Source organism: Apodemus sylvaticus, chromosome 19, assembly GCF_947179515.1.
Source record: "Apodemus sylvaticus chromosome 19, mApoSyl1.1, whole genome shotgun sequence".
Classification (NCBI taxonomy): domain Eukaryota; kingdom Metazoa; phylum Chordata; class Mammalia; order Rodentia; family Muridae; genus Apodemus; species Apodemus sylvaticus.
In genome coordinates, this window is record NC_067490.1 from 35,174,032 (window position 1) to 35,286,907 (window position 112,876).

The window sequence follows — 112,876 nt, forward strand, 5'->3', positions numbered from 1 at the left end:
TTTCAGGTTGTCTTGAGCCATAACCACCCTTACAGGGCAGCAGGAGGACATTTAAGCTGTCTGGAGGTCCAGCTGCCTCCCACTGGGATTGTCTGCGTTCAGGCTGAAGCTGTGCCTCTTCAGGTGGCTGATGGTCGGCTACTGGCCAGGACAAGGACCCCGTGAGTCATGGAGACTGACAGGAAGACTCCCTGCATGATTCTCACAGTTGCCTTCACACCGTCCTGCTCCAGTCACGCATGCGCTCTGTGGTCGGCGTGCCTCCACCCCCTCACGTGTTCTCATCTCACCGGCTAATCAACCTGTTGTACAAGCAACTGACAGAGACTTACACCCAGCGAATGGACTGAAGTTGGGGACCCCTGTGGTTGAATCAGGGAAAGGCTGGAAGAAGTTGAAGAGGGCAACCCAATAGGAAGACTCAACTAACTTGGACCCCTGAGAGCTCTCAAACACCGAGACACCAATCAGGCTGCATATACGAGCTGATAGGAGGCCTCCCACACATAAACAGCAGAGGACTGCTGGGTCTGGCCTCTGAGAGAAGATGCAGCTAACCCTTGAAAGCCTTGAGGCCCCAAGGAGTGGTGAAGCCTGGTGGGGTTTGGGGGTGGGGGGGCATCTTCTTGGAGACAGGGCATGAGGGATAGGATGAGAAACTGGAAGGGGGACTAAGGACTGGACTGTAAAAAAAAAAAAGATTAAAGATAATTTTTTTAAAAGCTGTTCATCTCCTATCCCCAAAATGAAGCAGGATAGCCTCTTAGCTAGATACCTCTAGTGCTGACACAGGAGCATGGCTTCATTGCTAAATGTTTCAGAGATCATATACTGGAAGTCATGAGCACTAGTAGGGCAACTGTTATTCTGAGGGCCATTTGTGTGTGTGTTCTAGTTAGTATATAACGAGGTTTCAGGAGGATACCACTAGTCTTTAAATAGTAGGAGGTTCACACCTGAACTTTGTATATAAACAACAGGATTTGTGTTGCTCACCTTCAGGGCATTTGGAACTTGAGTACATGCTAGGCAGTGGGTACCTACTAGCTGACCCTATAAACAATTTTTTGTGCACCTACCCCCATATTGTACATATAGTGTATCTGTCAACAGAGCTCACTTTCTCTGTGTGTCTAAGCTCATAGTAAAATAATCTTTATTAACCCTGCCTTTGGTCACAGGCTCAGGCAAGCTTCCCTGGTAAAGAGCGCTTTACGAGTGGAATGGTACAAGCTGTTGACCAGCACTGGGATAAGTCACAGTTCTGAGCTGGATCTTGTACTCGGACCTGTGGCCCGTTTGCAGATAGGTCATCTTGAGGGGTGGCCTTGGAGACTCCTCAGGTAGTCTAACTGGGGAAATATCCACAAGGAGAATTCTCTGGGTTCAGCAACTTGGGTGTTAGGAAAATGTGGTGATGACTGTGTCAGACCAGCCCAGATAGCTGTTCCCTTTAGGCTGTGTTGGTGAACTGCTTGCTGATGAAGGGCGGGTGGGGAGGCTGTGATCAGCTTGCCAGTACTTCAACAGCAGAGTGAGACCTCAGGAAAGTGTTCAGAGGAAGCCTCCCACCTATAGTGAGAGGACTGAAAGGGTATTCGGTTGAGCTTTCACAGAACATCTAATCCTTTAAGCCAATGGGCAAACACAGCGCTTTGAAATCCATGGAAATACTTTGAATGGATGCCCCAAGGATGGTGATCGTTGATCCTCCTGGATCACTTGATCTTGTAAAGCAGCCCATGCCTCCTGTTAAAACCTCTTGTAAAAGTAACTCACCCTTGGGGACTAGAGAGATGGCTCAGTGATTAAGAGCCCTGGCTGCTCTTCCAGAGAACCTGGGACCAATTCCTAGTTCCTAGATATGGCAGTTCACAATTGTAAGGCCAAAATCAGTGGATACCTGTATCCCTACACAGAATCATGCAGGCAAAACACCAGTGCACATTTTAAACCATGTAGAAATACATTAAAAAGTAGCCCACCTTTCCTATTAAAACCTCACACTTAGAAATTGTCATTACCACCCCATATCCTGAAACAGTAGGAGCTCCACTTACCCTGCTGGTGGGCATATAACTAGGGCTAAGTCCTAGCAACGCTTAATGGACCATACACAGTGTAAGAGAATGCTAATCCACAGGAAGTGTTAGGATTAAGCTGGCATGGTGGCATGCTCCTATAAGCTCATCACTCCGAAGGCAGGAGGGAGGACAAACTCTGGGCTACATAGTCCAGGACAGCCCAGCCTGTGAACCTTGAGAGTAAAACTTTATTACCCCCACACTCAGTGTTACCTTTAGTATATTCTGCCAAGAACCAATGGGGGTACTTCAAAGACGAGAGCATATGATCAAGGAATATAAAAAAAAAGAATCCTAGTTGCAGGGATGGGGGGATCGATTGACTTTGGAAAAGGATGTTGTTGAAAGCACATATAACCCTAAGGATGCAAACCTCAGAGGAGGAAAAAGGAAGATACACTGGGTATAATTTTGCTCCCCAAAAGCTGATATGCTAATACAAAACAGATTAAGACAAAAGGCATTTGGAATAGAGATTTTTTTTTTTTTTTTTTTTTACAGTTTATTACCAAGTTGAAATAATTCTAACCTTGTGACGTAGTTGCCTTCTGTTGCTGTGATGAAGACAACATGCATAAACAGAAGAGTTTATTTGGGGGCTCACACTTTTAGTCTGAGGCCATGCCCAGCATGGCAGAGAGCACGGCAGCAGGCAAGCATGGTCGTAGAACATCCACAAGCATGGCAGCTAGCTGGGAATGAATGGGCTTTTGAAACCTCAAAGTCCGCCGTCAGTTCCACATCTCTGACAAGGCCACACCTCCAGATACTTCCCAAACAGTTGCACCTACTGGGGAATGAATACTCAAATGTGAGCTTCTCCATTAGGGCCATTCTTAATGCAAACCATCACACCGTGTATATACCTACTTAAAATAGCCTTAAAATACATAAAGGGAGGGGTCGCGATGGCTCCGCGGGTAAAAGCACTTGCCTCAAGGTTGATGACTTGAGTTTGATCCCTGGAACGCACAGTAGAGGACGACATTCAACTTCTGAAGGCATGGCAACACACACACACACACACACACACCCCTGGAACCTACAATAGAGGAAGACATTCAGCTCCTGAATGCTATCTTCTGCTCACCATACAAAAGTCATGGCACATGCCACACACACACATAAAATAATAAAACCTTTTTCATGTGCAAGTTTACGAAAACTGGCAGAACCACAAAAAAAAAATTATAAAAATCCATCATTGAGAGCAATCATAGCACAACATGGAAAGAAATCATGTTGAACAACATGATTTGAACATTTGAGCAACAAAGGCTTGATAAAAATTTAAGTAAAGGCTTTTATTTTTTGTATTTGGCAAAAGAAAGACCTGCAGTTTCTAAGAAGGAAGATGGATGAATGGTCTGTAACAAGAAAACGTGGGTAAATGTAAAACAGACACTAAAACTGATTTTAAGCTTAGAAAGGTAGGTGCAGTTTGGAAAAGCACCAGTAGGGGGCGCGAGATCCCCAAAGCTGCATTTAACCCACTAGATTGGAGGGCTTTTTGAAAGTAAAACCACTAGATTCATTCTAAGGTTGAATAAGTTGAAGACTGGAGAAGTTACACCATTTGGTTGGGGTTACACAGTGTCAGTCATGACTTAGGTCCCTCTTCATTCTTTAATAACCATGAAGAGAGAAAAGGGAACTACGGAGTAACATACAGGCGTTCAAGGTTACGTTTCGCTTACATTATTTTTTATTTTTTCTGAATGGCACAAGGATTGGTGGAGCCTGGGTTTAAAACAGTTCTGATGTTTTTAATGGTGATCGATAGCTACAAGGGGATGGGATGGAGGCAGAAAGGTCAGGCATTCCAGAGCATTCTCAGAAACAGCTGACCTACATGAGACCTCCATAAAACCAACATCAAGGGAATGAGCGTGCTGCTTGTCTGTAATCCCGGAATTAGAAAGGGCTTGGAAACAGGAAGATCAGGAGTTCAAGGCCACTCTCCGTCTCATAGGGAGTTTGAGACTAGCCTGGGCTCTAGGTGACCCTGGCCAGCTCCCCACCCACACCTCCCCAAAAAACACGCTTAGCATGCAGAACAACTGGAACTCAATACCCATCACCACATAAATTCAGTATAAAGTCACATACCTACAAATTGAACACTTGGGAGATGGAGGCAGGAGAATTAGTATTGATCACATAAAATCTAAGCATAATGTCTGTCACACGCCTACAAACTGAGCACCAGGGGATCTGGAAGCAGGAGGATCTGTACTGTTGAGTTCTAGGTCATCCTCAACTAAACAGCCAAGTCCAAGACTAACCTGGAATACATGACACATTATCAAAAGTACAAGAAGCGCGCACACACATGCACACACACCACACACATTTGTGCATATTGAGATACATATATAAAAATACCAAGTGAGTCGGATTCGAGGATTTTTTTTTTTTGCAGTGTATGTCTGTGAGAATAGGTGTGTGCGCATATGTGGGTGCTGGCAGAATCCAGAACATATCAGATAGAACTACTGGAGTTTGAGCCATTTTGGTGTGGGTGTTAGGAATGGAACTCGTCCCCTCATGTTTTCTAAAAGTACAAGAAGTCCAAGAAGTATTCATAACCACTGAGCCATCTCTCCAGTCTCCTGACCATTTTTAAAAAATGATTTATTTATTTTATTTATATGAGTATACTGACCTGTCTTTAGACACACACCAGAAGAGGGCATCAGATCCCATTACAACCCCCATGTGCTTGCTTGGAATTGAACTCAGGACCTCTGGTACCTGTGGAGTCTAGAAGAAGTTATCAGACCATTTCATTTCTAGATGTTTTCTACATTGGTTACAAGTGTCAATTAGAGTTTAAAGAACAATAGGAATCCCAGAGAGAAGCTCCAGTAGCCTAGGCTGTAGGGTCCGTGTTTCTTGTCAGAGCAAATGTCATACGAACAAAATTATAAGCCACGGAATGCAATCTATGCTCCCATATGATAAGGTGGTACCAGTGAAATCAGATTTGTCGTATCATTGCCTGGTCATTTGTGATAATACTTGGAACATAGAAAACCTCTGTTTCTCTGTGCTCGCCTGCTAGTTAAGGCTTAGCTGTGACGAGTTTATCAGACCAGTCTACTCACCCACCCTGAAAGGCTCTAGTAGGTCCAACAAGGCAGATGTGTCTCAGGAGGACCGTGACCTTAACTCATCCTCCTTGCTAAACCACTAGATTACATTTTATAGCTAGCTACCGAGGCATATTCTTTTATTTGGCCACTTCCTCCTGATTCCTAAGTGCAGCTATCAAAAGCCCCCTTTTGTTCACCTTACTAACACGCCCAATCAAAACGAAGCAACTCATCTTAACTCAGAGTTTCCCCCTTTCCTTTATAAATTGCTATTTGCTTACAGGGCACCTCTGTCTCTCTATCCAGAAGCATCTGGGGGCAAATAACGCCCTTCCCCTTTTCTCTTCTCTCTTATCCTCTATCTCTTGTCTTTGTCCTGCTCTTTGTCCCTATGGGGCAAGTAAATCTTTTTGCTGAGAACTTGGTCTTAGTGTGTTCTTTGTAGATCTTGGTCCCTTCACAACCTGATCTGAAGAGTGAGGCTACATTGAAAAGTGCTGTCTTAAAACATTAACTCCCCCTTTTTTATTTTTGTTAGAATTAGCTGAGATGTATAGAGAAGAAATGTAACGGGTAAGGAAAATACTATGTAAAGAGAGGCTGTAGAAGCCGTGCATGATGACACAGGCCATTAATCCCAGAACTTGGGAGACAAAGGTAAGTAACTCTGAGTTTGAGATCAGCCCGGTCTTTAGAACAAGTAGCACCAGCCACAATGAGCTGGGTTTCCCACATCGATGGCCAAAATGCCCTACAGGCTTTCCACAGTTTGATCTTGTGGAGGCCTTGTCTCAGATGAGGCGCCCATCTCCCAGATTACTCTAATTTATGTCAAGTTTACACCCTTCAAACTAAAGTAATGCTTATGTGCATCTGGATTCAGGGTCCTCTAGTGTCTTTGAAAAAATGTTCTTGTTGATTTTAAACATTTCACTATGGATGAGGAACAATATTTAAAAAATATTTTATTTATTTATTTTATGTATATGACTACACTGTCCCTGTCTTGGACACACAAGAAGAGGTCATCAGATCCCATTACAGATGGTTGTGAGCCAACATGTGGTTGCTGGGAATTGAATTCCGGACCTTTGGAAGAGCAGACAGTACTCTTAACCTCTGAGCTGTCTCTCCAGCCTGATGTAGGTCATTTTTTAGAAAGATTTATTTATTTAATTTTAGGTATGTGAATATTTAGCCCATATGCATATCTATGTACCGTGTACAGGCCTGGCGTCCTGAGAGGTCAGAATAGGGTGTTAGATACCTTGGATAACTAGATGACAGGATTACTGGAGTTACAGACAGTTATGAACTGCTATGTGGGTACTAGGAGTTGAATCCAGGTCCACCACTAGAGCAGCATATGCTCTTAGTTGGGGGAAAACTCTGTTAATTAAGGTCAAAGTGTACCACAGACTGGATGCCTCAGAGCTTGGGGCAACATGGAAGACGCCTTTCATTGGCAGGGCCTCTCTTTATCTGACCTTGTCTGGGGAGTTCAAAACCCACACAGATGTCTCTACCTGAGGAATGTTGCATTTACTCAACTATCACCTGAGATTCAAGAAATGTTTCCCCATGCTAATGAGGCATTTTGGTACCCTAATCCTTCAGTCTTTGCCCATCCTATCCCCAGTTCCCCAAATTATATGAGCTTTAAATCACCTCAAGTAAAGTGCTTCTATCTCTCTGCAGCTGGTCCTGGTGTGATCATTCATGGGCCTTCCAACCCTCCAACTCCTCCCCCTCATTCCAGTTTGTCATCTCTGTTCCCTTTGCCCTCCTTGACCATATCAGTCAATTCTCTGAGGACAGGGAGAGTCACATTAACTACTGAGCTGTCTGTCTTTCCAGCCCTTAGGTTTAGGCCTTCTTTATTTTTTATTTTATTTCATTTATTTTATTTATTTTTATTTTTTTGTAGATTTCATTACGTTGATGTCAGAAGTCACCCGGGAAAGATTAAGGCATGCAAATGAGTTTTCTGGAGATGGTCTAACATTTTTCATAGCCTGTAATGGGTGAGCTTTCAGATGGGAGGTGACCAGAGATTTCATATCAGGATTGCTTCTTGCTGCTGATATGCCTTTCCTGTCACACAGCCTAATGATTCCTGGGCACCAGTCCACCCTATTGGGTAAAATTTCAGCTAAGCAACATGAAGATGCACTCTCATGCAATAATGCTGTATAGATGAACTGATGATTTCACAATTCCTGGTAATGATTTTATAGAACTCTAAAATTGATACAAGTCATCCCAAGCACCTATAGAATGAAGCTGCAAATAGAGCTCTGTAAACATTCATGCATCACAGACTATTTGTGCTAGGATAAGAAAGCAGACCTGAAACAAATTTGTGATCAGGAAAAAAAATCCATTCTAGGTCAGGTCCAAGGATGAAGCCATGGTGTGCACTATGATAAAGCAAGGCTGTGTGAAACTGTTGCTTTGAGCTTATAATGTGCTTATAGGATGAAGCACTGCTTTGAACTTACTAATACCATCCTTAATTCTCCTTTTCTGTAACATTTTGTCTGTGAGGTAATGTTATGAAGACCCTTTGTCTAAGAGGGTATAAGAAGGCCTAAAAGAAGAAATAAAGTGTGGCACTGAAGGCTCAGCCCCATCCACCAAATGTATGTATGTATATTTCTGTCTAAATGTATGTGCATACATTTGTGTGTAGGTATATGTGTATGTATGTAAGTAATCGTGAACACTTGTGGAATTGTTAAGACAGGTGTTCGGGCCCAGCCAAAGTGTGTGTGTGTCTGTGTGTGTCTATGCGAGTGCTTGAATTCTCCCTTTCTTCTTTCCTCTCAGGCTCACAAACACCTGTTGAACACCAAGCCTCCCACCATGGGAGCCCTTGAGCCAGAGAGAAACTAAGCCTTTTTTTCTAATTCCGCTACGGCTATCAGCTAGAGTCAAATTACTAGATGTCCTTGACTTTTGACCTTAGAACAGCAGGTTAAAAGGAAGAGAAACATTACCAAAAGTAAGCAGCTATTGGCCACACAATAAGCAGAATTATGAACAGAAGAATGCCAAAAGTAAGTAGCTTTTGACAACAGAATGGCAAAGAGTTAAAGACAGAAGAACCATCCCAAATAAAGAAGCTTTGGCCCTGATCGCATACCTATTCCTGCCTTCTTCAGAAAAGTGGGTGCTGGGATAAGTCCCTGGCACATTGAAACTTTTATTTTGCAAGAGAAAAGGTATGGTGTTTTCAAGTTTGATGGCAAGTGCCTTTACCCACTGTGCTGGGTAAAGTTAAAATTGTAAGTTAACATAGAAAGCAATGGTTCTTTTGTTATTGTTGTTTGTTTGGTTGACTAATTGTAATTCAGAACTGTGGTTTGAGGATAAGCCTTCCAGCCAAGTTAGATGGGCCTTTATGAATGTCGGAAGCAGTCTTATTAGAGTTGGTGACAGCGGAGGTGAGAGAGCCTTTGTTCCAGTGACAACAAATGGAAACACACTTGAAGGTAGGGTAGAGTTGCATGTGCCTGTCCTAAAATGGGAGGCTGAAGCAGAAGGACCACAAGTTCCAGGTTATCCTCAACTACATAGAGAGTCAGAGAGCATCTTGTGGCACTTGTGAGTCTGTCTCAATAAAATGAAAATCATATAAACAAAACTTTTAAAATCATGACTGGCCAGGCACAATATTAATTAGAAGAAAGGGTTAGGGAATGAGAGTAACATGGGGAGGCCCCGAGTGTCTGCAGGACACAGGAAAGAATCCAAAAAACCAAAAAAACAACAACAACAACAACAAAAAACAATGTACATGAGAATCCCCTCCCTCAACATTTAAAAGGATTTTCCCATGTGTCTTAGGTTGGGTTTTATTGCTGATTGCTGTGAGCAGACACCCAGAGACCATGACCCAGGCAGTTCTCTTTTTGTTGTTGTTTTTTCGAGACAGGGTTTCTCTGGATAGCCTGGCTGTCCTGGAACTCACTCTGTAGACCAGGCTGGCCTCGAACTCAGAAATCCACCTGCCCCTGCCTCCCAAGTGCTGGGATTAAAGGCCGCTGCCCTGCTACCAAGGCAACTCTTATAAAGGCAAACGTTTCATTGGGGCTGGCTTACAGGTTCAGAGGTTCAGTCCATCATCATCATCCCCGTAGGCAGCATGGCAGCATGCAGGCAGGCACGGTGATGGAGGAGGAGCTGACAGAGTTCTACATCTTGATCCACAGTCAGCCAGAAGGAGGGTCTCTTTCCACCCTGGGTGGAGCTTGAGCATTGGGAGGCCTTAAAGTCCACACCCACAGGAACACACTTCATCCAACAAGGCCACACCTCCTAACAGTGCCGCTCCCCATGGACCAAGCATTGTTGTCTGTGGGGGCCAAACCAATTCAAACCAGCACATCATGTTAGATGTCTGCTTTCCTTAGAGGATACTATAGTCTTTCTTTATGGGATAGTGGTTTTTTTTTTTTCTTGTGAAATGGGATAAGAGATACATATTTCATACATTGTCAAGGAAGGAGAGAGATCCTGGCAAACAGGTGAACAGGTTTTGATTAAGGACTTCAGAACTTATAGTCTCTTAGGCCAATGAGGACCCTATTTCTATTTTAGTCTCTCCAAAAGGATATCTTCTTCCCTATTTCTTAGGGTGTTGAAGGGTGGAGGTCCCTCTTCTGGAAGTGTTTGCGGAATAGATTTGTTGGCCCTATACTGGAAGAATAGCATCCTTGGGCACTTGATCTAATGGGGGATGAGATGAGGGAAATAGACTCTGCCCTAGGTGAACCTAAGCTTGACTCCAGACTGGTACAGACTGGAAAACACAAACTTTAGAAGCATATACAACAAACATAAGCAAAAACAAAACAAAACCAGAAAAACTCAACAGGGTATAATGGTGACTAATGTCATACAACATGGCAGAAGCCAGACAAAAGTCCTTAGATAGTCCTTTGGGGTAGCTTGAGTTCTTGCAAGGGCAGTGGGAATAGATTACTTCAAGACTCCAAAGCTGTAGAGTTGCTTGACATAGCCTGGTAAGGTCTAACAAAGGCTGGGGTTGATTAGCCTCTTCTACTCTTTAATTAATTAATTAATTTGGGTTTCCCTGAGACAGGGTTTCTCTGTGAGCCCTGGCTGTAGAGCAGGCTGGCCTTGAATTCAATGCACCTGTCTCTGCTTCCCAAGTGCTGGGATTAAAGAAGTGGGTGCCACCATTGTCCAGTGTTCTTCTAATTTCACTAAGAGCTGGCGGTGGCAGGTGGACAAACTTGTTAACTTTAAGAGGAATAAGTTCAAGTTACGTTTGCAGCAGAAGGTGGCCCCATATCACTTTGGAGAGATTTAGGGGACCCGAATCCAGGGATGCTTCCTCTCAACAGGCATTGTGTACTTTTATGGCCTCCTCTGTAGTAGTGAAGGAGGCTTCCTTCTATCTATGAATTGTCTATAGACCCTGTGAATACTCACACCTGGATTTCAAGGCTTTGAGGTAAAGTTTAATTGCTACTTTCTCTGTAGAGCAGTGGTCCTCAACCTTCCTAATGCTGTGACCCTTTAATACAGTCCTTTATGTTGTGGTGAGCCCCAACCATAAAATTATTTTCATTGCTACCCCTTAAGTGTAATTTTGCTACTCTTATAAATCATAATGTAAATATCTGTGTTTTCTAATTGCCTCAGGTAAGCCCTGTGAAGGAGTCATTTGACACCACCCCCAAAGGATCAACAGGCTAAGAATCACTGCTGTAGAGGCATCTAATATCCGACAGTCTTTAAAAGTTGAATAGCTGGCATAATGGTGCAGGGCGTTAATACAGTACTCTGGAAGCACAGGCAGGTAGATAGATCTCTATGAGTTTGAGGCCAGCCTGGTCTAAAAAGAATTCCAGGACAGCCAGGGATACATGGAAAGACCCTGTCTCAAAAACAAAACATAACAAAACAAAATACAAACAAACAAAAAACCCAAAAAACCAAACCAAACCCAAAAGCAAAGTTGAAGAGGTAGAGCACAACAGTCTGTAACTCCAATCCCAGTGACCCATCTCTTTTGGCCTCTGTGGATACTGCATGCATATGATACACAGATACATGCATGTAGAACACCCATGCACATAAAATTTTTTTTAAAAAAAACCTGAAGTTGAGGAGACACTGGAAGGGGGTTGTTTTGTATGCAGATTTATCCACTTTGAACCCTTTCACAGTTCTATTAAGTACCTTTCCTGACAGCTGCTTCTATTGGGTTCTAGAAGCTGTTCCTTTCACAGTCGGTTGTCCACTGCTCTGTTTAAAGGGTTTTCATTGCTCAACTTTAGGAAGCTTTTATGAAAGTCTTTTATCCATCTGTGATCCATCCTGTACTTCCTGTACTTCTGAGGAGTTTGTCTTGGAGCGTTTTGATGAAACGAGGAGAATCTGGGCTGGAAGTGTATGTGGTTGTGTAATACTCTCTACAAGAACTTGGGATTGGGCTGGAGACATGGCTCAGCTGTTAAGAGCACTGACTGCTCTTCTGAAAGTTTTGAGTATAAATCCCAGCAACCGTATGGTAGCTAAGAACCATCTGTAATGGAAACCAATGTCCTCTTCTGGTGTGTCTGAAGATAGTGACAGTGTAGTCACATACATTAAAAAAAAAAAAAAGGTAGCCGGGCGGTGGTGGCACACGCCTGTAACCCCAGCACTCTGGGAGGCAGAGGCAGGTGGATTTCTGAGTTCGAGGCCAGCCTGGTCTACAGAGTGAGTTCCAGGACAGCCAGGGCTACACAGAGAAACTCTGTCTCGAAAAAACCAAATCCAAAAACTAAAAAAAAAAAAAAAAGATGTTCTGTGTTTCACTATATAAGCTTCTCTATCTTGTCTGACATATTATTGTCTTGGCTCCTTCTGGATCTGCCCCACTGATTTTCCTGCAGTGAACCACTGCTGCCTATTTAGGAGTTGTACCGCCTTTAAGGTTGGAAGATTATAAGTATATTTCACTGTGGAATTTTTAGTCAACAGTGTCAAAAGTTGTCACTGGGACAGTCTTAATCACACTTTCTACAAATCTCTAGGAAGAGCAATCATCACCAAGGTGACTGGGCACCAAGTATTAGATGTTCTACAGTATGACCAAATCCTCTTACTAGAGAAAAAGTCAAACCAGATATGAGGTTGCATATCTGTAATCCCGAGTCCAATGAAGGAGAATAAGAAATCCAAGTCGCCCGGGCGTTGGTGGCCCATGCATTTGATCCAAGTGCTTGGGAGGCAGAGGCAGGCGGATTTCTGAGTTCAAGGCCAGCCTGGTCTACAGAATGAGTTCCAGGACAGCCAGAGCTACACAGAGAAACCCTATCTTGGAAAACCAAAAAAAAAAAAAAAAAAAAGAAAGGAAAAAAAGAAATCCAAGGTCATCCTTGGCCACACTGAGAACTGACAGACAGCCTGGGCAATCTGAATTTGAAAGAAAAAAAATTGCAAGTTGCATCATGGGAATTCAGTGACAAGATGAGAGCCTCTGGCTAGCCCAAATAGAATTCAGGGGCTCTCTGATTTGGCATAGTTTATTACAATTAGTGTACACACAAAATCATGTAAACTCCGTAAAGTAAATGTTTAACCACCACGATAAGCAGTCATACTTGGCCATGAGCTTTCAGCACCCTATTTTAACATCGATAGAATTCACAGAAAATGACAATCACACAAATAGGGTCATAATACAATTTGTAAGGAAAGGATTTGCTTGTTTGTTTGTTTTTGGTCCATGTTTTCTTTTAATAAACAAGACACATACGTTTTCCTCTTTGGCAAAAAGAGGTTAAATCCCCCCAGTTCATTCATTCACAAAGTAAACTCAGGGGTAAAACAACACAACACATGAGGTACAGCTGAGACCTGGGCTACTCTTTGAGTATAAGCACACATTCAGGGAAAGCTGCTTTTTACATCACCGGGACAGTTACTAGCTCTCCTCTAGAAAAGCTTGGCTTCTACGCGTGCAAGAACACATCTCAAACAGCATTTGTTTTCCAGGGACAGTGGAAGTCACCCACATGCATTATTTCTCGAGAAAGTTGTAAGAAGTAGGGCTTCTGGGCTCAGCTGTGTTTTTAATCTGAGGTTTAGAAGTACTTGATATCCCTGCCTCAAGCTACAATTCCTGTGCCTCCTTCATTACAAGGTGTGTATGGACAGTGTGGGTCACCTTGAGTCTTGGCACCCTGAAAGGGCAGATTGGCTTAGGAACACTGTGCAGTAGGCTAGCCCCTTTCCTTTGAGAATGTGGCCTCTCAGGATGCAGCTGGCAAGTCCCAGGACACTGGGCTGCCCTACTTCTCTCAAGGAAAGCCTAAGATTGCAAAAATGGGCTGCCATTGCTATCCATCGCCCACCCCAGTGTGCTTTACATGTTTCAAGTAGTTATCATTTCTTCCAGGAGAAAGAATGTTAAAAATGCTTTTACTTTATCAAAAAGGAAAGTAGGCCCGGATTGGTGGTGGCACTCGCCTTTAATCCCAGCACTTGGGAGGCAGAGGCAGGTAGATTTCTGAGTCTGAGGCCAGCCTGGTCTACAGAGTGAGTTCCAGGGCAGCCAGGGCTACACAGAGAAACCCTGTCTCAAAAAAACAAAAAAACCCCAACCAACCAAACAAACAAACAAAAAAAGGAAACAAGCCACCGTAGCCAACGAGGGTTTTAAACAGACCATGCTTACAGTATCAGATGATCACTGAGAGATATGAACACAGGCCACCTCTATGCAAATCCCATGTTTCCTCCCTAAGCCCTGTGTAGAAAACAAACACCACAAACTTCCGTTATGTTAATTCGTGTTAAATATAACTGTACAAATTGCACATTTTACAGCACAGCATCACAGTTAGACAAGTGAGAAAAGTCTCCTTGTTCTAGCACAGCAGAAACCGACCGGCTCTGCCGGGAGGGTCGGAACAAAACCAGCTGCACAGTTCTGTAAACAGTAAGTGAGGTTGTCTCTAGGATCCTGAAGAGTCAAACATGAATGCTCGCACACTTCTTCCAGGGACTCACAGTGGCGCGCGCTCAGTACCACAGCAGGTTTCTTTCACATTGGGTTCACAAAAGAGCAGTCACGGCCATCTGATTGAGGGGCGCAAGACCGTTTCTGGGTGCCGAATAACCATCATTCCCCCCGGAAGTCATCTGTGACTGAGAGGAGGGGTCTCTGCTGTCCAAGAAGCTGCTGGCTGCAGGCTTGTCGTAGCCCCTACCCACAGGCTTGGGGCTTGCTGGCCTCTGATAGCTTTCAATCTGGGCATCTCCTGCAGCAGGAGGAAAGCCACCAGAGGAAAGGGAGTGTTTGTGAGTGGGCTTGGGCCCGGGGACTCGGTAGCCACTCTGTGTGGAGAAGGTGTGAGCTCGCAGCAGGTGCCGCTCCACAATAGGTGTGGCGTACTCCGGTTCCGAGTGCGTCAAGGGCAGTGCGTACTCATGGCGTCCGGGGCGATGCGGACAGTCATAGTGGCCACTGGCCTCAGTGTTCACTCTGGCCTCCTCAGTGTCTGTGTCCATGGGCCGGAAGGTGGAGCCCTTTCTCGTGACTGTCCCTGTGCCAATCATGAGAGGCTGCTGATAATCTAAAACCAAATGAGCATCATTAGTGCACAAGCTGGTCCCTTCCACTCCATCTCCATTGGTGACTAAAGCATCCCAGACTCCATGAGACATGAAATGCAAGTCAGATGCTGCAGATGGGCCTTAAACCACCATAATACTGCCTGCTTCAGGAAGCCAGGGGCCATAAAACCTCAGACACTGGACTGATTCAGTCAGGGAAAATGTTTTGTAGAGGAGGAGCATTTACTTATAGACTTACGGTCTTGTTACACAACCCCAACTAGACTTGAACTTGAGGTCTTCCTGCTTCTAAACCTTTGGGATCCAGTTGATCAGACATGCAACTCCATGCCCAGTTTAGAGGTGACTTTTACTTGGTGCTGGGATTATAGGTGTTGGCTATTAGGCCCAGCTACGAGTGACTTTCAAACTGGCCTTTGCAAAGTTTGGAGGTGGAGAAAACCCAAGGAGGGTGTCACGACCACCTTTGTGTCAACTTGACTACATCAAGAATTAATAAAATGTAAATGGTCGGGCACACCTGTAAGGAATTTTTTCTTAATTACAATAAATCATTTGAATTGTTAAGACTCACTTCTATATCTAGATCTCTCCTTTAATCTGGGCTATGCCTTTAGCTAAGTCTGTATAAAGGACACACACACACATGAGAGAGAGAGAGAGAGAGAGAGAGAGAGAGAGAGAGTCAGAGAGAGAGAGTCAGAGAGAGAGAGAGAGAGAGAGAGAGAGAGAGAGAGAGAGTTCTTGTTGTATAAATTCTGTTACTCTACAGAACCCTGACTAATACAGAGGAGAACTACCTATGAAGACAGTTTGATTTAGGGGATACAGATGGTTTAAGGTCTGGGTTTAGTGATGGGTGTCCAGATAATGAAATCATTTTCGAAATGAGGGAGCCACATTACAATAGACAACAAAGCAGAGAGACACTAAGCGACTTTCCTGGAATCACACAACTGCCAGGCAATGAAGTCAGGACTGGAAGCAGGGTTTCTAGCATGCGCTGTGTTAGCGCCGATCATGGGGGCTGTGGGAGTCTCACTCAGAACCTACACACTAGCAGTCTGAGGTAATTCTGGGGACAAGCTGGAGAAAACTGACAGGAAGTAAAACTGGAAGAGAGACAGGCTGATGTTTTCTCAGAGACCCTTCTGACCCAGACAGGCCCCTCACTATAACTCCCTGTCCTCAAAGGGGAGATGGAGCCATTCATCACTCAATTAGTCTTTCTTGTCCCTCACTCCCAGTACTTTAATAAAAACCTGATAATTAAGAGCCTCCTCCCAGCACCCGGGAGGCAGGGGCAGGTGGAGCTCTATGAGTTTGAGGCCAGCCTGGTCTACAACTCAAGTTCCAGGACAGCCAGGGCTACCCAGAGAAACCCTGTCTCGAAAAAACAAACAACAAACAAACCAAACCAAAACAACAACAACAACTTTGCAGAGCCTAGCAGTGCTATGAGCCCCTCACTATCTATGATCATTGTGTGAGCTTACCTGAAGGTAAGCTCAGGTGAAGGGATCATTGACTAATATCTTGTGTCAGCTTGAAACTATTTCATAGAGTACTGGGGGACTAGGGGAACACACTTCTGCTATCACAAAGGATCTTACTTAACCTACTGCTGTCCTGTTTCCTGTATCCCACAAGCAGAACCTCCTCAGAGCACCGTCCCTGGGGTATGACACTCACCTGCCACGTCACTAGTGACGAGATCCAACTTTTGTGCTATCTCTTTTTCATTGTCATAGCTGATGGTAAATTCCGTTGACTGATGCCTGGCAAAGGGATATTTAATCTGCTTCCAACAGCCTGAAAACAAAGGCATATGAAACCAGGCATCAGGCATATACCTCACATAACTTCATGTACTTCTTAACACATAAGTACATAACATGTACTTCATGTGTTCTTCAGTATGTCAGAAGTTAGTCTCTTGCAGGATGCTGACAAACCCATAGCCTCAGCTCTTTGGCTGTGTGCTGAGCACAGTGTGCTGAGGCAGGCCCTTCAATATATACATTACCCACTGATAGCTTTATTTATTTTAAATAGGGTCTCTTTACATAGCCCTGGATGCCTTAAAATTCATTATGTACACCAGGCTAGCCTTGAAGTCACAGAGATTTGCCTCCTGTTTCCTGAGTGCAAGGATTAAAGGTATAGTGGTGGTGCATGCCTTTAATCCCAGCACTTGGAAGGCAGAAGCAGGCAGATTTCTGAGTTCGAGACCAGCCTGGCCTACAGAATGAGTTCCAGGATAGCCAGGGCTATACAGAGAAACCCTGTCTCGAAAAAAACAAAAATCCAAAACAAACAAACAAACAAAAACCAACAAAAAAGGTGTACACCACTATGACTGGCTCCCACCGATGGTATACATGTATTTGTAGCCTGGAGAGCTGGCTCAGTGGTTAAGAAAGAGCACAGGCTGTCCTTCCAGAACTCAGTTTTGATTTCTAGCACCCACCACAGCAGCTCACAAACATCTGAAACTCCAGTCCTGGAAATTCAACACCCTCTTCTTGAACATGTGGGCGCCAGGCAGGGACATCATTCACAGACATACATTCAGGCAGACAAAACACCCCCACACATAAATTAAATAAATTTAAAAAAGCCCTGAAATCATCTGGGCACATTTCCTGTAGGCACATAAACTCATACCCCAGAGGAGACAACACAGCTGTCATTTTGGCTTGGCCTTTCCTCAGCATCTTCAGGCCTCCACTGTACTTTCTGGGAAACTGAGGAATGGACCAGGTATGGCCATGTGTTTGTTTTGGAGAATGTTTAAGACATAGGTCAGTAGTATTCACCTACAATGTCAGGGGATCAAACTCAGGCCATCTCCCTAGCCCTGTCTGCATTATTTTGATTCGAAGACTAGAACCCAGGCCAAGCACATGTTCAGTCCTCACGGACAGGACTGCTGTCACTCCTTGATGACAGTGTAGTAATCTAATTTCCAGTACACACACACAAATGCAAAGAACAAAACTTAAAACAGGATAGGGCTCATGCTAAATACAGATATGAGGGCATGAAAACCCTGAAGCAGGATATTAACTAGATAGTTTAGATTTCTTCGTTGGAGCTTTGCAAAGTCAAAGGTAAAGGAACATATCTCTTTTTCAAACCGGAGAGTGGTCTCCTCTTACCTACAGCTTATGGTTCCAAAAACAAGAGGAACCATGGCCCAAAAATATTAAATAGAAAAATTCTAGAAGCAATTCCTATTTTAAGCTGCATGCTGTCTTCCGCACAGCACAGCCTGGATGTGAACCGTCCTCCTGTCTGGTTCTCTGTACACTACCCTCCTGGGAAGGCTAGTGTTCCCGACACCTTGACGGAATCTCGACTCAGCCGGAAATGGGTGTGTGTGTGTGTGTGTGTGTGTGTACAGCAGGCTGCACTCATCCCCATGTCTTCCCACTGACAATGTGGTGTGACCAGCTTGCTTCTAGCTCCTGCCATCTTTACTATCCACCACAATGGACTGGACCTTGCACAGTGAGTATAAACAACCCCTCTTCCTTAAGTTGCTTTCTTTCAGATTATTTTATCACAGCAAGAGGAAAAGAACCGGAAACACTCGCCTTTGGTCATCCAAAGCAAAATAGTGGCCATTCTACTCAATACAATTGTCCTGTTTCGTTCTTACTTAGCATTTTTTTTAATCCCTCACCATGCCTAATACATAAACTACATTTTATCAGAGCTATGCATGTAAAGACTTTATGTACATGGTTTAGTTCTAGTTACAGTCTTGAGCAACCCTTAGTGTCTTGGGTTTATCACTCACAGATGAAGGGCACAGAATCCAGGATCTTGCACATATTCGGCAAGTGTTCTACCACTAAGCTAGGCAGCACCCGTCCTATATATATATACTGCATTAACAGACCTTGGACTTTCCCCTGAAGACAGATTAAAACTGCAGATTGAGTTTTTAACCAACCTGTTTTCTGAGCATCAGCTGACACATATGGATTTCCTTTCTTTTTCCTCCTGTCAAGACAAAAAAGCTCTACTGAATATTTGTTAGCCAATTTGTCTGCCTGTGTCCTCATATAATATGACGATCAGAAGGACTTACCTCATAGGTAGTTCTGAAAACTGAAATTGCTAGATGCTGTCATATGCTTAAAATGCTCTGTGTATGTGTGCCTGTGTGTGTGTATGTGTGCGATCATATGTAAATATATCTTATGATAAAGGTCACATATATTTACTAATTTTATTTTGTATATTAGAAAGCAATGCGTTATTACTTGATTTTCTCAATGGTTCAGAAAACCTATAAAATAAATGCTTAAGCAATTTGTAAGGATCACTTTTATTTTTTTTAAAGATTTATTTATTATTATATGTAAGTAAGTGCACTGTAGCTGTCTTCAGACACACCAGAAGAGGGCGTCAGATCTCGTTATGGATGGTTGTGAGCCACTATGTGGTTGCTGGGATTTGAACTCAGGTCCTTCAGAAGAGCAGCCAGTGCTCTTAACCACTGAGCCATCTCTCCAGCCCCTCTATTTTTTTTTTTAATATTTTTATTTTCTATATTCTTTGTTTACATTCCAAATGATTTCCCCTTTCCCGGATCCCCACTCCCCATATGTCCCATAAACCTTCTTTTCTCCATCCCTTCTCCAACCACCTCCCTCCTTTTTCTCTGTCCTTATATTCCCCTCCAATGCTAGATCAATCCTTTCCAGGATCAGGTCCCTCTCCATACTTCTTCATGGGAGTCATTTGTTATTCAATTTGTGCCTTGGGTATTCAGGGCTTCTGCAGCCCCTCTATTTTTTATAAAGTATAAATTATAGGTGCCTTTAAAAACAATTAACATAATCAGTTATGTTGAAAGTGTACAATGATTTGACATTCTATTCATACTAATATACATATTTATAAGTTCTAAAGCCTTTTAATTGTAAAAAGAGAACCTGACAATATTTATTTTTTTGTTTAAATCCAATTACTATCATTTGTTATAATAATAAATATGGTATTTAGAGTTATGAAAAAGATTCAGTACCCATCATGGTGCACGTCTTTGTTCCAAGAGAAAACAGCCACACCAGACATTACTAGGCTATCTAGGGCCATGGTGGCAGCTGATCCCAGGTGCTGGGTCTCCTTTCTAACACAATTTCCATTGGGCGGGGCAACAAGGGAGACTTCACAAGGCACATGTCAGCTCCCAGATGTTGGTCCAGTCGTGCTCATGTGGTAAGCCATAGAATGCAGTGCTGCGCTATTCCTATGTTAACATCTGGGCCAAGACTGCTTGTAAAATGTCAACATTTCATCTCCAAAGAAGGCCTGCTGCTTCTTTAACACCTATGTACCAGAGGGGTAAACTTTTGAGATTTATGAATGCTGGTTATGATTATTCCACTTGCTGGAAAAGCACCTCTGGGTTTGTCTATAAGCATTTGCCTAGATAAAAGACCCATCCAGCCGGGCGGTGGTGGCGCATGCCTGTAATCCCAGCACTCTGGGTGGCAGAGGCCGGTGGATTTCTGAGTTCGAGGCCAGCCTGGTCTACAGAGTGAGTTCCAGGACAGCCAGGGCTACACAGAGAAACCCTGTCTTAAAAAAACCAAACCCTACACCCCCCCCAAAGAAAAGGACCCATCCAAGTTGGGGATGGGGTAGGGTTTTGGAGGAAAAAAAAAAGAGAGAGAGAATTAAATGGCGGCTTTCCTCTCTTCTTGACTCCTGCAGATCCTGACGTCCTACAGATGACATGTGACCAGCTACATCACACTCGTGCTACTGTCCTCCCTCACTGTGATGGGCAGATTAGGCAGACTGCGTATCTTCAAACTGTGAGCCCACACAAACCCTTCCTCCCGTCCTTAAGATACTTTTGTGAGAGTGAGGAGAAGAGTCAACCAATCAACTGCTTATGCATCTAATTAGAGAAAAATTGAAAAAGTTTAAATTCACATACTTTCTACAGATTGCAAAGATCCCCATTCCAGTCAGAAGGAGGGCAACGAAGATCACGGATGGAATCGCCACGGTTGTGATATTCATTCCTAGAGGAGAAATCCGCTGTTACAACACAAATATCACATAACTCACAAACATACACAAAACTCAGCTTCAGAAATGAGTATGGTGGTGGTGTACAGCATTAACCCAAACACTTGGGAAGCAGAGGTAAGAGGATCAATGTGTGGCCACCCAAGGATACAGGGATACACACAGTGAGATGCTGGGTTAAAAAATAATAAAAATAAAATAAAATAAAATAAAATATAAAATAAAATAGGAGACAAAGGCAGGCAGGTTTTTGAGTTAGAGGCCAGCCTGGTCTACAGAGTGAGTTCCAGGACAGCCAGGGCTACACAGAGGAAACCCTGTCTCGAAAAAACCAAATCCAAAAATAAATAAACACATAAACACATAAATAAATAAATAAATACATAAAATAAAATAAAATAAAATAAAATAAAATAAAATAAAATAAAATAAAATAAAATAAGAGACAAAGAAAGGCAGGTTTTTGAGTTAGAGGCCAGCCTGGTCTACAGAGTGAGTTCCAGGACAGCCAGGGCTACACAGAGAAACCCTATCTCTGAAAAAACCAAATCCAAAAAATAAATAAACACATAAACACATAAATAAATAAATACATAAAATAAAATAAAATAAAATAAAATAAAATAAAATAGGAGGCAGAGGCAGGTGGATTTCTGAGTTGGAGGCCAGCCTGGTCTACAGAGTGAGTTCCAGGACAGCCAGGGCTACACAGAGAAATCCTGTCTCAGAAAAAAAAAAAAATCCAAAAAAATAAAATAAAACTGCTTTGTGCACAGAGAAAATGAATACATGTTTTCCTATGATGTTACAAAGTAAAGTCTGAGCTAAGTCTGGAAACAAAATTGTTCTTCTATGGCAAAGCTGCAGCTTTGGTCCATGCTCCTCAGGGTTAGCTCTTACTCTGAGTTCTAGTTAATTCCCCAAGTCAGAAGGCCAAGGGAGGAAGCTTGCACATGGCTAGGTGAGGCTCTCAGACTCAGTGCCCACAGCTCACGGGGAGGTCTGACAGGAACTGTTACCACGGCTGGGGAGCTGGGGGGTTCTCCTCCTCCGAGCTGCGGTACATTAACTGAAGAGGAACCACAACCCCATGTTCTCAAGCAGCATCCTACTCTGCCACTGAAAACACCATGCTTCTCCACGACCCTTTCTGCCTCCAATGAAGAGGCACTCCTGTCCCAGAACAGGCCCCTGGCTGAATAAACTATAAACAAATGCAGAGGATATCACTCTGCACCTTTCTCTGTGACCCTTGGGAAGAAAATAAAGGAACATTAGAAGTGAAAATGTCTGCCGGACATGGCGATGCATGTTTTTGATCCCTGCACTGGATTGACACAGGCAGATGGATCTTGGTGAGTTTGAGGCCAATCTGGTTTACATATCTCATTCCAGGCTACTTAGGGTAACATAGCGACACCTTGCCTCAAAGGACTAACAACAACCAAACTAGCAATGTATAGTTCATGAACAAGAGGTTATAAAAAAAAACAAGTATTATATAAAATACAGGTAAATTTCAGCCTCATCATTCATAAGAGTGAAATTTCAGGAAAATGTAACAAATATTGTAGAGAAGAATGGTTACTTAATGGCATATCCATATATAGAAATTTAGAAAATATTCAGAATTTAAAGTTAAATGAAAAATGTATAGTTTGCTATTACTTTTTATTGTGGTATATGTGGGTATATATGCATATATGTCTGCATGGATATATGCACACATTTACAATTCTTTGTTCTTTGAGGTCTCGTGTAGCCTCTATAGGCTGGCTATAAACCCAAGGATGGTCTTGAGCTCCTGACCCTCTTGCCTCTATGTTGAGGAAGGTCTTTTGCCTAGCAAAGATCAGACCCAGGATGGCCAAAGGAGAAACAAAACAAACAAAACAAATCAAAAAACCAATATGAACTACATGACTACATAGTCTTAAGAGTTTGCAGGACTAAATTCCATCTGTAGACTTTAAAACAATAAACTCATAAAAAGCATGATTCGCCGGGCAGTGGTGGTGCAAGCCTTTAATCCCAGCACTTGGGAGGCAGAGGCAGGCGGATTTCTAAGTTTGAGGCCAGCCTGGTCTACACAGTGAGTTCCAGGACAGCCAGGGCTACACAGAGAAACCCTGGCTCCAAAAGAAAAAAAGAAAAAGAAAAGAAAAAAGAAAAAGAAAAATAAAAATAAATAAAAAGCATGCTCCTTACCTGGGGTTGAAAACAGAAATCGCTTTTCCGACAGAGAACCACTGAAATAAAGAAGCCAAACAGGGGGCACATGAGAGAGTTGCTTTGATAGCTACTCAAACCCAGCACAGCACAGCTTCACAGGCCTACCACCACCCCATGCAGCAAGGATCACAATCCTGATACTTTTCTGCTACCATTTACACCAGCACCTTAAGGGTCAGCTAACTCAAAAATTAAATGAAAAAAAAAAAAAAAACAAATACAAAAACAAAAACAGGTGACAAAGGCCAGACTCTGAGACCTGACCTTTTCTAATTGTATGCACTAATTAAATGTATTTAGCCATGACATTCTCACACGTGTACACAAGGTTACTTTATATTTACTCTCCAAGTCTCCACAGTTTCCCTGACCTAAAGTCACCCATCCTAGTGTGCTTTCTATTTCTGTGACAAACAAGCATCTGGAGGAGAAAAGGTTGGTTTCACTTCCTAACTCTTCCATCAGACTCCATCACCAAGTCATGGAAAGAACTAAAGGCAGAAACCTGGGGGCAAGGAGCAATGCAGAGGACCTGAAGGAATGCTGCTCACCGGCTTGCTCAGCCTGCTTTCTATACCACGAACGACCACCTGCCCAGGGTCGGCACAACCCAGTAAGCTGGGCCCTCCCATATCAGTCATCAATCAAGAAATCACCCCACAGTCATGCCCACAAGCCAATATGATAGAGGCAAATCAACTGAGGCCCTCTCTCCCATAAAACTAACCCACACGTCTCCCTTCTAGTTCGTTGCTGTTATCCTTAAGACAGAAGCTAACAATGTAGCCTGGGCTTTCCCTATCCTCTCAATGTAGGTGAGGTTTTACACAATCCCCTGGTCCCAGCTTTGTCTTCCTGGGTTTCCCTAACCTTGCTGAATATGATGATCTGTGGGTCCATCCTCCTGCAAACACCTCAAAGTCACCCAGAAAAAAACTCCGCATGTACCATCTTCTTTATCCCTTCATCTCTGATGGATATCTAGTATGATATTGGAGTAAACGTGGACAGGCAGGTACCTCTGTGATATGCTGGTAAAAGGCCATGGTTATATATGTTCAAATATGATACAATGGGAGGGGGAGTCTTACAGTAGTTTTTTTTTTTTCCTTTAAACTTAATATTTGTATTGATTATTTGGGAATTTCACACCATGCACTTCAATCGCACTTGCTTCCTTTTCGACAACCGTCTGGAAAAGGTACATACTGTTGGGAATAAATTTACAATTCGTCAAGAGCCTCTCTTTTATCTGATCGTTCAATCTTCTTTCTCCTGACGTCCCAACATACACGAGGTCACATCAAACCATGAACTCTTTACGCTTGTTCTCACTGACACGAAGCACTGAAATATTTACTTTTATATTTTGGTTGTCCATCAGAAAGGATAAGCGTGGAAGGGTGAACTTTTGAACGTGAAGATATGGGTCTCACGAGCTGCTCAGGTGATGATAACGGGTCCATTCAGAGAACCCTGAAACCCACACCCACAAGCTGCCCTCTGGTTTCTACATGAACGCTGTGGCATGCACATGTACACACACACACACACACACACACACACACACACACACATACACACATTTTTAAAATGTAACTAAAGAAAATTTTCATTCCAAAGTGCAGACCGAGGGATGGTTCTGCTAATGGTTCTCTGCCTGGCTTTCCTCCATTATTAGCTGGCTTCTGTTGGCCAACTTCTGACAGCCATTTCACTCTGTCCAACTAACTAAATGGGACAGAGTCACACTAAGGGTTGACAAACCTTCTCCTTAAAAGCTACCACCTAGGGGAGGACAGGGCTCTGAGGCATCCACCGTGGGGTAAACAAATTCCATCAAATTACAGGAATAAGAAGCCTCCCCCGGGGCTCCAGAGACAGACAGTCTGGAACAATCTGAGGTAAACACAAAGGAAAGGCTTTCCCTTCTGATGGTCAGCGCCTCCGCCGCCGCCTCCTCCTCCTCCTCCTCCTCGAGATGAGGTCAGACCTTCTTCCTGATTCCACTCTGGCCTACTCAAGTTGAGGAAGTGGCCTGACCCCTGGATGAATCCCAGCAGAGTCTGGATATTTGCTTTAGGGACCCTTCTTCCTCAGCCGCACCACTTCCTTCGGTGTTGTTTTTCCTGAGTACCAAGCCATCATGTGTGGGAACAGAAGTTCAATGACCGTCAGTACGGTGGTTCCCCAAGGGCAAAACATCACAGAGAAAAACAGCTGCTCCCTGATGGTCTGGGATCTAAACAAGAAGAGGGGACTGGTTTCACATACAGTTGCCTACTCCCGGTTCAGAACAAGGATCAGGGAGAAATCACAAGAGCCAGGGGGAAGTACAGTCCTTGGTATAATTCTGGACTTTCTACTCCCACCGAAACAAACAAACAAACAAAAAAACCCAAGAAAATTAGTTCAAATAACTACATGACTATACTAGCAATTCCCTACAAGCCACTAATCATTTACATTTATATACATCTTTCGCATGCAAATTTAACTTCAAGTTATTTCAAAATTATATTTATGCATTAAGTTTAACTGCTATGTAGGTAATTGAAAGAATGAAACCTATTTTTTTTAAAGATTTATTTCTATTTATTTTATGTGAGTTCACTGTAGCTGTCTTAAGAGACAACAGAAGAGGGCATCGGATCTCATTATAGATGGTTGTGAGACACCCTTGTGGTTGCTGGGAATTGAACTCAGGACCGCTGGAAGAGTAGTCAGTGCTCTTAACCACTGAGCCATGTCTCCAGCCCCCAAAACCTACTTTTAATTCAACTGCTTTCATGGTTTTTTTCTTCAATTTTCCAAAGTTTGAGGTAGATATGTACATAAAAATACGTCTATGGGTAGGAGAGATGGAAGGATGGCTCAGTGATTAAGAGCACTTGCTGTTCCAGGGAACAGCATTCAATTCCCAGTAACTACATAGGAGACCACAACCTTCTATGACTTTAATTCTAGGTGATCTTCTGACTTCCGACCTCTTTGAGTATGACACATTCACATGGTGCACATGACATATTCACATGGTGTACATACATGCATGCAAGCAAGCAAAACACTCATACATATAAAAAGTAGGACAATTCTTAAGTATATGTAGTTTATGTATACACATATGTATTAGCTGGGTGTGGTGGTGCACACTTTTAATCTCATCACTTAGGAGGCAAAGGCAGGCAGATCTCTCTGAGTTTGAGACCAGCCTGGTCTACCTAAAAAGTTCCAAGCATAAGCAAACTATTAAAAAAGGAAAGGAAAGGGAAAGGGGAAGAAGGGGAAGAAGGGGAAGAAGGGGAAGAAGGGGAAGAAGGGGAAGAAGGGGAAGAAGGGGAAGAAGGGGAAGAAGGGGAAGAAGGGGAAGAAGGGGAAGAAGGGGAAGGAGAGGGGGAGGGAAGGGAAGGGAAGGGAAGGGAAGGAAAGGAAAGGAAAAAGGAAAGGAAAGGAAAAGAAAAGGAAAGGAAAAAGGAAAGGAAAGGAAGGGAAAGGAAAGGAAAGGAAGGGAAAGGAAAAGGAAAAGGAAAGGAAAAGAGGTGTGAAAAAGAAAAGGAAGAAAGAAAAAGTGGATATATGATATAGCTTCATTTATTTCAGAGATGACATCAGTCTCTAGAAGCAGCCAGCTAGGCATGGTGATATGGGTCTGTAACCCTAAAGCCTGGAAAGAAGAAACAGGAGTTCAAGGCCAGCCTGGCTAGCATAGGCTGAGACCCTTTCTTAAAAGAAAACCAAAAAAATTATCCCTGAGGGGGGGAAAAAAAACCACTCAGTGATCTCTTCATTGTTAAAATCCTACCTGGGGGAGGGGGAAGCAAATGGGAAGTCATGGTGGGCAGGGAGCACTGAATCTAAGGCCCCTAACTCTTAGATCAGAGTTGGTTGCTTCTACTAGCAACCACCTTGACCGCAAATGGGAGATGGTTTTCTTCTTTCTCCTCAGCCTCTTGCCAGCCAGGCTGTTTGGCTACAAACATGACAAGCTACCGGCCACCTCTGCTCCTCTCCGGCATCTTTTCTCAGACTTTGGCTCTGTCTCTCCTAATCTTTGTTCATCCTCCCTTTTGCCATTATCCATGACTGTCTCCTTTCATGAAGGTCATGTGACCAACTTCTCCCCTAACCCCAGGTGCTCCTTCTGAACCCTACTCCTAGGGGGCTGGGCCAAGACTCCAACCCGGAAAAGAATTTTAGACTCGGTTTTTAACTAGTAAATTCTGAAGTAATTTCATTTCTGAAAAGTGATTTTTTTCCTTTCTTTCAAAAATGTAGAATGCAGTTTCCTGTAAAAGCAACATTGTTGGCCCACACCTTTGTTAAACTATAATACATTTATGTATTTTCTTAAAATGACATCAGATTCAATCAACCCTATGCTACCTTGAGAACCTATCTACTATTGATAAAGTGACCCCTTAACTCCAGGTTTTCTGACACTGGGTCTGGGTATATACAGCTTAGGCTAGTCTAGAATTCACAATCCTCTGACTTTAGATGGCCAAGTTCTGGGATACCACACATGCTAGTAATGGGCTTCCTACCAAGCAAGATAGTCCACACTCTTATGAGGATTGTCTTAGTCAGGGTTACTATTGCTGAGATGATACATCATGACCGGAAGCAAGCTGGGGAGAAAAGGGTTTATTTGGCTTACATTCTACCTCAATTTTCATCATCATGGGAAATCAGAACAGGAAAACAAACAGGGCAGGAACCTGAAAGCAGAGACCATGGAAGTTCAGCTTGTTTTCTAACAGAACCTAGGACTACCAGCCAAGGGATGGCCCCATCCACAACAGGCTGGGCCTTCCCATATCAATCACTAATTAAGAAAAGGCTCTAAAGGCTTGTCTACAGTACCATCTTATGGAGATGTTCATCATCATCACCATCATCATATCACCATCAGCACCTTCTTCTAATTCTAATTCTTCTTCTTCTTCTTCTTCTTCTTCTTCTTCTTCTTCTTCTTCTTCTTCTTCTTCTTCTTCTTCTTCTTCTTCTTCTTCTTCTTCTCCTTCTCCTTCTCCTTCTCCTCCTCCTCCTTCTCCTTCTCCTTCTCCTTCTTCTAGTTCTTCTAATTCTTCTTCTTCTAGTTCTTCTTCTAGTTCTTCTACTAGTTCTTCTACTAGTTCTTCTATTAGTTCTACTAGTTCTTCTACTAGTTCTTCTTCTTCCTCTTCCTCTTCCTCCTCCTCTTCCTCCTCCTCCTCCTTCTCCTCCTTCTCCTCTTCCTTATCCTCCTCTTTTTAAAGAATTATTTATTTTATGTATAGGAGTACACTGTAGCTGCCTTCAGAAGAGGGTATTGGGTCCCATTACAGATGGTTGCGAGCCAACATGTAGTTGCTGGAAATTGAGCTCAGGACCTCTGGAAGATCAGTCAGTGTTCTTTACTGCTGAGACATCATCTCTCCAGCCCCTGGAGACATTTTCTTAATGGTGGTTCCTTCCTCTCAGATGCCTAGCTTGTGTCAAGTGACATCCAGCACAAGGATGGAACAATGAGATATAGTCTTGAGTTTTCTGTGTACAAGAGAGGTCTGGGATACTAGGGGAGTGGCTGAGAAGTTGAGTACTTGTCCAGCGTACACACAGTTCTGGGTTTGACCTTCAGCATTGGATAAACTGGGTGTACACTTGTAATCCCAGAACTTTAGCGTAGTGGAAGGATCATGTGTTCACAGTCAGTAGAGAACAATAATTAAAAATGGGACTAGGGTAAAATAGTAGGGCTAAAGACTGCCATGCAGAGGGTGGAGTGTAGAAGAGAATCCTGATTGGTTTTCTACACATGAATCACAAAGAGTGTGTTGCTTCTGTCCTGAGCCTTATCCTTGGGACTAAGACTGTGGATACTTATTCAAAACTCAATCACAGTAAAAGGGAACATTTCCAGGGACCTACAGACTACAGGGGCGACCTGTAGACTGGTGGCGGTGGGTGGGAGTGATGGTTATGGGGTAGGGGGAGACCTGGAGTTTCCAGACACATATCTTCCTAACTAACCATCTTCAAGGAGCCTCCTTCTCTACACTGATTACTGCCTCTCTCAGGTGTGTGGGCATCCACAGCGTGGATGAGCCCGGTACTAGGCTACATTAGCAGCTCTGCATATCTGCTAAACTCTAAGGATATCAGAATGTATACAAAGCTTAGTTTTCAATGTTTAAATCAATTTACATATCCCAGCCTCATGAAGCTAACTATCACACTGAGAGGCTAACACATAAAAGTCATTTCTGTCTGTCTGTCTATTAACCATCATCTATTATTGCAGGCCCCTTCTACTCCTGGAAAGTAGTCTCTAGGAATCTTTGAGGGTGGGGAACACTGAGTGGCTCTATGAATATTTCAGTATTGGGTATTGAATTCCCTGTTCCTTTCAGTATTAGGTAAAATTGGAGATAACTTCAGTAATTTACTGAAACTATAAAAAACCCAAAAGGAATAAGCATTAATTTTCTCCCACAGGTGCATGTGGGACTGCAAGAAATCTCCCACACCAGGGCTCAGACGTCTGCCATTTTAACATTTAACATTTATGTGCCTGCATAACCAGAAAGCTCTCTTGTTACTACATTTATTTTCCACATAAAGACTATAAATGCTGTTAAAAATTTTGCACATTTTTAAGGGTTTATTTATTTTCTGTTTTAATTACATGAGTCTTTTGCCTTAAGGTATGTGCACCACTTGTATGCCTGGTGCCTGAAGAAGATACCTTACTTAGAACTCTCATCATGGATGGTTATGAGCTACCAGTGTGGTGTTGGGAATAGAACTTGGGTCCACTGATAGAACAACAAGTACTCTTAATAGCTGAGCGATCTTGGTAGCCCCCATATATCACAGATATTTTCGTGGCCGACTGCCACTTGGCATTACATCCCTGTTGTTCTTTCAAAACTGCAGGCCGATTAATGATGGCCTCAGGGCTTCCTCCTCTCCGAACACAAGCAAAGTACTTACTGCCGGGAGAGCACACCGTTGGCCAGGATTCCTTCATAGTGACTTATCCCTTTGCTCTGAAGCAGGTTGATGTGGCCACCTAGTTCATCTGTGATGATCCCTGCGTGGATGGCAGCTTTGCACAATAAAGAGGTCTGAAACAGAGTGACAGCATTACTCAGCACTCACATGTTTAAAACAAAGCTGGACCTTTCTCCCTTCTACTTTTGTTTGTTTGGGGTGTTCATTTGCTTTTTGTTCTTTAGAGACAGAGTCTCCTTATTTAGTGCTGGCTGTCTTGGCACTCACTATGTAGACCAGGCTGGCTTTGAACTCACAGATCTGTCTATCTCTGTCTCTGGAGTGCTGGAATTAGCAGCATATCCACTGAGTTTTCCATCTTTTGCTTGCTTAGTCATTCACAGTAGTACTCTGCCCCCATGAATAATGCCTCTAGCACTATTATGTAAACCTCTAGCTGCAAAATCTGAACGAGTCAAGGAGTTTCCCTTGTTCCGCCACAATTCATGAGACCCTGCTAACTGACACAAAGGACTCTTCAGCACCTCAAGAGCAATTTCAAACTAGCAGAGTTGAAGAACTCATCTGTCAAAATGGTTCACTCTGCTCACAAGTCACTGAGTTCAGGGTAGACCATTATACGGATAATGAGGTTTGTCTCTTAGATTTGATTTACAAGCAGACAGTCTTAAACAAGGTGGAAAGCAACCTAGGTACCATTCAGCCTTCTATACTGCAGCTTCACATTAATTCTTTGATTTGGTACAACATCAAAACTAAGATGGCTAACAGCTGCTAGATGGACCCGCAAGTTCCATGTGGAATGGCCCAACAAACAAACAAACAGACAAAAATCTCAGCATTCATCTCATTCTCTGAATCCTGTCAGTGAGTCCAAAAGCCTGTGACTGCAAGCTGCTCATGGAAGCCTTCAGCTCCAGCCGTATGCTGTTGAGACAAATTCGGCAAAAGCAAGATCGAGTGGCTGACTCTAAGACAAGTTAACTCTGACAGGCAGTTAAAGAATTGCAAGAACTGAGGGGTGACCAGGTCTAAAGATCCCCAGGAACAGATGTGGATGGGAAGACAATAGACAGACAGACTTGGCATTTGGGCCAAGAAGGCAACTCTAAATAAAGTTGAGCTGTGAGCATCTTTCGTATAGCTAATAACAACTCCAAGAGGACAGAGGGGCATCCCACTGGACCTAAGTAGTTTTCTCTGTTCATGGGAAGATTGACACCTGAGTCTCCATGGGAATGTTTCCTCAAATCTAAGTTACAACACATGTAGAAGCAATGGATGGTATTTGTAACCAATTATCTAGGAGTTGCACCAACACCAAGGAATTCTGTGACTTTTTTTTTCCTTAAGAGACTTCATATGTCCCACCTGAGATTCGGCAACAGAAGTCAGTTGTGCAGTAAGTGATGGCATTGTTATAAACAGAACATACAACAAAAGAGAAGCCCAACGGAGATGCAGATAATACTGTTCCCTTTGGGAACAGGAGGCAAAGGAAGATGGCCCATAGTGGAGACCCATCTTGCACTTGGAAAAGAATCAGCCTGGCGGTGGCGGCGCACACCTTTAATCCCAGCACTTGGGAGGTAGAGGCAGGTGGATTTCTGAGTTTGAGGCCAGCCTGGTCTACAGAGTGAGTTCCTGGACACCCAGGGCTATATGGAGAAACCATGTTTTGAAAAAAACAAAAACAAAAACAACAAAAAGAAAAACAAACAAAAAAAAAAAAGAAAAACAAAAATAAACCTTCCTGGAATCTGCCTGCCTTCCCTAGGAAGCTTTCTCTATGGTGAAAAACACTGGTAACCGTAGCAATTATGAAATGGAGGCAGGAGGACCAAGAGTTCAAGGTGGTCTCCAACTACTTAGCAGCTTCTGTAGTTAAATCAGCTCAGAGTACATGAGTTGTCTCAGCAAACAAACACAGGTGGTTAAGAACTTGCTGAGCCAGTGTGTGGACCTGAGCCTTCGATCAGTAGGAACCTATGCAACAGTGGCCAAGACACAGAAGTCCCAGCATGCCTAGGGCAGTGTCTATAATCCCAGCATGCCTAGGGTGGGACAGAAGGCGGAAATGGGATGCCTGGAAAGCTAGCTAAAGAGACTGTCTCAAACAAAGTAAAAGTCAAGGACAGACTTGAGGTTGTTCTTTGTTCTTCTTTGACCTCCAAATGTGCATTGTAATACACACAAATTCCATACCCCTGACCCCATAAAGTTGGTGGGAGGGCTGGAGAGTTGCTATTTCAGAAGACCTAGGTTCAATTCCCAGCACCCACACGGCATCTAACAGCCATCTGTAACTCCAGTTCCAGAGGATCCAAAATTCTCTTCTAGTCTATGTGGGTACTGTACTCATGTCATGCACAGAATATATGTAAGCAAAATATCCTTTTTTTTAGTTAAAAAATTTTATTTTTTTAGTTAAAATTTTTTTTTTAGTTAAAAAAGTTATAATTTTTAAGTTAAAAAAAAATAAAAACGGGTGGGAAAATGGTGGTGAGATGGCCTAGTGGGTAAAGGATCTGCCACCAAATCTGATGACCTGAGGTCAATCCCCAGGAGCCAATGAGGGAATCAACGCTGATCAGTGTTTTCTGAACTCTATACTCAGCTGTATCAAGTGTGACTCTCTGTTGTGGTTTGAATGAAAATGGCCCCCACAGGTTCAGACACTAGAATATTTGGTCTGCAGTCGGTGGAACAGTTAGGGAAGTATTAGGAGGTATGGCCTTGTTGAAAGGGGTGTGTCATAGGGCAGGGTTTTGAGGTTTCAACGGCCTATACCATTTCTAACTAGATCTTTCTCTGCCTCATGGTTGTTGGCTCAAAATGTAAAGTCTTAGCTAGCATGCCTGCCTGTCACCACACTCCTTGCCATGAGGGTCATGAACTGCAAGTGAGCCCCCAGTTTGATACTTTCTTTCATAAGTTGCCTCGGTCCTGGTGTCTCATCGCAGAAATAGAAAACTACGACACCCCCCATAATAATAAATGCTTTATTATTAATAATAATAAAAAATATAATAAAATTATTTTTAAAAGGACTATATAGCACAGACATGGAGCACTTGGCTATCGTGTGCAAAACCAAAGTTCAATTCTCAGCCCCATTTGCACAAAAATTTAAATAAATCCTTAATTAAAGTTATTAATAAAATTATTCAATTATAAATTAAAGTTATTAATAATACAGTTGGCCACGTTTTAAGCTCTCATGAGTCTGCTTTCATCAAAAAGCTCTCTTTATGGTACACACCTATAACCCCAGCATTTGGGAAGTAGAGATAGGAGGGTCTGTCGGTCAGGAGTTCAAGACACATATCCAGTTGAGGTCAGCCTGGGTGGTATATGACCTATATCAGAAAACCTTTCCATGGCTAGGGATCCAGCCCACGGAAGGATCCCATAGGGATCCAGCTTGCTCAGAAGGTTCCTGTTCCGGGTATCCTGGCTCTGCCTCCAACTGCATTTCATGTGTGAAGTCATTTCTCTGTTCTGACTTATTTTCCTAAATCAACTGGACAGCAGCAAGGGTAGACTAGCCTATCTAGATTATGTGGTATCCACTCTGGATGTCTGCCACTTCTGGCTCTAGGGTCCACACAGACCTGTCTCCTTCCCTATGCCCCAGAATAGATGCAAATTAGCTGTGGTCTACTGGTCAGCTATTCCCACTGCTTTGAATAGTTTCCTCCACAGAATTCTGCCTAGTAATGAAGTAAATGTTTCAGGAGTTATGTGCTGTACAGAACTCCCAGTGATGGACAGAACAGAGGCCATTGAGCAACAATCCATCATCAGCTGGTCATGAAATATTCTGATTTACCCAAGAAAGAATGGAAGGAGTCCAATGGTCCAGGTTCCTATTAAGGAAGGGTTTAACTGTAGATTGATTGCCCATATTTAATGCAGGGCATAGGAAACATATTCATGAGACCAGTCACCAGCGGTGTCCATTGAATTATTCTGGTTAAAATAACTACCCTTTCCCATAATTATTTCTTTATTAAAACAAAAAATACTTTCTTATCTTACATTTAAACGTAATTCATGCTTATGAGTGTTTTTCTCCCCTGGTATCAAGTTTAAAAATTCACCTTCATTAAATCTGATTAAAGCAACAACCACCTCCGCATTGGACAACTAATACTTTGATTTCCTCAGTAGTCTGCAGTGCAGGTGTGGCACAGTCTAAGTCAAATTAACGTATGGGAAAAAACTATATTACCAGTGTATGTTGATTAGTGATTTGCCTTAGACAATATCCATTAACTCAGCTGAAACAACAGCATTATAATTCTCAAAGGAGCAAGGGGAACACATACACATGCTAATTCTTTAATTTTATTATTATTATTATTATTGGTGTTTTTTGTTTTTTTTCCGAGACAGGGTTTCTCTGTGTAGCCCTGGCTGTCCTGGAACTCACTTGTAGACCAGGCTGGCCTCGAACTCAGAAATCCGCCTGCCTCTGCCTCCCAGAGTGCTGGGATTACAGGCGTGCGCCACCACCACCCGGCTATTTTTTAAAATTTATATTTATGTCTATGCACTATTTGCACATCTTTAGGAGATATGAAAAGCACTCTCATCACTGTCCAGTTGACAAGAGAGTTTCAGGTTCAAAACCAGTCTGGGCTACACAGAGAATTCAGCATCCACTTGAGCTGCAGAATCAAACACTATCCTCCCCCTCTCCCCCCAACCCCCTGCCAAAAAAAATTATCACACTGAGATCACTATGCCACAAAAGTTGGCCAAACACAACAGCAGGAAAACATGCAGGACCTCGCAGGTGATCAAATCACACCAGCACTGTAGCATTTTCTTAACCTTCCTCTAAAGAAATGTCAACAGACTGTCAAAAGTATTGACAATGCTTTAACCAAAATACGAAAGTAATCATTCTGGGGACTAGAGAGATGGCTCTGTGGTTAAGTGCTTCTTGCTCTGGAAGAGGACCAGAGTTCAGTTCCCAGTACTCCAGCATGGCCTTGGTAGGGACAGAATGACATGGCTCCTCGTGGGCCTCCACAAGTGTCATGGCTGCTGTGAGAGCAAGGCTTGCTTGTATAATAATGTACATATTTTACATTTCTCCTCAAAAGCATGTCTTCTCTGTTAACTGTAATGACTCTGTGATAATCAGAGACGGGTCTGCAAGGGGAAGATGTGGCTAACATGATCAGTAAAATAGTAAACATTGGGACCTTCAGATTAGTCCTTAATTAAGGCTTTGTACAAGAACTCCAAAAAACGTGAGTTCAAAAATACATAATTTCTCAGGGCTGGAGAGACTGCTCGGCTGTTAAAAGCACTGGATGCTCTTCCAGAGGTCCTGAGTTCAATTCCCAGCAACCACATGGTGGCTCACAACCATCTGTAATGGGATAATGGGATACACACACACACACACACACACACACACACACACACACACACACACACACACACACACATATATATATATATATATATATATATATATATATGCCACCAACCATGGCATGATATATATGATATGTGTATATATATCAAAATATAAGGATGCAATATGAATTATGTAAGGAGCTTCAAAGATCTAAAGGAACAGAGGCAACTTCGTTGTGAGGAGACTTGTCAGAAAGAGAGTAAAGAAGAAGATAAACAGCATTAGGGAGTGGGGATTGAAGGAGATCCCACCCAGCTAGGCTTTTGTTCATGCTTACAAGGGCAGGCAGACTCCTGAGTTCGGGGTCGGTCAGTGACAAAGCAAAGTGAGAGGTTCAGGTGTGGTGAAAATGGTAGTTTCAGGTCGGGGTCCCACCCAGCTAGTTTATCATCTGTGGTTAACAGAGTCGGGCAGATCCCTGAATCCTTTACCAAAGCTTAAAAAAAAGGTCGAGGGGTGGGGGCTTGTGGAGGCCAGCCTGGTCTACAGAGTGAGTTCCAGGACAGCCAGGGCTACACAGAGAAACCCTGAATCGAAAAAAACCAAAACAAGCTAAAAAAAAAAAAAAAAAAAAAAAAAAAAGTGCTTGTGTCACCTAAAAACCAAAGGTCATAGAATGCTGATTCAACGGAATGAGTGGACTGAAATGTAAAATAAAAGACTGGGTTTATGATCTGCAAGAGATGAGCTATCCAGAGAATTTCTTAGAATGACAAGAGAGAACTGTTTGGAGAACAGGCATGAACAGGACAGAGACAGTGAGCTGTCTGGAGATCTCCAGGGGCGGCAGAACATAGAGAATGCGATCTGGAAAGCCGTCTCAACAGAACACAGGTCATCAGCTTGGGCTCAGGATTTGATTTCAAGTCATTTGTCTTGCCACTCCCAGGATACCCCGTTCCTCAGAAGCCCTCTCCAAGGCAAGGCTGGTCCTTGGTAGCTGAGCTCCAAGGTAACACCTGTACACATGTGCAAATATGTACACATAGACAAATAGACACATATATAAATTAAAGGATCTAAAAACAGAATAAGTATTTAGCTTGCAGTTAATAAAATTTGAACTAAAATTGCCATACGGTGCAATAAAAGTGAAGCCCGCGCTTACTCTGCAAGTGGTGAGTTATAAAATACACTGGAGAGAAAAGGAGGCAAAGGAGTTGCAAGTTTAAAGCCAGCCTGGGCTACACAGGGAATTGAAAGTCCTCTCCAGCTACAAAATAAAACACTATTTCAAAATAACAAAAAAAAAAAAAAAAAAAACGAAAAAAGAAACCAAATGAAATAAATTTAATACACAGTCGTGTGGCTTGACCCTACGTACTTCATTACAGCCCCTACAGTTTTTATATTGGTGCATTTGTAACACTTTTTATAATCAAGTAATATCCTATAGACATTTTAGGAAATATGAAGAGTAAATTCATATTTCCCCAGATTTTTGGAAGGTGCTTTTTCCCTAGTCCAAGAGTATACTTTTAATTTTTCATATTTCTTCAATATCTTTTATTTTTGAGATTATAATCACATTATTTCTCCTTTCCTTTACTTCCCCCCAAACCTTCCCATATACCCCTCTTTACTGTATTTCAAATTTGTTACCTTTCCTTTCATTAATGATTATTGTGTGTATACCTGTGTAACTACCTGTTCATTATGTATAATGCTATTCATGGTTCTTGTCGGAGCTGATCTCGCTTGGAATAGAATAATCAATTGGTGTATTCTTCCCTGGAGAAGAGTATTTCTCCTGCTCTCAGTTTCCTGGGTAATTCTTTGGGTAAGACTGAAGTCTCATGGGTTTTCCCTGTCTACTTTGGCATGTCTACTATTGTTGTCCCTGTTTAGCTCATGTTTAGACAGTTCCTTGAATACTTTTTGAGAACAATGAATTTATAAAATGAATTAGTTAAGGTCAGCAAGATAGTTCAGTACTAAAAGTACCCCCTGAGCTTCCACATGTGGCTAGCTCAGGGGTGGTTTGAATAAGAATTGCCCCAATAGGCTCATTAGAATGTTTTAATCATCAGGGAGAAGCACTGTTTGAAAGGATTAGAAGGATTAGGAAGTGTAGGGCCCTGTAGGAAATAAGTCCAAAGCCCATGCAAAGCCCAGTCTCTCTCTCTCTCTCTCTCTCCATCTCTTTCAGCTTCTACTCCAGCACCATGCCCCCCACCATGCTCCCCACCATGATGATAAAACTCTCTAAAACTGTAAACAAGCCCTAGAGTTGCCTTGGCCATGGTGTCTCTTCACAACAATAGAACAGTGACTAAGATAAATTCAATTTCTGGAATCCATATAGTGATGAGAAAATCGACTTCCACCACTTGCATCATGATACACAGTGCCCCCACACACAAAGAAATAATGATAATAATAAATTAGTTGAGTGACATATACCATCGAAAAGCAGATGCACCCCACTATTAGAAAGGTAGAAAGGTGGCAAAGGAAAGCTGTCCTGTGGTCGGATCTTAAGGAGCAGCCCAAAGCCCACACTGCTGATGGCACTGAAAACAGATATAGTATGGATGCCTACATTGTCAGAAGAGGCAGACCCCAGAATCTTAAGGACTCAAAAGGGCCCTTTAAGTTCTTCACATACAGCCTCTGAAGATCCAGTCTGTCCCCATCCACTGGCAGCACCACTTACACACACTATCACCAACAACTGCTTATAACATCTACATATTTCTCTAAACACCGTATTGCACTCTATGCTATTTAATTACTCCTTTTATGCAGCTGAAACTGGCATTTCTATGTTTATCCACTGAGCCTGCTGTTTTTTTGGGGCTGCACAAAATGAAGCAACACCTTTTCTGTAATGATATCTTTAAGATCACATATTCTCAACAAACCATGTGATCCCAGTACTTGGAAGATAGACACAGTGTAGCTTAAGCCCAGCCCTGGATACACAAAGTTCAAGGCCAGTCTGGGGCTACAAAATATTCTGTCACAAACAAGCAAACTCCATGATACAATCTCCCTCAAGTCTGAATGCTTCTACTTCAGTGACTCCTCGAGTAATTAGTTTTTCAGATTCTGTCTTGTTGATGTACAGGATGCTCTAGTTTTGCAAAGAACCTTCCAAAAAAAGATTTATTACATCAAATGTACTTCCTAAGAGGAAGCTGCCATGGAGTAGATTCTAAATTAACCCCTAGGATCTGCCTCCTGGTAATCCCCTTGTAGACAGGAAGCTGCGGCATGCTGTTAATAATTCCTAGAACATGGCGAAAAGGTGGGATGTCACACCTCTCCATTGTATCTCATGTTAGTACAAGATGCTTTTGCTCATGATTCTCTCTGCTGGCTTCAGGGACATGTGCAGCCACGTTAGGAGGACATATGGCAAGAACAGTAGCACCACCAGTCAGGAGCCAAGAATTCAAGGCCCTCCTTTCTCCAATGTCCCTCAAGTAGCTGAATGTGCCCCACACTTCGAGCTTAGAAGCTGGCCTGTCACTAGAGGAGCCACAGAGGAGCTATAGCTGCAGGTGACATTGCAGCTCTATCCTCTTGAGATCCTGAAGTGGGAACCTTGCTCAGATTCCTAATCCACAGAAAACAGAGATGGGCCAGCAAGATGGCTCACTAGATGAAAGGCTTGGGTGGCAAGTGCAACCACATGAGTTTGATCCCTGGATCCCATCATGGAAAGAAAGAATGAATTCCTGAAATTGTTCTCTGACTTCCACATTGTAAACATTTACCTGTATGCACAGGACACATACCACCCCCCACCCCCACCCCCACACACAATGTATTTTTTAAAAAAAAGCTGGGTATGGTAGTACATGTCTCTGATCCTAGCAATTGAGAGACAGAAACAGGCAGATCTGGTTTATAGAATTCCAGGTCTGCCAGGGCTACACGGTGAGAGCCCATCTCCCAATAAATGAATATACAAATATGAAGACACAACCAGAGACAACAGATGTTGCTTCAACCTCGGGGTAGGCCACATTGTTACACAGCTGCTAAGTATCTGACATCTGTTAGGGAAGGTACTAACCAGACTTGTGTAAAGAGATGAACTTTCGAAAGCAAACAGTGGCCAGGCATTGTGGCTCGCCCCTTTAATCCCAGCACTTGGGAAGTGGATCTGTAAGTTCCAGGCCAGCCTGGTCTACAGAGCAAGTTCCTGGACAGCCAGGGCTACACAGAGAAACCCTGTCTTGAAAAACAAAAGAAAAACCAAAGCGAATGGAGCCAAGCAGTTGGTGAGAAACTGATTGCGAGCAGAGTGTTGCAGAGAAGCACTCAGAGCTCACACAGAGAGGACTAACCCTTCCACCCCTACGGCCCCTCCCAGGAGAACACAACCTTTCCACTGAAAGGGAAGAAACTCCATGTCAACCTTTAGCTTCTAGTTAATTTCCTAGAATCATTTAGGAATAGCTTCTCTACATTTTTTAAAAAAAGATATAGACCATTAAAAGAGAAAAAAAATAATGTCTGGTAAGCCAGAAGAATATCCTGTGTCCAATTTATAAACAAAAGCAACACAGGAAAGAGGAAACGAAAAGCAAACTTACACTATGATCTATTTCAGAATCAGGATGTGCTAAGAGAAAAAACAAAATGAAATGTAAAAAAATACAGCCTATAACAAGATTACAGTCGCGTTTTCTCTCCTGCCAGAGGCGACTTTTCAATCTCTACAGTGTGTGTGGGAGGGAGAGATACTTCTCCACAGGAGAGAATGCTGTCATGAGGATCTGTCAGCAAGGTCCTTTCCCAGCACAAAGATGCTTCGCATCTTAACTAAATCAAACCAACTCTTTCAACAGTCAAGTGCAAATTCAACTATTTTAAATGGTAATATAAGCAGAGGGGGAGGGGGGATGAAAATGAGCATATTTTCAGGATGGAAACCTGTAAGTAAAATAAATAGTGGGTTATATATTAGGAGACAGGACAGACAGATGGTGGGTGGGCAGAAGTAGGGCAGATGACTTTATTCTGTGAGGTAACCAGTAATGTCACTAGCTCTAGTATAGAAGACAAATGCAGTTCTATAGAACTAATACTACTAGAACTAATACATCCTGCTAATACTCGCAAGATGGCTCCTGGCTGACACACTTGTCACCTGATGATACATGCCTGGTAGCCCCTAATTGAGGGAAAAGAGAAAACTGACTCTACAGAGTTGTTCTCTGACCTCCATGTGTGACATGGCATGTGCAAATTTCATGTACACACACACACACACACACACACACACACACACTCGCGAAAGTCAAAGAAAAAGAAAGAATGGGCCCTGAGTTCAAGAAAGGGATACAGAGGTAGAGAGTTGAATGGATGAATGTTTAAGTATATCGTATAAGTATAATGGATGGATAAGTATACAAATCTATGGCCTTTTGTGGAAATTGGATTGGACAGGTGTTTGGATCTCAAGTCTCATGTGTTAATAAAAGCTAATGCCCAGCTCACAGCCCTATTAGGACATGGGAGAACCTTTAGAAGGTGTGGCCTTATGGGAAGAAATTAGGTCACCAAGAATGTGCCACTGAAATGGACCATGGAATGCCCTCGTCCAGGGGTCCTTGGGCTTCACCTCAGTCCCAGCAGCAAGCAGGCTAGACTGAAACTGCCAAAATGTGAAATGAAAATCGACTTCTATGCTCTTACTGTATATTTCTCTCAGGAATTCATTACAGGAAGAAAATGCTGACCAATACAATGGAAGACTACTTCTTAGGTGCTAAAAATATTTCTGTCTTTCACTTCTACTACTCCTATCTGGAAATGCTAGAAATAAGTTGAGTGCATAGATAACTTTGGTTTCAAACTTGTTGTATTTTACCATCTCATAAAATAGCAAAGCATATATCTGTGTAGAGTTCTGTATCCTATTTCACTTGATTTTTGCAATTAATTCGGGCAAAGGGAGCAACACTTCTTTGATATTCCCTTAATTACTTACATCTCTGTAGCCATCTTTTGTATTCCCAGAAATGTCTCCTGCTATGTCTCTACAACCAGCGGGGCAGAATTTGCTGGAAAAAAAATTACATAGTATCAAATTACATGAAAAGAAGAAAAACATTATACTTCAATTTAATTTCTCTCTCTCTCTCTCTCTCTCTCTCTCCTCTCTCTCTCTCTCTCTTACACACACACACACACACACACACACACACACACACACAGAGAGAGAGAGAGAGAGGGGTAAAAGAAAAAGGATGGACCCTGACTTCAAGGAAGGAGAGAGAGATATAAATGAACGAATGAATGAATCAATGAATGAGTATATAAATCTATGGAAGTTGGACAGGTGTTTGGATCTAAAGGCTCCATGGTTAATAAAAACAAATTCCCTGCCCACGACACTATTAGCACATGGTAATTCTGGAAATAAAATTGAATGCATAGGTAACTTTGAGGGTTTTTTCCCCTCTTTCATAATGCAGGCAAGTAATATCTTGTTTTAAAGACAAATGAGAAACCTGATTTACAAAAACACAAACTAATCTAAAAAGTTAACTTGGAAAGAAGTTTTATACAATGGTTGCTTTCTGAAAGGATTTATCACGTATAAAGTATTAAAGCTACTTCCCTAATACACTTGGATTCTTTAAGATACCTAAGAAATATTTTTAAAGTAAAAGAAAAATTTACCTATATAGTATAACCTTATTCTTATTAAAAGAAATGTTTAAAATATATAACATTTTTGTTTGGATGGATAAAAAGAAGACAAAAAGCAACACTAGTAAACTCTCTCATATCTATATTAGGAAAAGTAAAAAGAAACAGGTAAAATTAATAATATTCATTTAACATAATAATATACCTAAATTTTGCTAATTCCCACTTACATTGAAATTAACTTTGCTTTTTTCCTAGTACTGAGAATATATTTTACACCTGTAGTACACTTCACCTTGGACTTGTCATAGTTCAAGTACACAGCCACCAGGGTTACTATAACAAACACTACTGCTACCTGTAAAAATAAATGACCCTTACACTTAAGAAGAATGCTTTAAAATTAGGGTTTAGTCAGATCCCATCATACAACCCTGTAATCCCAACAAATCAAAAGGCTAAGACAAGAGGACCACATGTTCAAGGACAAGTTTCACCCACATGTGTGTATACACATACATGATATATACATGATAAATGCATAATAAAATAGTTGGTTTTTCAAAGAGCTTTCAAGGAACCCATCACAGAAGGTAATGTGATTGAAGGGTGTGGTAGTTTGAACATGCTTGGCCTAAGATGTGGCATTATTAGGAGGTGTGGGTAATGTCACATGTCAACATGAGGGTAGGTGTGGGTAATGTCACATGTCAACATGAGGGTAGGCTTTGAGAGACCTTCCTCCTAGCTATCTGGAAGTCAGTCTTCTATTGGCCTTCAGATTAAGATGTAGAACTCTCCTGGATGCTGCCATCCTCCCGCCATGATGATAATGAACTGAACCTCTGAACTAGTAAACCAGCCCCAATTAAATGTTGTCCTTATAAGAGTTGCCTTGGTCATGGTGTCTCTCCACAGCAATGGAAACCCTAACTAAGACAAAGGGTCTCAGTGCTAGAGACTGGGTGACTTGACTCAGACCAAGGTTAGCTAGCTGACCCTGAACACGGCATATAAACTCCCTGAGGTTCAGTCTCTTTTCTTTCTAGTTTCTTGAAGCATCAACACATCAAGGACAACTACTTACATCTTTGAACACACACATATACACAGCCAATGTATTAAAACACTAATGCTGTATATGTCCCTGTTCCTATCCTTGGTCTCTTTCAAATTCATGGCCTCTTTTTTCATTAATTGTTATTATATATGTATATATAGATATATTCCAAAATACATAAACACAACCTGTGTGGCCTTGCCACTGCTACTTGTGCATATGTTTCAGTGTTGATCACTTGGTAAGGGGTGACCAGAGGCTGCTCTCAGCTTCCTCCCTCAGTTGCCTTTAGTCTCTGTGAAGCGCTGAGGCCTGTTTACTCCAGTTAGAATGTGACAGATTCCAAAAAAGCTGGTTTTTCTTTTTTAAATTTTCCTTTCATTTACTTTCCTCTCACTGCTTAGGAAATTACCATGTTAATGACAACTAATTATCAAACAACCCAAATAAATGTTTCATAGTTCTCTCCTAGGGCCTGCATGGTAATAGTAATCACAGAACCGAGAAATAAAACACAACCTCCTGCAGACTCACAGGTCCTTGAGAGAATTGCTTAGTGCCAGATGAGCCTCTGAATTCAGACAGTTTAGGATTGCAGGAAACTAAAATGGTGCCTTCGCTCAAATATAAGACCCCCCATGGAACCCACGCATGTTAATCAAGAGCTGAAACAGCTCACATGGAATGAATGAATAGCTATATAGTAAGTAAAATACAGAAAGACTAAAGCCTCATGCTAATGTAGTCTAATTTTGCTGTCAAATGAATTGACAATCAAATGAGTAAACAAAGGACTTCCAAAGGTTTCTGTATTCCAATTATGGGTGAGAGGTGTGGGCCTGCATTAGTGGCTATACTAAAGTACTGCAAAATGGCTGGCCTACAGTGGAACCAATCTGTCACCATAATGTCACACTATATATTTGAATACATTGTCCTTTCCTATGATTCCCAGGACCTTATCACCAACCAGTGCACTGGAAACTTGTGGCTGGTAAAACTCTAGAGGCCATTAGCCTCTGTATACATGGGTTGAACCATAACCTTACAAAACAACATTTACTTTCATATATTTGGATTTCTCATGTTCCTTGAGTACTTAATATTAGCTAATACTGGAATTGATTCTGCACATCAAACACTCACATTGAGAATGTCTAAATGTCTGAGGTAGTTAAGAAACGAGAGGTCTTAAACCTAGCTTCCAGAGCACACTTAGTGTTGTAGCGCCTTAGTGGTTTTGGGCCGCCATTTTCATGACATAACTGAAGCAACCTTCCAGGAATGCTGAAATACCATGAGAGCTACTTATGTGTGTGTGGCATGGAGAGGTACACAGGCCATTAATAAAGTACTCTAACTTTACAGTGTTTGGTTATTGCTGTTGGCATGACTTCTAGACAGAAATTGCCAGCTGGGGAGTGTTTTTGTCCCCTAGAAGACATGAGACATTATGTGCAGACAATAGTGCTGGTCACAACTGGCATGTGGACAGTAAAAGCCAGGGAAGGAAGGCATTCCCAATGCTTAGGACAGCCCTACATAATAGAGTTGCCCAAAGACCATCCCTATGACTAGGAGTTCCCTCTAGAGCACATCACTTCACTGATGGCTGAGGAGGAAATATATATCAGAAATTAAGTAGACTTGTAGCTAGAGCTGAATAATCCATATCCTTATTCTTCAAAGGCTTTCCCTTAGGGTAAAAGACAAAACCATATGAAAGGATTATACAACTCATTTCCAAATACCAACCAGGGAAAAAGTATACTCCAGACTCGACTGTGGCTCTCTGTAATACAGCAGAACTAAGGGATCAACAAGCTGTGAACTGAGTCCCAAATACAACCTCCTCTTTGTGTGTGTGTGTGTGTGTGTGTTTGTGTGTATGTGTGTATGTGTTTGCGTGTGTATGTGTTTGTGTGTATGTGTGTATGTTTGTGTGTGTATGTATGTATGTGTTTGTGTGTGTATGTGCATGTGTATATGTGTGTGCATGTATTTGTGTGTGTATGTGTGTGTATGTTTGTGTGTGCGAATGTGTTTGGTGTGTGTTTGTGTGTGTATGTGTATGTATGTGTGTGTGTGTGTATGTGTGTATGTGTTTGCGTGTGTATGTGTTTGTGTGTATGTGTGTATGTTTGTGTGTGTATGTATGTATGTGTTTGTGTGTGTATGTGCATGTGTATATGTGTGTGCATGTATTTGTGTGTGTATGTGTGTGTATGTTTGTGTGTGCGAATGTGTTTGGTGTGTGTTTGTGTGTGTATGTGTGTATGTGTGTGTGTATGTGCGTGTGTGTATGTGTATATATGTGTGTGTATGTGTTTGTGTATGTATGTGCATGTGTATGTGCATGTATGTGTGTATGTGTGTGTATGTGTGTATATGTGTTTGTGTGTATGTTTGTGTGTGTATGTATGTATGTATGTATGTATGTGTTTGTGTGTGTATTTGTGTGTATATGTGTGTGTATGCTTGTGTGTGCATGTGTTTGTGTGTGTGTATGTTTGTGTGTGTGAATGTGTTTGGTGTGTGTTTGTGTGTGTATGTGTATGTATGTGTGTGTATGTGTGTGTATGTGTTTGTGTGTGTATGTGCATGTGTGTATGTGTATATATGTGTGTGTATGTGCTTGTGTATGTATGTGCATGTGTATGTGCGTGTATGTGTGTATGTGTGTGTATGTGTTTGTGTGTATGTGTGTATGTGTGTGTATGTGTTTGTGTGCATGTTTGTGTGTGTGTGTATGTATGTGTGAGTGTATGTGTGTATGAGTGCATGTATGTGTGCACGTGTGTCACCCAACCTAGCCCAGGCTCACCACTGGACAGCTTGTCTCCAGTTCTCACTGACCAGGACAATACAGGTCAGTCTGCGCCATCCCTGCCCTGCTGCGTTTTTCAATGCTATTTTGAATTTACACACTTAAATCATGTGTGTCTAAGTGGGTATTTTTGTATGGGTATGGGCACAAGCACGTGAGTACGGGTGCCCAAAGAGGTCAGAATAGAGCCTTAGATCTCCCGGAGCTGGAGTCACATGGAGCTGGAGTTACATGCAGGTGTGAGCTTCCTAACATGGGACCTAGAAACCAAATTCAGGTCCTCTGCAAAAGCAGTGTGCACTCCTGACTGCTATGCCAGCTCTGCAGCCTGGGATTGTTCGTATAAACAAAACTTTATAATGGTGAATTATTTATTTTTATTGTCTACCTTTGTTTTTTTTTTTTGTTGTTGTTGTTTTGTTTTTTTGTTTTACCAGCAACAGAGATTGCATGAGTCAGTGCAATAGGGACTTTTGGCCTATAAAAACTACAATTATTTGCAGTGCAAAGGGCTTGCCGATTCTGTCTTTTGGGAACATCTCAAATACGCCTTATTGCTATACATGAAAAATGTAGTACACATATTTACCTGTATTTTTCCTTGGAATAGTGACTGCCTCGTTCCAAACAGGTTATTAAATCTATCACAAATCAAAGAGAAGCACAATGAGCAGGTGAGTGGAAAACAGGCCACCTGTTTCTAAATATTTCTTATCAGTTAAAAACAAACAAACTTTGAAAGCATTATCGTGTTATATGAATTTTCTTGTCTACAAATAAAATCTGGGATTATAATCTCCAGGGTTTAATCAGTTTCTATTTTCTTTCCTGTCACCAATGGGGAGTTTTCAGTGCTACTGTCTTGAGAACAATAACAAAATCTATTTCTAACTGTAATACTATATACCTGCAGGTTTCATGTATATAATATGCTTATTAACAGGAGAAAAACCATTAAAAGTCCTATCACAGTTCATGGAAAACATTACCAGGACCATTTCCCCTGTCCCCATTTCCTTGTCAGTCTGAGGTAGCCACAGGCTAATCCAGGTTTGACCATCAAGTCCGTATGTAGCTGAGGATGACCTTGAAATGTTCTGGTCCTCTCAGTTCTCTTCCCTGAGTGCTGGGATTACAGGTTTGTGCCACCACCACTGGATTTTTGTGGTTCTGGAGACAGAACCCAGGATCCACCCATAGTGGACATACTCAGCTCCCCGGAACATTTTAATTCAGCTAGTGGCACTCGATCGACACCAGAACAGTATAACTACAACACTGACATGGTAATTAGTGCTGATCAACAATCAATCAGGAGCAAGCACCTAAAAAGGGAAGTTCTTATGGAGCAACATATTTAAACTGGCAAAATAGTTCCCCAAATAGTCCATACTCTTCAGCAATAGTTCTTTCTTCTTCACGAACCTTATTTATTTATTTATTTAATTTATATGAGTATACTGTAGCTGTGACATCAGAAGAGGGCATCGGATCCCATTACAGATGGTTGTGAGCAACCATGTGGTTGCTGGGATTTGAACTCAGGACCTTTGGAAGAGCAGTCAGTGCTCTTAACCGCTGAGCCATCTCTCCAGCCTTTTCACGAACGTTTCTTAAGGAGCAGAATATGGTGAACACCAGCCACAATTGCCTTCATCTGAGTGGCACATCCCCTTCCAGACATATTTCTACCGAAGCAAACTGACAGCAGGAACACAGGGCATCTTGTGACCCTGCATAGGCACGGAGTGGATGGCAGGGTGATGCTTCGACCCCAATGAGGTTAAGGAAGGAGCCAGCAGTTTCCCTCTCACCAGGGCTCACGTTCTCTTCCATTCTCTCCCACCATGGTCAGGGTGTCATGTGACACTACTGTGTCTCCAAGCTGGTGTGTGGCAGGGGTGAGCTCAAGGTCACTAGTTAAAAAGTTTCCTTCCTAAACAAGTAAAGGAGGCTAGGGGAACAGCTTCAGAGACGCCAGACCACAGCAAAGTCAGGAGGATTTCCCCAAAGGTGTGGTACTCAAGGCTTAAAGGAAACAAGATTTATTCCATCCCATACACATCATCGGATCCATTCACCATATGCTCTAAAAGGATGCAGTACTGGACCAACTACTTACAAAGCTCTTCCCCTCCATCCTCAGGCCCTTTGCTCTCCCACAAGACAAGGTTTTTAACTACATAGCCCCAGCAGGCCTGAAACTCATATGTAGACCAGGCTGGCTTCAAAAATCACAGATATCAGCCAGCCCCTGGCTCTGGAATGCTGGGATTAAAGGCATGGGGCCTCCGTGTCCAGTTTGTTCTCATATTTTACTGCTGCGTCTGAGATCACAATTATGCCCAGAGGGAGAAATAAAGAGCAGAAGAAATTCCTAGGTGGATAGGTTTGACGGTTTTTTCTGTGGTACCTGGATGGTCACTGCTGGCGTAGGCCAGCAGAAAGCCCCGGCCAGAAATGTGAGCGCCACTCTGGAAGCGGACAGTCACTTCGTTTGAGTTCAGCCAGAGTTCTTTGGGAACAGCCCAACTCCCACAGTACGGACCTGGAAACAAAGCACACGTGTGGTACATTTGAAAACTTACCAAGAGCAGAGAAGTTTCTTTTAGAGACCAGATATGCCCTCTAATCCATGCAAAATTTTAAATTCTTTTCTATCTGGAATTTTGTTTGACAGAGACCAATCTGTAAACCTGATTGGACAGCTCAGCCAGGGGTGGAGCAGCCTACCACAGACAAGCAATAGTTTAGAAGTTGCTTATTGTGCTGGAGCCAGGGCTCAGCGGTTAAGAAGTTGCTCATTATGAACAGCCCAGCAAATAGGAAAACCTGACAAAACAGATGTCAAAGTAACTAAGAAATAATTTATCAGAGAACATACTCTAGGATCCTCCTAAGAAACTGATTCAAAGGTGGTTCCAGGTGAAAATATATCGTGCAATGAAAAATTACTGGGCTGGTTAGACGGTTTGGCTCAGCAGGGGAAGGTACTTGTCCTGAGCCTGAGGAATGGTACCCATGTGGTAAAAGGAGAAGGAAAACTCCTCTAACACCTGCAATGTACGGAGGTATGGCTAACCTCCACAGAGTTCTGACGCACGCACGCATGTACCCACACACATCCAAAGAATAAATGTAATAAAAAATTTAAGGTTTTGCTCATATGCAATGTTCATATTTTTTTTCTTGCACTAACTTCTGTGGTAACACAGACCACGTTTTGATTTGCATGGCAAAGTCTGTTCAAAAGCAGTGATTTCCTGCCTCCCTTTGAGATGGTCTTAAAAGATAGTCTATCTAGGTTAGAATTTGGTGATCCTCTGTCTTAGCCTCTAAAGTGATTTCCAAAGGCAAACACTATAAAGTTTGCAAGGCATGATGACACATACTTTTAGCCCTAGAACCCCTGAGGGATATATAGGTGATCTCTGTGACTCTGAGACCAGCCTGGTCTATATAGAGACTTCCAAACCAGCCAGAGATAAACAATAAGACCCTGTCTCAAACAAACAAACAAACAAACAAACAAACAAACAACAAAATGAAGCAAATCTGTAAACTCCATTTTAATGAGTAATAACATTTCTAACTTGGTGTGGTAGCTTATGCCTGTAATCCCAGGACTCAGGAGTCTGAGGTAGTAGGATCTCCATGAGTTCAAAGTCAGCCTGGGCTACAGAGTGAGACATGTCTAAAACACAAACAAACAAAAAACCGATTGTAAAATGGTTTCTAGAGAAAAGCGCTTGAAAAGCAATAACAACGATGATAAATTTCAAAGAGAAAAATGAGACTGAGCATAAACCAGAAACTAAAACCCTTCCTACAATGACTTAAATAAAGTGCAGTGGAAGACAGCATTCCATGGTGTGCTTGTGGAGGTCAGAGGATTTTTGGACTTGATTCTGTGACTGCTTGGACTGACAGTAAGAACCTTTACCCATGCAGTCATCATTGTTGGATCCCCAAGCCAGTTCTGGTTTTGTTTTTCCCTTTATTGTGAGACAGTCTCATTGCATAGTCTTGGCTGACCTGGAACTTACTATGTAGACCAGGTTGGCCTACAACTCAGAGATCCATCTGTTCCCCATCTCGTGCTGGGACTAAAGGCATATACCACCACACCCAGTTCCACAAGCAAGTTTTGAAGAGAGATTCTTCACCGACTTCTCTTAGAATACTACAGAGGGGGGACTGGAGAGATGGCTCAGTGGTTAAGAGCACTGACTGCTCTTCCAAAGGTCCTGAGTTCAAATCCCAGCAACCACATGGTGACTCGCAGCCATCCATAATGAGATCTGACGCCCTCTTCTGGTGTGTCTGAAGACAGCTACAGTATACTTACATGTAATAAATAAATACATCTTTTTTTAAAAAAAATAATAATACCCCAGAGGCAGCCAATAGCAGCAGCTGCAACAGTCAGACTAAGCAAGAAGAGGTTTGGAAAGAAATGACCACTCCCACTCATTAGGAATCAAACTGGCTCATATTACCCAAAAAAAAAAAAATCATTGGATCAAAATGATCCTCCTATTCAATAGATCAAAACCCCAAGTAATCAACATCCTGACCAGGAAGGAACAAACTGAAACTCTAAGAGAATAAGAGAGGGCTGGGGCCTTATTGTCTTGCCCCACATCGCTGCTGTTGTCTGTTATTAAGTTAGGGTGTGATCCAAGCCTTCTTGCCCCTAATTCATCCATTAAACTTGTGTGTGAGGTAAGTGTGCATGAACAAGTGGGGGGCACATTTGTGCCTGTGCAAGGGGAAAGAGAGCAGAGGCCAACCTTGGGCGTCTTCCTCCACTGCATAACTTATGTGCATGCCCGGTACCCACAGAGACCAGAGACTGGTGTTGGATCTCCTAGGACTGGAGCTACAGATGTTTGTGAGCTGCCATATGGGTTCTGTAAACTGAACTTGGTACACTGCAGAGCGACAAGTGCTCTTAACTGATAAGAGGCCCTTTAATATTAAGTTTTTGAAACAACCCCTCACTGTGAAAGCGCTAACTCAGGAACTTTGGAAAGGTCAAGGAACACTTGGCCCCTCCCAGAAGGGCCAGTGTACCCCTTTCCATAAGGGAGAGGCTAAATTACACTCCTTAGACCACAGGGAAGTCCCTGAGGCTAGGAAAGGCCCAGAGTCTGTTGCCCACCTACCTCATCCCCTAACGACCAATTAGTTTAAAGGTAGCACTGCTCTGCCAATCACATTGTGCCCAATGGCAGCTGCCCTGAGAACTGTATAAAAGGCCTGCACAGCCCAGTGAGGGTGGTTGTTCTCTCCCCCATGTGCAGGGTGGATATTAAATAAAAATCCTCTTGCCTTTTGCATTGACTTCTGTCTCCAAGTGGTCCACTCAGGGGGTCTCTCCGGTAAGTTAAGACTTCCCCGAGTCTTACAACTGGACCTGGAATATGTGGATTTTGGCTGGGCTGTGTGGCTAATGAACTGCAGTGCCTGGCTTTTATTTAGGTACTGGAACTCAGAACTCAGGTCTTCATGTTTGGAGGAGGCAATCTGCTACCTGAGCCATCTTCCCAGATCCCACTTCCCCCTTTGGAAGCTCTTATCACATATCAATACTTCCCCATGGTAATATTTCCAGGTTACTTAGAATAGCTCATATACAAAGAGCTATACAAGTGCATCTTCGATTAACACTCCCCCTCCCAAAAAACCCAAAAAAACCAAATGCATGTCTTCTCTTTAGACTGTGTCCACAGCGCAAGATGATCTCATGTTTGCTTCTTCATTTCTGGCAGAATTCAATTACTGCTTGTGTTGAAATGTTCTTCTATTTACAACAATTTATAAAAAGCCAAACCCCAGCCAGGCGGTGGTGGCACACCGCCTTTAATCCCAGCACTTGGGAGGCAGAGGTAGATGGATTTCTGAGTTCGAGGCCAGACTGGTTAACAGAGTGAGTTCCAGGACAGCCAGGGCTACACAGAGAAACCCTGTCTCCAAAAAACAAAACAAAACCCAAAAACAAACAAAAAGCCAAACCCCAATAAAAGGTCATTTGGAACATTCTTAAAATACACTCGCTTTTAAATACAACAGGAAAGAAATGAACTGTACCAAAGTAAGAAGATAGTTGTATAATAGAGCTGGTTCTCCAGAAGCACCTGAGAAGAGAAGGCAGACGGATTTGGAATCCAAAGGTAGCTGGGGGAACATGCTTGGGGCATGTCTCAGAAACCTAAGGGTTGGGGATGTATGTAACTCAGTGCTAAAATGCTTGCCTAGCATGTGTACACCTGATATGACTCATAATGATTAGCAATGAACTTGACAGAAGCTAGGATCGCTTAAAAGGCGAGTCTCTGAATGAACCTGTAAGAAACTATCTAGGTCAGCCTCTGGGCATCGCTGACAGAGCATCTTGATGCGGTAGAGATGGAAGTCCCACCCTAAAGCTGGAGAGCACCCACTCCCCAGCCTTGAGTCCTGGACTACACAGAGGCTTCGTGAGCAGAAGACCCATCATTGTCTGCTTTCTAAACTTCAGAAGCAACTGACCAGCTCCCTCAAGTTCCTGCTGCCGGCATTTCCCGGTCAGGATAAACTGTATCCTCAAACAATAAGCCAGAGTAAAACGTATCTCCTTCGGTTGCTTTTATCAGAGAATCTTCTCAGAGTAAGACAAAAGTAACTATTAGACCCAGCATACACAAACGTTATAAATTAGAAGTTTTACAAAATTTAACACTGTATTATGAATATTAAAAGACAGGCAATTTAATCTATCGTCCTTGTTAGGGTCTTCTCGCCGAGGTAAAACAATGAACAAAACCTATTTGGGGAGGAAAGGGTTTACTTCATCTTACAAGTTAGAGTCCGCTATCAAGCAGAGGTCATGAAGGACGATGCTTGCTGACTTATTCCCCATGGCTTTCTCAGCTTGCTTTCTCATACATCCAGTCCACCTGCCCAGAAGTGGCACCACCCAAATAGGCTGGGCCCTCCCCGCATGGATCATTAATGAAGGAAACTGGCCACAGACCAATCTGGTAGGCAGTTTCCTAATTGAGTTCTCTCTTACCAGGTGACTCTAGTTTTGCCAAGTTGACAAAATTGGCAATCATGAAGTGTCTGTCATAGGCCTCTCTGTAGGCTGAGCTTAACTCTCCCAGTTTGTTTTGCATATTTGTAGAGCAAGCACTTGCCCTTTGCAGAGAGGTTAGTATAGAAGTGTACAAGCCGAATAGTAAAAATAAAATAACTTAGAGCAGTAAATAAGTTAGGATCTTTTTCTACCTGAGTCTCTGCTTGAGCACGCCTCTCCAATTACGTTAAATACGAAGTCTCTTCCTAACTTTCCACGGCTTCCTAATGAATTCTGATTAAAAACTCGGGTAAATGAATCTAAATTGGTAACCCAACATAATTCAACTTCCCACTTTCCAAGCTTTCAGAATTGAAATGTTGCAAAACTTCCGGCTTATTTCACAAATAGATAAGAATATGGGTCATCACACACATTTATACAATATATGATTCCCTAGATGCCAAATACACATGGAAAGTTCTATCTGGTTTTATCCTGCCAAAGCACAAAGACATTTCTAGGAAAAGTTCAAAGAAAGCCAAGGCTGCCACTGTTCTTTAGTGACCCTGACGCCCAGCCCCAGTCTATCTCAGGCTTAACAGTACGCCACAAAGGGATACATCCTGGGGAGGCGGGGAGGAGGAGAAACCTGTATGGGTGTCCCGTGGAATGTCACTACAGCGTGAGTGAGCCTTTGTTCAGGATGGGGATGAGACTGGAGCCCTGATCACAGCACAGCCTGTTGGGCAAGGCACCCAAATTATCACCTGTCCCAAGGACTGCCAGCTGTACATTCATTTCCTCAGATTAGAAGCTGTCTAAACACATGCCATGTCGCATCCAAGGTATAGTTAAGTGGAAGGTTTTCACTGCAGATATGAGGGAGAAAATAGTCAGAGGCATCTGAAACAGTCCGGAGCAGAGTAATAGACTGAACGTGGCCATGACAGGAGAGCAGGGAGAAAGCAAGACACGAAGGGAAAGAGTGGACCGAGAGCAGGAGACAAAAGGGAGGGAGCACAGCTGAAACAGCAGGGTTATAAGTTAGAAGGCTAGGCTGACTCCACGACAGGCTTCAAACTGGCAGTTCAGGAGAGCAGGCCTAAATCTCTATTTCCAAGAACTGGGCAATTCCAGGCAAGTCCAGGCCTCAGAAGCTGTCCCACCACCTGGCTGGAGGCAAGGACAATGGGTCAGCAGCAGTTTCCAGACTTCCTCAGCAACAGTTTCCAGACCTCCCTAGAAGTTTCCAGCCTCCACACCCAGGGACTGAAATGTCTATAGAGATTAACGTAGAGGGCACCTACCCCAGAATTCCCTAAGGTGCTTTAAATCAGGCCTGCAAACTCACTTGGTTGGCTCTCTAGTCTGGTAGTGGGAGACCCCAGGATGCGGGACTTCTGCAGGATAAAACACTCTTCATTTACAGACTGTTTGAGTCTGGGATATCATTCTTCAGTGGATCATGGGCCCCTACATAAGGAGAATGGATAGCTGGGTGAGGAAGCGCATGAGGTGAAGGAAGTCTGGAGAGGGTGAGAGGCTGAGCCAGGATACTAGCAAGGTCTCTGAAATGTCTAACGCGTACTGGTGATTTTGTGGGAGTCTGGAAGCCAGCATGGGCTTCGGTACGCTAATTGCTTAGTTCCTTCTGCCAGTGAAAGGGGAAATGGTTAGTTGGCAGAAGGGAATCAGCTTCACAATAACTGCAAGAATTTGAGGGAAGATAGGGTTTCCTCTGGACCTGACAGAAACTGTTTTCCTATAGTTAAAAGGGAAGAGATATCCAACAAGAACTAGGAAGAGACCCTGGCTGCTCAAGCAAAGTTCTGTTTTCAAGCCAGGCTCCGTCAAGGATGACAACCCACTCACTCCACAATGTGTCACTGAGGACGGGGGCCTTGCAGGGGCTAGGCAAGAGCGCTACCACGGGGCTATATCTCTAGTTCTTTTCCGTGGTATACAGGTGTACTTCCTCCTCAGGGTGTGCAGATGGAGAGTTACACCAGCAGAAAGGATGCAGTAGGCGGGGCTGGGGGACAGGAAGGGGCGGGTCTGCAGGATCCCAGCCCAGGTGGGAGTGAGTGCCAGGGAGGAGAGAAGGCCTTCTCCAAGGATTTTAACTGAAATAGATGATTTCTCTTAGATGATTGTAATTTCTCTTAGATGACATACCTTTATTTGGGGTGAGCTTATATGTATTCATTTTATTCAGGGTGGACAAGGCCTATAAGGAACTCTCCCCCTTGGAGAGTGGGAAGGGGTTTTCAGAGTGAATGAAATCGTTGGCACGCTTAGTTTGTATGGAGAAGCATTCCAGGAATCCCAGGTACTTGCTGGGCAGGTTCTAATGAGCAAAGAAATTGACCTTGAACTTGTAGGTCTGCCAAGGACTCTTTGACCTTCTCCGAGTACAGTGTGTAGGGGCTCAGGTCCCCAGACAAGGTCAGAGAAGGGGAAGCCTTGCTGGTAAAATGCATTCCCCATTTTGCACTGAGCTCAGAGGAGCTATCTGGAGCTGGTCATGTATGACCTTAATTATCAGAGTTTCTCAACAGTCTTTTTGCTATTTTATGACTAGGACATTAGTTTGCACAGACTGGATGTTGTTAGCATTCTGTCTAAGCTCTACCCCACAATTACCTGGCAACAGCCAGGTATGCCTGACTCACTATAAAAGGGGCTGCTTGCCCCCTCCTCTCTCTCTTGCTTTCTCACTCTCTCACTCTCTTCCCTCTCTGTCATTTCTCTCCCCATCCCCCTCCCAGGTCTCTCTCCACATGTTCATGGCCAGCCTCTACTCCTCTAATGTCTCTCTGCCTTCTCTGTTCGGTCTCTACCACCCCCTCAATTCACCTCCCCATGCCCTGAATAAACTCTATTCTATACTATTCTCCTTCTGTAGCTGGTACCTCAGGGGGAAGGGATGCCTCAGCGTGGGTCAGTAGAGGTATCCTCTTCCACCACACCATACCATGCCTCCACCAAACATATTCCTGGCTGCTCCTCCTCCTCCTGCTTCTCCTCTTCCTTCTTCTTTTTTATAAAATACAACACTTGGGGCTTGAGAGATAGCTTAGCAGCTAAGAGCACTGACTGCTCTTTCAGAGGTCCTGAGTTCCATTCCCAGCAACCACATGGTGGCTCACAACCATCTGTAATGGGATCCAATGCCCTCTTCTGGTGTGTCTGAAGACAACTACAGTAAACTCACATACATAAAATAAATAAATCTTTAAAGGAAACAACACTTACTATATCTACTTTAGAGTGATGTGTGTGTGTGTATGTGTGTGTAAGATCTCATATAGTATAAGCTGATCTTGAATTCACTATGTAGCCAAGGATGACCTTGGAATTCTGATTTTCCTACTTCATCCCAGTCTCCCTCGTATTATAGACTAAAAACCTCAACTAAAATAAGTTAGCCATTCCTCCCTTAAAAACAAAACCCCTCCAAAGAAGCCTTGTTGAAGCCAGGCATGTTGGCACATTCACCTGTAATCTCAGGACTTAGGAGATGGAGGCAGGAAGATAAGAAATTCAAGGCTATCTTTAGCTGAGAGCAATTTGTAAATTAGAATGAGCTACTACAGGAGACCCTATCTTAGAAAACAAAACACAACAAAGTGGAAGCCACGTTGAATGCCACATTGACTTGTACCATTTTGGCTCGAATAAGGTACATTCAATGCTCAGAAAACAAAACTGCTCAGTTGATTTCTTGGTGGAAGAAATTGTCACATCCATTTTCAATGAAAGGGTTCCTAAACTTCATTAGGATCAGCTCTAGGTCCCCTTCATCTCAGAACTCTGGGTTGGAAAGAAGTGGGCAGTCTGCTCCAACCCATGGACAGAAAGAGGGGAGACAGTCCCAAGCCCCAGAATAGTCATTACAGAAGGTTTTGCATCCTGAATCAAGAGGTTGAGACATTTATGAAGGGAGACTGAAGAACTTTGGAAAATCCCACCAGTCCCCTTCCCTCCAGGAAGAGAAAGGTCATAGAGCACATAAGAACCCCTCCCCTCCAGAAGGGAGAGGCTAATTACATTCCTCAGAAAGACTGACCATTGGCCACCTGCAGATAAGGGGCATTTGCTACCTCATTTCCTAAGAACCAATCAGTTTAAAAGTCACACTGCTCTGCTGATCATATTGTGCCTAGTTGCTGATGCTCCATTCTGCCCCTGGAAACTGTATAAAAACTGGCCAAAAGGGGCTGCCGGAGGTGGCTGCCTCTCCTTTGGGTGCAGGACTACGCCGATGTACTGGAACAATAAATTCCTCTTGCTTTTGCATTGATCCCCAGCTCCCTGTTATTCACTCAGGGGCCTCCGGCAAGCAACAACTCGTCAGAGTCTTAGAAGACAGCTCTGTACAAAAGGGCTTGAAGATCGTAACAATCTGTGGGAAAAGAGGGCAGGAATTTTCATTCATTGGGGACTGCTTTCTTCATATTTATTTCATGCGTATGAGTATTTTTACCTGCATGTACATATCACACATGATTGTACATAGTGTATGCCTGGTGACTGCACAGGGACCAGAAGATTGATGGTTGTGAGCCACGTGCGTGCTGGGAACCAAACTCAGGTCTTCTGCAAGAGCAGTAAGTGCTCTATCTGTTAGGAATAGCCACATTCCAGAATCAGGGGCGCCCCCTATCTGCCTTCAGTGATTAAGTGTCCTCAAAAGCCACCAAATTCGACACATTTCCACTGTCACCAACAACCATCACAGCTGACCCTCTGTCCCTTGTTCCACTCAGAAGCAGCCTTCTCCTCTGCTTCCCAATAAATTTCCTGCATGTGGGGTCTGTTTCACGTTATGATGTTTATAGAGTTCGTAGGCCTACCTATAGCCTCAAAAACCCTAATACCATCCCTCCAACACCTCAGTTGGGGACGCAAAAAAAGCACCATCTCATGCCAAACAACACTCAGACATTTTGACTCTTCTCTGTGCTGGTGGCCCTTTCTGTTTTGCTTTTGCACATCTTTTAAATTCATCATTATTAGAGAATGGGGGAAGGGTCTTATTTCTCACATCCAAGCATAACCCTGCTGTGAAGTGTTGCTTGCCTGCTCTTAACTGAGTAGTTGCCGCTTGATTTTTAAGAGGAGGTTCTCCTATACTAAAACATTTGAAAAAGTGAAATTTTATTGTTAACTCAAACGAGAGCTCAGTAGCTCTTAATTTTGACCATCTTATTATTACCACATAATTTTGGCCGTCTTGGTTATTAATACTCTTGTCTCAGGCCGTGTTCTTTGATTGGCAAACCTGTTTTCATTTCAGAGTCAGTCTGAGCCCTACATTTCTAAAATTAGGGCACACACTTTCTAAGGATGTCTGGTTCTTGGACAGCGGTGTTGTGAGTGTCACAGCACTGAAACCCAGCATCTAAGTCCTTCTTTGTTACTGCCTATTTCCTCCCTTCTCCCTCGCTCTTTCTTTTTCTTTCTGAGTCTGGGTCTCATGTAGCCCAGTCTGGCCTAGAATTTATTATGTAGCTAAGGAAGCTCTAAAACTTCCTGCCCCCACATCCCCAGTGCAAGGACTGATATTATAAGCAGATAAGGAGGCACTCTAAGAACCACCAAAACACCTTCTCAGCCCTGTAATCTCTACTCTTATCTGTGTGTCAAGTTCTTTCTAAGGCTTCAATCACAAATCTCCAAGTGACTGGGACAGGACATAAATCAGGGAAGAAATAATTTTTACTTCCCATAGGTAATTGGTGGCCCTGTGTCATGGGAAAGAACTATTTAGTGATCCTAAATAGTAGAACATCTGTCAGCAGACTTGAAACCAAGTCCTCCTGATCAGGACAGCAGGAGCTCCCTATCTTGAGTGCAACCCCTGTCTGCTACATCCGCAACTGGAAAGGAAAGCCTTTATTTCTGTGCATGAATAAAACAGAGCTGTGTTATCAACTGCCTGCTCCAGGCTAACCTGGAATCTGTGCAGCAGTTCACAGCTCTTGTCCACAGACTGCCCTCCCTATCCTTGCACGGCAAGGCAATGAGTGCAGAACTAGAAACAGTCCCAACTCGTTTCTGGTGGGTATGTGGTTTTGATTTTGGAGCTAAACGACTAAGTCGCTAGCTATCTTATGGGTGAAAGGGTCCCCTGAACAACACTAAAAAACACAGTCCCTTCCTTCCCCCACCCCCTACCCCCCATAGCCAGTGTCAATGGAAAAAAAACCACACAGGCACCAAATCAAAACCTACCTCCTTTGAGGCTTGTCACAAATTAAAAGGAACAAGAGAAATGCCTCTTCAACTCCACATTAGCCACCTGGAGCCCCTTCTGAACTACATATATAATTTTCCCGACAGATGAGGACATGCCTGGTGGGGCTCAGTGGCCTTCCCTGGGAACAGCACTGGCAAGGCTAGCCACTTGGCACACTGTCAGCTGCCAGGAAAGTGGTACCCAGCATGGTCCAGCTTTGTGCTGAAGGACGGGACATGCTGATGAGACAATTGCCAAGACGTACTGAAGCTACATTTAGCTTTCTGCCCATTTCTCATTTTGGTTTTCAATGCAGTCAAATAGCAGGGTTTTTCCAGGCTCACTAATTGCAGCAAGGTCATTCATTGTACAAAAATGATAGAATCTTCAGAGCCATTTTCTTTGAAAAGGAGAATTAGCATGAAAAAGGAGACAGTCTTGGGTTGTGCCATTAAAACCACAGTTGCAGAACAATGTAAGTGGTGCCCCTGGAGAAATTTTGGTCTCTGGTTCGCAGACAAAAAAAAAAAAAAAAAAAAAAAAAAAAAAAAAAATCAGAGCCAGACAGATTCCTAGACAAAGGTGCAGCTTTCTTTCCTTGGGGTTCGGGGACTCAAGAGTGAAGACTTGCCTCTCTGATCAGCACAGCACCCTACCAAGCCATCCTTGACAAAGGGTGGCAATTGAATTAGTGTTTCCAGGGAAGTAGCTTTTCCTCCCTGGAGGCGATGGTTATGTTAATGACTACCAGAAGGGAACTTTTAGAAAAAAAAAAAAAAACCCAGCCTTTTATATGCTGGAAATTACTTTCAAGGTTCTGTGTTTTTAACTTCCAAAAGCTTAAGAATTTTACTATTTACTCCCTCAGGTCTGAGAGGAGAATTATTTGTAAAATGGTGGTTTCTGAGTTTTTGTTTTCTCTCTTTAGAATTAAAACCAAAAATCAAGAATCATAATGACAAGATGCTATTGTAGTATGCTAAATACCTACCATCCAGGAAACTTAGAAATCTTACTTATTAAAAAAAAAATCAGGCTGAGCGGTAGCGATGCACACCTTTAATCCCAGCACTTGGGAGGCAGAGGCGGGCGGATTTCTGAGTTTGAGGCCAGCCTGGTCTACAGAGTGAGTTCCAGGACAGCCAGGGCTACACAGAAAACCCTGTCTCAGGGGGGGAAAATCATAGTTCCTACTGTTTCCATTTATCTTGTTTTTAGTGTGGTATAAACATTAACAGTTAATGTAAAGGTATATTTGTAAGTCATTGATAATGGTTAAAAATATATGATGGGGGTGGAGATACAGGAAAGAGAAACTGATCTTTGAACTTCTTGATTTCCTATGGCTCAAAGCACAGAGCAAAGCAAAACTGACTACCATTTCCTTCCGCCAAGACCACCCTGGCTTCTCAGTAATCCTCTCAGCAAGCTCTGTGACTCCTTTCTCAAGCAACCTTGGTTTGGTTCCAGGATGTCCTTCTGAAAAGTCCCATTGAAGTGGCCATTTCCTCCAGCAAGAGACACACATGAGTCACAAGCCGGGGGTGTATGTAACACACAAGGCAAGGGCTCAGATGGCCTTTGTCACACTGAATTGGGATGGTGTGGTGCTTAATTAAGAGCGAACTTCTAGGGTCAGCTGTTCACTTGAATCCTAAGTGCTGGGCGAATTTAGCAAGTTCCTTGAGCTTCCTTATTATGCACAGTGGTTAGTAACAGAATCCATGTTTTAGAGTTATTCAGAGGGGAGAATATCGGGAGGAAGCAGGTTCTGAGTCCTGTACACATACAGCTAGGTGTTGGGTCACGTGGACCTCCAATCCTGTTTCACAGATTTCCACACTGAAAGTGAATGGAAAACCAAGCTGTTAAGTTTCAAACAGGGATAGGCGGCGGCGGCGGCGGCGGCGGCGGCGGCGGCGGCGGCGGCGGCGGCGGCGGCGGCGGCGGCAGGGTCACCTATTTAACCTCTCAAAATTTCCCTGTCTCCTCCCCTCTCTCCCTCCCTCCATCTCTGTCTCCCTATCTTCAGGGAGGCTCCTCCAGCCTCATCCTCTAAGACTGGTGAACTCATGAGAACTGTTCCTAAATAAACCTGCTTTTATACTTCTAATTTGGCTTCAACTGGCCTATTATGTTGGTGGAAAAACCTATTACAAGCTTCCCTTAAATGAGGATATCTGCAGACAGTAAAGTCCAGATGTGACTCCTCCTTTGGTGTGAAGACAGTGACATTCAAATTTCTCTTCAGTAAGAAGTCAGCTTTATATATTTGCTGAAAAAATCAAACTACATGTAAACATTGTTTAAACATCTGGAATGGCAAAGGCAATGCTAAACATTCAAGAATAAGAAAAGATGGATAAAGGGTACCCCTCTGCTCAAAGACATCCACTGCCCAACACCTCTGGTAACGGTGAAATAACTGTCCAAATCTGAAATATATGTTCTGCTAAAGGTTCAGAGCACAGCAAAGAGGGAGGGACTGCAGCTACAGGACATCAGAGATTTTTCTAGAACAGGTGATCCTTGACTGGGAAATTTGATATCAGCAAATATAAAGGGCTCAAAGCTGAATGAAGTGATAGAGTGTCTTGGTTATGAAACGAGATACCAGAGTTGAAAAGGCTGATCACAGAAGGACAGTTATGGGGAATGGGGGAGGTGACATGCCTCCCGCCAGAACTCGGGACACTGGGCAGGTGGACTCTGGGAGTTGGACTGTGCACGGCCCCACGCCACCGGTGGGCATCTAGCTGTGATGTGCCATGAGACCCCAGTCTGTGGGGGGTGGGGAAGGCTCAGTCTTGGGGTTCTCGGTCTGCTGGATATTGCCAGCAGACACTGCTGGATGTCGTGGAAGAGCTGAGAACCAGGTGGGCCCCCTCCCCGGGGGGGCTTTGGCCTGAGGCAGAAGGGAAGATGGCCGGTGTGTGTGGGGTGCGGGGGGGTGGGGGGGGTGGGGGGGCGGCTGCTGGCTGGTCCTTGGCGAGAGTCCTTGGTCTGGTCTGGCAGCTTGGCTCAGCGGGTGACCATGGTTAGAACACTGTGAGGTTTTCCACGGGATGTTAGGTGCAGCTCGTTGGGGGGGAACATTGCTCCAGCATGGTGGGTCCAGATGAGAAGCAGTCCATGGTTTTTGAGTTTATTGTAGAGAAGGGAAGGGAGGTAGGGAGGGAAGGAAGGAGGGAGGGAGGGAAGGAAGGAGAGGGGGAGGGGGAAAGGGAGGGAGAGAAGGTAAAAAAGTAGAGGACAGCCATGGCCACGTGGAAAGACCACGTGGAGAGACGGGAAAGGGAATGCGGGGAGAAGGAAAGCAAGGAGACAAAGGAGAACAAGAGAGTAAGAGAAAAGACCAAAAGAGAGAGAGGAGGCGGCGGCAAGCGGCCCCTTTTATAGTGAGCAAGGCCTACCTGGCTGTAGCCAGGTGACTGTGGGGGTGGAGTCCAGACAGAATACCAGGGGCTTGGGGCGTTGCCTACGTGACTGATGGCCACAGGATTATGGAGTTGGGGGCCTCATGTCAGAAACCTAGTGTCTGGGAGCATGGCCAACAGGCCAACTTGTAGAATTAATCTGCGGAGTCTCCGGAAGTTAAGCCTTGCTCAACCAGAACACAGCCTTTCGCGGTCCCACAGACAGTACTGGCTTGGCAAGCAATTTCAGGAAGGGCAGACTGCAGGAGATAGGTATCCAGCGCCCCTCCCCCTCCCCCCTACAAGTTCTTCATTCCCAAGCCCCTTACCCCACCCCTATAAAGGGTCCCAGCCAGCTTTTTACCTAAGCAGATCCTTAAGTCTCTTACTCCTGCCCCCCTACCTCCCACTCCCTCCCCACCCCGCACCCCCACCTCCACTAGCTGCCCCTTTCTGTGTCTACTAATAATCACACTCTTGTCTATTATAGGTTTGACTCTTGTCTTTTTTTGCCTTGTTTTTTTTACACTGCCTCAAAAAATCTAACATGATGCATTTAGGGGGAAAACATAGGGATGGGGTAGGGAGAGGGTTTGGAGAGCCTATATGAAGATCTATATGAAGATTGGAGAGCAAAAAGCCCGAATTCCACACTACCATGTTTCTGCAGATGCTAGAACAGAATGATTGATTGATTGAGTGAGTGAGTGATTGATTGATTTTTAGCTTTTGAAATAGGGTTTCTCTGTATAGCGCTGGCTGTCCTGAAACTCAGAAATCTATCTGCCTCTGCCTTCCGAGTGTTGTTGGTATTAAAGGTGTGAGCCACCTTTCTTTGCACAAAACACAACCATTTTTAAAATACAAACTATTATGACAAAATTTAACACTATTTGAATGGCTTAGAAAACAGTGGGGGCTGGAAATCAGTCTGGCGGTTGTTGGGGTTTTGTGTAAGCTCCACCCCACACCTACCTGGCAATAGCCAGGTATGCCCCGCCCCAGAGATATGGCCCACTATAAGAGGGGCTACTTGCTCCTCCTCTCCCTCTTTGCTCTCCGCTCTCCCACATACTCTCACCTCTCTGCCCCTGGGGCTTTCTTCCCCCCCCTCCACGTGGTCATGGCCGGCCTCCACTCTCTCTTTCTCTCTCTCTCTCTCTCCCTCTCTCTCTACCACTAACTCCCATCCCCTATTCTGAATAAACTCTATTCTATACCATGTCTGTGTGTGTGTGGTCCCTTAGGGGCAGAGGTGCCCAGGCAAGGGCCCGCCTGGACACCTTCCCCCACGCCGCCTAGCCACACTCACCTAACCCCTATATTCCCCCTACTTCATCATCCTGCAGACTCCTTCAGCGGTTCCTCCGAAAACTGGGCACCTCACTTCCAGAAGATCCTGCTATACCACTCCTGGGCATATACCCAGAGGATTCCCCACCATGTAATAAGGATATATGCTCTACTATGTTCATAGCAGCCCTATTTATAATTGCCAGATGCTGGAAAGAACCCAGGTATCCCTCAACAGAAGAGTGGATGCAAAAAATGTGGTATATCTACACAATGGAGTACTATTCAGCCATTAGAAACAATGAATTCATGAAATTCTTAGGCAAATGGATGGAGCTAGAGAATATCATACTAAGTGAGGTAACCCAGACTCAAAAGGTGAATCATGGTATGCACTCACTAATAAGTGGGTGTTAACCTAGAAAACTGGAATACCCAAAACATAATCCACACATCAAATGAGGTACAAGAAGAAAGGAGGAGTGGCCCCTGGTTCTGGAAAGACTCAGTGAAGCAGTATTCGGCAAAACCAGAATGGGTAAGTGGGAAGGGGTGGGTGGGAGGACAGGGGGAAGAGAAGGGGGCTTACGGGACTTTCGGGGAGTGGGGGGCTAGAAAAGGGGAAATCATTTGAAATGTAAATAAATTATATCGAATAAAAAAAATTAAAAAAAAAAATAAAAGAAAACAGTGGGGGTTGGCACGGAACGAGGAGAGTCAAGTAGTTTCCCAAGAAGAAATACAGGTTGATTCTCCCTTAAGAGCTTGGGACCAAGTGTCTGAGGCTGGGGAGGCATCTGCATCCCAGTATTTGCCTGGATTTCGACTGGGTTGCTCATTCCTCCTGTATGTTTCAAAGTAAATGTATGCATTCCCAGAACTGGCTCTGCTATCTCAATTGAGTCTCTACTGTTTTATAAATGTAAATAAATATAAGATGAATTGTTTTTCTAAAGCCTTCTTCTAAACAGCCTTCCCCTTCCTTCTCCTCCACAGTTCTATTTGAATAACAACACAAACTGGTTATTGGAAGACACCTAGTGTGAAATACCCAGAATTGGTAGTTTTGAATAGGGAAGAAAAAAAACAATTGGACATTGAAAGGGACATTGAAAGGGGAGGCAAAGAAATGTGATGATGACATCATAAATCACATTTGGGAGGCATACACCACTCACAGACCCTGATGTTGAGAAGTGTGATAAAGATATCTCCTAATGATTACCATCTATTGATTTATTTTTATTTTCTATTTACTTGCTTTTTGAGACAGGGTTTTATAGTCCAGAATGGCCTCCATCTCTCTTTGTAGCTGAGGATGACCTTGAACTCCAAGGCTCCTGCCTCTACTTTAAGTCCTGGGAGTCCTAGGATTAAGAGCACCATGCACAAGACTACTTTAGAAAGCAGTACTTGTTAGCATTTTGTCTAAGCTCCGCCCCACAGTTGCCTGGCAACAGGCAGGTGTGCCTTACTCTAAATAAAAGGGGCTGCTGCCCCCTCCTCTTTTGCTCTTCCCTTCTTGCTCCTGCTGTCCTCTTGCCCCTTCCCCACCTCTCTTCCCATTTTCCCCCTTCGCGTGCTCATGCCCAGCCTTTACCTCTCTGCTCTCTCTCTTTCTCTCTCTCTCTTTCTCTCTCCCCTCCCTCCCCTCCCCTCTTAACTCCCCTTCACCCCGTGCCCCGTGCCCAGGTGCCCTGAATAAACTCTCTTCTATACTATACCATCACGTGGCTGCTCCCTCAGGGGGAAGAGATGCCTCAGCATGGGCCCACGGAGTCACCCCCTTCTCCACACCTCACCACACATCCACCAAAACATATCCCCACTCTCTTTATCTTTTTATAAACACATCAGTACTATGCCAGGTGTGGTGGCTCTTGAAAGTAATCAAAGAACTGGGGAGACTGAGGCAGTAGGATTGCTGTGAGTTCAAAACCAGCTTGGGCTACACAGTTAATTTCAGGCTAGCTTGAGTTACAGTGAGATTCTGTCTCAAGACAGACAGTGATGGTTAAAAATGCAGTATCTGAATTTAATCACAAAGGACATCAAAGCAACCTAAACTCACAGGCTCTGTACAAAATAACTGGGTAGCACTAGTCAAACTTTGCAAAAGACAAACATTATAGGAGACCAAGGAGCCAAAGCTGATAAATGCTCCCCAATCTAGATGAGAAAGGGGACATTTTCCATCATTTTTCCTTCCTTCCTCTTGAGACAGGCTTTCACTAAAGCTGACTGGACTGGAACTGGCCATGAAGACCAGGCTGTCTTGATTTCTTCATCACGGCTGATTCTTCAGCACCAGCTGATCAGAATTGATTGACCCAGCAAAGCAAAGTTTCACTTTAGTGGGTGTGGTCTCTTAACTCACAGTTCTAACTGACAGAGCTCTGCCTGGTCTCTGCTTCTGAGTGCTAGGATTAAGCACATACAACATCTCATAGAGCACTTCTGAGTGCTGGTTTGTCCTTGTGTCTTAGTGAACTGTTGCAATTTTTTACTATGTCAAAGGCATTTGAAAGGGTCAGTCTCTTAGCAACACACACACACACTACTGTGCTAGTTTAGTATTTTGTCAACTAGACACAGCCACAGTTATCTAAGAATTGGGAACCATTTCTCAGATAGAAAAAAGTGTCAACATAAAACTGACTTGTAGAAGCCAGCCAGGCAGCGGTGTTGCATGCCTTTAATCCTAACACTTGAAAGGCAAAGACAGGAGGATCTCTATGAGTTCGAGGCTAGCATGGTCTACAAAGCAAGTTCCAGGACAGCCAAGGCTACACAAAGATACCCAATCTCAAAAAACAACAACAAAAACTGACTTGTAGAAAACTCTGTGGGAACATTTTCTTAATTAGTAGTTGATGTGGGTGACACCCATGGCCAGATGGTCCTGTCATGTATTTAAAAATTAGTCTGAGCAAGCCAGTTCCTGCCTTGGGTTCCTGCCCTGACTCTTTGAGTGGGAGAGTGTGATCTGAGAGAGTTGTAAACTGAAATAAACCCTTTCTTCCCTAAAGCTCCTTTTGGTCAATTTTTTTTTTTTTAAATCACATCAATAGAAAGCCTAAGACAGAATTTGTATGAGGTTCATATGATATTGCTGTGACAGACCAACCTTGTTTTGGGGAGGACTATGGAAGAATTTCAGAACATTGGATTGGAAAAGCCATTGAGTCTGCATAGCTTAATGAGCTTAGGAGACACGAATATTGAGAGAAATGCAGATGACAGAGACCTGACTTGTGAAGTTTCAGAAGGAAGATCGAAAGTACCTCAAAGTCTCTATCAATATTAATTTAATATTGATATTAAATTAATAATCTGTGATTCTTGTCAGCAGGGATGGAAGAACTGGCTGTGATTAACAAGAGACAACACCCACTAAAGTGAAACTTTGCTTTGCCAGGATAATTGGTACTGATCAGCTGGTACTGGAGAATCAGCTGGGATTAAGAAATCTTTGGGTAATCTTTCCTCTGGGCCAGAGGCAGCCATGACTGTACCTTGTGCGGGCAGAGAGCTTTCCCAGGTGTTACTGGTTTTAAAGGCATGGAGGAGTCGTGAAGAGAAGGTGAGGAGGCTTGGCGTCATATGGTGGGAGTTCCTGAGGGGAGTCCAGGAGAGGCTATTAGTGAAGGTACAGCCCAGTTGCAAAAGAGACCCAGAATTTGAGATGCCAGTACCATGGAACGGTTCATCAACAACAGCAGATCTCAAAGGAGGAAAGCTGTGGAGTAGCATCAGCTTCAGCCTAGGCGACAGGCTGTGTGTGCTGCAGAGTCGGGCAGGAGAAGTGGCCCAGGTGCTTTGGAGACCAGAAGCCAGTGATTGGCTAGCAGGCAACAAGCACTTTCTTCTTCACACTGTTGGACTTTTTTGATTTGATTGTGACTGTGAACTCTTGAAATAAGGGTATTTAGCCTAGCTTTTATTTGTTTTATAAGAATGTACGGAGTATTTTTGGTTTCTTAAAAAAAAAAACAAAAACAAACATACAAATAAGAATATGTTTTCATTTTAATCCCAGGCTGCTTCAGATTGTCCAGAGTGGTTGACTAGAAGGGATGTGAGTTTGCAGTTGCATGATGTTTGGAATTATGAGAGCTTTTTATATGGTATATAAATGCTAGGGCCCCAGAGGCGGTGTGTGTGTGTGTGTATGTGTGCATGTGTGCTGGGCTGCAGGGAAGTGCCAAGATGTCGCTGGAAGGAGAAGGGAGCTGGAGTTGGTTCACGGATCCCCAGGCCTTGAACATCCAGATGCTGCTGGGAGTAGAGGAAGAACTGAGAACAGAATTGAAGACTGAGGGCTGGGGACAGCATCTAGCCCGGGGCTGGGAGTGGATGAGGGGTGGGGGGAAGCAGAGCTCTGGCTTGTCCTAGTGGTGATTGTCCTTAGCTTGGTGGAGGCAGGCTTGGTGGCGGTTGTGGCTGGGAGCACAGAGAGGCCTTCTACTGGAGAGAATTATGCTATGGATCTGTAGTCGAATGCCTTTTCCATGATCCCCCACGGTGTTTTTGGCAGAAAATGGATGTATAATGTACCCTACCTACTTCTCTTGGTGGACCTGACATTAAATACCTTTTGCAGGGAGGACTGTCTTGGAAGGAAAGATTATGGGCTTAAGCCCTCAGGCTTCTAGGTACTTCATTAGCATGGAGAATTCTGTTCTGGGTCTATGTGTGTTCCAAGTCAGGAATCTGGCGGGGAGCAGGGAGCAGGGAGCGGTCTAAGTCTCAGGGTGTGCCCACGAGTGTCCAGGTCTCAGCCTGCTGTACCTCACCAAACTTCCTGGCAATGGTTTTACAATGGCATGTGCAAAAAACCAGGAAGAATAATTAGATACCCTGAAGGTGGAGATCACACTTGCCCCAAGGAATTCCATGCCCTTAACCAGCAGGAAGCAGTTTGATGACATCACCTGTCTTTCCAACTCCTGACTTTATTCAGGGACAACTTTCCTTTCTTTTCTATCATTTTTATTTCTCTTACCTAGTGTTAAAGGGTTGAAGGGGTGGAAGAAAAAGTGTCTATCTGTGTATCATGTGCACACCTGGTGGTGTCTGAAGAGCCAAAAGAAGGAGTCAGATCTCCTGGAATTAGAATTACAGATGATTGTGAAGCACCCTGTGGCTTCTGGGAATTGAACCCTTGTCATCTGGAAGAACAATCAATGCTCATAATTGGGTGTCTTAGTCAGGGTTTCTATTCCTGCACAAACATCATAACCAAGAAGCAAGTTGGTGAGGAAAGGGTTTATTGAGCTTACACTTCCACGTTGCAGTTCATCACTAAAGGAAGTCAGGACTGGAACTCAAGCAGGCCAGGAAGCAGGAGCTGATGCAGAGGCCATGGAGGGATGTTTCTTACTGGCTTGCTTCCCCTGGCTTTCTCAGCTTGCTCTCTTATAGAACCCAAGAGCACCAGCCCAAGGATGGTACCACCCACAAGGGGCTCTCCCCCCTTGATCACTAATTGAGAAAATGCCCCACAGATGGATCTCATGGAGGCACTTCCCCAACTGAAGCTCCTTTCTCTGTGATAACTCCAGCCTGTGCCAAGTTGACACACAAAACTAGCCAGTACACTGGGACATCTCTCCAGCATCGGACTTTGGATATTTTAAAGAGACTTTGGACTTTTAAAGAGACTTTGGATTTTTTTTTTAAAGTCAACTTTTAAAGTATTTAAATTTTTAAAGACTGTGGGACTTTTAAACATTGGAATGTTTTATATTATTAGGGACAGATGGGAAGGGAAAGGTTATAACTAAATAGTGATGTGTTTATGTGTAAGGGTGAAAGGGCAACAGTTGTCCTAGTTAGGTTTTTGGTCAACGTGACTGTGGTGGTTTGAATATGCTTGGCCCATGTGAAGTGGCACTATTAGGATATGTGGCTCTGTTGAAATAGTTGTGGCTTTGTTGGAGGAAGTGCATCACTGTATGTGTGTGTGGGGGCTTTGAAGCTCTACCCAGTGGGAAAGAGACTCTCCTACCTGCAGGCGTGAAAGTTTGTTCCTGGCTTCATTTAGATAAAGATGTAGAATTCTGTCCCTTCAGCACCAGGCCTACCTAGACACTGCTGTGTTTCCTGCTATGATATAATGGACTGAACCTCAGAACCTATAAGCCAGTCCCAATTAAATATTGTCCTTTATAAGAGTTTCCTTGGTCAAGGTGTCTGTTCACAGCAGTGAAACCCTAAGTAAGACACTGACAGAAGCTATAATCATTTGAGGAAAACCACTATTGAAAAAAATGCCTCCATAAAACTGGTGTGTAGACTCCTGGGCATATACCCAGAGGATTCCCCGGCATGCAATAAGGACACATGCTCTACTATGTTCATAGCAGCCCTATTTATAATAGCCAGATGCTGGAAAGAACCCAGATGCCCCTCAATGGAGGAATGGATACAGAAAATGTGGTATATTTACACAATGGAATACTACTCAGCAATTAAAAACAATGAATTCATGAAATTCTTAGGCAAATGGGTCGAACTGGAAAATATCATCCTAAGTGAGGTAACCCAATCACAAAAGAACACACATGGAATACAGTCACTGATAAGTGGATATTAGCACTGAAGCTCTGAATACCTAAGACATAAATTCATATATCAAATGACTCCCAAGAAGGAAGGAGAGGTCCCTGGAAGGCTTGTTCCAGCATTGTAGGGGAGTACCAAGTAGGAGGGGGTTGATAGAAGAATGGGTAAGGGAAGAGGGCATAGGGAACTTATGGGAAGAGGGGAACCAGGAAAGGGAAAATCATTTGGAATGTAAACAAAGAATGTAGAAAAATAAAAAAATTATAATAAAAAATTAAAAAAAAAAACTGGTGTGTAGGAAAGTCTGTAGGGATTTTCCTCAATTAATGATTGATGTGGGAGGCCCCAGCCTACTGTGGGTGGTACCACCCTTGGCTGTGTGGTCCTGGGCTATATAAAATAGCAGTATGAGTAAACCATGGAGAACAAGCATTGCTTTCTGGCCTCTCTGCTTCAACTGTACCTTGAGGTCCTTCCCTGACTTCCCAGAGTAAGGAAATGTGACCTGCGACTTACAAGCTGAAATAAACCTCTTCCTCCCCAAGTTTGCTTTTTGGTTATGGTGTTTTATCAAAGCAATAGAAACCAAAATGAATACAAATACCTTCTAACTGTTGGCTGAACTGGAGGGTCAGCTATAGTCATAACAGACAACAAACACCACCCCACCTTATCTGCATAGGACTTTTAACAGCAACAATCTCCAGTGTGTATCTGCACAATTCCTATAAGATGGAGGGGGGGTGTATTCACAATTATTGACCGTTCACCTTGTTGCAAAGAACAGGCCCCCCCCCCCACTCTGTGTGTGTGTGTGTGTGTTTGTGTGTGTATGTGTGTGTGTGTGTGTATGTGTGTGTTTGCGCATGCTGCCTTCCTGAGTGTAAGAGGTGGCGAGTTTAGAAGCCCGAGGTTGATGCTGAGATGTCTTTCCTTGATCACTGTTACACCTTCCTTTGAGACAGGGCCTGAACCGGAAGTTCATTGCATTATACTGGGTGGCCATCAAGTTCTCCAGGACCCGCTGTCTCCACCATGATGGGGTTACAGGCACTTGCCTCCATGCTTGCCTTTTACACGGGTTCTGGGGATCCAAACTCAGGCCTATAAATTGCTTGTGCAGCAATTACTTTACCTACCAAGCCACCTCCCCAACCTCCTAAAGAATGTTAAAAATGCACAAAGTATGATTCAAGCAATGAACCATGGAAAGTTAGTTAACTGCCCACTAATGAAACCTGTCCAACTTCAGCACATTCACAACAGCTACTGTGAGCACATCCCAAGAATGTGGACTCTTGGCATAGATAGCCGACACTCATGCCAGAAAATGTTATCCTTTTTCAAAACATTAACCTACATTCAAAATACCAAAATCTCTAAGTCATAATGTCCATTACCAGTGGGTTTTAACAATTAGTTGGTTAATGAAAAGTACTGAACTATTTGAACTCAAAGAACCCAGCCGTTTCCGTCACACACGAACGTGCTAGAGTTGACATCTTTCAGAACTACAGGAGTCATTCCAGAACATGTGGTCCCTACTGGATGCACTTCTGTGGCCATTCTCTAACACAGCTGTGGTCTCTGGGATACTGTGGCCACACAGTTGCGGAAGCCCCGAACCTCCCCAGGGATGGAGCAACAGAACACAGAGCTGACCCTTGCCTAGGCTCAGGTCACAGGAGGACAAAATGTTTCTGCCTTCTCTTTCTGCATTCCCAGGGGAAGTTCAAACTGACCCGGGGTCTATTTTAACCCAGTTAAAGCATATGCCTGGCTAGTGGTTTCCATCAAAGGGAATCTTTAAAGCAGCCACAAAAGAACACTGAACATCGTTAAGCCTGTTGTCTTAACATTGCTAACTACACTACTACTTATTCCTTGTGTCTGAGCCAAAAATCACTGCACAGCATACTAATGGGCTCATGCCGCACAAGGCAGCCTTGAACTGAGTATCTGCTGAAGGATGGCCTGAGCCTATCGCCTCTACCTCCCAAGTACTAGATGACAGGACAGACCTGTACTGCTCCATCCCCCATCCCCCACCTCCTATTCACTGTTTTTTTCGAATGATAGAGGAAAGAACAATAGATACCTGTGTCTTCAAGCCACAAAAATATAGAATCAAACTTCCCCTCATCCTTTAATGATCTAATTGTGTAGTCCTGATCAAGCTACCAGTATAAATCTCAATATGAATCCATTTATCTGTCGAATAAGAAATTAATGAGTTACCCAAAGATGTGTGTGTGTGTGTGCATCATAGAAAATGCGTCAGGGCTGCTTATGCCCACTGACACATTCAATATAATCATTTTTATGAACACAAATCCTGTTTGTAAAAGACAAATACAACTTTATAAAGAAAAAAAAACTTGAAAGAGTAATAATTATCTTTTATCACCATGCCAAATCAGAATTTACTACCCATTTCTCAATAAAGAATTCACATCTTAAAAAATTCAAAAAACCTAGGGCTAGAGATGTAGCCTAGTTGGTAGAGTACTTACCCAGCATGCACTGATCCCTGACACCAAATAACCTAGGCATGGTGTGGTTCATGCCTATAACCCCAGTGCTCTATAGCCAATGAAATGGGTAGATTATCCTTGGCTACAATAAATAAAAGACCAGCCTGGACTACATGCGATCCTATCTCAAAAAAAAGAAAGAAAGAAAGAGAGAAAGAAAGAAAGAAAGAAAGAAAGAAAGAAAGAAAGAAAGAAAGAAAGAAAAGAAAGAGAGAGAAAGAGGGAGGGAGGGAGGGAGGGAGGAAAGAAGGAAGGGAGGAAGGAAGGAAGGAAGGAAGGAAGGAAGGAAGGAAGGAAAGAAGGAAGGAAGGAAGGAAAGAAGGAAAGAAGGAAAGAAGGAAGGAAGGAAGTAGAAAAAGTCAGGAATCTAAACATGTAGATGACAAGATTTGTGCAAGATTTTTGTCTTCGGTTTCCAATTATCTAACTCCAGTCTCCTGGGACTTAGAACCAAAAGACCGCCATGAAGGTGGATTAGCTACTTTTACTTTGCTGTTGCTGTGAGTGCTGACAGAAGCAACTTAGAGGAGAAAGGGTCCCCCTCCCCCCCTCGCAGTTCAAGCTAAGTCTAGTGGTAGGCGGCTGGTCACTTTGCATCCACAGTCTGGAATCAGACAGTGATAAATGCTCACACTCAAAAATTTTTTTTTTAATTCAGTGTGTAGTTTGGGGAATTTTCCCACTTAAAGGAATTTTCATGCCCAGAAAAGGTGATTCTATATTTTGTAAAAGTTGACTGTCAATATAAACTACCAAAGATGATTATCTCAGGCATAATCAGAATACCATAGCACAAGAATCTGAATTTGAAAGGTTATTTAGAAAAACTCCCTTTATGCAGTTGTCCCTTCTCCTGGAAACTGACTTAAGCCCCAGCTGAGAGTTCTTCCCTTGCTTCTCTGTGTCTCTGCTCAGGTGTTTCCATACTGGAAGGGCCCACCTGACCACCCCACTGACATTATCATAAAACAGGCTCCTGCTATAGGATTCCTTCTTTTTTGTTCTTACAACCTGTCACATTATAAATGCATTTGTTGGGCTGGAGAGATGGCTCAGCTATTAAGAGCACTGACTGCTCTTCCAGAAGTCCTGAGTTCAAATCCCAGCAACCACAGGATGGTTCACAACCATCTGTCATGAGATCTGATGCCCTCTTCTGGTGTGTCTGAAGACATCTACAGTGTACTTATATATAATAATGAGTAATTTTTTTTGTTTGTTTTTTGGATTTGTTTTTATCAAGACAGGGTTTCTCTGTGTAGCCCTGGCTGTCCTGGAACTCACTCTGTAGGCCAGGCTGGCCTCGAACTCAGAAATCCGCCTGCCTCTGCCTCCCAGAGTGCTGGGATTACAGGCATGCGCCACCACCGCCCGGCTAATAAGTAAATCTTTAAAAGAAAAAAAATTAAATGCAGTTGTCTTTTCCCCAGGGGTAATCTCCATTAAGAGGAATTTTGTTTGTTCATAGAATATAACCCAGTTCTTCACAGAATGTCTAAATCACAGTCACTACTCACTAAGTACTGGCCAAGTAAAGGAATGTGTATGTTTTAGCCAAAGGCCACATTTCTGATTCAGTTTCCAGCAAGGGAGAAATGTAAGTGAATCTTCTGAGACACACAGGGCAGACTACATATAGTATTTCCTTTATGTTTCAGCTTTTCAAGCAAGTGTATCTAAGTTAACCTGCATGCAAGTTACCCTGAGAGTTTACACAAATCAAGGTTCTCTTACAGATCACCAGGCTGTGCTGCTAACCCAACGCACTGCCTGCTTTCCTCCCATCTCAGTCTGTCCATCCTTACAGATCTCCACACCCCTTCCTTACCATACTGATCTGTCGCACTGCTGAAGAGGAGATAGTCAGAAGCGCAGGTCTGGGACTCAATGTTCAAATCTCCCAATCTCAGAATAAGTCTCTTCCCCTTCGGGACTGTGATGATCTTTTCACACACAGTGTGATTGGGGTAAGTTCCTGGATAATTCTTAGATGTCATCGTGCCACTGTCCTGAGAAGTCACTATATGCCCACAGCCATCACCTGGTAAAGAAGGAAGAACACAAAGTGTAATTGGCTCCTACTACAAGCAAGACTCCTCTACACTCTTTGTCTTGAGCATTGCATTTTGGTTTTTTGTTTGTTTGTCTGTTTGTTTGTTTTGCTTTTGTTTTTCCTGAGAGAAGGAAGGGTGAAATAACAAAGCCTGAGCAGGAATCATACACTGTATCTTGTTTCAAGATTGTCCATCTTTGGTTCCCAGTTTCATCTAATGAACCCAGTGGGTCTCACGCTCTGAATTAGATGCAGACCTTAAGAAACACACAATTTGACAGAAAAACAGATATAAACAGCTTTCCATATACATAATAATTTAGGGGGTTTTAAATAAGAATGAGTACTCACTTCAGTTCTACAGAAATGAGCCTGCCCCTCAAGTTATCTATGTCCTAAAGTCTTTGAACAGTTTTGTCAAGAAAAGGGGTTCTCTTTGCCACCTCATGACTGATGAGTCAAATCTCTGTCATATGACTGCTCACAGTTCTCCAACTGCTTCCCACCTTGTGACTTGGATACTCTGAGCAGTGATAGATCCTGGGAAAAGGCTCCAGGACTTAGAACATGATCTGAACAAAACAGCGGTGCACAGTGGCATAGATAACGTGAGGGGCAGGCTCATTTCTCTAGAACTGAAGGAGTAATACTCTTCTTACTCATTCTTATTTTGAAACTCCAAAATTATTATGTATATAAAAAGCTGTTTATATCTGTTTATTCTGTCATTGTTGCTTCAGGATAAAGCTGGAAATGATCAAAGCAAGCAAGCAAGCAAGAAAGAAAGAAAGAAAGAAAGAAAGAAAGAAAGAAAGAAAGAAAGAAAGAAAGAAAGACAATTTGTTTCCTGGTTGTCTACCCTGTTCAAAAGACCCTGGCCTTTTGCCATTTGTCAAGCCACTCTAAAGCCAATGAATAATAATTTATAGCTTACTTCAGAGTGATGCTGATGGGTGAAAGATGCTCCTGATAGAATTTACACTAACACAGACAGGATTTTGTTTAGGTACAAGTCTCTTACCTAAACAACCGTAATTACTGTAACAGTCATGGATCCAAAGATTTCTCACAGACTCAGGCGATCAGTAACCATCAAGGTCTTATACTGTGTATAGTGTTCTAGACATGCTAGACATGGTCGTAACTACTGTGGAGCAAGGGCTGCTTCACAGAACTTGAGTGCTTATTTGATGACTGTAATTCTACGTGACACATGCTGTATCAAGAAGGCAAGATGGCTGGTCCCTCAGGGGGAAGGGATACCTCAGCATGGGCCCGCTGAGGCAGCCCCTTCCTTTCCTCCACACCTCACCACACATCACCCAAACATATCCCCACCACCACCACCACTTTATCTTTTTATAAATACATCAGGCACAAGACTACATTGGGGGACTGGTGAGATGGCTCAGTGGTTAAGAGCACTAACTGCTCTTCTGAAGGTCCTTAGTTCAAATCCCAGCAACCACATGGTGGCTCACAACCATCCTTAATGAGCTTTGATGCCTTCTTCTCGAGTGTCTGAAGGTAGCTACAGTGTATTCACATATAATAAATAAATAAATAAATAAACAAAAAACAAACAAATAAATAAATCTTTAAAAAAAAAGACTACAGTTGGCCTGAACTGGTATTTTATAGCACATTTGTAGAGTATATGAGGTGCTTCACTAATGCTATACATATTAAGGAAAATAATAGTCAAGTTTCCTGACGTAGTTTTGCCAGGTGCCTTTGCCTCCTGCTTGAGTGGAACTCAGGGCACTTATCTGACTTAAAAATCAAAACTCATCTTCAAAACAGCCAAATCTTGATGGCCATGATGAGCTCCACCTGCTTTGCTCTTCCATCATGGTATAAAGGCAATATAGGGCTTGATTCTAGAACCTTCCCTTCCCTTCCTTCCACTCCCTTCCACCAATTAACCAACAGATAGCACCAGCTGATGCAACCAAATGCATGACACACGTTATCTAAGGCCTCATGAACATGCAGCTGCAAGGTGACTAGATTGCATTTGGGCTACACAACAGCTGGAGTTATGGAGCTCAAGAGAAAATAAATTTTAAGAGTGCTGCATAACTCCAGAGTCTATCTATCATCTTCGGAGCCTACAGGGAAGGCCAGGGGGAGGACCTGACAAGCAGGCTGGTTTCAGTGGAATAACATACGGAAAATGTTAGACTGTGAAGACGAAGAAAGAAAAACCCACCACTATCGAACCTGGAGGTCTAGGAAGGTAAGCTGGTGAGTAACAGAGAGCCACAGAACAACATTCTGAGTAAGGAGTTCGTGAAACCGGATGATTAACCAGGTGTGGTAACCCACACCATTAAGCTAGCACTTGGCGAGACAAGGCCACAGGGCCATGAATCCAAGGCCAACTTGAGCTATACGGTGAGCTCAAAGCCAGTGTGGGCTACAGACTATGACTCTGTTCCAAAACACAAAGCAAATATAGAACAGGTATTAGAAAAAGATGAGCATCCTAACTGGATACTTCTGGGGGGACTTACAGTGGGCAAGAGATTGAGAAGTGCTGTGAATGGGAAGAGAGAGAGAGAGAGAGAGAGAGAGAGAGAGAGAGAGAGAGAGAGAGAAACACCTCGAGGTTCATGTAGCCACACAGGGAAGATAGGAGGAGACAAAATCATAGTTTTGAATCTAAGTGACTGGAAGGCCAAGGCTGAGGCAGCCAGGAAAACAAACACCACAATGTATTAGTTTGGTGGTCAGCTTTGGAGTGATTGCTAAGTTACCTGGACTCTTGAGCAGCTCTGAGTATAAAACTGAAAATCATACTGGAGAGAGGTGTATTATACAAAGGCATATAATATAGTAAATCATGCTTTGATTTAACATTTGAATTATTTGCCTGCTTCCAAAGGTTTTAGAAACCATGTCAACCACATGATTTTTTTATATGTGTATATTCTCACAGGTCTAGAGAAAGGATTACTGTCCCTTTAAAGGGGGTCAGCACCCTAGTCCCCCACCACCCAAGATCCCTGTGACTCATTTTTATTCCTCAACCTTACCTTTGTAGGTTGATTTTGAGCACCCAGAAAAGTCAACCCTGGGGTAGTAACAAGTATAGGAACAAACAACCAAACATAATGAACCAAATTCAACTAAACCTGTCAGCTCCCAAGAAGCAGCCTAGCTAACCATTTGAATTTCTCTCTCTTTCCATTCTGTACAGTTCTCTAAGAAGAGAAGAGATTGCAAAGGGCTGTTAGGAAGGTTCTGTGTAAAAGCACTGACTCCCTAAAGTTGTCACACACACACACACACATACACACACACATACAGGGGACACTTCATATACACATAACAGGAAGTTCTTAAATAATAATAAAAAAGGAAGAAAATACCATATTTCCAGACATCTCCTGGTTTCTGAGATCAGTAGGGCTGAAATGACACGTAGCCTGAGATTTGCCCTAAATTCTTCATACAAATGGGAAGAGGCGGGATAAATGGAAAGATGGATGTTGTGACTTGCTGGGAACCTCGCACAGTGCTGAAAGATCCTAAAAGTGATCCAAATGTCTGGGAAGGAGATCAGTGTGGTCCAGCGCCTGTCTCTCGGCTCTGAGCTCAATCCCCACCACACCGTAACAGAAAATGTAATAAAGTCGATGTATAAGGGAACCAATAAAGTCAAAGTTTTATGATTAAATTTCACAGCAGTGTTGGAGTTCATCTCCCAGGCAGATGCAGAAGCAGAAGCAGGCTTGAGTAGTGGTGACAGGAAGGATGAACTGCCACCTGCCTAACTTCAAAGCAGAGAGGAGGGAAGGAGAGGGGGAGAGGGAGAGGGAGAGGGAGAGGGAGAGGGAGAGGGAGAAGGAGAGGGAGGGGGAGGGGGAGGGGGAGAGGGAGAGGGAGAGGGAGAGGGAGGAGAGGAAGGGGGAGGGGGAGGGGGAGAGGGAGAGGGAGAGGGAGAGGGAGGGGGAGAGAGAGGAAGCCTTACCACAGGGCATCTGTCTGCTCTTCAAAAGCATCCCAAAGGAAATATTTATCTTTTCCTTCCTTTGAACTGGAACTTAATTGCCAAAGCACAGGATGACCCTAGAAAGAAACTGCCTTCCCACTACACAATATTTATCTCATGGTGGTCCCTTTACTATTGACCTAATGTCTGGCTGCCAGTCACAGAAATTACTGCATGGCGTGGGGGTGGGGGTGGGGGAATGATCAGCCATTCCCTTAAAACAATTTACAAAATAAAACTGAATGGGGCTGGGAGTTCAAGCCAGCCACTGCTACCTAACAAGTTTAAGCCAGCCTGGGCTGGAAAATAGAAGATGGGAAAGAAAGATGCTGGAGATGAGTTGAGAGAGGGAGTTGGGAGCAGATACAAGCAAAGCATAAACAGAAAGAAAATATCCTTTAACATTTTTGTTTTTGCTCCTCATGATCATGGCTACAAGATGATGCAAAACAAACAAACAACAGAACTCAGCGTATAAGGACCATAGCTCCCATAACTGATGCCATTGCAGAGTGCATCCTGTACAAACACAAGGACGGGGCCTTTACAAAGGTTGGAACATAGAGGGCGCTGCCCCAAGCAAGTATCTTTGTTGCTTCTGTGCAACCCAGACTTCATTACTTCACACAGCAGGATGGTTTCCAAGGACCAAATGCCTTACAAGACTTAGGCCTGCTGGTGCTAGCCCACAACTACCACCAAAGCCCATGAAAAGAGCTGGTTTCCTATGGCTGGAAGAAGTATATCCTGGAAAAAGCAAAATAAAATAAAAATTACACTTGACCAAAAAAAAAAAAAATCATCAAGTTGGGTGTAGGTGCCATATATACTTTTAATCCCAGCATTAAAAAGGTAGAGATAGCTGGAGTTCTTTATGAGTTTGAGGCAAGCCTGGTCTACATACGTCCCAGCCAGCCAGTGCTATGCAGAGAGACATTTTCTCAAAGTAAAAATAAGTAACATTTATTTATTTATTTATTTATTTACTTGTGGAGATGTGCTTGCCATAGAATGTGCATGGTAATCAGAAGGTAATTAATTCTCGGTGGTCACTTTTCTCCCTCCACCACGTAGGTTCCAGGAGTTAGGGTATTTAGCCTTGGTGGCAGGCTCCCATACTTGGCCAAGCGATTTCATTAGAACTCTTGAACTGATCTGTACACAGAAGTGCATCCTCTCTCTGAACACTTAGAAGAAGAGTTAAGGGCTGACAAGATAGCTGGTTGTGTAAAGGTGTCTACCCTACTGCCAAGGCTGAGGTTTGGTGATGAGAGAGAACCCTCCTTCAAGTTATCCTCTCACCGGATAAGAACCATCAGTACTCAGGAAGTGGAATCAAAAGGACCAGGAGTTCTAGGTCATCCTTGGCTATATACTGAGTTTGAGGGAGTCCTTGTCTTAAAAATATGTGTGTGTGTGTGTGTGTTTGCATATACAATATATAATATTATTGTATAGTGTAAGTTTCCATGTATTTTCAGCTTTCTTATTATGCACTTATCTTCTTACTTTTTTATAATAATTTATATTTGTTGGTTGACTGTCCATGCGCACATGACATGCGCATGTTGTGGTACTGAGATCACAGAACAACTTTAGGAGTTCTTTCCTTCTACCAGTTGGAACCCGAGAATCAAACTCACATCACTGTGCTTGGCCTTACCTACTGAGCCACCTCACTGGACCCTCATCTTTTTTAACATGAACACAACTAAATCAGGAAAGAAATATAAGAAGGCCAAACTCAATGATTTCTTTGTAATAGTTAAGTCTACGTTAGCATGAACCAAATAGTATAGACGGCACAAATAATCCATAAACCAATAAGCTCAAGTGTCATTAAAAATGTCATGCCATAGGTAGGAACGACAAGGCTCTCTTGCTTCATAGTTACCAGGGAGATATTAACAAGTAAGTTTTCTTTTGAGTCAGAGTTTTATACATCTTAGACTAACCTTGAACTCTTTGTAGCGCTGAGGATGGTCTTGAACTTATTATCCTCCTGCCTCTGCCTCTACCCAGTGCTGGGATTCTAGGTGTGCACCCAATGCCTGGTTTATACTGGTTCTGGGATGGAACCCAGGACTTTGTGCGTGCTAACTGAGCTGCACCAGCCTTATCAAGTGATGCTTGAGTAAAGCTGTGAGTTCAAAGCCATAGATACAGACTTAACATCTACCTATCCTACCTATGTCGAAGAGCCGTGGATATGTCTTTTCACCCTCAACACTAGGGATTCAGGAAGAGGTATTTTCTAAATAAGCTGAATCCTAGATCCTTTTGTTTAGTCTATTGTAGTTCCTCCCCATAGGAAAGGAAGACAGTAACTTCCCTAAACAGCTCTTTCCCTTTGATAAGATACAAGTTTCACAAACAGAAAAGCAAATTAGGAGACACCTGTGGATTAGACCTACAATACTAAAAAAGAGGAGGAGGTAGAATTAAGAAGCAACCACAAGGACCCGAGTTCAGATCCCTAGCACCCAGCTAAAACCTGGCTAGGGTAGCTCTTATCTGCAATCCCAGTGTGGAGTGGATCCCTAGACTTCAATGGTGCCTCAGTGGTTCTCAACCTTCCCAATGCTGTGACCCTTTAATACAGTTCCTCAGGTTTTGGTGACCCACCCCCAACCATAAAATTATTTTCTTTGCCACTTCATAATTTTAATTTTGTGGCTGGTATGAATCATAATGTAATTAATTGTGTTTTCCGGTGGTCATAGGTGACCCTCCCCCTCCTGAGGGGTAGCAAGCCACAGGTTGAGAACTGCTGAATAGATAAGCTTCAAGCTCAGGGAGAGAAGCAGTCTCAAACAATCAGGGGACTGGCACTATACACTGGTCAAAAGCCCATGAACAGAGAACCATCAGCCTATGGCGTCCAGCAAGGGTAAGAGGCTCGGCAGACACTATTGACACTCTGCTGAATTGACAGCTTGTCAAACTGTGTACTAAATGCTTAGACTAACCTTGAACTCTTTGTAGAGCTGAGGATGGTCTTGAACTTATTATCCTCCTGCCTCTGCCTCTACCCAATGCTGGGATTCTAGGTGTGCACCCAATGCCTGGTTTATACTGGTTCTGGGATGGAACCCAGGACTTTGGGCGTGCTAACTGAGCTGCACCAGCCTTATCAAGTGATGCTTGAGTAAAGCTGTGAGTTCAAAGCCATAGATACAAACTTAACATCTACCTATCCTACCTATGTCGAAGTAATATGTCTTTTCACCCTCAACCCTAGTGATTCAGGAAGAGGTATTTTCTAAATAAGCTGAATCCTAGATCCTTGTCTATAGGAACAAGCCTTTTGTTTAGTCTATTGTAGTTCCTCCCCATAGGAGGAGATAAGTAGAAAGTATAGATAAGTGCTGCTCTTAGCCTTGGTCAGGGAGACCTTTTTTTTTTATTTTTTTTTTAATTTTATTTTTTTGCTTGCAGTGGGCAATGTTTAAAGTGCTGAGAACAAGTGACTGTTTCCTGCCCAATCAGAAAAGGATCATCTACATCGCTACCCCCAGGGCTCAGAGAACACAGTGAAAGAGGGAGAGGAAAGGATGTAAGAGCTGGATGATGGCCAGGAATTCTGTAAAAAGGCTGTTTCTGGACAGGACATGGCTGTTACAGGCCTGAACTCACAACAGCTCTGATTACCTGTTGTGGTCGTTTGAATGGGTTTGGCCCCCATAGATTCATGTGTTTGAATACCTGGCCATAGGGAGAGGTGATGTGAAGAGGTGTGGCCTTATTAGAAGAAGTGTGTCACTGAATAGTCCAGCTTTGAGAGATCCGATGTTCAGTCATTGCCCAGAGTGGAGAAGAGTCTCCTCCTGGCTGCTTTCTAATCAAGATGTAGAATTCTCTGCTCCATCTCCAGCACCAGGTTGGCCTGTATGCTGCCTCGCTTCCCACCATGATGATAACGGACTAAACCTCTCAAACTGTAAGCCAGCTCCAAATAAATGTTGTCCTTTAGAAGAATTGCCATGGTCATGATGTCTTTTCCCAGTAATAAAACCTGAACTAAGTCAGAAGTACAAGATCTGCACAAGATGGAGTTAATTAACATTCCAGTATGGATAGGGGAGAGACTGCTAGGAGAAGGGGAATCATTTTTCTTTAGTGCTATAGCCACTGGTAAGAAGACTATGGTGCAGTAAATCACACCCCTCCATACACACACACACACACATAAACACACCACACACACACACATATGCACATGGAGTGAGAAAGAAAAAGGGAGGATTCCAGAAAGTAGGAGGGAGATAAAAGAGGGTAATGGGGATTGAATACAATCAAAGTAAATGTAAAAAATTGTCAAGAAATAAGTAAACAAATCCATATCTTTACAAAAGGTGGACAATGAGGAACCATGACATATTTTTAGCTTCCACATTTACATGCCCATATGTGCAACATGCATTCATATGCACACACATGAACATGCACTACACATATAAGCACAGAAAGCTTTCCATGGATTTGTACTTGTGGAAGAATTATTTGGGTAATGGAGAGTGCGTATTGCACAAATACTTTCAGATTGATTATTTAGTAGTTCCTAGACTAAAACCAGAAGCCTATTTGATTATGACCCATATAGATTTATCACAGTCCAGGTACACACATAGGTACATAACCATACAACAAACTTTATCGATCCAATTCTTCCAGTAGATATAACCCACTGCCCTGCTTCCCACTTGATTCCACTTGGCAACTCACTAAAAGCATACTGCTTGTGCCCTCCTGAACCCGCATTACTGATGCGTTCCAACCAGTAATTTGGGAAAGGGTGCTCAGAAATACCGTGAGACTGAAACCATGTCTAGAGATGTGAGTTCATTATGGCTTCATCTGGGCTCCTCTAATAGTCAAGTTACGACAGGTCTCCTCAGACACAGTCACCCACGTGTGGGTGTGAGAAGACTGCTTGCCACATCTGAGATCAAACGAGCTCTCGACGGCTGCAATCTTTTCAACCACAAAGGCAAGCTTGCAATCATTACCACGCTCTTTGTCTGGTGGGGAGGCGGCCAGATTCCCAAGGTTTCACTAATTCTACTGTGAGGCAGACTCTTTTAAGCGTTGCTGCTGTCCAACTGTGCTCAGCTGTGCTTTATGCACTGCCAGGAGAAATGGAGAAACAAGGCTGGCGAGAACCAGAGCGCTTCTCAACCTATGGGCTGTTACCCACCAGAGGGGCTCGACCGACCCTTTTCACCCAGATCGCCTAAGACCATTGGAAAACACAGATATTTGCATTATGATTCATAACGGTAACAAAATTACAGCTATGAAGTAGCAATGAAAATCATTTTATGGCTTGGGGGGGCGGTCGGCATGGCATGAGGAACTACGCTAAAGGGTTGCAGCATTAGGAAGGTTGAGAACCACTGGCTGAGCAGGTACAGGTGCTTGAGACAAGAGACTGATGAGCTGAGGCTAATCCCCAGAACTCAGGTAACAATGCAAGGACAAGACTCCACAAACTTGTCTTCTGATAGCCACAAACCTGTGGATGGCAAGACACACCCCTCTCTGGCAATAACAATAAACTTAAAATCTTTTTTTAAGAAATGGAAGAACAAGCCAGGCAGTGGTGGCACACGCCTGTAATCCCAGCACTTGGGAGGCAGAGGCAAGCAGATTTCTGAGTTCGAGGCCAGCCTGGTCTACAGAGTGAGCTCCAGGACAGCCAGGGCTACACAGAGAAACCCTGTCTCGGAAAAAAGAAAGAAAGAAAGAAAGAAAGAAAGAAAGAAAGAAAGAAAGAAAGAAAGAAAGAAAGAAAGAAAGAAAGAAAGAAAGAAAGAAGAGAGAGAGAGAGAGAGAGAGAGAGAGAGAGAGAGAAAGAAAGAAAGGAAAGAAAGAAAGGAAGGAAGGAAGGAAGGAAAGAAAGAAAGAAAGAAAGAAAGAAAGAAAGAAAGAAAGAAAGAAAGAAAGAAAGAAAGAAAGAAAAACAAAGGAAAAAGAAAAAGAAATGGAAGAACAGGGCTGGAGAGATGGCTCAGTAGTTAAGAGCACTGACTGCTCATCAGACGGCCCCGAGTTCAAATCCAGCAACCACATGATGGCTCACAAACATCTGTACAGCTACAGTATGCTCATATACATAAAATAAATAAATAAATCTTTAAAGAAAGAAAAAAGAAAAAAACAAAGCAAACAAACAAAACTGGGAAGGTTAGGTTTAAAAAAAAATGGAAGAATAAAGGCAGAGAAGTGCTTAAGTGGCCATGTGGGAATAAAAAAGTAAAACAAAAGTTGTGACTATAAAACAGAATAGTTACCCGGTCTTTAGTTTTTCTGAGCAGAAATGGGTGCTATTATTACTATATTGAAAGACAGCACAGCTATCGGCTAGAAAACCTGTGACCGAGTTCTTCTGAACTGTTTGGTAAGTCTCTCCGATCTTATTCTTATCACAGATGAAATGGATGCTAATATTCTGAGGCAGTTATACTAACACTGGAATAAACGGGATTCATCAAGTGTCCCCTCTGTGGCTACTGCCCTCCGACAGTGCTTAGCTCCCAGTCCTTTGAAGTGCCTTACCCTCCTTTCCAGAGTGAACCCAAAGCCAATGAGTTCTTGATGTGAGAGTATAAAGATTTGGCCACAACTGGGAGACCACACAACTTCATATGTCTATCCCAGCTGCAAAATTCCCCTGGGGTCAGTCAGTCACAGCATGGCCAAACTTCTTCCCAATCTTTCCCAGGAAAGCCAAAATCATGGCTTCACAAATTCCTTCTGCTAACCAGACATCCTCTTCTCAGTGGTTGTTGCCTCTCTCCTCATATGTACATTTTAGAAACTTAGGTCCTAGTTCACTGCTGCTGAGAGGCTGTCGTAGGAGGTAAAAATGAATGAATTAGGTCATGATATTTGTATTATTTTATGATTTTTTGTATATTTGTATGATTTTATGAAAATCATTAATTTTAACATTTTTATATTTATTCTATTTTACTAGAATTATTTTCCTTGTAAATCTTCAATTGTATCAGAAAATGTTTATAATTCCTCATCTATTAATTTACTAATCTTCTTTATGTCGGCCATTTTATTTGTAGTGTTTTCTGTCAAAAACATAACTTTTAATGAGTTTTTTAAAATATTTCTTTGATTTTATGAGAATTATTTCCTCATAAATCTTCAATTTTATCAGAGCATGTTTATAATTCCTATTCAATTAATTTACTCATCTTTATATCGGCCATTATATTTGGATTATTTTCTATGAAATCGTTAATTTTAACGTGTTTTTTATATTTATTCTATTTTATCAGAATTATTTTCCTTGTAAATCTTCAATTTTTCAGAAAATGTTTATAATTCCTCCTCCATTATCTTACTAATCTTTATGTCAGCCATTTTATTTGTATTATTTTCTGTGAAAATCGTTACTTTTAAGGTGTTTTTTATATAGCTCTCCATTTTTATCAGAATTATTTTCCTTGTAAATGTGATGAGGGATGAGTTTGGTCTTCTCTTTAGGATGCTCTAGGATTCTTCCTGACTCTCCTGTCTTCCACCACAGGCCCAAAGACCCTTCAGTCTTGGACTTTGCATCCTACAGAGTGGTAAGTGAAAGCAATTTATTTTCTTTATGTATTAAAAACCATGGGAGGAGGGGAGGGGCGGAAGAGGCTGGAAACGGAGACAGCTGGTAGAGTTTGCCTAGGCGTGAAGTCCTAGGATCTCTCCCGGCACCACATACAACAAAGAAACAAAACCCACTATCTATGCCAAATGCCGGTAGTCCTAGAACACCAGACACCTTTGGTTACACTGTGAGCTTGAGGCCTGCCTATGCTACACCACATTGTCCCAACATGAAACAAACAAAACAATTAAACTATCATCTCCCCATAGAAATGATCAAAACCAAATTGTATCAATGGAAAGTTTCACTGGACATATACCATCCAAAAACCAGCAAGGCCTTTCCAGGTCCATCAAGTACTTCCAACTGCCCTGCATGGTCTACATTTCTGATATTTAAAGAGCTGTACAACACACCCTTAAAACCCAATTCACTATTATTCTTTAATGTGCTACAAAGAAAACCAGCAGCAACTCCAGCTCTGGTCACTCTCCAGTCTCCACACCTTAACTTAAAGGCGGGCTTTGTGGAGGTGGAAGAGAACTGTCTTCATAGTTCCCATTTGGTTTCCTTGTTAACACATATAGAACTTTGTCTAAAAGAAAAAAATATATATATCAGATGTCATATCCACAGCCTATGTCTAAAAATAATTCTTTTTTCAAAATTTTAAAAATAGTGATGGCTCAGTAGTTAAGAACACTGGTTGCTCTTCCAGAGGACCTAGGTTCAATTCCAAGCACCCATATGGCAGCTCACAACTCTTTATAACTCCAGTTCTGGGGGAATCAGACACCCTCACACAGAGATGCAGGCAAAATACCAATGCACATTTTATATATTAAATAAGAACTTTTTAAAGAATTTAAAAATATTATGATTGTGTGTGTTTGTGTGCATGAGCAAATGATTTGGGGGACAGAACATGTCATGGTGGGTGTGTGTGTGTGTGTGTGTGTGTGTGTATACAGAGCAGAGGTTGAACTCTGTGGAGCTGACTCTATCCATCCACCATAGACAGGTTGACTGTATCCATCCACCATTGACAGGTTGACTCTATCCATCCACCATTGACAGTTTGACTCTATCCATCCACCATTGACAGGTTGACTCTATCCATCCACCATTGACAGGTTGACTCTATCCATCCACCATTGACAGGTTGACTCTATCCATCCAGCACTGACAGGTTGACTCTATCCATCCACCACTGACAGGTTGACTCTATCCATCCACCACTGACAGGTTGACTCTATCCATCCAGCACTGACAGGTTGACTCTATCCACCCACCACTGACAGGTTGACTCTATCCATCCACCACTGACAGGTTGACTCTATCCATCCACCACTGACAGGTTGACTCTATCCATCCACCACTGACAGGTTGACTCTATCCATCCACCACTGACAGGTTGACTCTATCCATCCACCATTGACAGGTTGACTCTATCCATCCACCATTGACAGGCTGACTCTATCCATCCACCATTGACAGGTTGACTCTATCCATCCACCATTGACAGGTTGACTCCATCCATTCACCATTGACAGGCTGACTCTATCCATCCACCATTGACAGGTTGACTCTATCCATCCAGCACTGACAGGTTGACTCTATCCATCCACCATTGACAGGTTGACTCTATCCATCCAGCATTGACAGGTTGACTCTATCCATCCACCATTGACAGGTTGACTCTATCCATCCACCACTGACAGGTTGACTCTATCCATCCACCACTGGCAGGTTGACTCTATCCATCCACCACTGACAGGTTGATTCTATCCATCCAGCACTGACAGGTTGACTCTATCCATCCACCATTGACAGGTTGACTCTATCCATCCACCACTGACAGGTTGACTCTATCCATCCACCACTGACAGGTTGACTCTATCCATCCACCATTGACAGGTTGACTCTATCCATCCACCATTGACAGGTTGACTCTATCCATCCACCACTGACAGGTTGATTCTATCCATCCACCATTGACAGGTTGACTCTATCCATCCACCACTGACAGGTTGACTTTATCCATCCACCATTGACAGGTTGACTCTATCCATCCACCACTGACAGGTTGACTCTATCCATCCAGCATTGACAGGTTGACTCTATCCATCCATTCAGTTTGCCAGGACTGGCCTCAAGTATCACTTCCTCACTGAGCCATCTCACTGGCCCATTACATTTTTAAAATTTCTTTTGTTTTATGAGATTACAATATAATCACATCATTTCCCTTTTCTACCTCCAGACCTTCCAATTGTTCTTTCAAATTCTTGAACTTTTTTTCATCTATAGTTGTTACACACATTATGTATATACATAGATATCCCTAAACACATAAATACAACCTGTTCAGTCTGCACAATGCCTTTTATTCCTGTGTTTTCAGGGCACACCTTCTGGTATTGGTTAACCGGTTGTTCTGCTCTTCCTTGGGGAAGACTGTTTCTCCTACTCTCAGGATGCCTTAGTTACCGGAAGATGTTTGTGTAGGGTTGAGGCCGCCTAAGCTTTCCCCATCAGTGTTAGCTCAGGTTGGTTAGACTTTATGGATGCCTATAATTATTTTTTAAAACAACAATTGTCTTTGTTTATAAAGGTGATAAAAATCTAACACCTCAGGGAGCTTATTACAGTTTTAAAAGGCAAACAAATACGTGCGTCTCAAATCTCATGTTTAAGTAGTTTAATTTAAAATACCCAAGAAATTATTTGCATTAAATTTGCCATTGTTAAGTAAAAAGAAAAATCATATTTTCAAGAAAAAAAATTACAAAATATATTTATTAGAGCATATCCAAGAAGCTTAGTTGGTGTCATTAAGTCAGTATCATCTACTAACAATGCCAGACTGGGAAAGTGGCTTTACCCAGGGGGGGGAGAAGAGGAAAAATATAAATTACTTTGATGTTTTTGATTGCACTGATTAACACCAAAATGCCATCAAGTGCGACTACCATTCCTATATTATTTAATTGAAAATGCAATTTGGGTGTGGTGAGGCTTGCCTTTTACTAACCTCAGCACTTGGCAGGCAGAGACAAGAGAATTTAAGGCCAGCCTGGTCTACAGAGCGAGTTCCAGTACAGCCATGGATATACAGAAAAACCCTGTAGAAACAGTCACCTCCCTCACCTACCCCCAAACACACACAAGAAGAAAATGCTTTTTTTTTCATCTAATATATTATAATCGTGGTTTCCTCTCCCTCCTCTTCTTCCAGTACAACTAGCAACATTTTCTAACTTCTTTAATTAATTACTTCCACATCCTTGAAAGGGGACAAAACTCAGGGATTATAACCCTGCCTGATGCTGACCATGGGGCCTTAGGTGACTGTGGACAATACACCTAAGTTCCCTCTTCCTCAGCTATAGTACAGACACAGGATGGCACCCGTGTCACAGGATCACCAGGAGTATTAAGACCCAGGCACAGGGCTGGGAGGGATGGCACAAACGAAAAGGCTAGCTGTGGAGGGCAGAGCCACTTGGAATGGAAGCCAAAGCTATAATCTCTCCATAGCAAGGCAAAGCCCTGTCTCTTAACCAACTAACGAAATAAACAGAGGCCATAACACACTAAGGAATTCAGCTGGGCATGGGGCTTGAGAGAAAGGTGACTGAGCAGTTAAAAGCCCTTGCTGCTCTTCTAGAGGACCCCAGTTTGGTTTCTGCACCCATATCAGATCACAAGCAACTCCAGCTCCAGAGGATCCACTGTATCTTTCTGCCTCCACAGGCACCACACACACACACACACACACACACACACTACACATAAAGGTATTTAAAATACACCTTTAAATTAAAAACAAAAAACCAAAATAGCTGGGCAGATTAGATAGTTTGGTGGCAAGTGCCTGTAATCCCAGCACTCAGAAGACAGAAGTCATTGTTCAGTTCAAGGTCAGACTAGTCCCTGCCTCAAAGAACAAAAACATCCCCCACCCAAATCAATAATACATTTATTTATTTGTAGGTAAGCACATGTAGAAGCCAGAAGACAACTTGTTGGAGCTCTCAATCTACACCATGTGGATTTCAAGGATTTAACCCACTGAGCCATATTATATATTATAATAATTATATATTATATATTATTATATTATTATTATATAATCATATATATAAATATATATATATATTTGGTGAATGCTCCAAATGCATTATTTACTGGCTATATGATCTCAACTGAGAAGTCACTCAAGTCTTCAGTGTATCAATTTTTCTTATCTTTAAATTACAGGGTGTGGTTACAGATAAATAAGACTGTATGTGTACTCTTAAGGCTTTAAACTGCTGAGAAAGTCAGATTAGAATACACATCCCAGTGCTTATCTAATGCCTACACTATGCCAGCTCAGCATATCCCCAAAGTACTAGTATCTCTGGCTCTAGTATTTGGGACATTTATATTGAGGTCATACCATCATCTCTGAAGGGCACAGGGCCAGACTGGGCTACACAGTAAGGCCAGACTGTGTCTCAAAACAAAACAGAATTAAGCATAGCGACAGCTATACATGAAGACGTCAAGCTGGACATGCACAGCAGCACACACATGCAATCCTAGCACCGAGACAAACTAGATTGCAGAATCCCACCGTCTGCTCTACCACACACGTGCAAAGGCTCTAACAGTGCTCAGTGAAGCACTAACAGGCACGAGAGCCTGCAATATTTCCCAGTGAACTCTTTCTTCACTGAGCATCTCCTGGGAGCAGAATTCTGCAGAATACACTGGTGACTGCCTAGATGAGGCTCTCACACTGAGAAATACAGAGAGATGCTGTAACATGGCCTCTGGGGTTAATGGGCCAGCGTGGAGACGTGAACTTCTGGTCTTTGAGAGTTCTAAAAATGATAAAAATTGAACTATGTGATTTGACATTCAAAAGCAAGACTTTTCCCACTGATGTCACTAAGTTACAAGTCTTTGGAACCATTATCCAAAGTTTAAAAAGTAATAAAGTACAAGACTTTCTTGATTTTATGGATGAAATTATAAGGAAAAAAACCTTTTGTTTAGCAAAAAAACAAAACAAGACCTTTACTCCCAGACGGACAGGACAGGCAGCACCAGGTACAGAGATATCCCGAGTTTAACTTCACTTGGGACACAGACTGCCAGGCTTCTGCCTGTGCCCAAGACCTGGGCAGCTCTGCGGTTTGTCTGTGTGCCAGTCTGTCATCGATAGTTTGCCCTGCGGAATAATCGGCACTTGGAGGGGCTCCCCGCCGCCATCTTCGCTCCCACAGACAGGACAGGCAGCTCCAAGTACACAGAGACAACCCTGAGTATAACATTGCTTGGAGCAAGGCACACCAGGGCTCCAAGGGCACCTAAGAGTAGGATAGCAATCTGTGCCAGGGGAAACCTAGTCATCCAGAGGAGCAGAAATAGCCTTACAGGAGGTTCAAGTACCAGACAGTGACAACAGGACCAACTAACGCCAGAGATAAGCAGATTGCAAAAGGCAAACGTAGGAAAGTTACTAACAGAAATCAAGGCAATATGGCAGCATCTGACCCAATTCTCCGACAACAGCAAGTCCTGGATACCCCAACACACCAGAAAAACAAAATTTGGATTTAAAAGCATTGGTCATGATGCTGTTAGAGGAACACATGAAGGACATAAATAAATCTCTTAAAGAAATACAGGAGAAAATGGATGAAAAGGTAGAAGCCCTTACAAGGGAAACACAAAAATCATTCAAAGAAATTCAGGAGAATATGGGTCAACCAATAGAAGCCAATAAAGAGGAAATGCAAAAATCACTTAAAGAAATACAGGAGAACTTGGGTCAACAGGCAGAAGTCATGAAAGAGGAAACACAAAAATCTCTTAAAGAATTACAGGAAAACACAAACAAACAAGTGAAGGAACTGAGCAAAGCCATCCAGGATCTAAAACCAGAAGTAGAAACAACTAAGAAATCACAAAGGGAGACAACTTTGGAGATTGAAAACCTTGGGAAGAAATCAGGGGTCATAGAAGCAAATATCAACAACAGAATAAAAGAGATAGAAGAAAGAATCTCAGATGCCAAAGATACCATAGAAAGCATTGACTCAACAATCAAAGGAAATGCAAAATTCAAAAAGCTTGTAACCAAAAACATCCAGGAAATCCAGGACACAATGAGAAGACCAAACCTAAGGATTATAGGCATAGATGAGAGTGAAGATTTACAACTTAAAGGGCCAGCAAATATCTTCAACAAAATTATGGAAGAAAACTTCTCTAACCTAAAGAGAGAGAATGCCCATGAATATACAAGAAGCTTACAGAACTCCAAACAGACTGGACCAGAACAGAAATACCTCCCGTCACATAATAATCAAAACCCCAAATGTACTAAACAAAGAAAGAATATTAAAGGCAGTAAGAGAAAAAGGCCAAGTAACATATAAAGGAAGACCTATCAGAATTACACCAGACTTCTCACCAGAGACCATGAAAGTTTGAAGATCCTGGGTAGATCTCATGCAGACTCTAAGAGAACACAAATGCTAGCCAAGACTATTATACCCAGCAAAACTCTCAATCACCATGGATGGAGAAACCAAGATATTCCATGATAAAACCAAATTTACCCAATATCTATCCATAAACCCAGCCTTACAAAGGATAATAGGTGGAAAACGCCAATACAAGGAGGGAAACTACACCCTGAAAAAAGCAAGATAGTAACCTTCTTTCATCAAACCCAAAAGAAGATAACCACTCAAACATAAAAATAAAATCAAAAATAACAGGAAGAATTAATCACTATTCCTTAATATCTCTTAACATCTATGGACTGAATTCCCCAATAAAAAGACATAGACTAACAGACTGGATAGGGAAACTGGACCCTACATTTTGCTGCATACAGGAAACACACTTCAGTGTCAAAGACAAACACTACCTCAGAGTAAAAGGCTAGAAAACAATTTTACAAGCAAATGGTGTCTGGAAACAAGCCTGAGTAGCCATTCTAATATCAGATAAAATTGATTTTCAACCTAAAGTCATCAAAAGGGACACAGAAGGACACTTCTTACTGGTCAAAGGAAAAATCCACCAAGAAGAACTCTCAATTCTGAACATCTATGCTCCAAATGCAAGGGCACCCTCATTCATAAAAGAAACGTTAGTAAAGCTCAAAGCACAAATTGCACCTAACACAATAATTGTGGGTGACTTCAACACTCCACTTTCCTCAATGTACCAATCAGGAAAACAGAAACTTAACAGGGACACAGTGAAACTAATTGAAGCTTTGGACCATTTAGATTTAACAGATATATATATAGAACATTTTATCCTAAAGCAAAAGAATATACCTTTTTCTCAGCACCTCATGGTACCTTCTCCAAAATCGACCATATAATTGCTCACAAGACTGACCTCAACAGATATAAGAAGTTCAAATTAATCCCATGCCTCCTATCAGATCACTATGGAGTAAGAGTAGTCTTCAATAGCAACAAAAACAACAGAAAGCCCACATACACATGGGAGCTGAACAATACTCATTGATACCTTGGTCAAGGAAGAAATAAAGAAAGAAATCAAAGACTTTCTAGAATTTAATGAAAATGAAGGCACAACATACCCAAATTTATGGGACACAATGAAAGCAGTGCTAAGAGAAAAACTCATAGCCTTGAGTGCCTCCAAAAAGAAACTGGAGAGAGCATATACTAGCAGCTTAATGACACACCTTAAGGCCTTGGAACAAAAAGAAGCTAATTCACCCAGGAGGAGTAGAAGACAGGAAACCATCAAACTCAGGGCTGAAATCAATCAAGTAGAAACAAAGAGAACCATACAAAGACTCAACAAAACCAGGAGCTGGCTCTTGGAGAAAATCAACGAGATAGATAAACCCTTAGCCAGACTAATCAGAGCACACAGAGACAGTATCCAAATTAACAAAATTAGAAATGAAAAGGGAGATATAACAACAGAAACTGAGGAAATTCAAAAAAATCATCAGATCCTACTACAAAAACCTATACTCAACACAACTGGAGAATCTGGAGGAAATGGACTATTTCCTAGTCAAATACCAAATACCAAAATTAAATCAGGATCAAATAGATCATCTAAACAGACTCATAATCCCTAAAGAAATAGAAGTGGTCATTGAAAGTCTTCCAACCAAAAAAAGCATGGGGCCAGATGGTTTTAGTGCAGAATTCTATCAGACCTTCAAAGAAAACCTAACACCAATACTCTTGAAACTATTCCACAAAATAGAAACAGAAGGAACACTACCCAACTCGTTCTACGAAGCCACAATTATGCTGATACCGAAACCACACAAAGATCCAACAAAGAAAGAGAACTTCAGACCAATTTCCCTAATGAATATCGATACAAAAATACTCAATAAAATTCTTGCCAACCAAATCCAAGAACACATCAAAACGATCATCCACCATGATCAAGTAGGCTTCATCCCAGGGATGCAGGGATGGTTCAATATACCAAAATCCATCAATGCAATCCACTACATAAACAAACTCAAAGAAAAAAAAATCACATGATCATTTCATTAGATGCTGAAAAAGCTTTTGACAAAATTCAGCATCCTTTCATGCTAAAAGTCTTGGAAAAAACAGGAATTCAAGGCCCATACCTAAACATAATAAAAGCAATATACAGCAAACCGGTAGCCAACATTAAACTAAATGGAGAGAAACTTGAAGCAATCCCACTAAAATCAGGGACTAGACCAGACTTGCCCCTCTCTCCATATCTTTTCAATATAGTTCTTGAAGTTCTAGCTAGAGCAATTAGACAACATAAGGAGGCCAAAGGGATACAAATTGGAAAGGAAGAAGTCAAACTATCACTATTTGCAGATGGTATGGTAGTATACTTAAGTGACCCAAAAAACTCCACCAGAGAACTTCTACAACTGATAAACAACTTCAGCAAAGTGGCTGGTTATAACATCAACTCAAGCAAATCAGTAGCCTTCCTATACTCAAAGGATAAGCAGGCTGAGAAAGAAATTAGAGAAATGACACCTTTCACAATAGCCACAAACAATATAAAGTAGCTTGGTGTGACTCTAACCAAACAAGTGGAAGATCTGTATGACAAGAACTTCAGGTCTCTGAAGAAGGAAATCGAAGAAGACCTCAGAAAATGGAAAAATCTTCCATGCTTATGGATTGGCAGGATTAATATAGTAAAAATGGCCATCTTGCCAAAAGCAATATACATATTCAATGCAATCCCCATCAAAATCCCAACTCAGTTCTTTATAGAGTTAGAAAGAGCAATTCTCAAATTCATCTGGAATAACAAAAAAACCCAGGATAGCTAAAACTATTCTCAACAGTAAAAGAACTTCTGGGGTAATCAATATCCCGGAACTCAAGCAGTACTACAGAGCAATAGTGTGAAAAACTGCATGGTATTGATACAGTGACAGGCAGGTAGATCAATGGAATAGAATTGAAGACCCAGAAATGAACCCACAGACCTATGGTCACTTGATCTTTGACAAAAGAGCTAAAACCATCCAGTGGATAAAACATAGACTTTTCAACAAATGGTGCTGGTTCAACTGGAGGCCAGCATGCAGAAGAATGCAAATCGATCCATTTTTATCTCCTTGTACTAAGCTCAACTCCAAGTGGATCAAGGACCTCCACATAAAACCAGACACACTGAAACTAATAGAAAAGAAACTGGGGAAGACCCTTGAGGACATGGGCATAGGGGAAAAGTTCCTGAACAGAACACCAATAGCTTATGCTCTAAGATCAAGAATTGACAAATGGGACCTCATAAAATTACAAAGTTTCTGTAAGGCAAAGGACACTGTCAAAAGGGCAAAATTGCAACCAAAAAATTGGGAAAAGATCTTCACCAACCCTACATCCGACAGAGGGCTAATATCAAATATATACAAAGAACTCAATAAGGTAGACTCCAGAGAGCCAAATAACCCTATTAAAAAATGGGGTACAGAGCTAAACAAAGAATTTTCACCTGTAGAATTCTCAATGGCTGAGAAGTACCTTAAGAACCGTTCATCCCTGGTGATGGAGGCGCACACCTTTAATCCCAGCACTTGGGAGGCAGAGGCAGGTGGATTTCTGAGTTTGAGGCCAGCCTGGTCTACAGAGTGAGTTCCAGGACAGTCAATGCTACACAGAGAAACCCTGTCTTGAAAAACCAAAAAAAAAAAAAAAAAAAAAAAAAAAACCAAGAAATGTTCAACATCATTAATCATTAAGGAAATGCAAATCAAAACATCCTGAGATTTCACCTCACACCAGTCAGAATGGCTAAGATTAAAAACTCAGGAGACAGCAAGTGTTGGTGAGGATGTGGAGAAAGAGGAACACTCCTCCACTGCTAGTGGAATTGCAAACTGGTACAACCACTCTGGAAATCGGTCTGGCGGTTCCTCAGAAAACTGGGCATGACACTTCCAGAGGACCCTGTTATACCACTCCTGGGCATATACCCAGAGGATTCCCCGGCATGCAGTAAGGACACATGCTCCATTATGTTCATAGCAGCCTTATTTATAATAGCCAGAAGGTGGAAAGAACCCAGATGTCCCTCATTGGCGGAATGGATACAGAAAATGTGATATATTTACACAATGGAATACTACTCAGCAATTAAAAACAATGAATTCACAAAAGTTTTAGGCAAATGGTTAGAAATGGAAAATAGCATCCTAAGTGAGGCAACCCAATCACAAAAGAACACACATGGAATGCAGTCAATGATAAGTGGATATTAATTAGCCCAGAAACTCTGAATATTCCAGACATAATTAACATATCAAATGATTCCCAAGAAGGAAGGAAGGAAAGAAGGAAGAGGGCTGGTCCTAGAAAGGCTTGATGCAGCATTGTAGGGGATTACCAGGACTGAGAAAAGGGAGAGGGGTGATTGGGGAATGAGTGGAGGTAAGAGGGCATATGGGACATATGGGGAGGGGGGAACTGGGAAAGGGGAAAGCATTTGGAATGCAAAGAAAGAATATAGAAAACAAAACAAAACAAAAACCCTTTAAGACAACTTGTACAAAATATTTATTTTTTATCGTATGCATATGAATGTTTTGCTTGAATATATGTACGTGCACCACATGTGTTTGTGTGCCTGTAGAGTCCAGAAGACAGCATCAGATCTCCTCAGACGGGAGTTACAAACAGTTGTGGGCAGCTGTGTGGGAGCTGGGAGCAGAACTCAGGTTCTCTGCAAGATCACAGATCTTTCCTGCTCCCAAAGACAACTGTTTTCTCTAGGACTGTTTTCTCTACCTCTCAGAATAAAAAAGTCAAAGAAAACTGGCAGCTAATTTTATTAATCATACAGATCATTGATGTAGTTGTTTGACCTGCTGTTGCTTCAATTAAGGACTAATTAAGAGATCTCAGCCAGATAGTGATGAACTGGGCCTGTGACTTAACACTTAGGAAGCTAAAGGAGAACCTCTGAAGTTCAAGGCCAGCCTGAAAAACAATTGGAGGAGGAGGAGGAGGAGGAGGAGGAGGAGGAGGAGGAGGAGGAGGAGGAGGAGGAGAAAAGCAGGCAGGCAGGCAGCATATAAACAAATCGGGGATGTAGCTTAGTGGGCATAATGAAGCATGCAGAAGCCCCTGGGTGAGTCCCCCAAACTGCATAAATGGGTATGGTGGACGGGTGCTCACATAGTACAATCTTAGCTCTTGAGTCAAGAATATTAGGATTTCCAGGTTCCAGACTATGTTGGTTGGATATGTAGTGAGTTCCAGGAGCTTTCTGGATACATGAGACCCTACATCCAAAAATAAGTAAATAAATAAATAAATAAAGGGCAATCTGTGGGAATTGGCTCTGTCCTTCTACCATATAGGTCTCAGGTACTTAGCTTAGTTGCTCAGACTTGGTAGCAAGTACTCACTGCTTAGCTCACAGCTCAAGATTATGCATGCCTTCAAATGTTGATTTTTATATTAACTAAGATACCAAAAAGTAATCAAGTGATGTTCTGTTGAATTTACATATCTAAATATTACCAGGTGCAGAGCTACTCTGGACTACAGAGGTTGTAAAGTATCCACATTTATTTGTCGGCCATGCAAATGATTTTCATTTTGTGTGTATAGTTTTCAAAGAATAAGTGAGACATCTGGGTGTAGTGGTGAGACCTACAACTCCATCCAGCACTTGAGGGTTGTCTTAGTTAGGGTTTGATGGCTGTGAAGAGACACCATGACCAAGGCAACTCTTATAACAGAAAGCATTTAATTGGGGCTAGCTTATTGTCTCAGAGATTTAGTCCATTGCTATCATGATGGGAAGCATGGCAGCATGCAGGCACACATGCTGCTAAAGAAGGAGCTTTGAGAGTTCTGTATTTTGGTCCATAGGCTGCAGAAGAAGACTGCATGCCACCCTGGGCAGTGTAGCTTGAGCATAGAAAATCCAAAGCCTTCCCCCACAGTAACACATTTACTCCAACAAGGCCACACCTCCTGATAGTGCTGCGCCCCAGGGGCCAAGCATTCAATCATATCTATTCAAACCAACACATCCCACTCCCTGACCCCCAATAGGCTGGTAGCCATAAAATAATAAGAAATCTACTTAACCCAACTTCAAAAGTCCCCATAGTCTATCCTCTCAACAATGTTTGAAAGTCCAAAGTTCAAAAAAGTCTCTGCAGAGATTAGTGCAACCTCTTAACTGTAAACCCTTATCAAATCATGATGATAAGGATGACAATGATCACAATGATAAAATGGATCCCAACACATAACAGCACAGGATACACAGGACTACTGTACCAAAACATAGGGAAGGGAGCACAGCGAGCCCCCTCTTTCAATTACATCTTCACCAGCTTTCTGTTTTCAATGTTTTTCATCACTGCTTGGCAGTAAACCAGACTGACCTTGAACTCAGAGACCTGTTTGCCTTAGTCTCTAGAGTGGTGGCATTAAAGGCATGTATCACCACACCCTGACTTCAACTGTTCTTTAATTCCTTAGCTGGGAGGTTGGAGTCTATCCCAGAGATTACCACCCTCTTTATTCTATTCCTTAAGGTATTTATCTCCAGGAACACAGCACGTAGCCCCATTCCACTTTTGGGTACCCCCTTTCTTCTGCATCTATATTTTGTATTTTTCCTTGCTCAGTTTGCTCCTTCTCATCAAAATGTTTTTCATAAAAGTGAGCAGTAGTAACCCCTCAACAGGGTCTATAGTAGACTGTTTAAAGATTTCCTTTGTGAATGGAGATAACCCAAACCTCTTCACTTTGGCCTCAGGCACACTTCAGACAAGGGCAAAAAAACAGCCACATTCTTCATCAAAATATCATAAGAATATTGTCTAGGCAACATACTAAAATTCTCCTCAGGAACCTCTTGAGCCAGGCCCCCACAGTTCAAATCGCCCTCAGCGTCACTGTCTTCCATGTTTCTACTAGTATATCCCAGTAGGTGATGCTTGAAGCATTCTACTGCTTTCTTAACCCAAAGCACCCAAATCCACATTCCTCCAAACAAAAGCATTGTCAGGCCTATCACAACACAACCCCACTTAGTTATAGTCCTATAGATCACATCATCTACCTTAGTGCTACCCACTTAGTTATAGTCCTATTTCAGTGAAAAGACACCATGGCCCAGGCATATCATATAAAGGACAACATTTAACTGGGACTGGCTAACTTCACTGGGGAGGTTTAGTCCGTTATCATCACGGTGGGAAATATGGGGGCATCGAGACAGACATGGTGCTGAAGGAACTGAGAGTTCTACACCGTTATCTGAAAACAACAGAAGGGGACTGAGTGCCACACTGGGTGCAGCTTGAGCATAAGAGACCTCAAAGCCCATCCCCACAGTGACACACTCCAACACGGTCACACTTCCAATCAGTACCAGTTCCTATAGGCCAAACATCAAACACATGCATCTATGGGGCCCATATCAATTCAACACCATTGCAGTATAGATACAGTAGGGTCAGGAGCTCAAGGCCATCTTTAGTTACACAGTAAATTAAAGGTCAGCCTGGACTACACGAGGCCCTGTCTCAAAAAACAACGTTCGGCCATTGAGATCGCTCAGTGGGTACAGGTGCTTTGCTGAGCAAGTCTGATCTCTGAATCTTTGGACCCCATGTTAAAAAGAAAAAAATGAACACACGCGCCAGGCTTGTAGCCCACATCCACCATACCTGGGAGCCTTAGGGAAAAGGATTGACATTAAGTTTGTGGCCAACCTAGGCTATATACTAAGTTCTACCCTAGTCTGGGCTACACTGTTGAGGCTGGAGCTCAAGTCAAAGCAAACCAAAATCAAACCAAAACAAACAGACAGACAAAAAGAAAAAAAAAAAACAAAAAAACAAAAAAAACCCCAAAGCCTGTGGAGAAAATAGTCATAAATAGTCATGTTTAATTCAGGGCTTCTTATAAAAATTACATGAGAAATTATTACCCTTCCTTTTTAATTATTCAAGTACTGTTTACTAGATTAGTCAGGAAATTGTCTATTGAGAAACACTATTTCACCTCCAACAGAGGTCCTTCGTTTTGCTTCCAATCATGTGGTCCCTAAAAGCTGCTCTGAAATGATGGACTTGCGGTTTAAAGCACTGCCTCTTCAGCGTCACCGCTGACAAGCACCCTGAGAGCTTGCTAAAGCTCAGGATTTGGAAATTTTACATTTCTTTTTTTTTTAATTTTTCTTTTTTTTATTTTATTTGATATATTTTTTATTTACATTTCAAATGATTTCCCCTTTTCTAGCCCCCCACTCCCTGAAAGTCCCGCCAGTCCCCTTCCCTCCCCCTGTTTTCCTACCCAACCCTTCCCACTTCCCTGTTCTGGTTTTGCCCTATACTGCTTCACTGAGTCTTTCCAGAACCAGGGGCCACTCCTCCGTTCTTCTTGTACCTAATTTGAAGTGTGGATTATGTTTTGGGTATTCCAGTTTTCTGGGTTAGTATCCACTTATTAGTGAGTGCATACCATGATTCATCTTTTGAGTCTGGGTTAGCTCACTTAGTATGATGTTCTCCAGCTCCATCCATTTGTCTAAGAATTTCATGAATTCATTGTTTCTAATGGCTGAATAGTACTCCATTGTGTATGTATACCACATTTTTTGCATCCACTCTTCTGTTGAGGGATACCTGGGTTCTTTCCAGCTTCTGGCAATTATAAATAGGTTATAAATTATAAATTATAATTATGCTATGAACATAGTGGAACATGTATCCTTATTACATGCTGGGGAATCCTCTGGGTATATGCCCAGGAGTGGTATAGCAGGATCTTCTGGAAGTGAGGTGCCCAGTTTTCAGAGGAACCGCCAGACTGATTTCCAGAGTTAAAAAATGGGGTACAGAGTTAAACAAAGAATCTTCACCCGAAGAACTTCAGATGGCGGAGAAGCATCTTAAAAAATGCTCAACTTCATTAGTCATTAGGGAAATGCAAATCAAAACAACCCTGAGATTTCATCTTACACCAGTCAGAATGGCTAAGATTAAAAATTCAAGAGACAGCAGACGTTGGCGAGGATGTGGAGAAAGAGGAACTCTCCTCCACTGCTGGTGGGGTTGCAAATTGGTACAACCACTCTGGAAATTTTACATTTCTAAACGTTCTCCGGGAGAATTATCCTGCTGGCCCTGCCAAATGCCCTCAGAGAAGGGAGAAGAAACTAAAAGAGTACTCGATATCATAGGGATGTTGAAATGAATCTTTTTAAAAATGAAAAGTGTTTGAATTACCAATCTAGGGTAGCTTTATCCTCAATTTCTACTCCTAAACTTGGGACCCAGTATTGTCAACATGCTAATAAGGCTTGTTTTGACTCTGAATATCAAACCCCAGGATCTAAGGTCCAGAGCCACTCTGCTATTCAGGAATGTCAACTATGGGGAAAAAAACACAGAGGATGTAAATGTTTATTGGAGCAGACATAAATAACATGTACAGGGCAAGCAATCGGTGTTGACTGACCAGAGAACAGCCTATCAGTGGGGGCAGACAGAGAATCTAGTAAGGTATAAAGCACAAGGCTTGAGGGGAAAATAAGCCTTATGACACAATCCCGAAGACTGCATGGCCTTTGTTTCTGTATTGTGTAATTTGAATTTATCACAGTGTCCCAGAAGCAAATGGTTAGCTATTAATTAGGACTTTCAAAAGTCAAATGTGATTACCCCTAAGAGAAAACAAAGAGTGTTCACTGAAATCATGGATATACAAATTACTCTCTGGCATCGGGTCCTCCAAAATTTCTTTAAGTAGCTTTCCCCTGGGCACAAGCATACAATGGTTTCCTTGTGTGAGTAGGGACAAAGTGAAGGCATTTGGGAGTGTTAGCAATGTCCCTACATCCCACTTGACACACACAAAGTGCATATGCCCACGAGAGAGGACTCCATCTTTCTAAATCTCAGTTCCTTTCATAGCTTTCAAAGTTACCGTAATTGAATTAGATGGAAAAGCAACGGCGTTGAGTCAGAATGCAGGAGGGGTGCACACCTGTAATCTCAGCACTCGGACGGCTGCAGAACCACCACGGCAGGTTAAAGGCCAACAAGGACTACAGAGCAGACCCTGTTTCAAAATACCAAAAAGGGCCAGTCTGGAGAAACTCGCGGGTAATCCTGGCACTGAGGTAGAAGCAAGACGTAAGGTCACCCATGACCACATGTCAAGGCCAGCCTGAGATACACAGGATATAAAAGTTATTGTTCTTCATAAATATTTTTTATTTGTATTTTGTTTCTACCTAATATTTAACAAAAATGAACACTGGACAATGCACCTCCATGAGTCAAGTCACTAATGCCTAGTTATTACCCTCACATGACCTCACATGGGCACACATCTATGGCTCTCAGGGGAGCCACTAGTTCACCTGTCCTATTCCCAGAGTGGCAAGCGCCTAACTCACAGCAGCTCTCCGGCTGTTGCCTAAGAGAGGGTTCTGAAACCTCAGAACGTCCAGAGTTGAACTCTGCTATTTTCTTGAACACAGACATGGCTGTTGTCGCCTGGATCTGCAGTGTCTACCCAAGCCAACGATTGAAAGCTTGGTCCCCAGTGCAACAGAAGTAGAGATGAGCTTCTGTGAACGGCTTAGAAGATGAGGGTTCTGGCCTCGCCAATGGATTAATCTATGAAAGAATTCATAGATTAATAACTTACCGGAAATGACAGGAGCTTTATGAGGTGAGGTCTGCAGGACGCAGGTTCCTGGGGCTTGCTTTCACAGGGTGTATGGAGCCCCTGGTTCCTTGTTCATTTGCTTCTGCCTCCTGACTGCACTATATGCACATCTATTCCACCACATACTCCTAAATTCTGCCTTGTTACAAGCCCAGAAAACTACCCAGTGGGTTAACCTTAGGTTGAAACATTTAAAACCGTGAGCCAAAGTAAACCTTCCTCTTTTAAGTTCTTCCTCTCTCTTCTCCTGCTGGAGTGGTGGAGCGCTGGCACACTTTCTAAGGCTGTACAAACAGTACCGATACTAATGCCGTTGGGAATCCCTTTGGGAATTTTATTCTTTCCCTCTTTCTTCCAAATCTCAGCTGAAGTAGAGTAACTGCCCCAGCCAGACACTGACTCAGGAAATAGTTATTTGGAGCCATTATCTGCCAGACTCTGTACCAGGTACTAGTGGTAAAATAATCAGGCTTGGATTCATGAATCTGAGTGCTTTCTCCAGCTAGTTCTTCACCCCCGGACAACACAGCCTCTTCAATTCTCATTCCCTCTTAAAAGAAATCACAAGTCTCGCCTGGATCTGGATCAGTGTGCCAGGCCTTAGAGGTTCAACTTCATTTCTATTCTGAGTTATACGTGCATGCACACACATACACACACACACACACACACACACACACACACACACATCAAATAAGTGTCCAAGCAACTATATAGTTTTTAATGTATACAAAACAAGAAATTAACATCTGGAGGATAACATCAATGGTGAGCCTTCCTCCATAGGAATTACTTCACCATCTAATTCTTAAGAATCTTCCTGGTCTCTGATGGTATTTAGCCTTTCGTCCTCAGTGCCAGACTTCTCACACTAGAGCAAGTTCTTTTTCATTTGTTTTGCTGTGTGTGCATCGAGGAGGGCAGGCCATGCTTGCCTTGTTGTATGCGTGGAAGCCAAAGAACAACTAGTTCTCTCCTTCTGCCACGTGGGTCTCAAGGATCAAACTTGGGTTGTCTTGTTTGGTGGCAAGCAAATTCACCAGCTGAGCCAACTCACCAGCCTGAGTTCTATTAAATCCTTACTCTCAGATTGTTTATTCACTAACAACTGTTGAGTCAGACAATCTCATTATTTTTCTGTGTTTAGGTTTTGATTCTCAGCCAGTCAGATCCTGGGACCTCAGCAAGAGGCGGGCATATGATTCTATCACCTTCTTACGCCATCCTCAGTGAGCTCAGCACCCTACTGAGCATGCTCCAGGCACTGTCCAACACACAACCTTCTCCTGGACCTTACAGTCCAGTAAGAGAAAGACACTCACATTAATAAAAATGTAAATGGTACACTCCACCTGAAGAAGGCAAGTGCTCTAAATAAAACAGGATGGAGAAAGGGGATAAGGAGCTCTGGGAATGGGACAGGGCTTCCAGTGTACGGTGGTTTGAATATGCTTGGCTCATGGGAAGTGACACTATTAGGAAGTGTGGCTTTACTGGAGGAAGTGTGTCACTGTGCTGGTGGCTTTGGAGGTCTCATCCTAAGCTCAGGCTCCTCCCAGAGCAGAAGACAGTCTTCTGACTGCCTTTGGATCAAGACATAGAACTAACAACTCCTCCAGCCCCATGCCTACATGGGTGCTGCCATGTTTCCAGCCTTGATGATAATGGACTGATCCTCTGAACCTGTAAGCCATGAACAGTGAAATGTTGTCCTTTATAAGAGTTGCCTTGGTCATAGTGCCTGTTCACAGCAATGGAAACCCTTACTAAGACACAGCAGTTGGGAAAAGTCCACACCAATGGTAACATCTGAACAGGAGGGCCCCAGCCTTGTGGATACTCAAGGCTCCCAGCTGCAAGCCCGGAGAACAAACAGTGCATGCAAACGCTCTAAGGTAGAAGGGGCCTGACATCTTGGAGAAGCAGGAAGCACTAGCTTCAACTAGTGAAGCTAGACAGACTGGAGTACAGACAGGGAAACAGCAGGAGAGGAAGCATGAGAAAGCTTGATTAACTGTCAAGTTAACAGTACAGACAGGAATAAGAGTAAAGCATCTAGGGCTGGAGAGATGGCTCAGTGGTTAAGAGCACTGACTGCCCTTCTAAAGGTCCTGAGTTCAAATCCCAGCAGCCACATGGTGGCTCACAACCATTGGTAAGGAGATATCTGGAGATAGCCACACTGGCAATATCTGGAGATAGTATACTGTAGCTACAGTGTACTTAGACATAACAAATCTTTAGGCTTAAGTGAGTGGGGGAGGTGAGACTGGAGTGGGGCTGACTGGAGAGGAGGAGTCCTGAATTCAACATTCCCAGCAACTCCATGATGGCTCACAACTATCAGTACAGCTACAGTGTGCTCATATACATTAAATAAATAAATCAGTAAATAAATAAATCTTAAAAAAAAAAAAAGAATAAAGCACCAAACGAACACTGAGGCCCTGACTGTGTATTGAATGCAGTGTTTAGTAGATTATATGCAATACAAGGACAGAGTGGGCTCACTCCCTGCATTAAAGTTTTAGGATGTTAACAAGCAAAAAGATCAGTCCAAACCTCCATGAGGTGTGAGTCTCTAAAGAAGTTTTGCCCTTGGTGTTCCTACCTTAACACAACTAAAATGTCTGCAATTAATTCATTTCCCTATGCATCTTAAAAATATATGAGGGCTAAATGTAGGGGCACATGCCTGTACAGGCAAGCAAGGGCTTACACAATGAGCCCCCATGTCTCAAAACAAAACAATACCACAAAAAGCAAACAAACAGAATATATAACAACAACAACAACAATAACAACACCCAGCGAGAGTGGTACATGCCTCTACTTCCAGCTCTTGTAAGATAGATACAGGGGGAATCAAGAACTTAAGGTCATTTTTACCTAACAAGAGAGTTTAAGACCAGCCTGCATTACAAAACAAACAAACAAACAAACAAACAAACAACAACAAAACCAAAAGACAAACAAACAAACAAAAAACTCCAAAGAAACACACTTCAGAATTCCTTATAAATGGTAAGAGGGCCAACAACTTTCAAAGTGTGGGTTCTTCATGATTTTCAACTCTACTTTATACCACAAAGTTAAGGAGTTCAAATTATGAAACATTACCAAAGCATGTGAAAGATCGATTATGCAGGGTTCAAGTCCTGCTGTAAGGACATTCTGTGACTTGCTGGCTGACTTCTTGAACATGTTTTCTTTTGTTCCCAGATCTGAGGGACAAGTGTTTTTGAATACTGCAAATCATTCATTCCACCAGAACCAAGAGCTCTGGGCAGACTGCTCTGCTGGCACATTCTCTTCTGTGCCATGCTTACATGTCATCTTTACATACAAAACTAAGTATGTCAAGGGCGCTGGGCTTGGCAAACACAATTATTGAGTGGAAGCAGTAGATGGTACTTATATAAAGAAATTTCATTAAGCTTTCTTTTACTCTCTTCTTTCTACTAATTGGAAAATGGTTTGAAAGTATCTCCAAAACACAAGGGGATTATTCAGTTCAACTCAGAAATATTCAGAGTGTCTCTATTAGATGCTTAAAAGGCAAGGGTGACAGAAACGGGAACTTTGCCTGCCTGCAGGGCAGGCTGAGGGGGGGGGGGGATGGGGACAGTCCCAGGGACAGATAAGATCCAGGAAGGTCAGCACAAAGGCATAACGAAGTAGAAGGTGCCAGAATAAACTTGTACTTGCTTTTTTAAAAAAGCCACTTCCCTAAAACATCAAATAACAGCAGGTCACGTGTCTACCAAAATTACTGATGAAGATTAGACAATAACAGTACAACAGCAATAAACCCTGAGTTGGCCATGCAATCTGTAAGCATCCAGGAGATGATCTTCAAAGTAATAATTGCTTGCTTTCATTTTTTGCCAATATTTAAATCACTGGAGGAAATCAGCACCCCCTCTCCCCATATGCACGTGTCTTTGGTGAATCAGGATTTTCAGATTTCATCACAACAATCAAGGGCATTTTGGAAAGAATGTAAAAGCCAGATGATGGGTAAGAATTTTATGAAGTACTGTCTTCTGAATATAACATGCATGGTACAGTCAAGAACTCAGAGCAGCCGTAGTGGTGGCTACCCTGCTGTAGTGGTGGCTACCCTGCAGAAGACCAGCACAGGAGTGAGTCAGGAAACCTTCTGGGATGATAACAGAGAGGCTCCACCCTAGATAAGGAACTATTGGCGGGTGGATTGCTGGAAAAGAGGTCATTTTTCTTCAGTGGTGTATGTGCTGGCAAATCGCCCATGTTCCAGTAAAGCCCACAGCCATGCCCAAGCAGCAACTCTAACAAACTCAGTGGATTCAAACAAACACACAAACGGGTTAGTTAGAGCGGGACTTGTTGGGGAACAGAGGGGGTCAGAGGTAGTAAGAGAGGGAAATGGGGGTGAAAATGATCAAAATACAAGACATACCTGTATGAAATTGTCAAAGCACAAGCACAGAATACCTTTAGAAGAATTAAGGGCATTTTATTCTCTAGAACTGAGATAAGGCCAAGCCTGGGCCACACAGCCAAACTCTGTGTGGTTGTTTTGTTGGTTTTAAAAAAGTACAACAAATAAATAAGATTAGGAAGCTCAAACTGCAAAGCTTCCACAGATATTGGTAGCCAGGCATATCCAGGACACTGCGGCGTAACCAGGAAGTGCCATACTCCAGGAACAAGGTCCAAGTCAATATAGTAAGCTAATGCTAAGCATTGAGAGTGCTGACTTCATACCTAACACTCTTCAGCTGTGGTGACTGGAATAAAAAATGGCCCCATAGGCTCATAGAGAGCAGCACTATTAGGAGGTGTGGCCTTGGAGGGGGAGGTGCATCACTAGGGAGTGGGATTTGGGGGTCTCAGAATCTCAAGTCGGTTCATTCTGTGACCTGAGGAAACAAGATGTAAAACTCTCAGCCCCTTCTCCAGCACCATGTTTGCCTGCACACTACCATGTTTCGTGTCATGACGATAATAGACTAAACCTCTGAACCAGCCCCAATGAAGTGTTTGCCTTTATAAGAGTTGCTGTGGCCACGGTATCTCTTCACAGCCATGGAGACCCAAACTAAGACACCAGGTCCCATAACTTGGACCCTGAAGCAAATCCCTAGACCTAAAGTCTGTATGGATGTTTACATTTATGAAGATCACAGATGTGAAAGCCATAAGTGATGGGGCAGGCTGCAGTCCTAGCACTTGGGAGCTAGGAGCAGGAGGATTAGGTTAAACAGCAAGTGTGAGGGCAGCCTTGCTACAGAGGGAACTCTCGGCCATTCTTGGCTGCAGAGTGAGTGAGACCTTGCCTCAAAAACCAAAACCAAAAACCAGGGTAGTTAAGATGTAAAGGGGTTTGCTCTCATGCCAGAGGACCCGAGTTCGATCCCTGGAGTCCACTTGGTGGAAGGATTCCTGCAAATTATTCTCTTATCTCCACACACATGCACATAGTATACAGACAATTAAAAAATGAGAGTTTAAAGAAAAAAGTCTTTCAGCAAATATCCCAAACTTAAGTTTTACCTTGGTTGTGTGAATTCCCACACTTGTTTGTTTCTTTGTTTGTTTGTTTGTTTGGTGGATTGTTATTTTGACAGACTCTTGCAATGCAGCCCTGGCTGGCCAGACATTTACTATGCCATCCAGACTAGCCTTAAACTGGAGGCAATCCTCCTGCCTCTGTTTCCAACGTGTCTCAGCTAAAGGTGAGCGAGTGCTCATTTATTTTAAAGTCCTAAATACCCAGGATGTTCCACAATAACCCTAAAGACAGCATCTTCCACCAGTCAAAGGCAACAAGGTCTAAAATCTGAAGCTGGCTACGAATCTAAACAATCATCTTCTGAAGTCCTCAGCCCAGGCAAGCCTTTTCATGTGGAGGGCCTGCTGGGAGGCGGACTCACAGACTACAAACAATACCATCTTCAGAGGCCTAGGAAAGAGGAGCAGGCATTCAGGCTAAGCAGTGAGTTTGAAGCAGGAAGTCTGCAAAAGATCCTGTCTCACACAAATAAACAAAAGCAAGAAAGGAAAACAGAAAGAAAAAAATGAGCTGTGGCAGTTAAAGAGATGAGATAGCCCTTGCAGAGGACCCAAGGTCAGTACTGAGCACCCACATCAGGTGGTCACAAGGGATTCTAGTCACGGGGGCTTCTGTGCACTCATGTGCACCTCACAATCATAGACATAAATTTAAAAGAAAGTAAATATTTTAAGAAGAAATAGGCAAAAGCCAGAAACAAATAGATCAATCAACTGAGCTGGTTGATATCGGCACTCCCAGAATTTGGGAGGCAAGGAGAGGGTTGTCATGAATTCAAGTGTGGTCTGTATTCCATATAAGTTCCAGGCTGGCTTGAGGCACAAAAATAAAGCCCTGTCTCAAACAGCAAATATTAATGATTACAAGAAATTAAATAAAAATTTGTAAAATGGGGTTGCGAAGATGTCTGGGGGGGGGGGGCGGTTAAACGCACATACTATTCTTTCAGCAGACCCAAGCTTGAATCTCAGCACCCATCCCCACGAGGCTCACTTCCGCCTGTAACTGCAGGTCCAAGAGATCAGACGCTTAAGGTCTTGGTGGGCATCTGCACTCAACATGCCTGTATCTCAACCCAGACACAAATACACATCATTAAAAACTAAATCCTCTTTAAAACCCACACCAAATAAATGTGAAATGTTACATCCTCAAACATCGACTTGAGAGCGTGTCTTCAATTATTAAAAGTCAGTGACTGGAATATAATTCGGCTGTTGGAAGGTTTGCCTTACACAGGATCCCGAGCACCGCCAAAAGCCCAAATAAAAAACAGCACATTTATGAAGCATTCATAAAACCTTACACAGCGTAACTCTAAAACAAAATAACTTTACAGTTTTGTTTTGTGTTTTTAATGCTATCAACATGCTGAATGTTTGGGTGAACGAATACATTGTTCAATGAAAAGAATTCCAGCGATGAGTTTAGCTTCGATTTCTGTCCCCCCCCCCCCCCGAAAGCATAGCGGGGGCGCTATTCAAGTATTCTGCATAAACTCACTGCCATTAATTAACCCCAGTTACAGAGGAGCAAAGGCAGGAAAGAAGAGAAACAAAAACTGAAAGAAAAAAAAAACGACAGAAAGCTGGCCCATCCTATCCAAGGAGAACTAATTAAAGCAGATTAATGAAGTAGGGCCATGTGAAGTGCTGAGAAACCAGTTTCCTGCCTTAATCTGGTAGACTGAGTAAATTCGGTGGCGCTGGAAGCCAAAGCGAGCAGCTACAGAGGAAAAGCAGCCTGGGCCGCAGTCGACTCGCTCACATACCCCTGAGGGACCCGAGCCGCAAGGTTCCAACTCTGGTCACCACCGGACACGCGTGAGGCAACGGGGGCCCTATCTGCAGTGGGCTCCGGGGCAGCCCCGCAGAAGCACCCCCACTTGCAGGAGCTGGCGGGGCAACGCCGGGTGTGCACCGGGGCCAGGCCAGTAGCACCCGCCGGGAAGGGTAGGGAAGTCTGGGGAACTAAGTGGCCGGGCGGGGACACCGCGAAGGCAGCGGGAGAACAGGCGCCAAGCTGCCGGGCTCGTTTATGCGGGGGAAGAAAGGAGTATTGGGCGCGATCAGAAATGCACCCTCTGACTTCAGTCCATCCCCCGCCTGGCGGAGAAAGCCCGCCCCTCGGCAGGCTCCCCCGAGGCCCACAACGCAGCCCTCCCGGAGCCCCGAGTCCCCCGGTCACTCACCCAGCTCCTCCGCCTGCAACCGGAGCGGAGCGCACACGGCGAACAGCAGCGCCAGGACACCCGGCCCACCGGCCCCGGTCCCCATGGTCCCACCGGACTCCAGACCCGCAGGATCGGCCTCCCGGCCCTGCCCTACCCTGCCGCTGCCCACTTGGGGCAGCCTCCTCCGCGGCCCGGCGCAGCGCAGCGCAGCGCGGGCACCCGGCACAGATCCCTCTGGGCGGTCCGCGCCCGCGAGAGGGCGTGTCCTCCCCGCCCTGCCCCGCCCCGCTCCGTCCCACCCCCTCCTCGGGGTGACCAGCAAACCTCCGGTCTCCCAAGGGGGGGGGGGGTTGCCCAGCTTCGTCCCCACCCCACCCCGCCCCCGCGCCACCTGCCCGGATTCACTTGAAAATGAGAATCAAAAGATCACCTGGCGGAGCCCGGGGGCTCACAGAGACTCCGCCCCTCCGGCACTTTGTCAGCTCCACCCTAGAGCTAGTCCACTGAGGCTATGCGAGGCACTCGAAATCTGATGGTTTGATGGCACTGGCTCGTAAAACACAGTTTAAGTTCATTCATTCATTCATTCATTCATTCATTCATTCATTCATTCATTCATTCATTCATCCATTCATAGTTTCTCTCTCCTCATTCATTCCGTTGTTTAATTCAACTGTTAACTATGACTGGGTGCTTAAATCCACGTGGCATTTGCAGAGTTTAGAAATAATCGCTCACTACAAACTGCAATCAGGACAGTGTATTTGGAGCACATTTGGAGAGATCTAATTGGATGGTGAGAAGGCAGCTGGGAACCATGCCCTCTCTGAGAATAAAAGGCAGAGAACTGAGTTCGTGCCCAGGTTGTTCAGAGGATTAAAGGGGCGGGAAGGGGCCAGTTGTAGCTGGAGCTCGGTAGACAGGTGGGTGCCTGGCCAGTTGTGGGAAGAGCTGTACAGAGGAGGGCCAGTAAGAGATTTGTAAACTGCAGAGTCCTCAGAGAAGTCTGGAAGACTTCCGACTGAGCAGTGATTGAGGCGCCTCTCTGAGGTGGTGGGAGAGTCTTGAGAGAGGTTGGGCGGACCGCAGAAGAGTTTGGAGGCTATTACTGAGTCGTTCACTTGGAGTCCTGGTTGTAA

The 112,876-nt window shown here is 43.1% G+C and overlaps 1 protein-coding gene across 1 annotated transcript; it reads right to left on the reverse strand.

Moving 5' to 3' along the window:
• Positions 1–12,705: 12,705 nt before the first annotated feature.
• Dcbld1 (discoidin, CUB and LCCL domain containing 1) lies at positions 12,706–111,969 on the reverse strand. Its single transcript, XM_052164025.1, has 11 exons — positions 111,756–111,969; positions 74,943–75,155; positions 48,414–48,548; positions 46,590–46,641; positions 41,449–41,521; positions 30,044–30,177; positions 23,045–23,085; positions 20,742–20,829; positions 18,741–18,790; positions 16,472–16,591; positions 12,706–14,778 (listed from the first exon to the last, which is right to left on the reverse strand). Exons 1-11 carry the CDS (start codon positions 111,838–111,840, stop codon positions 14,258–14,260), a joined length of 1,512 nt encoding a protein of 503 aa, XP_052019985.1. The 5' UTR covers positions 111,841–111,969; the 3' UTR covers positions 12,706–14,257.
• Positions 111,970–112,876: the final 907 nt, after the last annotated feature.

Bases quoted from the DNA above. Each gene is read 5' to 3' on its own strand.
- Dcbld1 (XM_052164025.1), bottom strand. From the start codon at position 111,840: ATGGGGACCGGGGCCGGTGGGCCGGGTGTCCTGGCGCTGCTGTTCGCC. The intron at 75,156-111,755 runs GTGAGTGACCGG...CTTCTTTACCAG, and splicing joins GTTGCAGGCGGAGGAGCTGG to GTGATGGCTGTGGGCATATA. The intron at 16,592-18,740 runs GTTGGTTAAAAA...CTTTGTTTTCAG, and splicing joins AGCTGATGCTCAGAAAACAG to GCTGTTGGAAGCAGATTAAA.